Source organism: Gossypium hirsutum, chromosome D08 (assembly GCF_007990345.1).
Source record: "Gossypium hirsutum isolate 1008001.06 chromosome D08, Gossypium_hirsutum_v2.1, whole genome shotgun sequence".
In the NCBI taxonomy this organism is placed as follows: Eukaryota; Viridiplantae; Streptophyta; class Magnoliopsida; order Malvales; family Malvaceae; genus Gossypium; species Gossypium hirsutum.
This window is the reverse complement of record NC_053444.1, coordinates 52436364-52580542: the sequence shown is the minus strand read 5'-3', so window position 1 is coordinate 52580542 and position 144179 is coordinate 52436364. Positions and strand designations below refer to the sequence as shown.

Here is a 144179-nt window from a genome sequence, read left to right as displayed (position 1 = left end):
TAGTTCTAGAAGTATTCAGTTCTTGAAAACTAAATTCTCGATGATTGTCTAATTAGTCCAAGTTTAACTACATCGATCAAATTCCTTATAAGCCATCCTCTTTTCTACCTCTTGTTGGATTTTATTTAAAAATCATATATCTTTCAGAATTTCACCACGAAAACATGAAAGCTTCAATAGGATTCTAATAATAGAAAGTTTGGCAAAAGCAACCTTCAAAAAAATTTTGAAGTAAATTTGATTAAATGTTGGTGATTATTCTAGAACTTGGGCATAATAATCAAGAATTAGCAAAATTGAACTCAAAACATAATCCTAATCTACTTTCTCGTCGTTTTTTTCTTCCTGACTTTTTGTAAAGGGAGCAGGGAAATGAATTAAGCTAAAAGTGAGTGGTAGAAAAAAGAACCTGAATATCAACATCTTTGCAGCTAGGGTTGGGTGAAGCATTGGAAGCATCGTTGCGATCAGGCGTGTGGGTAGGCGAGGAATCGTTTGGCGAAGTTGAAGAATCAGAAACGTCGTCGGAGACTGCTTTAGAAAGAGAACGATCCATAGAAGACCGCGGAAGATCGATCCTCTCGGCGGCAGCAGAGGTCACTGCCATAGCAGGGAGCCGATAGAGATGGCAGAGATCTGAGTTTCCAGTGTTTTTTTTTTTTCTTTTGGGTGGGAGAGTCCAAGGGAAGGAATAGCTAAAAGAAACTACGCCGTTTGACAAACAGGGACTTATTTCTGAAAGTGGAAGCCAACAAGCGGTACGGTTTTGCAGTCTATTTCACTGCCACGCCAAGTCATTGAAGGAGAGGCGTTGACTATTTCGACACGTGGCGTATTATTGAGTGGATAAAAATGACAACCGACCGGTCCTCCGGTGGACTCTACCACGTGACGGAGTCAAAACATTCTGTCAAGTTACTTTTTAGGCTTAAATAAAAAATTGACCCGAATTATAGTTTTTTTCACTTACGTACTTAAATTATTTCTTTTATTAAAAGTGATATTTAAATTTTACTTTCATTACTAATTTTGATCTAAACTGTTAACTCCGTAGAAGTAACTCTCAAAATGACACATGGCATTTTAATTAAATAAAAATTTAAATTTAATAGTAATTAAATTAAATTATTATTTTTTCCTTCTCTCCTATCCCTCGTTTCATTGTCTTTTTTATCCCTCCACCCTCACAGCTGCTCCTCACCAGTGTTCTTACACCAAGTTCCCATGGCCCCATCCCCTCTCCCACTTCAATAAATTCATTTGCTATAAGCCGTAAAAGTGGTAGCTTGGCAATAGATAAAAAATAGCAGGATCCACGAGTTCTGAGTTGCACTGTAATAAACATGAATCGAAGCTCTTTAACTTGACTTTAGCAGGATCTCTGTTTTCCTACATGTTCCACTTCAATGTAGCAAAATCGCATCCAGAAATACAGGCTGATAATTAATGAAGAAAAATATATATTAACATTAGAACTATTGGACAAAACATAACAGTTGAAGAAGAAGAAGAACAACAACAACAACAACCCCATGCATGTTCTCAAGCACATTGAAAATTTTTAAGAAGGGAAAAAGAAATACCCTTAGATATAAATAAATTTCGAACTAAACTTTAAATTCTCATCAAACAAAGGCAGAGGTACCAGGATTAGGTCGAAGAGCATGGCTTGATCGACCTTGACGAAATCAGCGTCCCAACTCCCAAGACTTGAGCTCATCGTTGATGGAGGCAGAACGTACATGAAGCGAGTGACTATACTGGTCTTCCCAACAGACTGATCCTCCAAGAACAGTGAGGTGGATTTAATTAAAAATGCTACATATCACATTTTAATTGGTTTTAGAATTCCTTTTAATTGAAAGAATTAAAGTTTAGATACCATTTTTAATAAATAATAATAATTTAGAGGTCTAGATAGAAAAGTGCTGGGGCTAATTTTTTTTATTTAAGCTTATCTTTAATTAGGAAAAAAATCCAACGTCTATTTTGGGCCGATTTAACCGAGGTTATTGGGCTTTTGACTGCCATTATTTATCTCACGTTTTCATACCGTTAAAATTCTTTTTACTTGAGAGCAGCCAAAAATTACAATTTTTAATGGCATTCACCATAAGTTGAAAGTACTTGGACGCAACTCCATAAATTATTTAATCCAAGTTAAAAGCATAGTTTAGTATTGCTTCTAAAAACCTTTTTGAGATAAAAAGTATTTTTGGAATAAAAATATTTCTAAACAAGCTACTTTTTTATAAAGAAAGTACTTCTCCTAAGCTAAAATTGGCCAAAAATACTTTTTTCAGAACTTGAAAATTTTAACTCAAAAGTTTTTTTTTCTTTCCAAAAATCACTTTTAAGAAGCATTTCTAAACTAGGCCTTAGAGAAGTTTTGTTGAGTTCTTGGACAATTCCATTAGTGAGCTAGCTGTTAAATCTCTTCTCCTTAGCATTGTTACTATCGCTCAAATTGTTGGCTCTTTTCAATATGGATTAATTTCATTAAACTTTCTTAAATTATGTAAAAGGATATTTTGATAAAGTGAGGAAAAGCTACTATCTAACAAAATGAAATGTTGTGGAAAGATGATGGAGAAGAAGATCGGAGTAGACTCTGAAGAACAAGTTCGGTAATAGGTATTGGTGATGGAAGCAATAAGCGACTGAGCAATAAGCGACTGAGAAATATAAGAGTTACGATGATTGTTATGACTGTAAAAAGAAACTTGCAGAGAGAATTTTAAAGTGCCAAGTTTGCCAAAAGATCAAAAAGTTCCAAATGAAACATTCAAAGATTTATTTATAGGCTTCGAAAAAATAAAGTTAAAAGGGAAATGATTATGAAGAGAAAGTGGACATGAATGTGTTAAAATTGTATGATAACGGTTACATGAAAGTTACACCCTCTTAAATTATTTTAGCATTCATCGTTTGTTAATTAAAGAAATAAGAATGAAATACTTGTATTTCAAAGAAAGGTTAAGTAAGCTTCTTACCATTTTTGCATCTGAGTCTCCAAACCATACTCTCTAGGACATCCCAGGAGTGGAACAGTCTAAGAATAGTTACTAAAGGTAGTTCCCCAAAGATAGTTGTTCTCAAAGGTAATTGTTTTTAAAGGTGCTCCTACATAGAACAAAGTCTACCGGAACTACTATTAATAGAATAGTTACTAACCAAAAACAAGCATCTACAAACTATATTTCATATTTTAAATTGATTTAAAACTTTAGGATATTTTAATTGAGTCTTCGAAATATTAGTATAATATAAATCAGATTGTCCCATCAACCTAATTAAGCATTTAATGTTAGCTCGAATTTCACAATAAAGCATACATAAATCAAACTTTTTACATGTGTATATTTGTATAATTTGAATATAACGTGTTAAAAATAATAATGCTGTTAAATTCTATTTTTAACAAGTAAAATTCAAATTGTTTATTTAATATATATAAACGTTTTTAAATTTTAATTTATATGTTAAATATTATTTACATCTTATCGAAACTAACATCTAATGACTAAATTGATAAATTGGCTAATGAAAGTACTTAGTTTGCAATATTGCTATATTAAGAACCCATTAAAACATTTTGAAGTTTAGAAACTCGTTGATAACTTCTTTGGAGGGAATTGGGCTTATAGTTATTTTTTTGGTAGAGCATGGGGGTGAAGGAACCTAGAAGAAAAAAAGGAAAGCTATGAAGGGGTTGAAACTTGTAATAGCCCCACCCAACGCCTGGCCAGATGATCAACCAACGGGGAGGTTACACAAAACTAATTTCTGACTTGAAGCATTAACACGTGCATACAAACAACTTGTAGAATATCATACATTACCTGAAATTCGATAAAGGCTAGCCAAAATAAACTACATATACTAGAGTGAGATACTCTTATAAAAATCCATCTTTTACATAATTTAAGACATTAAAATTAATACATCATTTTCGTAGTTCAAAAACATAACAAGTATGAGCGTAAGAACTCGAGTTTACAGATTCCCCTAGCATGTACATGCTACAAACGAAAACAGGCTCACAAAAAGTTTGAAGATTCTGGCTTAGTCCCTCTCCCACTTCCCGCAAATAGATTTCTTCTTGAAAACAAGAAAAAGGAACGAGGTAATTTCGTGTTGAATTTAGTGAGTCTGGCACTGTAACCTACTCCATTTATGATTATATATTCTTTTCTACTTTTTTTCTCTTTTTAATAACATAATAATCTATCGTAAAAGAACAGGAGATGAACAGCTTGATAGTGAGTATAAACTTAAATCGACCAACATATCTACAACTTTAACTGATTTAATACTTTCCTTTACATTGGCTAACTTGTAGGCTTGTCAGAGATCCCATTTAGACAAAGCTTGCACATTCACATAGCTCACACATCTACACAACTTGCCTTGGAATAGCTCACATATTGGCGCCACACTCACATTGGCACGACAAGTGCTTCTACACATGAAACACCCCTAACTCGTATCCGTCGCCGGGTTAAGGTTACGAGGTATTACCGGACAAAACACAACTCAGAACAGACATTCATTAGAATTCAAGAATTCAAACAATTCACATGCTATTAGTTTAACTCAAAATATACCTGAACTTAACTACTCATTTATTCATATACACATATTCGGTCAGCCATTAAAATTATAATACTTTAAATACTAATCCCAAAAATTTTCATTTTAACATTACTATCTTTACCCGAACGTATAAGTAAATAGTTTATAAATTTCAAATTTACTTTAAATACATAAATATAATATTATTTAAGAGCTTTAAAACATACATTATTATATATTATCAACTAGCACAAATGAATATACTATTATATCTTATCAACTAGCACAAATGAATATACTATTATAGCCATTTTAAAAGAAACATAAGCTGACTATGCAATTTACATGTCAACTATACTCATACTCATAATTAGTTTAATACCAAATTATACATGATTTTCAATTTCATATAATCCAATATACATATGCAAATTACTAATTTATTTCATAACATTTTGTTAATATAAACACCTTTTCATGAACTAAATTTAACAACCATTTCATCTAAAACATGCTAAACCTTTTACCTATATGCCATAACAGAATTCATATAATACCAAATTCAAAACATATTACATGTATATGACATATTTGACTAATACCAACTTATTTATTATAACCCATACACATTCAAACTAAATGTCATTCAACCTCATGTACATTCGGCCAAATAACTAACTCCATAGCCGAATCAACAAATTCAAAAACAAGACATATGCATAACATATATTTATATATCATAAGCTTAAACCAAAATCAAATATGCCAAAGTATAAGCTTGGTTTTAAACCATTTGTACAAAACATATGAATTGAAAACAAACTCAACTGTAAGGAAATAAGCCACATTCGCATGGCTATTAATTATAAATACAAAATTTTAAAATGCGACATTCAAAATATCATCCAACCTATACATGTCATAAGTTGAGTTCAAACATTTAAATACCAAAACAGTAGATAGAGTGATGAACTTTTCTTACGATCCCCGAGCTTGAAGTTTGATTTAAAAGTCTATAAAACAGAGAAACGTAAACACACCAAGTAGGCTTATAAAGCTTAGTAAGTCTTTAGCATAACAAAAATATATAAGAATCATATAATTCCTTAAGTAAATTTATTAAAATCGTAAGTACCTCATATAATTATTATCTAAACATTTATTAACCTTAGAACATTTTCATTACATCTAATAAACATTATATAAACTTTTGAATTTAAACTACTGTAGCATAAGGTCGAATATTTATTTGACAAATACATATATATACCTATCAATATCACTTTTATATACAATCAATCAATATACTTACCCCAAAATCGAATAGGATATATCATAATACATACCTGTTTATTTAAATTTTTTTACAATCCATATGACATTACATTGACAATAAACATAAACTTTCTAAACACATATATTGAACAAATTCACCGGCACGTAGCCTGCTAGGCTTGAAGCCTAATTCAATACACCGGCATTAAACTTGCTAGACGTAAGGTCTGAAATATTTCACCAGCATTAAGTCTGCTAGACGTAAAGTCTGAAAATCTCAGATACAAAGATGATCTTTCGTATAATTCTTTATGATTACATAAGTCTTACTCAATAACTGTATCACCGTAAAAATTTAATTATATTAAATTCTTCATAGCAAACACACATTCGAACATATATGTACAATTCACAACTTTAACTTTAGCTCAAGGAATTTGTAACTAATATTCGAACCATATATGTATATAAAATTCATACATTAAATTCAACTCAAGAACTTGAATATATATTCGAACCACACACACACACATATATATATGAAATTCATAATATTAAGTTCAACTCAATAAACTTGTATCATACATTCGAACTTTAACCATGTAAATTCTACTATTAGTTTCATTTCATTGAGCTTAAAGCATACCATAGCTAATATACATGTAAGTTATACCACTAATTTGAATCTAACTAATTCAATTCATATGTTTGGCTAATACATATGAAAATCACAAAGTTCTATTCGATTTATATACTATTAATTCTAGCTTATTAAATGTATGATAGATATATATTCTGATTTAATAACATTAAATTGCTAATAGACTTACCTCAGCGATGTAAAACGGAACGGAACGGCTAGTCGACGACTTTAGTTTTCCCTCGATCCAAATATGAATTTCTCTTTTCTTGATCTAAACATATTCAAATTAAACTTATTCAACCATATTGTCACTCAATTTAGTTCAAAAACACTTAAATGGGCAAATTACCATTTTGCTTCTAACATTTACACTTTTCACAATTTAGTCCAAATTACACAAAACATTCAAATTTTGACCAGACTATGCTTAGGTCGAATCTTTATTATACTCATACAAGTCCATGCATTTCATTTATTTTGCATTTTAGTCCCCAAAAATTTTATTTTCACAATTTAACCCTAATTACTCAAATTCATCAAAAATCCCAAGATAAAACATGTTAATCTAACACATATATTTCACATTTCATTATCAAACATATAAAATCACAAGCTATTGTCAATGGAAAAACACAAAATCATCATAAATTTCAAAAATTCAAGCATGGGTCTTGTAGTACTCAAAGCAACGATCACAAAAACGTAAAAATCATCAAAAACTGAAACCAAAACATACCTTAATCAAGCTAAGTAAATGTAGAAACCTAAGAAGCCATGGATGGTTTCTTCCTTTTCAACATTCGGCTAATAAAGATGAATGCTTTCATCTTTTTATGACTTATTTTATTATAATGTTATAATTTACCTAATTACTAAATTAACCTTATAATAATATATAACATATACCTTAAGGTTAGTTTTGTCAAATGTCGCCCACTATCCTTATTTTGGTCTTATTGCATCATAAATCCTCCCATTTAAAAAGACAACAACAATTAGGTGCTTTTATATTTAACCCCTAAATTTTTATTTTACGCGATTAAATCCTTTTTATTAAATCGGCACTCAAACAACAAAATTAAAACACGAAAATTTCATGGATATAAATTCACACATAATAAACACACAAAATAATATTAAAATATTTTTTTGACTCAAATTTGTGGTCCTGAAACCACTATGTCCGATTAGGGTCGAAATCGGGTTGTTACAACACATCTTACAAATATAGATTGATTTGCATGATGAACAACTTGCACATGAGCTACAATCGCATAAGAGTGATTAGCATAATATTCAACTCGCACTGAAACAACTCACTGAAGATAGCCTTACGTATAAACATATTTCAAATAGTCTGAGGCAATCTTGCAAATAGACATATAACATAAAGATTTGGTGGATAGTCATGCGGGTTCACTTTTGGTGGATACATACCTGTAAACTCATACTTGGTGGATACATACGAGCGAAAATGGCACCAAAAGAAAGGGTATTGCGATATCCAAACCTTGGAATTGCGATACCTCCAACAGACTCGAAGATTAGAGACCACCCTTCAGTGGTATCGCAATATTCACTTTGGGTATCACGATATCCACCCTCCAAGAATGCCCTCATGTTCAAGTCTATTCGAGGTATCGTGATATCCTCTTCCTTGGTATCGCGATACCGAAATCTTAAGGGGCCAAAATTGGACAAAAAGGGTAGTCTTTGTCCACCCGAAGCACCAATTAGTGAATATCCGTTCAAGGGTATTTTTGGTACACAAAGTGGGTCAGGATAGCTACTATATCAGCAAAAATTTGGTTGAGAGAGAGAAGAGGCCACATTACCTTAGTTTAGGCTTAGTTTTCTCTAGGTTTTCTCTTAACTTTTCTTTTTCTTCTTCTAGGGTTTTTTATTTTCATTTCCTTAGTTGTAGATTTTACATTTACTAGCAACTTTTCTTCTTGTTTTAGTTGTTCTTAGTGTTAGTTAAGTTAGTTATCACTATATCTAGCTTAGGTTTATTTGTAATTTTAGTCCATGTACCTTAGTTGTAAGACATTTTCAGATTTAATTTAATCTATTTCAATTTCTTTTACTTTGTATTTGTTAAATTTTGCTCCTTTTATGTTTATTACTTTAGATTTTCTTGTTAAATGCTTTTCTTTACATGCATTTTAGATTTTTTTGCACAAAAATCTCAACTTTTATATTTTATTAAGCTTTACTTTAATGGCTTCTTTGCTTTTCATTTCCATATTTGTTAATTTTATTTCCAACATGAGTAGTTAAACCTTTAAGGGGTTAGTTGATAGAGATGTGGTGAGCTGATTTTTGGATGAATGGCCAAATCTAATAAATTGGACTAATTTGAATGAGCTTAAAAACTTAGATTTGACGACTCTAAGGGAACATTAAGACAAGTGAGATCGAGAGGAAATCTTTTTGGGCAACAATTCATTAGTCCCTGGTTAACCGGTGAGATCGAGAGATAATCCAGATTAATTTGTCTAACTTGACAAAGTGGAGACCAAGAGGTAAAACAAAGCCATTTTGGAAGTTTAAGCAATTTGGATCCCTAATTCAAGGGTTAGTAAACCACATCAATGTCAACCAATCACCGATTGTTATTTAATAGTTAATTCGTAACTTTGCATGTTTTACAATTTGTCCTTGCTAGCTAAATAGTAAAGTAGATTAATTTCTATTAATTTTATGATTTGTCTTAATATAAAATTTTGAGGTTAGTTGGTTAGACTCTTTGTTTTATACGCACAATATTTAGAAATTAATTCAATCCACGATTCTAATGGTTTCGATCCTTTGAATACTCTAGTGTTTCATTGTAACACTACAAATATTACAACTGACCTGTCACACTTGCAATAAAGCCGTAATTTTTCTATCTTATTTTAAATTCCTGAGTGTTGATTTATCTTTCTCTCGTCGATCAAGAGAGAGGCGATCAAGTTATTGGCATCGTTGTTGGGGAATCAACATTTGATTGAACTATTTTTTATTTTTGTTGTATGACTCAGACCAGTAACGGTGTCTGACCATTTGAGCCGGAATCGAAACATATCATCACACATGCAAGGAGGGCGTAACATTTGAGAGATGCCCAACCTCTACAAAAAGATCAACCCATCGACAATTCGTGAGTAGAGATTCAATAACCACTACACCCATTCGATGATTAATGCTAATAACTTCGTAATCAAACCGACAATGATCCAAATGATACAAGTGAACATTCAATTTTGAGGGTTAATGAATGAGGATCCGAACTAACATATTAAGAGATTTCTAATTATTTGAGATACCTTTAAATATAATGGGGTATCTGATGACGCTATCCATCTTCAGTTATTCCTTTTCTCTCTTAGTAATGATGTGTTTATGTGGTTAGATTCATAGCCGATAGATTCCATCAACTCTTAGGAAAAGCTAGCAAGCAAGTTCTTGGAAAAATATTTTCCCCAAGCAAAACAATGAAAATTTGTATGAATATTACAAATTTTAGGCAATTGGAAGGGGAGTCATTATACAAGGCTTGAGAGCGCTTTAAACTCATGCTACATAAGTGTCCATATCATGGATTGCAAGATTAGATGCAGCTTCAAGTTTTTTATAATGGGCTGGATTGAAATTTGTGCTTAAGTCTTGACGGAATGTCTACAGGAGCGTTCATGTCAAAGACATATGTCAAGGCTCGCCAACTTATCGAAGATATGGCAATGAATTCCTATATGTGGTCCGCTGAGTAGTTCACATACAGAGCTAAACAATCAACCGTAAATGTGGTCGGTAGCAAGGATAAGTATCAACAAGTCCTTGAAAGGCTCAATCAATTAGAGATGAATTCAACCAAGGCATAAGTTCAAAATCAGCCCCTTCTAACCTACTCTAATGCATGACATGATAGTGAAGGCACCTTGTGGGGAAACGCCAATGAAAGCAACCAAATGGAGGCCAACTATGTAGAAAATAGATGATATAATCTATACTTCAACACCAATAACTTGAGGTAGCGTTATAACAGCCCATTTTTAGTAAAATCGGAATAGTGGTTTTGGGACCACAAATCTGAAGTCGGAAGAAAATTTATTTTAAAATTATTTTATGGTCTACAATATGATAGAAATATCGTATGAAAATTTTGTTAAGAAATTTTACCGATTATATGTCTAACATGATAAAAAGGGCTAAATTGCATAAAGTGCAAAAGTTAAATTCTAGTAGCTAAAGGTATCAAATAACTATGGAATTTAAAATTGGAGGTCCTTATATAGAAAATATACCATTTAGAGGAGTTAGTGGATAATAATGATTATTCATCTTTGGAAATTTGATAAATTATTAAGGTTAATTTTGGAAATTAAAGATTTAAAGTAATATTAAATAAAAGAAAAAAAATCTATTTTCATCATCGAGAAAGAGATGGAAACCCTAGCCATGGAAGCTTAGGTTTTAGCAGGCTTATTTTTCTCATTTGGATAAGTATTTTTGTCCTGATTTTAATGATTTTTATGTTTCCGATATCGTAATAGCTTAATCTAGCTATCTCGAGGATTAATTTGCAAAACTGTTAAAGTATTAGGGTTTTCCCATGGATGAGTATAGTTCAATTTTGAAGTTTTATGATAGAAAATGAAAGGTTTTTGTTACATAAACAACTTTTGTAAAGATAATTTTGATAAAATTGTCAATTAGGGACTAAATTGAAAAGATGAAAAATTTATGGAAAAATTTTGAATTTTGTGAAATACATGGGTTGCTATTGATATATATGAAAATTTGGCTAGGTTTGAATAAGGATTAAATTGTATGAATTTTATTTTCCGAGCCTAGGGACTAAATCGTAATTAATTAAAAGTATAGGAGAAAAATAGTAATTTTTCCAAAAAATGTGTATTGGATTGGATTGAATATGAATTGTATTAAATTGAGTTAAATTCATTCATATAGATCTGGATAGACCTAATACTGAGTTAGATCGAGGCAAAGAAAAAGTATCGGATTAGTAGTCTTCGAATCTACGTACACTTGTCAAGGTAAGTTCGTGTAACTAAATTGTACATTTCTATGTTTTAAATTGAATATTATTGTGTGAGATTTGTACATTTCCATGAATAATTATCGATCACATCCAAAAAAATTACCGAGTCCCGTTTGACCCTAAAAAATTCAAAGGATACAAATGACATATTATTAGGGTTCCTGTTTTGGTTGTGGTCCTGCATGTGTTGCGGACAGACCACAGCTCTCATGAGCTTTTTGATATTTGGCTCGTATGAGATTCCTGATTAATAGCTCTCTTGAGCTACCTAATTTACGGCTCTCATAAGCTTCCCGTTATACAGCTCATATGAGTCTCTTGTTATATGGCTTGGAAGAGATTCCCGTTTACATGCTCGTATGAGCACATATGTATATGAATTGACGAATTATAGTTTTGTACACTTCGTATGTACTACCCGTGTATCCAAAGATATTTTAAATGGTTCAACAGGCAATGTTCTGTTATGAGACAACATGAGTTTAATACGAACTATTGTCGGTATATACATGGAAATGTTAATACATGATACATTGAAGCATGAGATGGATGATACATGAATGTGGAACTTGATTAGTGATTATGTTCATCCATGATTATTAAATATTACATGAGTTTCACATGATTAACATGTTGAGGATATGTGTTTAGGCTTTTGGCCAAAATGATTTGGATACATTTTGTATGCTTACCTTAAATGCAATTGAATGGTAAGTTAATTTCCGTGTTATATGAACTCAATAAGCATTAAATGCTTACTCTGTGTCATTTTCCATGTTTTATAGTAATTCAGAAGCTCATCTCGGTTGGAAGCTAGTCGAAGTTGATTTACACTATCCATCGGCCCCTTTTGGAATATTTAATAAATTAATTATGGTTATAATGGCATGCATAGGTTAACTTCGCCATTGATGGCATATAAAAGTTTTGTTGGAACTAGCCATTTGAATGGCTTGTGATGGATATATTTTGGTGTGTATATAACTGGCCTTATCATGTTTGATGTATGTTTAAAATGGTTGAATGATGGTAATCTTATTGGTATATTGATGGTTGGGTTGAACGGGTATATTTGGTAAATTATGCATATATGTAATTGGTCATGTAGGTGAAATTGGTTATTTAGTTGATATGAGTTATGTTGTCATTGGAAGAGCCTAAGGGCATATTGTTTGTATGTGATAGTTTTACATGTTTAAGTATTGATTTTGGCTTGATTTGAATGCCTTGTTATGACTTGTTGTTGTGTAAAAATGTTGAGTTAGGTTGATGACAAGTTGGGAAAGAAATATGGCTAGAAAAATGGTATATTTCGTCCACACGGGCAGAGACACGGGTGTGTGTCTCAGCCGTGTGTGACACACGGCTAGGTGACATGGCCGTGTGTCCCCTGTATTTTTAATTTACACAAAACAGAATGCTCACATGGCCTAGCACACGGGCGTGTAGCTTGGCCGTGTGACTCAAGTCAGAGTGCTCATAAGTTTCGGTACGGGTTGAGACACAGTAGTGTGTCCCTATTTCGAATGCCCACGCGACTTAAGACACGAGCGTGTCTCTTGACTGTATGAGACACACGGCCTGGCCACATGGGCGTGTGTCCCCTACACCTTTGAAAAATTTTAATGTTTTCTAAAAAAAACTTCTTAGAGTGTTCGGTTTAGTCCCAACTTATTTCTAATGTTTATTTTGGGCCCCGAAGGCACACATAAGGGACAATATGATTGATTTTGATTGGTTTCTAATATGAATGCTAGATGATATGAAATATCTATTATTTGATCTTTAAATTCTTGTAATGTTTCGTAACCCTATTCCAATGACTGATAAGGGTTAGGGGTGTTACAGGCGTGACCATCCAAACCTTAAGTAGGGAGGGAACCAAGGAGGTCTCTCCAATCAAAGAGCCCAAAACCTTAATCCTCCTAGACCCAATGCACCTTATCAACCTCCATTACCATTTAAGAAACTCCAAGAGCAAGAAAGAAAATCAGCCTATAATAGCGACCCGCCATTGTTGATTAGGGTAAGTAAGGAAGAGGAAGGTTTGCATGTGGTTTAAGCCGATGTGTGTCAAATTTGTGGTCAACTAGACCATGTTTTGCAATTATTGCAAAACAATTTAACTTCTAGCATGCTTAGTATTACTGAGCTAAGCCCGAAGAGGGAAGGAAAACAACATGCCAAGGCAATTGCCCTTAGGTCCAGGGTTGTGGTTCAGGAACCTATCCGACCAATTAGTGGGGAGAAGGAAGTGAGTGAAAAGGATGAGAGCACTCATACTCCTAGTGTTAGAGATGGGGTGGAAGAGAAGGAAGGACCTGAGAGCGAGCCCACACGAATTGAATTGAAGCATAGAACCATTCCAATACCATAACCAAATCCAACATCTGTACCTTTTTTGAGTAAACTAGAAGAGAAGAAAAAGCGAGACAATAAAAGGTTTCTAAACTTCCTTAAGATGTTTAAGGCTTTGAACGTCAACCTCCCATTGCTTGAGGTCCTAGAAAAAAGTGTTGAAATACTCCAAGTTCCTTAGGGAAGTGATGTCTAGGAGAAGAAGATAGAAAGAGAATAGTGATTCGCTATTAATGCCGAGTTTAGTGTTGTTGTGTCTAGAAGAGTCCTACCAAAACTCAAAGACCCAGGTAGTTTCACCATTCTTGTAACACCATCACCCGTTTCTGTCATCGAAATAAGGTTACAGGATGTTACCAATCAAAATAGGGCAATACATGCTATAACAAATTAAAACGCTCCATACATTTACTAATGATGTTATACATATCTGAAAACATGTTGTACTTATTTTTGTGAAGTTAAAACGAGCTTTAAACCTCTTAAAATTTAGATAGAGTTTGAAAATATGGACTAAATGATAAAACTTTAAAACTTTGGATAAGTATTGATACCAAGAAAATAGGTATTGATATTTTATAATAAGTATTGATACGAAAATATTTATCAATACCATTTTGGCATTCTGCCAATTCAAATTATCGATATTATTTTCAAGGTATCGATGCAAATTATCGAAAATATCGATACTAAACAAAATTGTCGATACCAAATATGTATCCTGTAATTCTTGGAACTGTTCAATTGGTCTGGTACCGATACTTTGGTCCATTTTATAAATACTTATATAAAAATGGTCAAAAAATCACAAGTTGAAAAGTCCATTTCATGCACAAACCTAACTTATTTCATATACACATATAGGTAGCATTTGTTATGTATAAAAAACTAATTCAATTCACTACAATATGCCAAAAACAACACTTAAAATCATTCATCCTAAACGCCTAACCAATATGCCACAATTTGCACTCCAATCAAACATTCACAAGCTATCAAAGAATACTATTTAAGCACCATTAAATATCCATATGCATAAAGAATACAATCAACTAACCTTAACAAGTAAGCTTACACAAGATGAATCATTTCAATCAAAACATAATTCATCATTTCAAAAACTTATACCTAACTTTAAATTCATTTTATCCTATCACTTACTAAAACTAATCTAACGAAATCATGAGCAAAGCCATTCATTCAAGTATATTCATCTTCATATATCAAAAAGTACCCACCACCAAAAGTCACAACCATATTTAAATTGCCAAAACACACAATCACTTGAATATATACATATGAAGTTAAAACATCTGCTACATGCCACTTATAACCAAGACAAAATGATCAAAAGTACTACTAAGTCATTTACTGGATAGTGTGAGCTCCAACTTGACTTCTAACTCACTCAAAACTTCCGATAATCTACAAAGAAACCAAACACAAAAGACATAAGAAAATTATTGCTTCGTAAGCTTGTATTAAACTTAAACTTTAACTTACCATATAGAATATAATTTAAACATTTCATAAATAATTTCATAATCAAGACCATGAGGTCATTTATCCCCTATACACATCACAAATCTCACAAGGTTAGTGAGTTCATATAAGGAACATATAACACTATCATGTTGTAGTATATATATACAAATAAATACATTTGGCATATAATCAACCATCACATACTCTTCTAATTTTATCATTTTCATTTCAATTATATGTTTCAAATATCCATTTCATAAATCCATTTCCATATAATCATCTCGTATAACACATTCATATATCCATTTACACCCGTTGAACCACATCAAAAAATATTGGATACGTGGGAGAATACTCACACAAGCTGTGACGATAAATGCTCACACGAGCTATGAAATGGGTCTGCTCACACAAGCTGTGGGTTAGGATGTTAGGCTACACGATGTTGCTCACACGAGTTGTGAAGAATCTATAACAAATGCAGGATCTTAGCCATCGATAAGACATCCAACACCAACACCCAAAACGGTAATAACCCTAATGACATGTCATTTCTATCTTAAGCATTCACAAGGTTTGCACCGGCCACATTTCATATATATATATCATTTAATCAAATACACATTATTTCATCACAAAAATTTGTCTATGTTGTTTCCTGTTTTCATACATAACTTTTAACTTAATTAACATTCCAATTTAGTCCATTTCATCACTTACCATTTATTAAGCAATTAAACTCAATCACAATATATATAAATAGGTATTAAATCACAAAAACAACAATTAATTAGTTTAAATAACTCATGAACTTTCTTAATAAAAAATGGCTACAAACACGACACCGATGTCTACTCCGCTAATTTTTTTTCCCACAATTACTGTCTGGTTGATTCGTTTCTTAATCTAAATAATAATTTTAATTCAATTAATCATTTTAAACAACCTAAACAATTAAACTTATGCATATAAACCCTTTTATTATCATTATACAAATTTACCCAAAAAGTTCACCTTTTATGCAATTTAGCCTCTATGTCAAAACTTGCAAAATTTTCACAATTAACCCAAAAATATTAGTTCCAAATTCTTTATGGTCCCTCTACAACCCCTAGACAACAGAACATTTGCAATTAAACTATGCAAATTTCGAAATTATAACTATTAAGTCTTTAAGTTCAAAACCAACCAAAGTTACTTAACAAAATTGCCTTATTTAACTGTCAAGCTTATAAATCTATCATTAAACTACAAAAACATAAAAAAAACTATCAATGGCATAAATCAAATCATCTAACAGTTTTACGAATTAGTCATTGAGTTAGCTAAATTAAGCTATAACGATCTCAAAAATATAAAAATTACTAAAAATGAGCTCAAAAATCACTTATAAGCAAAGAAAAATGGTTGCCGAGCCTTTAAGTTAACAAAAATAGAGTTTTCAGTTTTGGAAATGAAATTGAAGAAGATGATGACTGATCTGCCATAATTTGGTATAGGAAATTAAACTAATTTTCGCACTTTAAGAGCTTGAAAACAAGCATTATCATTAGGTTTTAATTATGTTTTAGTAAGTTTAATTAAATTCAATAAGATGTGCAAATTAAGTCTTTTATTGACCTTAGGGGCCGAATGAGGCCTAAGGGTGGGCTAATGAACTTTATGAGTGTGTAGGAGACCATTAGAAAGCGTGCTAAACTAGTACTGGTCATTATGTCTCAACATGGAGGGTTCGATGTCGCAACATAGGGACAGAATGGAGAAATTCTGAGGCTGCCTTCGATGTTGCGACATACCCCTGAAGACATGTTGAAGAGGAGTATACTGACTTCTATGTGTGACATAGGTCCTGATGTGATGCGACATCGGCTTTGGACAAGAACTAGTACGAGCTAAGGGGTATTTTTGTCCGCACAAGAAACCTTAAAGCTCAGGAACGTCAACTAACCTAAGGTTAAGGATGAAGACCACCTAAAATCTATAAATAGGCTCACTTGTCACATGTTATGGACACAAATTACTTAGCTTAGAATTTTTCTTTTAATTTTAGTTTAGTTTTTCTCTTTTCTTAGGTTTTAAATTTATTTTCAATTTATCCTTTGTTTTATCTCGAGAGATCTGATTTGTGGAGATAATCAAACTTTGTGGATTCGTTTTCATTCTTAATACAAATCATGCTTTTTCTTAAACTCTATACTTGCGATTCATTTATCATGTTTACTCTTTATATCGATTCTATTTTTTTATAAAAACCATGAGGAACTAATCCTTTTATGGGGGATTAAAGAGTGGAGGTATGATCTATTAACTATTTTATAGGGTTACACAACGGATCAGTTGTTTGAGAAAGGAAGAACCTTAACCCTAGGCTTGACAACCCTAAGAAGTCATCCATGTAGGAATTAACCCAAAACTGGTATGGCCTATCCGTGAGCACCTTCACCCCAAGTCGGTCTGGACTGTGAGGTCGGTATACTGGTAGGGATGTTGCGACACAGAACCCCTGTTCACAACGTCGCTGCAATTTTCTTCAGGTGACACAACCCGCTAAGTGCAACCCGGTGGCTTTAAAACCCATTTTAACCGATTTTAAACCATCTAACTACATATTTTTAAACTAAAAAATTAATTATTCACCTATTTAAACCTTTTTTACCCTTTTAATCCTCTTAAACATTCCACATATCTTAAAACCCCTTAAACCTTAAAACTTATTTTTAAACTTATTTGTTTAAAAATCAATCTCTCAATCATCCTTGGTGCAACAAAAAATGGGAACACTCAAGGGAACAATAGACGCTGCACGGAACGAGTAATTCAACAACTTCTACGAGGTTAAGGGTTCTTAACTTAGACTTTTACTGTTCCATTGAGATTCTTTGCTTGATATTTTACTTTAGTTCTTAGTTTAACGATAATGCCTCCTAGAAAAGTTAGGCAAACTAACGAACCAGAGCCATCGATAATTCAAAATCTATCTAGCTTTGTGAACCTGAATGTTGAAAATGATTTTAATGAACTTCAAGGGAAAACATTCATTCAAGAGAGGGGATTTGATTCATCGATGATCATTTGTAAGGAGATATGGCCATTAGTTCGGTACCATAGGTGGGAACATTTTTGGACAATCCCAAAAGATTTTACCGTGGTTCTGATAGTTCAATAATTTGATGCATCTTTGCGGGATCACGAATCTAGAAATACTGACAACCATATATGGGATATTGTATCTGTATAGGGGATTGAAGTTAAAGTAACCCCTCGAATTCTTTGTGATTTTTACAATGCTCAATTCTATGACCAAGATTTTATCGATGAAACCGATCTGAAATACTTTAGGGATATTAATATGGACAAAATTATAAATTACTTAACAGAGGGAATAGAAGAATGGAAATATCGCCTAGGTACTAGTATCTCAACCTCCTTCAATCAAGTTATCATGTTCCCAAAGGCTAAAGTGTGGATTCAGTTTATGTGTACACGAATAGTCCCTACCCTAATGTATCTAATGTTAATACCTTTCGAGCAATTTTATTGTATGCTATTTTGCAGAAAAAGTAGGTGTGTATTGGAAAGTGGATCCATTAAAACATGAATAGATGTATTAGTGGCCAGAAAGTGGGAGTATTCTTTCCCCAGTTAGTGACGGCCTTATGCAAAAGAGCAGACATTCCTATGACATCCACCGAGTAGTCACTAAAACCATCTCGAAGTATTATTGGTGTTACTTTGTTCCAGCAGTATGGAGAACTACGAGTTAAAGAAATAAAAGATTGGAACAAACAACAACAAGAAGAGACAACTACACCAACTTCCTCACAAGGGTTGGCATGAGCTCAATAGGAAGTTCGTGAGAGTATCATCCTAAACTGGATTAGATGATATAGTGTATGCAAGAGTCGGGGTCAATATTTCAAGAATTTGCAAGGCAAAACAATATCAGAGTCCTCAATTATACGCCAGAAATGATTGGGGCTATGCCATTCGAAAAAGAAAAAGGAGAGCATGAAAGTGAAGAGGAAGGAGAGAGAGATGGAAGCGATGAGATGAATGATAAGGAGGATGATTAGAACTTAATGTTGTTTTTTATTATATTAAATATTTGGATGATTTTAATTTTTTTTAGGAGTAGGAGTAAAAATAAATTTTTAGATATTCTGTGTTGTAGTTTGGTTTTGGTTTTCTATATAATAACCCCACATGAAGGAAACACAACCATTTGAACTATTAACGAGCAAAAGAGGAAGCACCCACCAATAGTAGCTAGAACGATCACGATCAATCGGGTAACTTCTTTCCTTATATTTTAATGGGCTACACATTGAGGACAGTGTGTTAACTAAAGTGTGGGAGGTAACATAGAAAATTTGTCTAAATTTTTATGTTTTTTTTTCTTTTCAATTGTGTGCTTGAGCTTGTAGAAATACAAGTGATTGGTAATGAGCATGTACATAGGTTGCTTATGTTTATAAATAAATTCGGCATGATGATAAGTGATTTTAAATTTTCTATTATTAGATTGCTGTAAATAGGAATTAAGCAATCAACTATACCAAATGATATAGAAAATACAAGAAAACGAGCATGCTAGTATGAATGATAAATGGTTGAATTTGAGTTTGTTGGATAATTAAATTTATGCAAATTGAGATATTTAAGGGATGACCTAAGGCATTGTTTGGACCACATCCAGAGCAAAAAATTTGACCTATATTTAGTCACCTTTAGTACCATTTTTTGAGCCTGAAAACATTTCTTGATGAACCTCATTACAAAACATGAGCTTGAAACGATAATTTGTATTTACCCCTTTTCTTTGGTCTTGAACTGCACGACTATAGATGTTTGGCCATACATATTGAGGGTTAAGTAGATACATCACAGTGGATTTTGTAAAAATAGAGTGAAATGGGCAAGATTGATGTGATATTGGAATTATAGGTTAGCCTAAAAAGTACAGAACAAAAGAAAAAAATTCAAAAAGAAAATCAATACGAGTAGAAACAGTTCTTGAAAAGAAAAAAGCATTTGTGAGTGAGATGAACTGAAAAAGAAAGTGATAAAGTCACATGAATATGAAAAACTCGTTCAATAATACACAAAAAATCATAAGCTAGCTGTAGTTATTATGTCATGCTATGATTTTCTATGTGGAGAAACAAAGAATGTGAGAGAAGGAGAAATAAGGCAATGAGCGAGTAAGGGTCACTAAAGGGGAGAATAGGGATCAATACAATGTGCCAAATTATTTTCGTGTTTGTAATCCTTTGATGCTTAGTGTTTTTGAAGTCCATACTTGTCTTAAGTCTCATAACCATACAAGTCGAAAAGCCCTATGTGACATAAATAACCTTATGCATAAATGGACATTATATTAAACAATCACATAAGTTGTTATTTGTATCATGCTAGGATAATCAAATTACTTGTATCATTTGTTGATGGATTCCTACATGTGAGGCCCTTAATGCTTGTATACTTTGTAATGCACGGAACTTAGATGTTTGAGGTCAAAAGTGATAAATCAATTATTCATCATGTCAAAATTATTCGTGAATATGAAATGCTTAGTCATGTGCTCCAAAGTCAACACTTGTATTATATTTGCTCAAAGGTCGTCTCTGCTAGTTTTTTTTTGTGTGTTGCTTGAGAACAAGCAATGACTGAAGTGTGGGGGAGTTTGATCTGCCGTAATTCGGTGTAGCAAATTAAACTAAATTTTGTACTTTATGAGCTTGAAAACAAACATTATCATTAGGTTTTAATTATGTTTTAGTAAGTTTAATTAAATTCAATAAAATACGAAAATTGAGTCTTTTATTAACCTTAGGGGCCGAATGAGGCCTAACTGTGAGCTAATGAACTTAGTGTGTAATAACTTGTTTTCAGTGAAATTGGAACAGTGGTTACAGGACCAAAAATCTGAGTCTAAAAAAATTATTTTAATATTATTTCATGGTCTGCATTATGATAGAAATATCGTATGAAAATTTCGTAAAGAAATTTTTTTGATTTCATGTTTAATTTAATGGAAAGGACCAAATTGCACAAAGTGTAAAAGTTGAATCCTAGTAGCTAAAGTGATCAAATAGCTATGGAATTCAAAATTTGAGGTCCTTATATGGCAAATAGACCATTAAGAGGAGTTAGTAGATAAGTACGATGATTCATCAATGGAAAATTTAAATAAAAAAATGACTAAATTGGAAATATGAAATAATAAAAGATGATAAATTAATTAAATAAGAAATATCATCATTTATCATCATCTTTCCCAAATTAAAGACATGGAAACCGTAGCCATGAGAGCTTGAGCTCTAGCAAACTGACTTGGCTCAATTAGGTATGTTTTCTTGCCCCGTTTTTAGTAATTGTTATATTCCCGATATCATAATAACTTAATCTAGCTATCTCGGGGATTAATTTGTAAAGTTATCAAAGTGCTAGGGTTTTGTTATGGATGATTATAGTTGAATTATGAAATTTTATGGTAGAAAATGAAAGGTTGCTAATAGATAAACAACTTTTGTAAAGTGCATTTTAATAAAATTGTGATTTAGGGACTAAATTGAAAATTGTAAAATTCATGGAAAAATTCTAAATTTTATGAAATACATGGGCTGTTATTGTGACATATAAAATTCAACTAGGCTTGGAATAAAGATTAAATTGCATGAATTTCATTTTCCGAGCCTAAGGACGAAATTATAATTAATCAAAAGTATAGGGGTAAAATGGTAATTTTTCTAAGATGTGAATTGGATTGAATTGAATATGAATTGATATTAAATTCATTCGTATAGATCCAGATAGATCAAATACAGAGTTAGATCGTGTAAAAGAGAAAATAGCGAATTAGTAGATTTCACGTGCACGAACACTTGTCGAGGTAAGTTCGTTTAACTAAATTGTATAATTATATGTTTGATTTGAATGTTATGTATGTATGTTGTGTAATTGACATGTATGAAAATCAATAACATATCCGACAACGTCCAACAAAAAAATAAGTCCCGATTGAATAAATGAAATTCGATGGATACAGGGTTCCCGAATTGGTTGTAGTCCTGCATATGTTGCGGACACACCACAGCTTGAAAGAGCATCCCGTTATTAGCTCTCATGAGCATCTTGATATTTGGCTCTCACAAGCTTCCCGTTATATGGTTCTTGTGAACTTCCCGTTAATAGCTCTACGGAGCACCCCGATTGGTTGTGATCCTACATGTGTTATGGATAGACCGTAGCTCTTACGAGCATCCTGATATATGGCTCTTCAGAGCTTCTCGACTAGAGGCTCTTTCATGAGCTTCCAAATTAATGACTCTCTAGAGCTTCCCGACATTGGCTCGCTTGAACTTTCCGTTATACAGCTCGAATGAGCTTCCTGTTACATGGCTCACATGAGCTTCATATTATATGGCTCGAAAGAGAGCTTCCTGTTTATGTGCTCGTATGAGCATTCCCGAATACGAATTTACGAATTATAGTTTCGTACACTTTATGTGTACTATCCGTGTATCCATTAAATAATGAAAGATTCAATGGGCAAAGTTCTGATATGAAGTAACACGACTTATATGGAAATGATATTATTTGATATATATTGAAATAAGATATGTCTAATACAAGTATGTGAAACATGTTAAATGACTAAGTTCACCCATGATTATGATTTATTACATGTAATTACTTGGCTAATGTAATATGGATATGTGTTAGGCTATGGCCAAGTTGGGTTGGGATATATTTGTATGCTTACCTTATGTGTAAAATAATGGTAAGTTAAATCTCATGTTATACGAACTTACTAAGCATTAAATGCTTACTCTATTTTATTTCCTTTGTTCTATAGTAATTCGGAAGCTCGTTGGGTTTGAGGCTTGACGGAGATATCAACACACTATCCATCAGCTCATTTCGATATATATAGTAATTACATTTTGGTTATAATGGCATGTATAGGTTAAATTTAACCAATGTTGACATGTAAATGTTTTAGATGAAACTAGCCATTGGTATGGCTTGTGATTGGTATATTTTGATATGTATATAGGGCCTTATCATGATTGATATGTGTTTTGGTATGTTTGAAAGATGAATAGTTAATAGGCATATTAAGGCATGGTTTGAATTGGTATATTTAATACAAATAAGCTCCTATATATAATTGATCAATTTGGTAAGATTGGATACTTGGACATATGAGGTAATACGTCATATTTAGGACATGAATTTGGCTTGTTTTAGTTGCTTGGTTATGGCTTATGAATGTGCTATTTGATGTGTTTAAGTTGATGACAAGTTTGGGGTGAGAAATGTGGCCTTGGAAATGGCTTATTTTCGTCCACACGGGCAGAGACACTAGCGTCTGTCTCGACCGTGTGTGACACACGGCCTCACGCACAGGCGTTTCTCGACCGTGTGTGACACACGGCCTCACGCACAGGCGTTTGGTTTGGCCATGTGTCCCCTGCATCTAAAAAATTTCAAAATAGAATGCTCAAAATTGATCACACGGCCTGGCACACGGGCGTGTGGCTTGTCTGTGTGACCCTTGCACCTATTTAATGCAAGTTATTATGTTCACACGGGCGTGTGACTTGGCCGTGTGACCTAAGTCAGAGAGTTACACGGGTATGGACACGATCTGGGACACGGTCGTGTGCACTATTTTGAATGCCCACATGGCCTAACCTCACGGGTGTATGTCTTTTGTACCATAGAAAAAATTTGACATTTTGCGAAAAGTTCTCTGAGTACCCGGTTTAGTCTCGACTTGTTTCTAATGCATATTTTGGGCCTCGAGGGTCATTTAAGGGACAATATGATTGAATATGATTCATTTCTAGTATGAATATTAAATGTTATGAAATATCTTTGTTTCATCTATAAATTTCGGTAATGCTCCGTAACCCTATTCTGGCTACAGATACGGGTTAGAGGTGTTACATCGTGAGTGTGTAGGAGACCTTTAGAAGGCATGCTAAACCAATACTAGCCATTATGTCGCAACACAGAGGGTTCGATGTCGCAACATAGGGAGCAGAATGGAGGAATTTCGAGACTACCTTCGACATCGCAACACAACCTAATAGTGTTGTGACATACCCCTAAAAACATCCTGAAGAGGAGCATACTGACTTTTGTGTCGCGACATCAACTCTGGACGAGGATTAATACAAGCCAATGGGCATTTCGGTCCATACATTCAAACTTAAAGCTTAATAACGTCAGCTAACCTAGGGTTAAGGACAACGACCACTTAAAATCTATAAATAGGCTTACTTGTCACATGTTAAGGACACCAATTAGTTTCAATTTTTCCATTGTTTCAATTTAGTTTTTCACTTTTCTTAGGTTTTATATTTACTTTCAATTTGTCCATTGTTTTATCTCGGGAGATTTGATTTGTGAAGATAATCAAACTTTGTGGATTCCCTTTCATTCTTAATACAAATAAAGCTTTTTCTTAAACTCTATACTTTCAATTCATTTATCATGTTTACACTTTATCTCAATTCTATTTTGTTTATGAAAACCATGAGGAGCTAATCCTTTTATGGGGGATTAGCGAATGGAGGTATGATCTATTAATTGTTTTATAGGGTTATTCAACGGGTTAGCTGTTTGGGAAAGGAAGAACCTAAACATTAGGCTTGACAACCTTAGGAAGTCATCAAGGTGGAAATTAACCCAAAACTGTTATGACCTATCCGTGAACATCTTCACCCCAAATCGGTCTGGACTGTGAGGTTGGAAGATAAGTAGTCCTTGCGAACACGTTATTTTAGTAGAAGATCGAAAGATCTTGTTGGGATAGCGACTAGTTGATTGACGAGGAACCTGAAGTGACAGTTGATGAGGATTACCAAAGCGAGCTAATCGCCCATAATTAGATTTGATTAATTATACTTTTCAATCCCTTGTTATTTATTTCTTTATTATTATTTTACTATTATAAAACTCCTAAAAATTCCTTTTATTTATGTTTTCATACTATAACTGATTTAGAGTACTAATTAGGTCTTTCAGTGTTTAGGTTAAAATTGATCTAACACTAGCCTCCCTTGGGTACAATTCTCAGAGTACACCCCTGCTCCGTTTTAACTATATTATAACTGGGCCTGTATACTTGCGGATACTGCCTCCTATCTATATCTTTTATTACAATATTCACATTCTGAACGTTAGTACGCCCGAAGGCGATCAATGGCAAGTCTTTCTTATTTGATTTTTTTAATTTACTTGTTTACCAAATTACCCTTATAATAAACCTTAATAATTAGCTAAACAATGACCTTAATCGTCCTCCATATTTTAAATAGGTATATTTACCAAATAAATCCCTTATTTTATGCTTTTACATGTATTTAATATAAATAAACCTAGAATGATTTACTTTTGCAACTTTTACAATTTATTTCTTTTTACTTAATTAATCAACCACACATCAAAATTTCTAAACCAATCCTTAATATGACACTACAATAGACTCGTAAATATTAAATAAATAATATTTACTAACTCGCTAGTCAGAATTTGGGGTCTCGAAACCATAATTTTTGACACCACTGAAAAACAGGTTGTTACAATTCTCATAAAAATTGGAGGTGTAAATTTTGGTAGGGAATTTTGTGATCTTGGAGCAAGTATAAACTTAATGTCCTTGTTCATCTACCATAGGTTAGGTCTAGGTAACCTTAGGGAAACTTCGGTAGCCCTCCAACTAGCCGATAGGTCCCTAGTTCACCCAAAGGGAGTTTTGGAGGACGTTTTAGTGAGAGTTCGACAATTTATCTTCCAGTTGACTTCATAGTTTGTTAAATTAGCTTTATTTGATGAATTATTTTGATATGAAAAAAAAAATATTTTTGAATAAAGTTGGTTTTTAGAAAAAGAAATTATACAGTTCAAAGCATAAAAATCATTTCAATACTTCCAAACATAGAAAATGTTTTGAAGATTTTTTTTGGAAAAAATTCTAAAATGGTTTAAGCTCTTTTAACTCAATTGAAACATTTTTATATCGATTGATAAACTGTTCCCTACAAAAAGTATCGATACCTATTGTATTTTTTATTGATACCTTCTTTGATATTGATATCATTTTAAGCTTCAAAGTTCAAAAATATTGAGTAAAAATCAAAAGTATCGATACCTAGACTTTTTCTATCTATACCTTAGCTGGTATCAATATAAATTTTTCATTCTAGCTTCGAGATTTTTGAACAATCACAAAAATTATCAATACCTTTTACCAAGTATTGATAAAATGTATTTGGTATCATTGTAAACTAACTTTAACGATCACTGAATCAGACATTAAATGCTAATAGTATCGATACTTGTAGAAAAAATTTAATACCTTTTGTTGCATGTGAATTTAATGATATGGTATTTTTATCCCCAACGGCTCTATTCAATTCCTCAACAGCCACTACGGTTGGAAATCAATTAGAGGGTATAAATACCAGCTTCCAAAGGTCCTACAACAACAAGTGAGATCACAATAGATCAAGTGCTTCAAGATACATAAAAAAATTCATTACCAATCACTTTGTGCTTCAATTCTTTATCTTCTTCTTGTAAACACTTGTGAGCATTCATTGTATTTCTATCAGCTCAAGTGTTTTCCTTGTATGTGTTTAATTAGCACATCCTAATCTTGTGAGGATTATTTCTTTGTTTGCTTATTTGTTACTTTTTTAGAAGGTTTATGTCTTAAGATTTGGGTAGAAATCTTAAGGAAGTTGTAAGGTTAAACCTTGTCCTAAAAGGTTGATCAAATTAGTAAATTTGGAAAAATCCTTAGTTATGAAAGCTAAGGCAATGGAGTAGGCAATTGGGGTCGAACCACTATAAATCATTTTTTTCAATTTTTCTATCCTTTCTTTCAAGTTTCTAAAAAAATTTTAAAAGGCCATTTCACCCATTCTTGCCTATTTTCGGTGATCAATTGAACTAACAATTGGTACTAAAGCTAGTCTCTAAAAACGATTTAACAACCAAAAAAAGATCATTGGAGAAGCTCAAACGATCATCAACACATTCTACAATAATGACGTCCACTTTCGGATCTAATTTCTAGAAGAATCTCAGTCCATCTCAAAGCCTCCATACTTAAATAGAGTAAATTACTCTTATTGGAAGACAAGAATGATGCTCTTCATTCAAGCGAATGATCTTGCGGCTTGGGATATCATCATGGATGGTCCCTCCACTTCTCAAAACCAATGAGAGCAATTAATGTCAATGAGTAAGAGAGAATGGAGTGAAGAAGATAAAAAGAATGTTCAGCTCAATGCTAAGAGAGCAAATTTAATAATCGATTAAACCGAAGCTTCGGTACCACTAAGTATAACACCCCCACCCAACGCCTGACCAGATGACTGACTAATTTCTGAATTGAAGCATTAATACATGTATACAAACAGGTTGTAGAATATCATACATTATACAAAATTCGATAAAGGATAGCCAAAATAAACTACATATACTAGAGTGAGATATGCTCATAAAAATCCATCTTTTACATCATTCAATACATTAAAATTAATACATTGTTTTCGTAGTTCAAAAACATAACAAGTATGAGCATAAGAACTCGAGCTTACAGATTGCCCCAATATATATATGCTACAAGTAAAAGAAAACAAGCTCACAACAGATCTAAAGATTCCGGCTTAGTCCCTTTCCCACTTCCTGCAACTAGATTTCTTCCTAAAAATAAGAAAAATGAACAAGGTAAGTTCGTGTTGAACTTAGTAAGTCTGACATTACAATTTAGCAATTATAATTTTTTATTAAAAAATAAAATGTTGTAATGGCTGATTGAGTTCGGCTAGTTGATTTGGTTGTTCAACATAATGTCTGCTTGATGGGACCAATGCACTATTTTATTTTTAATTGAAATTGGAATATGTTCAAAATTCATTTACTTCAGATCATGTTAAACTCAATTCAAATTTCAAACCGATAATTTATAGAACTCGACTCTAAATAGTAATTCAAGACTCTAATGTGTTTTTATTTTAAAATATTTCTTTTTAAGCATATTGTTTATCAAAACCCTAGTTATGCTTCCAAAAAAAGAATAATTTGTAGGAAGGTGTTGTAACAGCTAGTTTTCAGTTAAATCTGAACAGTAGTTCCGGGACTACAAATCCGAGTAAGGAAGAAAATTTATTTTAATATTATTGCATGGACTACATTATGATAGGAAAAATGTATGAAAATTTCGATAAGAAAATTTTACAAATTTCATGTTTAATTGTTAGAAAGAACCAAATTGCATAAAATGCAAAAGTTGAATTCTAGTAGCTAGAATGATTAAATAGCTATGGAATTTAAAACTTGAGGTCCTTATATTACAATTAGATTATTAAATGTAGTTAGTAGATAAGCATGCTTAGTCATCAATGAAAATTAAATAAAAAAGGATGAAATTGGAAAGAAAAAGATGATAGGATGATAAATAATAAAATAAAAGAAAATATCATTTTATCATCATCTTCCCCAATTTACTTTTATGGAAACCCTAGCTAAGAGAAAGTGAGTTCAAGCAAGTTGTTTTGACTCAATTAGGTATGAATTCTTGTTCCATTTTTAGTAACTTTTATATTTTCGAGATCATATTAACTTAATCTAGTTAATTTGGAGATCAATTTTCAAAGTTATCAAAGTAACAAAATTTTTTCATGGATGAGTATGCTGAAATTTTGAAATTTATGGTAGAAAATGAAAGGTTGTTGATAGATAAACAACTTTTGTAAAGGAAATTTTCATGAAATTGTGATTTAGGGACTAAATTGAAAAGATGTAAAATTTATAGAAAATTTCTAATTTTTATGAAATACATGGATTGTTATTGTTATATGAAAATTTTGGCTAGGCTTGGAATAAGGATTAAATTGCATGAATTTCATTTTCCGAGCCTAGGGATGAAATTGGAATTAATCAAAAGTATAAGGGTAAAATGGTACCTTTGCCTAAGATGTAAATTGGATTGAATTGAATATGAAATGTGTTAAATTGATGTTAAATTCATTTATATAGATCTGGAAAGATCAAATGAGGAGTTAGATCGACGAAAAGAAAAAGTGCCAGATTAGTAGAAAATCATATACGAGCAAGTGACGAGATAAGTTCGTGTAACTAATTTGTGTATATTTATATGTTTGAATTGAATGTTGTGTATATGTGAATTGTATAAATGCTATGAAAATATGAAATTGATCACATGTTCGATAATGCCCGATAAGTAATAAGTCTCGTTTGAATAAATGAAATTCGATGGATACATGATTTCTGTATTGGTTGTGGTCCTGCACATGTTGCGGACACACCATAGCTCGAAAGAGCATCCTATTATAAGCCCTCTCGAGCATCCTGTTACATGGTTCCTATAACACCCCAAACCCATGTCTATCATTAGACTAGGGTTACGAGGTATTACCAAACAAAATACAGTTCAGATCAGAAATTCTTTACAATTCATACGCACAGTAATGTAAAAAAATTGAAGTAAATTAATAAACCAATTTCCTATTTATACAAGTCAAAATCATTTATTTGAATCACATAATCTAATCACACAAATCATGCTTTATTGAACATTCTCTTAAACGAACTATATTTCAATATCTAACCATTTCGATTACATTTGCTAATTCAAAACTTTCAAGCCAAGCCCTCAAATATCAAAACCAACTTGTACATATTTGATAATTACAAAAATTCAAGCCATGTGACCATCATTTCTAGTATATTCGAATACTCAATTTATAATCAATCATATTTTATTTTATGTACCAAGCATATATATATATATCGAGACAACTATTTGATTACATCCATTTCATAGCAAATCAACGATCATACCATTTTATAAAACTGAATACTTTCGCATATTACATCTTTCCAACCTATACCATTAACTAACACGTAATATTTAATAAACATTATACATGCACCTATTAAAATACTTTAGTCATATCTCACAATTCAGTAATCATTTACTCATAAAATGTTAAGTAATTCTATTCATGACCAACTATATTTTAACATCATCAAACCATACAAATAACACCCTAAAACCAAGAACCATTTCTATATTCAATTACTATATCATTTCATTTAAACATTATATCCGTATATACATTTTACCAAATTAAATTTTTAACCATTTTAGAATATAAATGCCAAATCATAAATATCTAATTTGCAAGCTAATTAACATATCTAATATGTTATATTCAACCGCAAACATGATTCCCATATCTAATTCGCATGTGAATTATCATACCTCTAATTCATATATATACAACTAATTAACACTTTCAAATATCAATCATCCAAATTAACTTCCATTTCATTTAGATCATGTATATTCTTTGTTATTCAAAATCGAGCCTAACTAGTCAAATACCCTAGCCGAATACTAGCTAAATATATGCACTACTCATATTTAACTTTTAATCAAAACACACCATTTAAAAATTTAACTCATTGCTAGACACATTATATTTATATGCCAAAACCTAATCAACAAATCATAACCATACACAATCATCAACCAAAAGCATAAATTTCAAGATTTACAAAATGAACAAGCCATTTTCGCATGGCTTATTATATACATGTCCAAAATCAGACCAAAATACATATTAGCCTATACATGCCATAAGTTTGAAATAAAACTTTTAAAAGTACCGAAAGTAGACGACAGTGTGAATGACTTTGGTAACGATCCCCGAGCACGTAATGACCCCCAAAATCTATAAATCAATGACAAATAGAAATACAAAGTAAGCTAACTTAGCTTAGTAAGCATTTAGCAAATATATATAAATCATATAATTTCATAAGCAATTTATCATAGCCGAATATACACATATATAAACATTACTAATACATTCATTAATCTCAAGTCATTTTTGTCATAGCCATTTGTTTATGCACAAGCTCCCAATCATATACCAATAATTAACATAAGGCCGAATATACCTATTATATAAACACATATACTTATAATAGCAATGTGTATCATTTTTGTTATATAACCAACCAAATTACTTACCTAATTATCAAATAGGTAATTAAACTTCACATACTTGATCATTATAACTTATTAACCCCATTCGATACCACATCGGCATAAGGCCTACTAATCACAAATCAAGATATGATACTCCGGCACGAAGCCTGCTAGGCATAAAGCCTGATCTAATACACCAGCATAAAGCCTGCTAGGCATAAAGCCTGATAAAATTCACCGGCATAAAGCCTCCTAGGCACAAAGCCTGGATATCACTGATATAAAGTCGATCTTACACATAATTCATATATAGGAGATCCTACTTATTCTTTAAGATTCTCTAAGCTTTTCAAACATCGTATCTTAGTAAAATCGAACTCGTACCCAAAACTTACAAGCATCCATACATTCGACTATTAGTAGGAAAAATTCATACAATTAAATTCAGCATATAAAATTCATATACATTCTAATTTAACGACATTTATTTGCTAATAGACTTACCTCGGACGATGAAAAATCGGAACACGACGATTAATCGACGACTTTGGTTTTTCCTCGATCCAACTCCGATTTCTTTGGTTCTTGTTCTAAATGTATTCAAAATAAACTAATTTAAATATAATTTCATTCAATTTATTCCAAAAACACATAAATGGGCAAATTATCATCTTACCCCTAATATTTTACACTTTTTGCAATTTAGTCCCTATTATATAAAACAAAAAATACACAAAATCTCACAACAACATAGTTAAGCTGAATCTTCCTTGTATTCATACAAGTCCATGCATTTCATTTATATCGTATTTTAGTCATTCAAAAATTTATTTTCTCAATTTAGCCCTAATTACTCAAATTCACCAAAAATTCAAAGACAAAACATGTTAATCTAACACATATATTTCATATTTCATCAACTAACATCATAAAACTCAAACATTCATAAATGGAAAATTTCAAAATCATCATCAATTCACAAAATTAAGACATGGGTTTTGAAGTATTCGACGCAACGATCTTAAATACATAAAAATTATCAAAACCGAGCTAGAACTCACCTTGAATCAAACTAATCAATGGTCGAATACCTAGCTTTGTTTCTTTGTTTTCTTTAGTTTAGTTTTGGTCAAGAAAGATAGAGAAAAATGGAGTTTAATTTGATTAATATAACATATATTATCATAATTATTAGTTTACTTATTTAAACTTTGTTTCTAAATATTTAATCCTTATAATACAAGGTTATTCTTGACCAATACCATCCACTAACTATATTTTGGCTTTATTGCATCATAAATCCCCTATTTTATAAAGATAGCAATAATTAGGTACTTTTAGATTTAACCCCTAAATTTTCATTTTACGTGATTAAGCCATTTTCTTTAATCGGTCACTCAAACGACAAAAATTAAAACATGAAAATTTCACACAATCAAATTCACACATAATAAACTCACAAAATAATATTAAAATATTTTTTAGACTCGAATTTGTGGTCCCGAAACCACTATTCCAATTAGGGTCAAAATCAGGCTGTTACAGTTCCTGTGAGCATCCCGATCGATATTGATCCTACATGTGTTGTAGACATACCACAGCTCTTTGTGAGCGTCCTGTTATATGATTGGTATTGATCCTGCATATATTGCAGATATACTGCAGCTCTTTATGAGCATCCCGATATAAGGCTCTTAATGAGCTTCCTTATATGACTCGCTTGAACATCCTGATATATGGCTATCCGGAGCTTCCTGATAATAGCTCTTTGGAGTTACCTGTTAAGCTCACATGAGCTTTCTGTTTCAAACTCTTATGAGTTTCCTGTTATAGCCCGAATAAGCTCCCTGTTACATGGCTCACATAAGCATCTTGTTATATGGCTTGAGAGAGTGCTTCCTGATTATATACTCTAATGAGTACCCCTGAATATGAATTGACGGATTACAGTTATGTACACTTCGAGTGTACTACATGTGTATTCATTAGTATTTCAGAAAAATTCAACAGGTAAAGTTATGACATGGTTAAATTGTAATTGAGATGATTTGTCATGGAAATGTATATGTTATGTGGAAATATGACATGGAAAACATATGTATATGAAAGTTATTACATGATGAGCTCATTCATGTTCTTGGTATTTGTGTGAATTACTTAACTAACATGATTAGTGAAATTGTGTTTTAGGCTTTAAGCCAAATTGCTTGGATGCCCATTATATGCTTATTTCAATGAAAATAATGTTGGAACGCCGGCACCCCTATGGCGCAGCGGAAAAATAAAACACCCGGCGATCCTAACCATGGATCCATGTGTGAGGAACGAATCGGGGTGAAAAAGGTTTCAAAATTACCGAATGGTGATTCTGAGTAGACAGCGACGCCTCGGCAATGAGTAATTTGATCTACTATCGAACCAAGCCGCAATCTTTGATGACTCCGACCTCTATGTAATCCACCTAGTTGACTATGAACGGAAAGAATCCCCAAACAGTTTTGGAGAAGACTTTCCTTTGACGGCTGCTAGACTCACTAAGCAAAGAAAAATGGGATTTTATATCTTATTATTTTTTTAGGGTTTCTCAAAATTAAATAAATATATTAATGTTTAAAAAACCAAAAATTATAATTACATTAATTATAATAAAGATTTCAGTAAAGTATATTTATTTATATACAAACCAAAATCATATTCTCATTATGTGTACAACAACCTTGTACATATAATGTGTTCGATATTTGATTACCCAATTAAATTATGCGACAACCAAACACAATACCAATTATGTTTTATTCCGTTCATTTCAACTATAGGGTGTGACCCTGTAGGTTCTTGTAACGTTAGCAGTAATGTTAGAACGATTCCAATGTTACAAACAATGAGTGGCACCTAGCAATGCATCATTGCTACCTAAGTCACAAGAAATCATGATTCGACATAACCTTTTTATGATTAATCTTTTCATGCACTAATCCTTAAATCATTTATCTCTGGATTGAACACAAGTCATGGAATAGTCACACTTGTATAGTCCATTCCATGTTCCTTGATATCTTAAGTAGACTATGATATACAAATAAGTATGACATCTCATATCAGCTTATTTGAGCATGGCCATGCATTTCTAGTCTCACTCAATCAAGTGGCCTAAGATATTACTCCCATTATGTAGGAGGGACTTATCCTATATCGATCAACCATATCCCTCTACATATATTGTGGTATATCCAACATCAGCCTTTATAGAACAACCAGTTACGGTGTACGTTTGACTGTATCAAAATATACAACTCACGATGTTGGGATTATGATGATCTCAAGTCTGAGGATCATATACATATTAATCACTATGAGTAATGTCGTGACAATTACATAATAATCCAAGAAACATCCTCATAACGGGTCAGTCCAATATGTTGTTCTCTAACACACATATTCATGCATCGATTCTGGCACTCCATATCAATGACAACTCTTTATCATCAATCAACTACATGTTAGTCTTAATGCATTATCGTTGTCATATCCAACAATAATACTTGACTAAGGACCTTTTAAGAATAATCATATTATTCTCAGGACATTATTATAAAATAGTTTATTTATACACACAGAAAAGAAACTGAAATAATAATGGTAACACCTTATATTAATAAACATGATAAATCAAGTATGTTATGTCAACCATCTCATGATTGATCTTTGGGCATACTCTAACAAATAAATGGTAAGTTAATTCCAGTTATACGAACTTACTAAGCATTTTATCCTTACTTTGTTTTATTTTTTCTATTTTATAGTACTCAGAAGCTCGTGAAGGTTAGAACTTGGTCGGAGACACATCACACTATCCCTCAGATTTCTTGGTATCTAAAGTAATCTAACTTTTGGTACAATGTCATGTATAAGCTAAGTTAGGCATAATGATGAATTATTTTGGTTGCAATTAGCCATTGGAATGGGTAGTGTAAGGCATATTTTAATGTAATTCTATAGAGCCTTTATCAAGTTTGGTGTGTGATAAAATGGTGATATGATGGGAAATATACAAACCTATTGATGAATGGTTTAGAATTAGCATAATTGATAAAGTACGCTTATAAGTATAAATATGTTTTTGGCCAGTTTAAAACACTTGCATATATGAGATAATATATCATGCATAAAACTTAGTATTGGCATTAATTTAAGGGTTATGAATTGGCTTGTGAATGTGTTTGGATGATGTTGTAGGTGAAAGGCAAATTGGGTGAGAAAAGTGGCCTCAAAATAACCTATTTTTCATCCACACGGGTAGAGACACGGGCATGTGTCTTAGCCGTGTGCGACACACGGCCATGCGCACCGGCGTGTGGTTTGGTCGTGTGTTCCTTGCACCTAACTTTTGAAAATTAAATTGTCCACACGACCTAGCACACGGGCGTGTAGCTAGCCGTGTGACCCAAGTCAGAGAGTGACACGGGTATGAACACGGGTATGGACACAGACTGCGACACAGGTGTGTCACCACACGGCTTGGCCACACGGGAATGTGTCCCCTGCACCTAAGGAAAAATTTTAAAATTTCGTGAAAAATTCTTTGAGTACCTGATCTAGTCCCAACTTGTTTCCAATGCATAATTTGAGTCTCGAGGGCTCATATAAGGGACATTATGATTGATTAGGTCAGATTTCAGATATGAATAGTAAATGATACGATTTGATTATATTTGATGTGTAAACCCTGATAATCCTTCATAACCATGTTCCGGCGACGGATATGAGTTAGGGGTATTATAGGTGTCCTAAGTGTTTTTTTTCCCAATTCATCATTTGATGACTATCAAGACATTGTAAGCCTGTTAGATCCTTAATTAAGTTTGAAATAAAAAAATTACAAAAATTAATAAATTGAAATCTTTAAAATCATAGTTAAGCAGATTGAAAAGCAATGATTTGAACATCACTTGATAATTAATATCTCAAATCAAGAGTTGGATTATATATATAAAAAAAATTGCTTCATCATCATCCACTACCAAAAGTCTCACACCTAATTGTAATTTACTAAAAAGATAAAACTCGTAAACTAGATTACTTCATAACTGATTACGGGTTGGGTCAGGTTGATTGATGTAAAAGATCAAATTCATTTTTAGGCCTAGTTCGAAAATGGATTTAAAATTTTACCTAAACTCGGTTTGGATTAAAAATACTAAATTCTAAGCTCAGTCCAGATTAAAAATGCTAAATTTGAGCCCAATTCAGTCTACCCGCATTACTTTTTTTAGATTATTTTTTATATAAAAATAAATTTAAAAAATATAATACATCAAATATACTAAAAATATTAAAATAAATGTTTCCTAACAAGTTGAAAATACATTAAAAAGTCTTTATACTTAAATAATACTAACATTGTTGCAACTTAGTAAGCAAATACTTCTAAAATAGTAACAAAATTAACAATAAAATAAGAGTTATACAATAACGAAACAACAACAAAATAGCTTATTCGAGCTGGGTCAGGCTAAAAAAATCCTATCCGAGGCTCGGCCCATTTAGAAAACGAACCTTATTTTTTGTCCAAACCCATTCTTCAGGCCTATATTTTTGCACAAATTCTCCCACTTTTTGGACGGGCCTAAGATGGTAAAGAATAGATTACTTTTAAAATTTTATAACTTTTTTATAAAATAAATTTAAAAGGCTTAATTGATTTTTTAAAAATTTATTACTAAGAATTTTTTACCCTTGAGTGTTTCAAAAAAAATAATTTACTTCCAATAAAAGAGTAGGAATCAAATTGAATAAATATGTAAAGAATGAGAGCTAAATTTATTATTAAACCTTATATAAACATTAAATTTTAACAAATAAGTTATTTTACTCTGTCATCTAACAAACAAAGTTTAATTTACTTTTTCTTAATAAAAAGACAAAATGCAATCTAAAATATAACTATGAATCTAAAAAAAGTAATACTACCATGTTCTCCGCTTTTACGACTACAACTTAAGCAAAATAACTTGTACGGTATAATTGTGCATCAATATTTAGGGTCCATTTTTTTGCCAAAAAAATATTTTCTGTAGAATATTTTCATTATTTTACGGTGTTTGTTTGGTGGAAAATGAATTTTCAAAAGAAAACATTCTTCAAACACGAGTAGAAACCAATGCATTCTTAAGGAAAATGTCTTAACAATTTTCATCCCGTAAGACATTCTCCCTTCTCCTCTTCACTCTCATCATTGACTTAAATAATAGTTGTTCTCCATTCCTCGTCATCTTTGTTCGTCGGCCTCCGCATCTCCTCCTCATCTTTGTTCGTTGGTCTCACCTCCTCATCATCTTTGTTAGTCGACATTCACCCTTACCAAGTCTTTCTTTCTTATCTGCATTTCGAAGAAATCCTAAAAAACGAAAAACAATATTTCTAGTCCTATCAAGGTATATCACTGTCTTCTTCTTATCGAGGTTTTGCATTTAACTTATTTTTTCATAGAAACGTAAGTTATTTGCTTCATTCGAAATGGGTTTGTTTAATTTTAGGTGAATTTATTTTTTTTATTATAGTTTTTTTTATACTTTGGGCTAAACTGATATACATAAATCAATTAAAGTAAATTCTTGCCAATATATCTTATACAACTCCCTTCTTTCTATTTTTAGTGCTTTGGGTGGTGTTTGGGTCGGCTTGGTTGCTTCTATTATCTTTGTTCCAAGTCTATCTCTATTGGTGTACTAAAGTTTTGTATATTGAATAAGGTTTGTATTTTATTTTAGAACCTAAAGGGCTTAGGATCAAGTATAAAGAAAAAAGAGGTTAAGCAACTGGTTACTGAGTTGAAAGTACAATTTCTCATTATTCAAGAGTCCAAGATTGAAAATTGTGATGATTGGTTAATTAATTGTTTATGCCCCTTTGATAATTGAGAATTGATTGGTCAATCTTCAAATGAAAATTTTGGAGGTCTTATTGTTATTTGGGATTCTTTTATGTTATGTAAGGATTGGGTTCAATTTAGAAATTGTTTGATAAAATGCTTCATGATAAAAATAAATAGGCCTTCTAAATTATGATGTATCTAATGATTTTTTTTCTCGTGGGGTGTTTTAGGTAGTTTGTTTGAGTTGAAATGGTTTATATTAACAATGGAAAACAAAGATGACAAGGTGAATAATTCTTCGATTTAGTTATTACAAAGATAATAAGGTGATTTATATTAATGTTTGTTGGATACTGATATTGAAATTAACATGTTGGATATTGAAATTATTGACAATGTAAATTATTAATGTAGAATGATATAAATTATTTGATGACGACTTTCTTTGCAGTGTGTTTAATTATCTTGTGGGTTGTGAATCTGATGCCAAAGTTTTATTGGCTAAAAGTATGAAGCATAGAAAAATTTGGCTTAAAAAATATTTCTAAGGTTAAAGATATCAATGTATTAATGTGATATAGTACTAATTATGTATAGTACTAAATATGCATTGGAACAATATTGTAGTCATCATGTAGTGTATTACAAATTATACACCTAGATAATATTATTAATTTGTAGTACTAATTGTAGTTTGGAAGCTAACTTATTATTATTCGATTTTTTTGTTTTTTTATAACACAGTCTAGCCATCTATTCCTTTTAGTTGTTTTCAATTTATAACAGTTAATATTCTAGTTTAATAATTATGTACTGTTATATATTTGTATTTATTTATAAATAAATCTATTGCAATATATATAAAAAGAATATAAAATATAAAATTAATAGATATAAAATAAATTCAATTAAACAATGAAAAGATGGTTAATTCTCAAATGTATGTTTGTTTCATTTTAAAACTGTTTTAATGAAAAAAATTATTAAATCGGCCAAACAATGAAAAATATTTTTTACAAATTCATCCAAACACCAAAAAATATTAACTTTTTCTAAAAAAATAATTCATTTTCCAAAACTCATTTTTCCAAAGTCATTTTACATGTAAACAAATCAACTTAAATGAGATGGTAAAATTGATGTTATCAAAAACGAAAAAGGTAAATAATTTTGAAAAACATTATGTTAAATATTTATATATAAAATAAGATAATTAAAAAATATTAAAAAAAAAATTTATGTCAATAATGGATTACAAAGCACTTGTTTTCTGGAAAATGTGGGCATAAATTTCAAGTAAAATATAGAGGTAATGATTGCAATCACTTTATAAAAAAATGTGACCACTATCTTACTTTTTTTTAATTATTTATTCTTCGAATTATATTTGACTGAATATTTGTCGTCTGTTATAGGATTCGCATCTTACTTTTTCTTCTCGACCGGGTAAGCAAATCAGCTAATTAAACAACTTTTTTATTTTTGTTTTCCTGGAAATCACTGAATCCAAACAGTTGTCTTTTGACTCAAACAGTTCCTTTTTTTATTATTTGTTTGTGTCTAATTGTTTATGAATATGGGAAGTGAAACCTTGTGGGGGGTGGTGGATGGTGTAAGCGAAGGACAATTGGGACAAGTGGACGGGTGAGACTGACCACTCATTCAGGCACTCAGCGGCTTCATCATCTTTGTGCTTTTGCTTGGCTTGGCCCTAATCTTGGCATCCCAGATCCCAATCATCATTAAACGCTTTTGCCTTGGATTATTGACTGTCAAGGAAGAGCTCGACATTGATAGACCATTCATGCGCATGCCTCTTTTGCCTTCTACTTATGAACTGTCCATAATTTGCTACAGAGAATCTTATTCGTTCCTTTCCCATAATTGATGAAACCATTTTTTACGTTTGGGTTTTCTTTTACTACAACAATTCATGAAATTTATCTTTTGGATCCAGTGAAAATAATTAAATAAATGAAGAACTTGGCTTGTGAAATGAAGTTTCAGTTTCACCCCAATTTAATTCTAGATTTGGCATGAGGATGTCAGAGATTTTAAAAAAACAACAGCAATTTTCTTGATAGGAATGGATACACGTTTAAGTTTTAGCCTATTTCTTCTTGGTCAGCAATTTCGTCTAAAGAGGAAAAAGGAATTCATCTCCGCATTTCGATTTGTGACAACAAAATGTAGTTTGATAATGAAACTCTACTGCTGTGTTTGGTACCACCGATACAAAATGCTGGAAAATATTTACTTATTCTTACCAATTTGAAATGGGTAAAAAAAATATTTATATTTTTTGTCAATTCGGTTTTTATTTTTTTTAGTTAAATTTAGTCCTTAATTTTTTAAAAAGAACTAAATTTGACGATTAGCCTTTTGAAAAAAAGAGTCGAAATGATATTTTTAACGAAAATACTAATTAATATGTTAATCTTTTTCAACCTGCAATGCAATTCACATGTATTCCATGCTAATTTTTTTAAATTTCATGAAATTTTTATTTTTTTAAAATTTTAATTTTGATTTTTATATTTTTGAATTATTTGTTAATGTGACATATAAAACAAATGATGTTATATTAGTATGATGTGCATATAAATTGCTTTGCGAGTTGTCACGCTAATGGTATTAAAAATAATATTTCACTTAATATTTTTATTAAAAATATATTTTAAATTTTTTTAAAAAATAATGACCAAATTTAACTTAAAAAATAAAAATCAAATTAATAAAAAAAATGTAAACATTCAAAACTAAACAAATAATAAATTATGCAATAATAAGATCGGATAATGAAGTCCAAAGGTTAGAGGCTTTCGTGACATTGAAAAAAAAATCGTTTTATCATCTATGAATTAAGGGGGTAATCAAGTCAAGTTTAGTTAAAGCTCATATGGTAAGATTCTTGTATTCCGTTTGAATCTTAATTTTAAACTTTGTGTTTGATTATGATAGTTTACAGGATAAGAAATAATCTCAAATATAATCTTAATTAATAAGGATTGGGTGTAGTAATAAGACATATAGTACTTTTTAAAATATAATATAAATTTGAACCTAAAAAACGATATTGTTGGAGGGGACAATCCAAACATGAAATATAAACCTTAGAACAATTAATTCAACTCACAAATTATTTACTTTTCAATTTTCACAACCAATAAGGTGGCTTTCACCCATTGTGGAAAATTCCCTACTCTTGCCTCCCGTAGAAGTCTAGACCATGTCTTAGTCCTAGCGTGGTTGATCATCCTCTTGGACCAGCTACTAATCATCGCATTGGTAAGATATTACCTCATCAACTAGATAATCAGACGCAAACCCCTCATTGAACGAATTCCTCCTTTTGCTCCTCAACTTACAAGGTATTAGCAGTTGTTCTTTCCTAATGGCAAGTTCTTGTCAGCCATTAGAAACACCACTTTCCATTCATCTTCAGCTAGGATCGAACTCTCCATTAGATTCATAGTTGCATTACTTATATAGCTTCCTTACTAAAGAGGATAGTGTTATATTGCCAATCACACTATTGATACAATAATGAATTTATGTGTATTTCAAATTATAAAATAAATATGAAAATAAAAAGAATTCTCTTAATAAATGTATTTCCGTGAAATATAAATTTATATTCACTTATTTACTAAGGGAAAGTGGCTACCACATTAATCAATTGGCGTCTTTGACAATAGTAATTTGTAGCACTACATAAGACCTACGGTGAAAAAATAATTGGAATGTGGGGCCTACCTTTCACAAAATTGTTGTCATTTTGACATCATCATTAGGGTTGAGAAAACAAATATTATTTAATTGTTATTAAATTTGGTTTAAAGTAGTTGATACTAATAAATATATAAATTTAAATTATAAATAGAAAAGGGGAATGACAATCATAGAATTTCAGTCTTGGATTTTGAGATGCCAACATGGGCCTAACTACTACACCTTTATGATGCTGCTAATTAATTAATTTTCACTTTAAAAATAATTCATAAATTTTTATTTCATTTTATTTTTTTATAAGATGGATTGATTTTGTTTTTTGGTGAATTATAATAGGAGAGTAAAGCTTTTAACAACAATGAGCTTAGACTATATTTGGAGTGGTGAACACCCGTACTATCAGGCCAACACACGAGGTTTAAGGATTAATTTTTTAAGAAAAAAATGTATAGAATGCAATTGGAAAAAATTAAAGTCGGTATTAATTGAAGATTAAATACACAATTTTTAAAATGTGTGATTTATTCAAAAATTTCATTTAATTAAAAGAAAAATATTTGATATGCTATTAGTGGAGTTTTTAGACTCCACAAATAGAGTTAAAGAAGGTATAATAAGATATTAAAAAATAAATATTTTTTTAAAAAAAGAGACACAAATTAATTTTTTAAAACTGTTAAATAAAATAAAAAACCGTCAATGTATCAAATTCTAACATTTAATTAAAAGGTCAAAATTTGCTATTGGTTCTTGTATTATATATAAGTTATAGATTTAGTTTTTTACTCTAATTTGATTAATTTTAAGGCATAATGACTTATTTGATCCTCCAACTTTACAAAAATTTCATTTTACCTGTCCATTTAATTTTTTTTGTCTATTTTTCACTCTCAAACTTGCACTGTTTGTCAAATCATTCAAAAATGATTGAAAAAGTTAACGTATGTTAACTTTGTTGACGTGACATACACATGGATTCCACGTTAGCAACTACTTAATTTTTTTAAATAAAAAGATTTGAAAAGTATACAAATTATTTTAAAAAAATAAAAATGTACAATTTTTAAAAAATATTAATTAATTATTAATGTGACATATACGTGGACTTATTTTAAGATGATTTGATAAACAATATAAGTTTAATATTAAAAGAGGTGAGAAATTAAATAGAGGGCTAAAATGGTTTTTTTAATTGGATGGCTAAATAAGTCATTATACCTAATTTAATGATTGTAATTTTCAAAATTTAAAATTTCATTTCAAATCCAAAATTATAATAATTAGATTTGTCAGGTCAAATTTCACCAGTAGTCCCTCACTATGAGTAAATTGTGAATTTAATTCATATTACTTAATTTGATTATTTAAAATCCTTGTACTTTTTTTAATTTTACTCAAATGATTTTCGTTAAAATCATTAACTAATATTTTTCAGTATTATGCGAAAATAATAAAGTTGCATATATTACATTTACTTAATATATTTGTCGCAAAAAATTTGAAAATAACATGACTATTAAAATTCCAAAATTGGAACGCAAAATTTGACATTCTTAAAATTATAATTAACTTAGTTTTTAATGGATAAATTATATAATAATGATGTAAGTGGAGTCGTTGTTATTGGAATCAACTAAACCTTGATTACTGCTCTATCAACCAAACCAAATCGAAACTATAATTAGGAACCATTCACACAGACCATAACCATAATTTGTACATCCAACACTCACATTTAAGTGAAATTTTAAAAGTTAAAATATGTTATAAGTCCCTGTACTTTTTAGAAATTTAAAATTTAATTTCTATATTTTTATTTTTAAGAATTTAGTCCTTTTACTTTTCAGATTTCAAAATTCAGATTCAGTTGTTAACATTATTAATTTTTTGTTAAATTATTGCTATGATATTTTTAAATTAAAAAAAAACTCACTCGATAGCCATATAATAGAAAGAATTGCAATGAACCTAAATGTAACAAAACAATTTTAATAACGGTAGAACCTAAATTTTGAAATCTGAAAAGTAAAAATACTAAATTCTTAAAAATAATGTTAAAATATGCTATAGGTTCTTGTAATCTTCGCAAATTTGAAATTTAGTCCATGTGCTTTTATTTTCAAGAATTTAATCCCCTACTTTTCAGATTTCAGATTTCAAAATTCAAGTTTAATTTTAACACTATTAAATTTTTTTTGCTAAATTTATTGATGTGATATTTTAAAATAAAAAATCCTCACTTGATAACCATGTAGCTAAAACATGATTTGCAATGAACCTAAACTTAACAAAGTAATTTTAACGGTGTTAACAATTAGATCTAAATTTTTGAAATCTAAAAAAAAGACTAAATTCTTAAAAATAAAAGTATATAGACTAAATTACAAATTTATGAGAAAGTATAGGGACTTATGAAATATTTTAACCAATTTTGAACCATCTTTCAGCCTTTGAAAAGCAATGTAGGCTAAAGCAGGAACAGAGATGGGACCAGCTTTAATGCGGACCCCAAACGGGTCCTCCACTCTCTCTCTCTCGCCCTCACTCGCCCGCCTCCCGTCCTTCATAAAGCAAAATAAAAATAAAAAATAAAAAAAATAAAAAACTAAAAACAAAAAGCAAAAGCTAGTCTGCCAATTCTAAACCCACCACAACAGCAAAAGCAAGCTTAGTTGCAGAGCTAAAAGAAAAAACAAACACGGTCTAGAGAGGTTGCTAAAGCACTAACACAAGAAGAAAACCAAAAGGATCGTTGATTGTAGCGTATGTGTTTGGAAATTTTCTTGGCGAGAGAGGAATTAATAGAAGGCTGAGTTTCAGAGCTCTGTTTCCTAATCATTTGATTTTGTTTTAAAAGTCCGTACAGGTTCCTATTCTTCTTAGTTCTTGAATTTTTGTTAATATGATCCTTTAGATCTCTCTCTCTCGCTCTCTCTTTCTCTCTGTATGTTCTGTGAGTTGGAATTAGAAAACATTCTCCACTTTTTTTTTCGTTTTAAATGTTGGAAAGAGGGAGAGGTTGAAAGGTTTTGGGGGTGGCATCGAAGGGTTTACGTGGCGAATGTGCTGAAGTGACAATGGAATAGGAGAGATGTGGCGGAATTTCGCATGTCTACATTTATTATTTGTGATTTTATCCTTTTATTTTAAAAAAAGAAAATTTACTAGGGTTTCTCAAATTTATTTAATACCATTTCCGGCATTTAGTCGATAGCAACTCAAGTTACAGATTTCACGAGCTTATTTGGTTGATCTGGTTAGCTTTTTTATTTTGGATACAAATTACGAGTTAAGCATATCATTTCAAGCGTTGGCTCTGAAATTAGAGGTTTAGTGATAGAACTTTGATTGCTCTGTTCTTGTAAGTTTTATATTCTTTTTATTGTTAAAATGTGTCTTCCTATATTTTCTAAGTTTTATTTTGAAGACTAAATCTGGATAAAATGGTTTGGCAGTGAGTGGTTTTTTCTGTTTGTATACATTTATTAATGCTTTATTTTACTTTGGTGTGCTGATAAAGTGGGCTAGAATCTGAGAATATTATTGTTGATTTATTTACCCGTTTAAGGGAAAAAAAAAATAACGAAGAAAAGCTGATTCTAAGGATATGGTTAGAGAATATTGGAAAAGAAAGAAATGGTTCATTAGATTCCTTTTGAAGTCCAACCAGAAAACTAGAGGAATTAGTGAACTCAATCTCAACCTCATTTTGCAGGGTTGCTTTGCTGCTAAGATTATTCTATGTAAAGATTCAAGATTACCTAGAATGGAAAGGGTCTCAGAATCAAAGTTGCTTCCGAGGAAATTGCCTGCTCTGAGTTCAGTGCCAAATCCGCATATAGTCTTTGAGAGAGAAGCAGGTCTTATGTTGAATTTGCAACCTGTATATGCTAGAGATAAAGCAGGTCGATCTAATGTGGGAAGCTCCCAATTGCGAGAGTCAGCTGAACCCGTAAGGACATGGAAAGGGAAACACTCCTTGCTTGAACAGGTAGAAATCATGCCTGATGTTATTACATTCAAGTGCGGTGGTGATTCATTGGAGGAAGGTGGACCTAGTTCTTTTTCCGGAGCTAGTCACCCTCCGGAACCTGTGGACACGGATCCAATGAGAACTGTGTATGTACCAATCAGTCAGAAGAAGTCCGATCCTGGGTGTTTGATGAAGAGCATGTCAGTGAAGGGACCTTTTCTAGAAGATCTTTCGATTAGGGTTCCTCATAAGAAACCAAGTCCTGCTATTCTTTCACCAGCAGAAAGTTTGGCTGAAGAATCCAATGATTTTGTTGCATTATCTTCACCATTTTCAGGTCCACGTGCATCACAAAATGTAGATAACTCCCTCATTCATCGAGGTTCAGATGACAAAGAATGTGTTTGGGATGTTTCTTTGCCTCCAAGTGGTAATGTAAGTCCACATAGCAGCATTGACAGCACTGGGGTTGTCACTGCCATGAGCATCGTCAATAGCTCTGCAAGTACATGTAGGAGTGATGCAGTTACAAGTGATGGCATGATTAGCATGGAGAGGAATTGTGAGAGTAGAAAAGAAAGTGTCAGGGCAGATTCGCTTGAGAGTGCAAAGACTAGTGTTAGCCAAGCAAGTGATAGCAGTGGCCTTAGTGATGACAGTAACTGGAGCAGTATTACTGGGAGTGCTAATAAGCCTCACAAAGGAAATGATCCTAGGTGGAATGCCATCCTGGCTATCCGGGCTCGAGATGGAATTTTGGGAATGAGTCATTTCAGATTGCTTAAACGGCTTGGTTGTGGTGACATTGGCAGTGTATATCTCTCAGAGCTGAGTGGTACTTCTTGTTATTTTGCTATGAAAGTAATGGACAAGGCATCACTTGCAAGTCGTAAGAAGTTGACTAGGGCTCAGACTGAAAGGGAGATTCTGCAGCTTCTGGACCATCCATTTCTGCCCACTCTTTATACTCATTTTGAGACCGACAGATTCTCATGTCTAGTCATGGAATATTGTCCAGGGGGGGATCTACACACTTTGAGACAACGGCAACCTGGAAAGCATTTCTTAGAGTATGCTGCAAGGTATGGCTTATATACTTGAAAACATCCACCTCGTGTTGAATATTAGCATCCTTAAAGGAAAATAAAATAAATTTCATAAATTTCTGCAGTAAGTTCGTGTTGAATATTAGCATCCTTAAAGGAAAATAAAATAAATTTCATAAATTTCTGCAGTAAGAATTCCTTTTAAAGGAAAATAAAATAAATTTCTGCAGTAAGAATTCCTTTTTTGTCTCACTGTTATTTATCAAGTCTCATATTGTCTTTCATGATATTTTCCTCTGGTTTCTCAGAAGTTTACTTCCATGAGGATTGGTCTATTGATCTGTTTTCTATTCAGTTGTTATTCCTCCTACTTTGTGGTATTGATATTTCTATGTTAGATTTCAGTAGTTATTGGATGGGTAATGCACTTCCACAACTAGCCCTAGTTAACAGAGTTCAGCAGTATGAAGGTGACAATAACTTTCATTAACTAAACATATTGCCCAAGATTGCATAGAGAACTACTATCTTTGGACTCTATGCAATCTTGGGCAATATGTTTAGTTAATGAAAGTTATTGTCACCTTCATACTGCTGAACTCTAGGCAGGGAGATGCTTGCTGTCTTGTAGACCTGCTAGCTTTTATCTCTTTCTATGAGTCTTTTGTGATGTACAACTAATTGGAGTTCATAGAACTATTTTAACTAGGAGGTTGTGTGATACTATTGAGCTGGTCGTGTAAATGGATTGCTTCCCATTTTCCCTTGGTTCCCATAACTTTGTAGGCATCTTTTATGAGTAGGTGTAGGCATCTTTTATGAGTAGGTGCCATGGACTGAAATTGTTATCTGTTTATGTTGAGTTCCAAAATAGTTACCAGTCTATGAAGAAAGGGTTCCATTTCAGTTAGAACAGTTACAAACCCCATCTTTCTTCTAAATGCAGGTTTTACGCCGCAGAGGTTCTATTAGCACTTGAGTATCTCCACATGCTTGGTGTTGTCTATAGGGACTTGAAACCAGAAAATGTTCTAGTTCGTGATGATGGCCATATAATGCTCTCAGACTTTGATCTTTCCTTAAGATGTGCAGTGTTTCCCACACTGATAAAATCCTCAGCATTCGATTCTGATCCTTCAAAACGTGGAGCTGCTGGTGCATTCTGTGTTCAACCTGCCTGCATTGAGCCTACTTCAGTTTGCATTCAACCTGCGTGCTTTATCCCACGGATATTCCCTCAAAAGAACAAGAAGAAAACCCGAAAACCTCGAATAGAATTTGGGGCGCCTTCTCATACCCTCCCAGAGCTTGTTGCAGAGCCTACTGCAGCCCGGTCTATGTCTTTTGTTGGAACCCACGAATACCTAGCCCCTGAAATAATCAAAGGAGAAGGCCATGGAAGTGCTGTTGATTGGTGGACCTTTGGGATTTTCTTGCATGAACTGCTATATGGTAAAACCCCCTTTAAAGGTTCAGGAAACCGCGCTACACTATTCAATGTTGTAGGGCAACAGCTGAAATTTCCGGATTCACCAGCAACCAGTTATGCTAGCCGCGACTTAATCCGTGGGTTGCTGGTAAAAGAGCCACAACACCGATTAGGGGTGAAGAGGGGTGCAACCGAGATCAAGCAACATCCATTCTTTGAAGGTGTGAATTGGGCTCTAATACGATGCAGCACCCCACCTGAGGTGCCAAGACCAATGGAGAGCGAGATGCCTAGGATGCCTGGGAAACTCGGGCCAGTGGAGCCAGTTGGAGTTGGTAGCAACAGTAAAAGGATGGTAGGTCAGGTAGGAACAGACGTGAAATCTGGGGGTAAATATCTGGACTTTGAGTTCTTCTAGTTTTCTTAATTACAGGAAGCCGTGTTGTATTAGTATCCATTTACTCAATCCCCCCGAAAGTTTGTTCACAGTACTTAGTTCTGATGATATACTTAAGCTCACCTTCTGAATTAGCTTTTCTTTGATGATTATGGATGTAAAAACGATGCAATTGCAAGGCCTGAGCCCTAGCAATTTCTATCCAAATTCCAAACCTCAAACAAAGGGTTTTTGCTTGGAAGAAAAATTGAGGCCCACAAAACCAACATTATTGAACACTTTTTCTTTTTGCATTTCAAAAGCCTAAATCTTTGGTCCCTTTGCTGGCTTCTTTATCCACCCTTTCCCGATTCTCAATGGCTTAAATCGAATATGCTTTGTTCTTTTTGACCTTTTTAAAAAAAAAATAATTTTCATCTGCTCCTCACCCAATGTCTTGTCCATCACCAAAACTTTTGGGTTGCGGTTATTTTATCTTCCCTAACATGCATTAGTTAAAGACTAAGAGGGTCTTGTAAATTCCATTGGAGGGCTGTGAATCATTGCCCTATTACCTCTTAATGGAGCAAAGCTAAACAAATTGTCATCAATGATTGTTGCTGATGCTTCTGATGGGGAATCCATCTTCCCGAGCAATGCATCGATGCTTATTTTGCTATCAGATTCCGGTATAACGTGCTGTCGGTGTTGGTGTCGGAGAAGGCAAGAGCTTAGCCTTATAGCTGAGGAGTATTACACTTGCGCCTTGCCTTCGGTGATGATGAGACCCACCCTGGCATATTCATCGGAATTGCATTTTGTTAGCCTAGTAAAAAAGTGTTAAAGTTGGAGAAATCCAAAAAAAAACAAAAACAAAAAAACAGAAGCTGTTAAGTGAAAAGATCACATGTCCTCTTTGGACCGAATTCATAATTTGGTGAAAATCAACAAAATAGAAGTTTGTAATGGCTTCCTTTATGGGACAACAAAGTGGTTTCTAGTTAGATGGGAACAATAAACAGAAGTGATATTTGGATGAAGTAATGAAAGTAGGTACTAAATAAAATAGTATGAGAAATATCAAAGGGTGAAACAAAACCTTGGATTGGAATTAGAAGGCAGATGCTCCAACTTTCTGTAACCTGAACCACATTTGTGCTATTTTTGACCGTTTCTTCCACCATTTGCATGAGACAAATGTTGCACCTAATTCCTTTGCATATCTACTGTTTTTGTCTCTGATAAAAAAGAACTTTCGTTTTCAAAGAGAAAAAAGAGAGTAAAGGTTCACCTGCTAGGCAGACATGGCCAGCATTTACTCTGAGAGATCAATAATGAATTCATTGGTCCCTACAAATACAAAGCTCACCATGTTTATGCTTTATAACCGTCCTTGAGACACCTACCCACCACCACTCCAGTCCTTCCCCTAAGGAGCTAAGAATTGTTGTTAAAATAAATTAAGTAGAATTTAGATGCTTGATTTTTTTTTAATGCTTCTATCGTTAGTAGTTTTGGAAAAAACCATTCTTTGCAGGATCATTTTTTCGGTCCATGCTTAAAAAAGGAAAATTGTGAAAGTAAATTGCGAGAACACTTACCCTTCGAAACAACTACTCTTAAGAATGACGTGCAACTACCCTTGGCCCTGGGAATGACATCATGCTGGGAACAATTACCCTTGGGAATCATCATGTTCTAGTCAATGGCTCACTTTCTGAAAGCTTTACTCCTGTTAGAGGCCAATGTTAAGGTGCTCCCCTTTCACTTTATCTCTTTGTTCTTTGTGTGAATATCCACTCACTTATGCTTCAAAAGTTGAAACGAATAAATCCATCCGGGGAATCAAAGCCTCTAGAAACGCCCCTCCTATTAAACATCTTCTTTTTCCTGATGATTACTACATCTTTTTAATTCGTTTGTTCAGACTTGCAAATCCCTCACAACTCTTCTTAAAAAGTTTTGTTACCAATCGAGGCTCCAAATCAATTTTGATAAGTCTGAACTCTTTCTCACTCTGGGAATGATAGACTAAAAAAATGGTATAGTGGCATTCTTAATGCAAAAGGAATTGACCAGCCGGGGAAATATTTAGGTCTGGAATTGGGGAACCATATAGGGAAAATGAATTTTTCCGAAGCTTAATTTGGATGATAAACTCGCCTGATGGAAGTCAAAAGGTCTATCATCAGGTGGAAGACTCACTCTCATCAAATCTACTTTGATATCACTTTTGCTTTACTCCTTTTTTATCTTGAAGGCCTCAAATTACATATGCAATGAAATTGATAAGATCATCCATGCTTTTTTTTGTGGGGACACAACATTGATGCTAAAAAATTTCATTCCTATCATTGGGATAAAATTTGTGCTCCTAGGAGGAATGGGTATTCAGAATATTAACCTTTTCAATAAAGTCCTTCTCTCAAAAATTGCGTGGCCCATAATGACAAATCAAATCTATCTTCTCACTAGAATCTTAAGAGCCAAGTACTTGTTGAAACATTTTCAAAATATGTAGTGTTCCAATAGTTGCAAATGAAATGTTATAAGTTATCAAAAGTTATGTCACTTAATTAATAATAAAGGGTCATAATTATTCAAGTAGATATCTATTGAATAATTATGTTTATGGTTAAAGATATGACAATTCATTTGGGTAGTTATATCCCTATGAAGAGACACAGGACCACCTATAAATAGGAGTGAAGTTTCATTTGTAGGACACACCAAAAAATACATCAAAGTTTCTTTCTATTTTCCCACCATTATTTTATATTCCTAGATTGTTCTATAAAGAATTATTGCAGAATTTTTTTTATAGAAATTGATATTCTTGTTATGCTCCGCTCAATGCTCAATAGACTGTTTTTGTCAGTGCAAAACGTTAACAACCATTGGACTTCATTGTATCCTTGAGGTTTATTTGCCAGTAACTCTTTTGCACACCATAATATAGGTGGGAGCGAATAGAATCTTAAAGAAAGTGGCATTGATACACGCCTTGAAGCCTTCATTAATTTCTCATAAGTTTATTTTATCCCCACACACCAACAATTTTATGGTTCTAATTTCACAATTTATGAGAAATTAAAGAAGGCTTATCTGTTCACCATGCATTCATATGCCACTACAAGCATGGTACTATGGGGATGGATAGCGGCAAATGCGGTTGCATCAATGCCAGAGATCTTGTCAAATTTTGATTTAAAAGAAATCTTTATCACAAGAAAAGGTATGTCAAATTTATTGTTTTACTCTTATTGCATGATTTAAATTCAATTGTTATGTGTTTATTGAATTAATGTACGGATGGAATGAAAATGCACATTTAAGAAAAAGTCTATTAATGGATCAAAAAGTTACTGCCATTTTGAATGGTGATGACATTGTTAAAAAATTAGTTGAACATACTTCTATTCAACAGAAGCATTATGACCATTTAAGCAAGCCTTCCCAAATCGAAAAGTTGCATCATTAGATTCAACGAATACTTTTAAAAGGTTGGATGAATGGTTTCAACTTAAAAAGTGATACCTTTTTAAAGAATTACTTAGGCACCTATTAATGCTTTATAAATAGAAAATAAGTTAGGAGAATTGAAATATAACTCGTTCCATCTAATTTATGAGTGAAACTCTTATTGTTTCTTCTTCTTGATATATATTTAACTTGATATATGGAATTATTTGTTTATTCAAATCATGATATAGTAACTAGCATTTGGATGATATTGATGAGACTTTATTTTCATTGCTAAAAAATGAAAGTTTGTAGATGATTATATAATATAAATAATTTTGGTTATTGTTTTTGCTAAATAACCATAAGCTAAATGGGTATTATATATGATTGCACATTTTTTTATTTTATGTTATAAAGTTTGGACTAGAAGTGGTTTTGATTAGAAATGAAATAAGTCATATGCATATGCATGGTTAATTTTTCTAGTCAATGTAGAATATTGAAAAGTATTAGCTTATATAATAAGATCACTATTCTGGTATGAAATCTTCTAGTGAGAATATATAATGTGATAATCATATATTTGAAATCGAGATCATACTGTGCATATTTACGATTATACATGTGGTTTTTACATATCGATTGGATATGATCTATAACCTCGTGGTTCTATAAAATTTTGAGATGTAAAATTTGAAATTTACTATGGAAGCCATGAATAAAAGATCACCATGAATATTATTAATTATTTTCTGACTATGATCAAAATAAAAATATGAATGCTATTTGACCCATTTAGATGACAAACATGATTTTGATCATAGTCAGAAAATAATTAATAATATTCATGGTGAATGGTGAATAAATGTTTGATTTTATAGTCACTCGATTGGACAATTGATGATCCTCTAATGACTATATATGTTACACCCTTGTGTCACAGACTTAGAGTGTCATTGATTGATTCTTCTTTTATTGATTTATTGATTTAGATTTTCTTAATTCTTTATTCAATTCAAAATTAGGACATAAATGAAATGTGAAATTCTTGAGTAGTCTACTTCCCCTCGAATGCTGAATCCTCTTAAATTAAAATTAAAGAAGTGTCATAAGGGATTTACTTGTCTATGTACCCTTCCATTCGATCTCTTAGGTCCTGCGGTACCTCGACGATTATACCACGATGCCCTTAGAGTTTTTCCACCCGATCCGTGCGGCCTTAGGCAGTTTCCTTGCTTAAAAATGCTTAAGTCATCCTAACTTGCAATGATAAAGGATTCAACAGTAAAAACACCTAAGTCAGCCTAATCTCGCAACGATAAAGGGTTCAACAGAATTCCCTCAAGGCACCCACGAAGAACAGCAGAAGAACGAAATAAGAAATAACTTTGAAAGATGAACAAAAGCCACAGAAAAGAAAGAACACTTGAGAGAAAAGTTTGAGTGAATACTCTCAAAATTCTTATTTACAACTGAATGAATTACAATGAGCAGAGAGGTCTCTATTTATAGTTGAGCCTCCCTAAAATCAACGGTGTAAATCAAAGTACATCAATGGCTACAATTAAAAGCTGTATACAATTAGAACTCTAAGATTGCATAATCATATCTTGTTGGATCACTTTCCATATTTACCATGCTCTTGAGATGGACTTTTAATCTCTCCAGGCAACGGGCCAGTTTGGTTGGGCCAAATGACCTCCGTCAAATACGTTGGATCGCACAAGTTTGTCATGGTTGCGTGCTCCCATGCGCAACCCATCACATTCTCCCCCAATTGTTCTAGCGACGCCCTCGTCGCATCTTCCTTATGGAACTGGTCAATCTTCCCTTGGAACTACCACAATGCCTCGGCAGGTTCCCAACTTGCTTCGTTATCAGGAAGTCCCTTCCATCGAACTAAGTACTCATGCCGTGGTCGGTGGTACTTTTGTCTAATTACCTGATCTGCCTCAATGTTTTCGACTTCACGATCATACGACACCTTTACCCCCATCGGTGCTCGTTCGGACTTGCCTCGATTCGGATCCTCTTGATCCCCATGAAATGGCTTAAGCACGCTTACATGGAAGACCGGGTGGACTTTAAGTTTTGCTGGCCTAGTTCCCTTGAACTCCTTGGGCTTAGGAACATTAATATTGGGCTTGGGTGCAATAGCAACTAACCCACCATTGCCCAAAACAGCCTTGTAGATTGTGAGTTTACCCTTGAGCTCCGCAATCTCCCCTTTCAAGGCCGCCACCATAGTCTCAATGGCATCATCTCTACCCATCAACTGTTCCACATTGTCCAACACATACACTTTGAGATGCTCCTGTATGGATTGCAATTCATCATGGAGCCTATCATCGACATCATCAATCATCTCCTTGATATCCCTCACGGAATTCTTGAGAGTGACGACACGATCCTCTAAAGCTAACAATATGTCCCTCGAACGGCTAGCGTTCCTAGCCCTCCCACGAGTCTCATTCCCTCAACTTCTTTCGACATCTTTCAACGGTGGTTTCGAACCTGGCTCTGATACCAACTGTCACGGACTTAGAGTTTTTTCACGCGATCCGTTCGGCATCTTTCAACGGTGGTTTCGAACCTGGCTCTGATACCAACTGTCACGGACTTAGAGTTTTTTCATGCGATCCGTGCGGCCTTAGGCAGTTTCCTTGCTTAAAAACGTCTAAGTCAGCCTAACTCGCAATGATAAAGGATTCAACAGTAAAAACACCTAAGTCAGCCTAATCTCGCAACGATAAAGGATTCAACAGAATTCCCTCAAGGCACCCATAAAGAACAGTAGAAGAACGAACTTTGAAAGATGAACAAAAGCCACAAAAAGGAAAGAACACTTGAGAGAAAAGTTTGAGTGAGTACTCTCAAAATTCTTATTTACAACTGAATGAATTACAATGAGCAGAGAGGTCTTTATTTATGGTTGAGCCTCCCAAAAATCAACGGTGTAAATCAAAGTACATCAATGGCTACAATTAAAAGTTGTATACAATTAGAACTCTAAGATTACATAATCATATCTTCTTAGATCACTTTCCATATTTACCAGGCTCTTGAGATGGGCTTTTAATCTCTCCAGGCAATGGGCCAGTTTGGTTGGGCCAAATGACCTCCCTCAAATACGATGGATCGCACAAGTTTGTCATGGTTGCGTGCTCCCATGCGCAACCCATGACACTTGTATATACATGATGTGTTAAAAACCTTTTTGCATTTATAGTAAAATAGCAATATTTTTCTTAACACATCATGTATTAACTTTGAAAAGAAACTATGACAAATAGCAACTATATTGTCAAGTTTCACCAAGGGACTCGAGGTCTCTTTACAACAACTTACTTGGTGAAAAAGACATGATTTATAGTTTCATATATTTGGTGATTGTAAAATTAATTTATTGGATATTAAAAAATAAATAAAGTAGTTAAATATGAAATCGTCATGATAAGAAAAGATAAAGTGATCACTGTAATTTGACAATAGTAAAAAGTATATTCTTGATAGCATTTTTTTGCGAAAGAATTGGTAATTGAACATGGTAGGGATGTTGATCTTGTGAATTTTCAAGACACAAATAAATATAAAGTTTCACCATGTGGTATGGATAATTAACACAACCAGTTGAAATTTTGGAAATTGAGGGATGAGGTACAAGCCTATAATATTTGAGTCGTCCATTATGAAAAGTCAACTCAATGCTTGGTATAACATTAAATCTTGAGTTCAACGAGACAAAGTACATCATCAGTATGTGACTGCTAGCACTAAAAAAAATATAATATCATTCCAAGGGAAAAAGTGTTAGGTATCTGTAATGATACGGGAAAGGATGAGTATTATACTCTTAATAGACCCATAGCATAAATATGTTACGGTGTTATAATTATGGGAACACTCTTAATGAGATCTATTAATGTGAGTCGAAGTGTGGCCACTTCTAAGAGCTTAGGGGTTTGGCACTAACAACACTCATAAAAAGAGGTTACAGATACATGACCATAATAATGTCCTTGGATACTATGCATTGACTGGTGTTGCAATCAGTGTGTGAGTTGTGTTCGGTTAATCAAATGGAATAGTTGGTTGAAAGCATAGTCTACCATGCAATTTCAATTAACTGTAACATGTTTTCACTAAGTGAATATTCAATCGTAAAACACCTTTATTTATACATTTGATTTCCAAAATCATCAAAATCTAGAATATTTTGAAAATAGGGAGAGATTGTTGGAACATTTTCAAAGTTCTAAGTTACCAAAAGTTATGTCACTTAATTAATAATAAAGGGTCATAATTATTCAATAGATTGTTCAAGTAGATATCTATTGAATAATTATATTTATGGCTAAAGATATGACTATCCATTTGAGTAGCTATATCCTTATGAAGAGACATAAAACCTCCTATAAATAGGAGTGAAATTTCATTTGCAGGACACATCAGAAAACACATCAAAAGTTTCTTTCTATTATTCCACCGTCTTTTATATTTCTAGATTGTTCTATAAAGAATTACTTCAGAAATTTTTTATAGAAATTAATATTTTTGTTATGCTTCGCTCAATGCTCAGTGGACTGTTTCTGTTGGTGCAAAACGTCAACAACCACCTTTCAAAAGATGAGTTCCTTCCTTGATTTCCAAATAAACCAGAGAGTATAAGTCGTAATAGTGTAAAATCTCTTTGATCATGAGAGTTGGTGTCGTTTGAAGCTAATGAATAAACCAGTTTGATAAGGAAGAAACACAGAGGGAATCAAAATGGAGAGTGAGAGAAGAGCTAAACCAAACAAAAATGATAGAGATTATCATCAAGGGAAAGACATCTCAAGAGAAGTTCCTTGGTTGAAAGGCAATTATTGCAAATTTTCCAAAGAAAAATGATAATTTTGTACGGAAGATTGGAATTTATGCATAAGTGATCCAGGAGAGTGTAAGCATTCTTCACAGAGAAACGATCATCGAAATCTAATTTTCAAACAATTTTGTCTTCACCGCCTTCAATCGAAAGGGTCCTACTAAAAAGATCAGAGGCTCAACCATGGTCGAGTATATTTAAAGATTTCTTTCGATCTTAATTATTGATGTGCGGGAGAAGGTGTGATTGAACTTCAATGGCAAAGGTAGGTGGCTTAATAGTGTCTATAAAAAGGAAATTCATGCTACACTTATTCAACAGTTTTTACCTTCCCAAATTGAACATCATTTCCTTATATACAAATATTTTTACCTCTATGGATGTCTTTCCAAGCCCAAGAGTTGGTTTAGATTTGGCAGATTCAAAAGGATGGTGATTGTCGTACTATTGGTGTGTAGGGATAAAATAAATTTATGAGAAATTAATGATAGCGTTAAGGCACTTTCTTTAAGGTTCTATTCGTTTCCATCTATATTATAGTGTGTAAAAAAGTTGCAAATAAAACTCAAGGATACAATGAAACCTTTCTTATCAACAAGAGCAATTAGAAGGATCCATAATCTACACCAATTTGTCCTGAGCGCTTACCTTCTTGACATTTTACAAACTCATTAGCCAAGAATTCAAGCACTTGTGATTGTTCGAGGACTACTCTCCCACTGGACTCTTTTACTCTGCATTGGCGGAGTTGCAATTGCTTAGGACACTAAAGGCTTTCAATTTTTGTCCATTTGAAGCAAATTCATTCTCACTAACACCTTTTAGTTTCTAAAGTGTAGAAATAGAGGTTTTCTTGTATACACTTCCTCTTGCGGCAACTTTCTTACTACTATCTCTACAACCATCACAACTTCCATTGTCCTTGAACGTTTATTGTTTCTATCACCACCACCTACCATCGCAATTATTTTTTACTGTCTGCTCTGATCTTCTCCACTATCTCTTTATGACATTTCATTTTGTAAGATTGTACTATCTCCTTACCTTAATAAAAAAGAACTCAACGAACATATACGAAGAATATGCAAAAATTTGGACGAAAGAAAGTCGGAATTTGTGTATTTATTCATCTGCTGAAATTGCAAACTTTTTTTTTCATACAATAATCTGAGCAATTTCCTGTACACATGATATGATAAAACTACAAATACTTGCCTTGTATTTACGAAAAATAACAATAATAAGACTGCACAGCCAGAAAAAAAAAACCCGTTCTAATAAATTTCAACCAAGTCAAGTGGGTAAAAGAAATGTATACATCTATTAGATATGATAGGAACGAGAGCAAACTGAGTCGAGGGCCTCGGTAAATAACGCAGAAAAGCTGGTCAATGCTAGAAAAACACCTGGTAAGCCTGTTTGAAGATTGTTCAGAGTCATTGCTCTTGTAACCTCTACTGCTTTGGCATGTCTCAGCATTTGATCTTCCACCCGCCTTTGGCAGGTTGCGAGCTCGGATTTTTTATCGGCAAGGGGATCCTGAGCATCCAAAACCTGCCCGTGATCAGGCCCAGTATCAGGAAGTCCGACACCGACCATAGAGTACGAGTGGTAGAACTTCCTTTCTATGTTGCGGAGAGATGATGCCTTTTCTCGAGCTCCTTTGATGCAGTTTTGGTTTGCTTCTTAACCTTAAGCTCTTCAGATTGTTTAACAGATATGACGTGGACAACATTGATAAAACTTTTGATAGCTTCGGAAGCTACTGTGTCAGGGAGTCGTTCAAGAGCAAGCTTCCACTCGTCACAAAATGCATATACATTGGATGGCTCTGTATTGCCATTGAAATTGTTGTTGCTGACGGGAAGAAGGGTGAGCTTCAACCAACCATGGAGGGAGCAGATAAAACTGCGTTGAAATTTTATCAAACGGCAGAAACTAGAGTGCCAGGCAGATACAGCTGACTCAAGATCGCGTGTTGCCTGGCAGTGCAGTTCAGAAGTTGAATCACCTTTCCCTGATCTGTTTATGAGGCCACGGACTTGCTGCACAATATTGTTCTGAACTTCATGGTATTGATGCATTGACGCCCACATAGACCTGAAGCTGCATATGTTCAAATTTACAGTATTTTAGCATCAAAATTGTTCAACTATGATGAATTTCATTTTCGACCTGAGAAAACAAATTAAGGTGCACCCAACCCCTACTTGTTTTATGGCCTAAAAGGACTATAGATCAGAGAAACACTGTCAAGTAGAATGGGGTCACCGTCTGAGTCTAAAAGATTAAAAAAAGTAAAAAGTCAATACAAAGCAAAGGTGCTAAGGGGATGATCAAGTGGCATAGCAGGGCTATGAATCATAATGGTTCACCTACTCTGCAGCATGCCGAAATCGTTACTATAATGTTTAACATGAGATAAAATAATCCAAGATTCAATTCCCTTCCTGAATAGCTCAAGCCACCAGGGAACAAGTTCTCTTCGTAAAAATCTATAAATAGCAAAAGAGTTGAAATTATGAAACTTTTCTTGTTTAATACAGCACAAGGATTGGAACTTTAACAATAATTTATTGGAATGCTTACATTGGTACTTGGATCAGATTTCATGATCTAGCATTTGGCCTATTGGCCAAGAGTGTTCACCACAGCCCACGTTGTGGGTTCAAGTAGCAGGGATTGCTTACTTGTGTGTGCGTGGCAGTGATCTACTATTATTAAGGGTGTGTGAGTTGTACCAATATATATATATAATTTCAAAGTGTGTACTTAATGGGGTCTATGGATACACAGTCACATTGAAGGATAAACACCTCAAAAGAATGTCTAATCTATTTCGAGAAACAAAAGGAGAAAAAAGAGTACTTACGCACGACAAATTTGAACAAGCTGAGGAACAAGATCACTGTCTCTAAGCCCCACAATGGCAGTAGAGGTGGTAGTGACAGCCTGAGATGTGACGATAATTAGCGACTGCAACCTTGTTATCGATGCTTTCGTCTTGTCTATCTTGGTTTCATCCTCTCCCTTGTACTCTTGACTTTGCAATGCCGATAACTTTTCTCATGCTCAATCTTTACTCCTTCTCTGGCCTGAAATTAATTTAAAATTATTGCCTATATTAGGCTGAACACCAACACAACAAAGCTCCAACGTACATAACTACAATGCCGTAAGTAAATTCATGGGAGGAACCCAACAATTAGGTAAATTATCTTTGCACCACATGTTTATTTTTCTTATCCAAGAGATGATATGACATCAGAATTCTAATGTCCAACCAATTCAATCATTCAAGAAATTTGAAAAAGTCTCAATGAGACGACACCACAGTGTAACCTCATAAAGTCACCTATCCACTTTTTCCCTTAGCATTCAATGAAAAAGAGGAAAAAAACAAAGGGGAAAAACTCAGCAGCAAATGTCCCAACGAAAGCAACTTCATTCTAACCCTGAAAATAAATGATCAAATTTATTCATAGTAAAATAATGTCAAGATTTAAGACGACGAAAGCACAAGTCAGACCCATTCCGCCAAGTTGATTTCGGTTAACTCTGCTTTCTCTGTTAAATCAATTTCAGTCTTAGGATAAATTATTGGTTTATTAAAACTTATAATCATGTATTATTTTTTAAAATTATTTTAAATATATTTATAATATATATATAGTATATAATTAAAATAGGCATTAAAAATAAGTAGAAATCCTTATTACAACCATGGATTTAGAATATAGATGTGTGTTTAAAAATAGCATCCCGTAAATAGTGAAACATATGGTTTGAAATTAATTAATCATACTAACAAACACTAAATACATCGGATTAACAATACTAAATGCATTACAATGGTTTATCATTGTAAATTAGGGTCGAGTTGCTTTGCAACACTAATTCAATTAATAACATTACTAATAATATGCACAAGATAATAAATTATATTATTAAAATAAAAATAAAAAAAAAAACAAAAAATTACAGTTTCAAAAGGGGCGTTATTGTCCAAATATGAAAAGAGTCAAAAACTGCGGTGGAGTTACGCAACAGGGCATCTTTATTTGTGGACATCCTAGTCACGCCCTTTTGTCTAAGATACGAAATTAGTAAAAAGCTTTTTATTTTTAAAAGAAGAAAGAAAATTTACCTTAACTTCCTCGTACAACTTCTTCTCCCAAGCCAGGAGCCGGTCCAAAGTAGAACAAAGGCTCTTTGAACGGCCTTCTTCATTGAGCGCTGCCGAGTCGAGCCGGTATTTCACCGCCAATGGAGGCTTTGAAGTCCAGCTCGAGCTCAAGTTACTCAGCATACTACTCGAATGATACACCGTCTCTGTAAATGTTAAAAAACCAGATATTTTAATTTAATAAAATATCAAACTAATTAACATTAATAAACTTGAACTATTCAAATTATATTAAAATTTCTCCATGTTTGAAGCTTACTCTTCAACTGCCGGAAACTTTTATCCAGCTGAGCTCTACCGATCTCTAGCATCTCCGAAACTTCGTCTCCGGCGGCGGCGGCTTTATCGAAATTCTCTTTGATCGCATCGACGATCTCTTTCAAATCCCTATGCCTCACCACCATCTTCGTATCCATCATAGCACCCGTCCAATAACTGCCGGCAGACGATCCCGCATCCTCCGACTTACTATCCATTTTATTCCCCGCGGTGGCCCCATACTTCTGCTGCTGTGGCTGGGCCGGCTTAGGAGTCTGATTATGGAGATGACTCAACTTCTCCGACTCCCCTCTCGTCGAGGACCCGAAATTGGAGCGGGTCCCTATCTCGGATCTAGATGCCAAGTAATCGTCATCCGCTTCCTCTCCATCCGATGAACTTGTTGTAGTGTAACGGTCGTGGTCGTGATCTCCCCACTCACTGCATTGCACTTCTTCTCTTTCGGTTTCCTCGTCGAAATTACTCTTGGCGTTATGGGAATTGGTATCGTAACGATGATTCAGTTTCTGTGGACGGAAGAAATCGTATTCTGATTTTCCGTTTCAGTATCTTCATGGTCGTTGTCATCTGAATGACGATGATGGCGTCGCGGCAATTGTTGCTTTCTTTGTTGTAGCTTTTGGTCGAAGAATTCGGAGTCCGGAGGGGAGGGAGGGTAAAATTTTCCCAGTTCCAAACCGAAGAAGCTTGAGAAGGAGTCGTTGAGTAAGTGGAATTAGCTTGATAAGCCGTGGGGAAAAAGTTGTTTGAAAAACCGGATTTCGAGCTTCGAGGGGAAGAAGAAGGACTCGATTCGGACAAAATGTGAGGGAGTTTGGGCGGTAACTTACGTGGACGGCGACGATTGGGTGCCGGCGATGAGATGCTGGGAGCGGAGAGTATGTGAGGGAGTTTCGAGCTAGCAACTGTCGGAGAAGGGGAAGGCGAAGGAGAGAAAGGAGCAGGAGCAGGAGCAGGAGCAGGAGATGGAGGGATTGGATTGGAGGGTGGCGTAGAAGGTTTAACAGGGTGGATAACGACAGCAGGGGTTTCGTCGGAGACGGAAAGGCGTTCACCAGCAGCGAAGGAGGAGAGAGCAGAGCCGGTGACACGGAGAGAGCGGCAGTAATCTGCGTGAGCAGCGGCTAGGTGGTGTCGAGCGTTAACGGCTTCCTTCATAAAGCGGCGCCTGTCTTTGCACCGCCTTACAGTGTCTTCGTTGTCTAGCTTTGATGCCGAACAACCCATTTTTAAGCACTATTCAGTCAAACAAATAAGCAAAAAAGTGTAAATAAATCTATGCCGAGCAACCAAAAAAAGGGAAGAAGGGATAGAAAAACAAATGAAGCTTTAGGCAGTTGCGCGTACTTTAATGGTGGGGCTCGCCTGATTTAAGCTTAGTAATTTGCAAAAAGATGACAACCGTATCGAGATATAGCCAATTGAAATTTACATGAAAAAACGATTTTGAATTTTTGTTCTTTTTTATATCCTATTACTTGTGAAAGTAGATTTATAGATGCTGAAGAAAAAAAGATGATTGCTTTAAGTATTCATTTCCTCTTTGTGCTAGCAGAAAGGAGGACAATATTGAGTGGAAGCTAAAAGCATTTGAGAGTCACTGTTTGTAAAATCCAGATTTGAATCAATATTCATCTTCATCAACCAAGTTCCAATTCAAAGATCTATCTTAATGCTTCGGCAAAAATTGACCTGATTAGTAGCATGCACAAAAGCAGTGCAACTAAAATGCATAGAAAGCCAGAGTACCATGAGTGGATCCTTTTTAAGAAAAGCAACGTTCATTAAAAACAAAAATAAAACAAGTGGGAGGGGAAAGGGAGGTTTACTTTTCCCTCATCCTTTTCTATTTTATTTCCATATTCTAACTGGACCCAACCCAACCTCTCTTGTCTTTTCTTTTCTTCTTATTATTGGTGTTAATTTTTCTTTTACCTTTTGATTCTACACTTTTGCCTTGCCCATGTAACCATTAACAACGAAGCCTTCAACGGTGTGAAAGATCCTTTCTTGCTTAAGCCATTCTAATCCCCCACCTCACTAGCTAAGCCACACACATGCAGCAAACATCTGTTTCTACTTGCAGTTAAATAACAAACGTAAAAGTACCTTTAAAAGATTTTCCAGAATTTCGAAACAGTTGTTTTTTAAGTACAACAGAGCCAAATCTTCTTGCTCTCCGAGTGTAAACTAAAAGCTGCACACAGATGTACATATATCATATAGTATAGAAATATTATATTGCTCCTGCTTTGGGTTTTGTAATGCAAGCGTCCAAGAACGAGAATCCAAGCAGGTTCTTAAAAGTCGAAAGAAAAAGATAGAACTTGTTATCTTCCCAAAAGGAATACGTTTTTCTAGATTTGATTATCTTAATGCTTTTCTAGTATATCGTTTTAGTGGACATGCCCGGATTAGATTAACATAATTTTGGACCCACATTGTTTCTAAGAGTAGACCCAAATGAGTCATTTTAGCTTCATAATACGTGATGCTCTCATCAGACAAAACAGCTAATAGAAACGCGATTAATTGGTAAATTTTGACAATTTGGTCTTATAGTTTTCTAGAACACAAATCATTCACTACTACAACTGAAGGCAGCCACTGCATCAATCTGGATTCAGCATATCAAACAAATAGAAACAGTTCAATTGTTTCAATACCCTCAAGTCAAAACGAGGCCTGAAATTAAACAGCTCCTACATAGAAAAAGGTAAACAAACAAACAAACAAAGTCCCCTCAAATTCTTTAATCACAGTAATTTCAGACACTCACCGTACATTCCAACTCATACTAGCCCCCCCCCAGGTCTCCGAATCCCCTAACCCTGTCCTCACGTAACCATCTTGACACAAAGCTTTCTTTTCTTAGAACAGTACTGAAATAATAGATGCTTGCTTTGTTTTACTTTCAAAATCCAACATCCAAAAATGGAGTTTTGGTCATGCTCATTGCAGAAAACAGGAAATAGAAAGGAAAAAGGACAAATAGGAATTGTGGTTTACAATATAAGTATAAAAATATCAAAGAGAAGGGAGATATATTAAGATAAACAAATTGTGAAGCAAAAGCAACCAACCATTCATTCTGAGTTGACCCCACAGACCGTGGGGGTATTTATGTGCTATGTATGAGACATTTTTGGTGCTGTTTAGGTCCCACCACGTTTTCTTTGGCAAACAGCTAGCATAGCAGAAGAAAAGAAAGAAAGAAAGGATCTATTTTCTCAAATCAAACAAAACAAATTCACATAAAGAGGCACCCAAACAGCCACCTCAGGTCATAAGAACCTTTTCAAGACATTTTAGAGCTAAAGGCTTACTAGTTGGAATGGATTGGAGAGGTCCTTTTTTACCTGACAGGAACCCCTGCCTAGCTCAACAGGCACAGGGTATGTCATACGTGTGTCTCTGCTACTAAATCGTTTATCCAAAGTCAGCAAAGCTATGATGAAGAAGAAGAGCAGCTCAGCTTCATTTTCTCATGGTGATGCATCGCCTAAAGAGGTGTCGGACACATGTTGCTGGTCATCAGGAAACCCAAATTTTGCATACAACCCCTGAACCATGAAAAAATATATTATCTATTACCAATTCGATCAGTATATGTGTAGTTATCATCAAAGAATGATAGATTGAATAAAATTATGCAGTTCAATCACTGCAGTAATTTGATCTTAAACCAACTCTTTGATGATTGCATTGGCAAAAGTCATGCCAGGGACTAAGAGGTTTCTTTTAGTGGCTAAAATAGTTAACTTCAGTGAATGCAATGACAGAATTAATACTTATTTATGCTGTATCATGTTCCACTGATCTAGGGACACTAATAAGGACCATTCCAGGTCTGCTACTACCACACAAGGAAAATAACCCCACCGTCGAAATCATTTTTTTTGAAAAACAAAAAAAGTTTGTCGTCGACTTAAAAATGAAAATTGGGAGTTGCCACCGATCCTTTATTAAGGTGTGATCGGCTCACCTTGAAAATAATTTTGATCTGCAAAGCTTGAGATAATAGGTTCGAGAGTCGATTACGCACGAGTAAGAGTTAGCACCCTCATAACGCCCAAAATTGGTACCGAATTGATTGTTTAATGTCTTAATGTCGAGAATTTGAAAAGATTTTAAAATACGATCCTTCCCTTTTTATTAATGTTAATTTTATAAAAGATGCTTGTATAAATCGAGGCGAATACTAAAGACCTTCTTGTCTCGGAGTAATAAAATGTCGCACCCAATACGTTAGGACACAACATTTTTGTCCTCGAGAATAAGATTGTCTTTTGACTTTCAAAACTCGTGCGGTGAATGTAGAGCCCAATTTTTACCCGGGCCCAGGCAAATAGAAACTAACCCAATACCCAATTTAAACCCAATAAACCAAATGAAAAACCAAAAAAATAAATAATAATACAGTCCAAAATCAACCCAATACAGTGGCCCAAGCGCTTAAATGCTAACCCACTAAGGCCCATTAAAATTTAAACACAATTACAATATGGCCCAAATTACCAGCCCGATAGCCCAAAACAAAAAAATCAGCAGCAAGGAACCCTAGAGGATCAGAGCGCCGCAGCCAAGCTCCACGCACATAGCAGCACTCACGCGCGCCTCCACGCGTTGCACCGCGCCACGTCTTCGTACGACACCTGCAATAACTCACAACAAACACCTGCAAAGCAACAAAGGACAAAGGAACGAGCAACAAAGCAGAGAATAACAGCAAAAAGGACAAAAATATTAAGAAAATGTAGATTTTTGTTTTATTTTCTTCTTTCATTTTCGGCTATAAAGGCCGATTTAAGAAATTGTGAACGGGACGGTATCAAAAAACAATTGAAAAGAAAAGCAATAGAGAACAGTTTTCTTAAAGGTGATTAGAGTTTTTTTTTCTTTTCCGTTGCTTTATGTTTGATTGTTTTTATTTCCGATCGATTGATAGTAAATAAAGAGAGGGAAAAGAGAGGGTTACCTGGTTGCGCCTTCGGATCCGCGCGAGAAGGAGCTAAAACGCCCCTAGGGTGCAACTCTGATCACCGTTGTCGGTGTAATCGCGGCGAGAGCGACGTAACCCTCGAGCGGTGCAGAGGGTTGAGGGCTTGGTGTCTGTGTGTCAACAGACTGGTTTTAGGGTTAGGAGGGGTCTTTTATAGTGCGAAAAATGGCATCGTTTAGGGCCTATTTCAGCGGCCCTAAAACGGCGTCGTATCGTTCGTTTCACCCCACCTACCCGCGTGTTGACCCGACCCGCAACCCAGGGTCCGCGTGTTTTCGTACCGGTGGGTTATTTGCAGTCCAGGTCTTTCCGCATTTTCAGTTTATTTCGATTTGGTCTTGTTGCTTATTTTTAACCTTTTTGAAATTTACCCACAGAATTTTGCTTAGACTTCGATCAGATCCCTGATCCATCAGCGCACTGAAAGCGGACACGTGTTTGAATTTTTGCATTTTTCCCATTCGGTCCTCCCTTTTTATTTCACTTTCTATTTTGCCCCGAATATTTGTCTTAAAATTCAAATCAGTCTTTTTCCTGTTATTTTGCTATTTTATAAATTAACTTAGTTTATTTGTTTATTTATTCACTATTATATTATGCCATGATTTTTTACATTGTTATTATTACCATATTTCTATTTTATTTGTTTAGCTAAATGTAAATATCTTTCAATATCTTTATTATTATTATTTTTTACCCACTTATACTGTTTTTAGACTTCATTTTATATATATACATACTAGCATATATATATACCTTTTAATATTTCACATATGTACGTACTTATATTTTTTGTATACTTTATAATTTATCTACTAATATACATACGTAGATATTTTATCTCTTATTATTGGTACTGCTATTGTCGTTCTATTCGATATTTATTCATTTATTTATTCATATGTTCGTTATTATTTTTAGGAGATGCTTTAGTTTTTTTATTTATTATCTCATATACTTGACTCTTTTATTTTATGTATTTTATTTCTTGTGATCATTGCGTATATTATTTGTGCTTGTATTATCATCATCATTTTGTTATACAAGTTAATATTATGTTTATTCCTACCATTTTATGTTAAGTTAGTTTTATTTAATATGGTTTTAAAATAAATAAAATTTCATATTTTGAAACTCGAAAAGATTCCTAACTTACTGGATTCCAATCTTTCTCGGGATCTAAGAAACCGAGCATCCTTTTTAATTAAAACACAAATAAAAAGCTCATTCTCGGGAATTCAATATGTTGTGTCCTAACGTATTGGATATGACATGTTATTTTCTCGAGACGAGAGTTCTTCTAAATAAAAAAGGCAATATTCGACATTTAGGAATTTTGTGAAATTGAACCCTAACTTACTGGGTTTTGATTTTTCATTTGACCCAAATAATCAGATATCCTTCTCAAAATGCATAGGTTTTAAAGTCAAGAGATAAACTTAATTTTGAAGATTAAAAATGTTGTGCCCTAACTCACTGGGTGTAACATTTTATTTCTTTGAAATAAGAGTGTTTTATTATTCAATTTGTTCAAGTTAAAAGTATCGTATTTTAAAATCTTTTCAAAATCTAGACATTAAGACATTAAAGAATCAATTCGGTACCAATTTTGGGCGTCACGAGGGTGCTAACCCTTCCTCGTGTGTAACCGAATCCCGAACCTGTTTTCTCAAAATTCGTAGACGTAAAATTATTTTCAAGGTAATCTGATCACACCTCAATACAAGATCGGTGGTGACTCTCATTTTCATTTTTAATAGTCGATCCCCATTTTTCAAATTATAATAAAAAGTGGTTTCAACAGCTTGGCGACTCTACTGGGGACGATAGAGAGTCAGGCCGTAAAATTGATTGCTTTCTGTCTTATTGTCGAAAGTTGAATATTTGACTTGAAAAATTACGCTTCTCCTTTTTTATTTGTTTGTATGATTACTGTAAATTAAGCTCTATATTTTGGCATCATATTGCATAAGACTGTTTAGTCTTGTCCTTTTAAGTGGGAGTGACAAGCTACTCTTTCGTGAGGTTTTCACCTCCGTGCAGGGTAGTGGATCACTTTTGGGATACATCCGTACGTATGTCTTCGTGAGATCTTCATCTTCGTGCAGCCATAGAGAAATGTATTCCCCTGAATCGAACTCGGTTTGTATGAGCCTATAATGGGTGAGGATCGAGGAATCTGCTGGTTTGGGTACCTTGACTTTAGAGCCAAACCGCATGTAGAAGACCTTAGGAACCCATCCTAGGTAGAGCCCCTCCAAACCCCTAGTGGTCACCTGATTAGGTACTTTTGTTTTCCTTGTTTACTTATATTTTGTACTTACACCTCTTGTTATGTTTTGATTATGATTGCATTGCATTTGCATCTTAGGAAAGAGAAATTTATTCAATTTCAATTACTAAATTAGAAAGCTTGTCATGGAATACAAATTCCTTGATAAAGTGGAAAACAATACGACTGTTTGGATATATTCTGAGAAACACAAGGAGGGCGATGGAAGAGTTCATGACCTTGCTTCATGGCACGAGAATTCAAGCTGATATCCGAGAGCCTTCGACATTCCAAATTCTTTGAAGAAGCCGATAAGCAGCACAAGGATGGGTAGACGATGGATCTCAACCAGGATCAAGCAAAAAGGAGATAGATGAGTCATCCATTTCTAAGTAAAGCTTATCTTAACATCCAGATCAAGGAAAGATTAACTTTGTTTCTTGGAGTATGAGGGCGAGGCCGTACATGCATCCATTTTATGTAAAGAAATTTTTCTTCTAGTAAAGTTTTCTAAATGTAATTGAATCAGATTCAATGTCTCTTTAGGCATTCATTTCATGCATCTGCATTACATGACATCACATGCATAAATCTATTGAAAGAGTCTGATTGAGTAAATTTATTTCAGCTAATCAACCTAACACCCTTACGGTATCCAAGCAAAGACTAGAGAAATGGAACAAAGGTTGGAAAAATTAGAGCGAATACAGATACAGATGCAGGAGTAATTGACAGAATTTCAACAGGAAATGAGAGATCAGATACTAGAATTGCAGAGAACTATGATGAGCCAGTTCAACCGATTGCTAGCTGGAGAGTTAGAAGAAGTGAAAGACCCAGTGGTCCACTTTGGGGTTAATACTGATGATCTTTCCTATTCACTAGATTGTACTCTGATAAGTGCACAGATCTATCTAGATGGGCGTTCACACGGGGCACTCTATATTATCAAATCCCAATATTATCAGATTGGTACATCGACACCAGTGAATTATTTGACAGGCCTAAGATCCAATTTGAGGAACAATTTTCCTGTTGCTCTTGATAACCCAGCTGAAACAAAGCAGGCGAGGGTGAAGTACCTAGATACTACGAAGGCCTCAAGGAATAAGGGAAATAAATGGGATAATGCAGGCAGGTATAACAAGGGCAACTCAAAGCCAATAACTGTGGGTAGGCCAAAGACAGAAACCACCGGACATCAGAGTCCTTTAAGGAAGACAAATACAGAAAGGCTTCAGTTTACACCAATTCCGATGTCATATAAAGAGCTATATCAAAGCCTATTTAATACATATGTGGTGGCCCCCTTCTACTTAAAACCTGTGCAGCCCCCGTACCCCAAATGGTATGACGTGAATGCACAATGCGACTACCATGCGGAAATTACGGGGCATTCAATAGAGAATTGCATTGCCTTCAAGAAATTGGTTGAAAAACTCATTAACATGGGTGTTGTCAAATTTGATGACTCGTCTAGTGCAGAAAATCCACTACCCGATCATGATGATAATAGAGTAGAAGTGAGAGCCGAAAGGGGATTAGTTATTTCTGATTCAGGAAGAAACCATGGAAAGACAAGGAACCATTGTAAGTTCCATCACGAGAAGGGGTACGAGACCCAGGAGAGCGTGAAATTCAAGACCTTGGGCATGATGGACGATAAGGAGATGAAGCTTTATGAGGAAATTAAAGAGGAAGAAAACATACGCACAGAGTTGGGATGTGTTCACATCAATGACATATTTGAAGACGCAAATGAAAATGGACCTTGTTAGATATCCGCCCTTATAACTCTGAGAGTGTTCTAAGCAATTAAACTGCGGAAGAAATCCCTGTAGTTTTAGAGCTTATTTAGAGTAATGTTCAGAACATTTTATTGTTTTTAGCCTAAAAATGATAGAAATTCCTTTGTGAAATAGGCTCATGTCTGAACGTTATTATTTTAATGAAATACATCTTTACGATTATTTTTGAGCCAATATTTTCATTCTTTACGAATAATTCTATATTCTTTCATTCTTTTGGATTTTCTTCCAAACCATCATTCTTTCATTCATAATTATATTGTACAAATAATTATTCATAAATTTATACATTCTTTTGTATATTCTTTGGTACTTATTATGGGTCCTCAGATATCAATGACATGAGTGACACTGCTGCAGACTTAGAATCTCCTTTTGAGTGAGATGTGTTCTTAGAGGGATCACATGACTTTGAAAATGACATGGATTGTAGCCTATCTCCGGACTTGTTGAGGATGGTAGCACAAGAGGATAGACAGATCCTACCTCATAAGGAATTGTGGGCTTGGTGAAGATTAAAATTGACCTGACCACAAAGACGAAGCAACACCTTGTTGAGTGATCTCTAGAGTTCAAATATGGTCATACCAGGATTTGCCCGGGTTAATCGCTGATAATGAAACCTACACAACAGCACGATGACAGAAATTTGTAGTAGGAACAATGCAATTCTTTGCCGGAGCAATGCCTTTCTCGTTGAGTCAGCATAGCTTTGCCTATTTGAAGTCAAGTTTCTATCTCTTCAAGTTAATGTTGGGTCTATCCTGATTAAAGAGGAAGATCCAAAGTTTTTTGTCGTAGTTGTACCCCAAAAGGCTCAGATCAAATCAAAAATAAAAAGGGAAGAAAAAAGAAAAAAAATCAAAATCAAAGTGAAAAAATCAAAATCAAAGTCACAAATAAGAAAAAGAAAAATCAAAGTCAAAGTCAAAATAAAAATAAAAAAATAGAGAGAAGAAAAAAAAGGGAAAAGAAAAGGAGAGACTAAGGCGAAAACCCGCAAAGGGCGCTTTGTGACCAAAGTTGGTTTTGAGTTGAAAACCCAAAAAGGGCAACTCAAATTTTGAGCAAAATGGGGCATGGACATCACCATTATCGAAGACTTCTAATGGGCATTACTTCACTATTGAGATAATTAATTACTTCATCAAATGGACAGAGGCTACTTCATACGCCAATGTCATCATATGCTTATTCCAGGGAAGATGGTATTGGAAAATGCATTGGAATGGAACAATAGCACGATAGCTGAGGTCTGAAATCAATTCAGAAGCAGACACCATGATTCGTCACCAAGTCGTCTAGAGATGAACATCAAGAAAATTGAAGAAAAAATGATTGAGACTTGGAAGGACTGGCATGAGAAATTACCATTTGCCCTCATTGCTTGTCGAACATTTGTATTAGGGCAACACCTCTCTCTTTGGTTTACAGGATTGAGGTAATTTTACCTATTGAAGTTCCATCTCTTCGGGTATTAGAGTCGAAAGGATCCAATCGTGATGTGATCAGACCTAAGAAAAGGTATAAAGGCTATTCTTCAGGGTCGAATGTACCAGAAACAAATGATACGAGCCCATAATAAACAGTGTCATCTCAGAGAATTTCACGTGAGGACTGGATGTCGAAAAAGATCATTCCTCTACAAAAGGATTCTAGAGGGAAATGAATGCCAAATTGGGAATATCCCTATGTTGTAAAGAAGACTTTTTTAGAAATGCACTGGTCCTGAATGAGATAGCTAATCCTATAAACTCGGATCCAGTTAAGAAATACTTCGTTCAAAGAAGAAAGAAGGACCAAGGTGAAAACCCGTAAAGGGCACTCTGAGTCAGAAAATATGAAAAATGAAAAAATGAAAATGAAAAATGGAGAGGCTAAGGGGAAAACCCGCAAAGGGCACCTTAGGCCAAAGAGAAATTGAGTTGAAAACCTGAAAAGGGTGGCTCAAATATTGATTAAAATGAGGCATGAGGCGATTATAGCAACTCGAATTTTGATCATATTGGGGCATGTGGTGATCTTGCTATGCCTGAATCAACAAGAAAGGATAGGCGACATCTTGGGGCATCGACAAAGTAATGTAGATCTCCTAAACACATGTCAAACTCAGAATGGTCTTCAGAAAGTTTGTACAGAGAAGTTCAAGCTGCGATATCTGGGGCACCCAATTCTCATATTATTGAATTTTTTGTTCTTGAAATACTTTTTTATTTTCCAAGATATACATTCCCAATTAATTTCTTTGTCATCTTTCTTTTCTATTTTCGATAATTTGTTCTTTCGAGCTATGCTCAGAACCAACTTTATTTTTATCCATTGTTATGACCTTTTTGCAAACATGTTGCATTGGAATAATGATTAATGGACTAAGAAAACTTTCACAAAGGAAGTTTTGCATATTACTTTGAAAAGTTTCTAAATAATATAGGAGCCTGAAACAGGACTATTATTTAGAATGCACCAGGTAAAGGTTGGAAATTTGAGAAGGAAGAGTCTAAATTTGGACTTTCTCTTTGGATTTCGTTGTCAAATGCATTGATTGAACAAAATGATAAGATGACAGGTTAATGACAAAGCTTAAATGAACAAGCAATCAATGATCATCAGGTAATAGGAAGAGGTTACCTCGAAGAAGAGAGCCTTCATCTGTGCATAAGTCTTTGGTACGACACCTTGGGAATGGTGTGAGGGACTAGAATGATTTAGATCATGTATCCTTAAATTGTGATAGGAAATGACTGAGGAAAATCCACATATTTCTACCCTTGGGTTGCAGTGGGAGAAAAATGGTACAAGTGTTGCATCCCAGGAGATTGAACTTTGAATTTTACAGTGGGGGCAATCGGACTAAGTGATTCTTTGAAGAAGCCGGTCAAGCGAGAAGACGTTGTAACACGTCAGTGTTAAAGGCCTAATAAACTTCGAGTAATGACAACCTAAGCAGGATCATTCTCGAAAAAATAAAATTCTGCATTCATGCAAACACCATTCACACATGTTTAGTTAGGAGCATTCGATTCATTTTGATCATGCCATCCTAATCATTAGGCATAATTAGGTTCATTATACAAGTCGTGTCCCCAAAGAACAGATCAATGAAGATTACGGATCGTATCTTCCCCAAGAGTAGGGAAACAGATCAAAGACGACAAATCTTATCTTTCCAAGATAGTGGGAAGCAGATTTAGGCCACTGAGCCTGTGTCCCTGACCAGCAGTGGAATAGGTTAGAAATTACAGATCTTGTCTCCCTAAGCAGTAGCGGAGCAGATCGAAGACGGCGAATCTTATCTTCAAGTGTAAGGAAGCAGATTTAAGCCACAAGTCCTATGTCCCTGACCAGCAGTGGAATAGGTTGGAAATTGCAGATCTTGTCTCCCTAAGAAGTAGCGGAGCAGATCGAAGACGGCGAATCTTATCTTTAAGTGTAAGGAAGCAGATTTAAGCCACAAGTCCTATGTCCCTGACCAGCAGTGGAATAGGTTGGAAATTGTAGATCTTGTCTCCTTAAACAGTAGCGGAGCAGATCGAAGACGGCGAATCTTATCTTCAAGTGTAAGGAAGAAGATTTAAGCCACAAGTCCTATGTCCCTGACCAGCAGTGGAATAGGTTAGAAATTACAGATCTTGTCTCCCTAAGCAGTAGCGGGGCAGATCGAAGACGACAAATCTTATTTCCCTAAAGTTACAGTAGAGAAGATTGAAGTCGATAATCCTGTATCCCTGAAGTTGTAGTGGAGCGGATTAAAGTAATAGTTCTTATCTCTCTGAAGTTGCAGTAGAGTGGATCGCAGCAGATCTTGTCTCCCTAAGCAGTAGCGGAGCATATCGAAGACGGCAAATCCTATCTTCAAGTGTAAGGAAGCAGATTGAAGCTGATAATCCTATTTCCTTGAAGTTGTAGTAGAGCGGATTAAAGTAATAGATCTTATCTCTCTGAAGTTGCAGTAGAGTGGATCGCATCAGGTCTTATCTCCTTGAGGTTGCAGCGGAGCAGACTGAGTAAGCAGGTCTTATCCCTTTGAAGTTGCAGTGGGACAGATCGAAAATGGCAAATCTTATCTCCCTGAGGTTGTAGTGGAGCAGATTGAAGCCGATAATCCTATCTCCCTGAAGTTGTAGTGGAGCGGATTAAAGTAATATATCTTATCTCTCCGAAGTTTCAGTAGAGTGGATCGCATTGAATCTTATTCCCCTAAAGTCATAGTGGGTCAGGCTAAGTAAGCAGGTCTTATCCTCCTGAAGTCACAGTGGGGCAGATCGAAGAAGCAAATCTTATCTCCCTAAGGTTGCAGTAGAGCAGATTGAAGTCGATAATCCTATCTCCCTGAGGTTGTAGTGAAGCAGATTAAAGTAATAGATTTTATCTCTCTAAAATTGCAGTAGAGCAGATCGCATCAAGTCTTGCCGACTAGAGAGAGCAAATTTTGTTCTTTTAGAAGCTACAAGCTACGAATCCTATCTCCCCGACATTGCGGTGGAATGGATCAAGACACCAATTCCTATACCTCTGAAGATGCAGTAGGATGGAATGAGGATACCCGAAGAAGAAGAGCACCAAGGTCTAGCACGACCGGGTAAAATTGACCCTTTTTAGTCTTTACTTCTTTCCCGTTACCCGACAATGAGCAAAGAGGGGTAGCTGTAGAGCCCAATTTTTGCCCGGGCCCAGGCAAATAGAAACTAACCCAATACCCAATTTAAACCCAATACACCAAATGAAAAACCAAAAAAAAATACCGTCCAAAATTAACCCAATACAGTGGCCCAAGCGCTTAAATGCTAACCCACTAAGGCCCATTAAAATTTAAACCCAATTACAATATGGCCCAAATTACCAGCCCGATAGCCCAAAACAAAAAAATCAGCAGCAAGGAACCCTAGAAGATCCGAGCACCGTAGACAAGCTCCACGCACATAGCAGCACTCACGTGCGCCTCCACGCGCTGCGCCACGTCTTCGTACGACACCTGCAATAACTCGCAACAAACACCTGCAAAGCAACAAAGGGCAAAGGAATGAGCAACAAAGCAGAGAATAACAGCAAAAAGGAAAAAAATATTAAGAAAATACAGATTTTTGTTTTATTTTCTTCTTTCATTTTCGGCTATAAAGGTCGATTTAAGAAATTGTAAACGGGACGGTATCAAAAAATAATTGAAAAGAAAAGCAATAGAGAACAGTTTTCTTAAAGGTGATTAGAGTCTTTTTTTTAATTTTTCGTTGCTTTTTGTTTGATTGTTTTTATTTCTGATCGATTGATAGTAAATAAAGAGGGGGAAAGGAGAGGGTTACCTGGTTGCGCCTTCGGATTCGCGCGAGGAGCTAAAAAGCCCCTAGGGGTGCAGCTCTGATCACCATTGTCGGTGTAATCGCGGCGAGAGTGATGTAACCCTCGAGCGGTGCAGAGGGTTGAGGGCTTGGTGTCTGTGTGTCAACAGACTGGTTTTAGGGTTAGGAGGGGTCTTTTTTAGTGCGGAAAACGACACCGTTTAGGGCCTGTTTTAGTGGCCCTAAAACGGCAACGTATCGGTCGTTTTATCCCCACCTACCCGCGTGTTGACCCGACCCGTAACCCAGGGTCCGCGTGTTTTCGTGCGGGTGGGTTATTTGCGGTCCAGGTCCTTCCATATTTTCAGTTTATTTCGATTTGGTCTTGTTGCTTATTTTTAACCTTTTTGAAATTTACCCACAGAATTTTGCTTAGACTTAGATCAGATCCCTGATCCATCAGCGCACTAAAAGCGGACACGTGTTCGAATTTGGGCATTTTTCCCATTCGGTCCTCCCTTTTTATTTCACTTTCGATTTTGCCCCGAATATTTGTCTTAAAATTCAAATCAGTCTTTTTCCTGTTATTTTGCTATTTTATAAATTAACTTAGTTTATTTATTTATTTATTTGTTTCTCACTATTATATTATGCCATGATTTTTTACATTGTTATTATTACCATATTTCTATTTTATTTGTTTAGCTAAATGTAAATATCTTTCAATATCTTTATTATTATTATTTTTTACCCACTTATATTGTTTTTAGTCTTCATTTTATATATATATACATACTAGCATATATATACCTTTTAATATTTCACATATGTACGTACTTATATTTTTTGTATACTTTATAATTTATCTACTAATATACATACGTAGATATTTTATCTCTTATTATTGGTATTGCTATTGTCGTTCTATTCAATATTTATTCATTTATTTATTCATATGTTCGTTATTATTTTTAGGAGATGCTTTAGTTTTTTTATTTATTATCTCATATACTTGACTCTTTTATTTTATGTATTTTATTTCTTGTGATCATTGCGTATATTATTTGTGCTTGTATTATCATCATCATTTTGTTATACAAGTTAATATTATGTTTATTCCTACCATTTTATGTTAAGTTAGTTTTATTTAATATGGTTTTAAAATAAATAAAATTTCATATTTTGAAACTCGAAAAGATTCCTAACTTACTGGATCCAATCTTCCTCGGGATCTAAGAAACCGAGCACCCTTTTTAATTAAAACACAAATAAAAAGCTCATTCTCGGGAATTCGATATGTTGTGTCCTAGCGTATTGGATATGACATGTTATTTTCTCGAGACGAGGGTTCTTCTAAATAAAAAAGGCAATATTCGATATTTAGAAATTTTGTGAAATTGAACCCTAACTTACTGGGTTTTGATTTTTCATTTGACCCAAATAATCAGATATCCTTCTCAAAATGCATAGGTTTTAAAGTCAAGAGATAAACTTAATTTTGAAGATTAAAAATGTTGCGCCCTAACTCACTGGGTGTGACATTTTATTTCTTTGAAATAAGAGTGTTTCATTATTCAATTTGTTCAAGTTAAAAGTATCGTATTTTAAAATCTTTTCAAAATCTAGACATTAAGACATTAAACAATCAATTCGGTACCAATTTTGGGCGTCACGAGGGTGCTAACCCTTCCTCGTGCGTAACCGACTCTCGAACCTATTTTCTCAAAATTTGCAGACCTAAAATTATTTTCAAGGTGATGCAATCACACCTCAATACAAGATCGGTGGCGACTCCCATTTTCATTTTTAATAGTCGATCCCCATTTTTCAAATTATAATAAAAAGTGGTTTCGACAGTGAAGTTTAAAAAGGATATCCAATAGCTTTAAGTCAGATGAAAAGTCGAAACCCAATACGTTAGGGCACAATTTCTCAAAATTCCTAGCATTAGATATAGCCTTATTATTTTTCTAAAATCTTTATTTCGAGAAAACGACATGTCACATCCAATACGTTAGGACACAACGTATCGAGTTCCCGAGAATGAGTTTTTATCTATGTGTTTTGATTAAAGACAATTTTCAATTATTTAGATTCAACGAGGAAAATGGGAACCCAATACGTTAGGGCTCAATTCTTTCGAGGATTCCAAATTTTGAGTATTGCGTTATTTTATGGATAAATTGATTCGAATGCTTAGAATAGAATATAGTCATTTTAATAAAACGCAATAAGATGACAAAATGTATCACGAAAGAAAAATTCGTAAGCTAAGTGTAAGCTAATGAACAACAAAGAATCAATAGAATACATATAAGCAATACTACATACATAAGAGCAACCATCTTATATCACATATTATATTAACATTCAAAGGCTAATGAATATAAAATCAATCAAAGCACCAAACAAATTAACACACATGAAATTGTACAAGTTTTTAAAATAACTTAAGAAATATGAAAGGAGGGAAATTACATATTAAAATAAGTTTAAAATAAGTAATATACATGAAAGTTTGAAATAAATAAAAATACAATTAAACACAAATACTTCATAAAATAATCGTATCCCAATAAATTTAAAGATAAATGTTATATCAAAATACATAAAGTTATATACATATATTAATTTAAATAAGTAATACATGAGAGAAAAGAAAATAATAATAATAATAAAGATGATGATATATACGTAATAATACATATAAAGAATTTGAAATCAACGAAATATATAAAATAGGGTTTTTAAAAGTATATTACAAAATAAAAGTTATTAAAAATATATTATATTAGATTTAAGGAAAATAATTCATCATAAAGTTAGAAAAATAATGAATGATACTAATAAAACAAAAAACTTAAAATAATAGTGCATAATAAAGTAACGTATATATATGTAAAAAAGGGGTAACCGAATATGTAACCAAATATAATAATAATGTCAATAAAAATAACAAATAATAATAATAATAAATTAATATTAAACTAATTAATAAAACAATGGGCTAATTTGGAATTAAAACAGAAATTTAGGGGTAAATCTGAAATAAACAAGAAGGCAAGGACCAAATTACAAAGCGCAAATAAAATGGGGGACTAAAAGGGGAATATTCCCCACCCTCCAAAACACAGTGTTTCATGCGGACTCAATTAAAACAAAATAATAAAATGCGGGGCAAAATTTAAAGGAAAAAAATCTATTTAAACACGCTATAATAATCGAGGGACCACTTGCCCAAAAAGACCAACGAACAAAAGTGTGCGGATCTTGCCCCCTGGTCAGGTCACCGCGCGGGTCGCAAGCCTCTAAACGGCACCGTTTTAAGTATCATATAAATACTATCTAAAACCCTAAAAAAATTAAATCTTTTCCACTCCCCATTAAACCATCAAAAAACACAACCTAAATCCTCTCACCCTCCTCTGTCGCTTCCAAATCCGAGACCTCATCAGACTCTGATTTGGACGGAGTAAATGAGGCTTCGATGGCGCTTGCACGAAGGTAAGTTCTAATCTCCCCTTTTTTCTTCTTTATTCTATATATATACTTATATATATGATTAATAACAAAACAGAAAAAAGAAAAGTAATCGGAAACAGAATGAAAAAAAAGAAACCTTTTTTTGTATTGATTTCATTTTTTTTGATACCGTCGAATGGGGAATCCGTTTACAGTGCTTGTATTTGCTTTTTATAGCCAAGATTACAAAAATAAATAAAATAACAATCCTCCAAAAAATCTGATTTGTTACTTCTTTTATTATTGCATTTTCGTGCTTTTTTCGTTGCTGTCGGTTTCTGCTTTTCTTTTTGTTTGTTTGTCCTCTGTTGTTTGTTTGTGACGCGGCAGGTACATGGGGCTGATGTGGCGGCGTGCGTGGCGGATACGGAGAGTACGGAGGAGTGTGGCGTGGAGGCGCGCGTGTGGGAGGCTACTGTTGGCTGCGGCGCTGGAGGCTAAATGTTGCTAGGGTTTGCTGCAGTGTATTCTGGTGTTGGGCCCTTTGGGCTGAGTTGGTTTGCTAGGCTTAGAATCGGGTTTAGGTTTGGGCCGTGTTGATTTGGTCTGTATGACTTTGGGCTTGTAACTATGGACATTATCTGGACATTTTATTTTTATTTTAATTTAGTTTTAATAAGCCCAGGTAAAATTGGTTATTACACCTACAAATATAGTTCTCAGTACAAATAAACCTACAAATGTGTTACTGACCTTCCATGCGGCAATCAAGGAATACGAGGCCAAAACAAAGAAAAATAGACAGACATACCATGACAACATTGATTGCATAAGCGACACAAGTGCTCCTGAAGATTTGAAACAAAACCAATGACAACTATAATGAACTCCATACAATTTTTTAATCAGCAGGAGCGAAGCATAGATTATGCAACTGCCACTTAGCCATTTGAGCTGCCAGCCAGGTTGCAAGAACCAAGGACTTTACATGTTACTTGTCAGGTCAGCATTGACAGGAAGCTCATCTTATTTTCCCAAAAATTCTAGGGTGAGAACTTTCTGTTTCAGGGAAAGATTTCGTTACCTGCAGCATATGCCATTCCTCAAATTCATCAAACAATTCCCGCGGCTCAATTCTGATCACCAGATAAGTCACATTTAAGAGCCCCCTTAAAGAATATATCAAAAACGCAGAAATGACCAGCTTCCCAGCGAAAAGTAGAACGGAGCTAAAGCTGTGAATTACCAAGAATTGCAATGAATCTCCTTTTATATCTTCCCAAAAACCTTAAAGGAAAGGCTGCTTAAAAAGGAAGCAAAAATTCTTCTTTTCAGTAAGCAGGCATTTGCAGAGCAACAAAGGCACACACATAAAGATATTATCCAACTCAAATTTGAACTTTCTAATTCTAAAAGTAGTTCTAATCTGTCAAACAGAACATCTTTTGAAAGAAACTTTGGAGCTACAGTTGGTAGCTGTTTTCATTTTAATCATCAATTTCATGGCCTATGGTCACTACTTGCACAGTTCCTAAGCCAATTAACCGGGCCATGACCTTGGCAACTAGATGTTTGTTGAACAATTGTGACAAAGTCATAGTGGTTACGCACAACAAACAGATAATAACATTAAGTAATCAAATAACCTTACATCATGATCTAATTCTTTTTCAAGTTCTCGGTACTTGATTTCAAAGTTAGCTCAGGCAAGTTTAAAATAAGAAATGAGCAATTCCATCAAGCTCAGGGTGCTGGCAAATTGTTTGTCTGATTGGAAAAAGCTTTTACGAAATAAGCAAAGCATATACGTGCTTCTTTCGTGGGCATCTACAAATTTATTATAAATTCTCATGTCCCAGGCAACAGCTTTCTGAAATCTCAACAGAAATTACACAAAAGGTTGTAAATGAAACAATATATATGCATATATAAAAGCATGCCCTAGAAAGAATCTCACTCAGGACACAAGGAAAGACAGGAGGGCAATTATATTATATGATGCCTCATTTCTACAATTGAAAGTTGATTCTAGAAGTTATGAGGAAGACAGGGGGAAAGGATATGGACTAACAGTTGCTAAATTATTAGCTCGGTCTAGCCTGAACCTGGCCTGGACTTTATATCGTTCATTACTATGTTCTTTTGGGCCAGAGACATTACCATGCTTACCATCAAAGACATGGCACTCTAAAGGCACCAAGAAAATGTGTTCCATAAAATAAATAAATCAACAGATATATTCATAGCCTAACTCCCATATCATTGGCATTATTTCCAGTTAAAGTTACGGAAATTAAAAATAAAAAATAAGATATGATGTCAAGCAAAAATTAAAAGATAATATATAGTTGTATACATGCCATCCTTGAGCAAGAAATAGTTTTTCCTTTGCAAGCAAAGTTGGCGTAGCATAAATACCATAAAGTGCATAGCCTCAACTCTGAAAAGAAAATTTTCAACAAAGAGTTACTGATTTTCAACTAATAACTAGTGTATGTTTGTATAAACCAACATCAATTCATCCAAGCTCCCCATTTTCGCCTTTTTACTTCCATGACTGCAAATAAATAAAAGGTATTGACTGCAATATGTCTTAATCTCTAAGTTCAAAATTTATTGCATTTCAACCAAAGAGAAAAAGGGATGCTCTGTAAAAAAAATTCAGCCAAAGATAGAGAGAGGAGAAAAAGGGATGTTCTGACCTAGCTAAACATCTTTTAAGTTTTAATCTAGCATCAAAAGAATGTAAAACAGTACGAAATGTCTATAGGTTAAAAAATGTGCGCAAACAGCTTACTGGGAAATAACTAGTTCACTCACAGAATTAAGCCAACTTATAATAGATGAAAATAAGAAAGTAGGACGGTTTCACCTCTAAATTCTTATCATTTGCTGCCCAAACACATCATCCGGATGAATCTGTTGACAAAGACCATAAATTGTAAATTCAATTTTCTCTTCAACCTTGATAGGCACAGAAGGGAAGGCATTCAAGAAAGGAACACTAGCAGGAAACCGCAACCAATAAAAAAGAGGTAAAGATGTTGGGTTTTCAGAAAAGTACAAAACCTGCTCATACAAGAAAAATATCGCTGTTGAAAAAGTTCTAGATGCCCGACCAACGATAGAACAGCTTGACTCTGGATCCAGGTATATTAAGACACATTTTGCAATTATAAATATTGGCAGACTGATACCAATATCAGATGACCCATAATGTCATTAAAAAGATTCCACTCAAGAAAGTCAACAAAGAAAGAAATTTCATGGGGAAAAGAATAAAGCTAAAATAAAATGCAAATTGAACGCACAAACAAGGAAAACAACACAAAATTCAGGAAATAACTACAACAATGAAAGGTGAGAAATGAAATGGAAAAAAAGAATAAGAGTAAAATGATAACAAATGCCAAAGAATAAGAATCGATTCATAACCCAGGATCCATTTTTGCCAAGGTTATGATATCATCCAATTTTTGTATGTCAAACAAATCAACTGGAAGTAGCTTGTAGTTGTCACCATGCACTTCTCCATTCTCTGCAAATGAATTGACTCCCTATCATTCCACCAAAAAAGCCAGATTTCATTCAATCAAAAGTGTGTTGACAGATGATGGCTCATAATAAACAAAAATCTATCCCCAAAGCCTCAAAACTTCTAATAAATTACTAGATATATGATTCTTAAACAAAAAAGTTATAGACATACTTGACAAACGAAAACCAATTCACACCAAATAAGAGTTATTCCCAGAACAGTTGAAAGTGACAGTTTTCTGCATCATGTTTTGCATGGCATCTTGAATTCTTTAAAGTTTATAGGCCTATCTATCCATATACACCAGAAAGAGAAACGGCATTTTGAGAAATAAAAACAAAAGAAAACCGTCATGAAACTGATATCATGATGATATTATGTATCAATAACCTGGGAACCTACCTTGTGAGATTGATACTGCTGCACCCATTTTGTCCCTCAACTACCTGTGGGGTTCAATAAGAATAGCCTTTTTACTAGTTACCTGAAAAAAGAAATCACCACTTAAAGCAGAGCGTAGTACAAATCAATTGCATTCATATATTCAAAATTGAACCTCTTTAAAATCTAGTTCCACGTATAGATATGGTGCTTTGCCCTCATCCTGCTGCCCATAGAAAATCAAACAGAAAGCCAATTAAACTTGTAAATATTCAGGCGTCAATAAACCAAAGTTTCCACAAACTACAGAAAATCTGCAGTAAAAGTACAGGTAGGGAACATTTGAACAAATAACAAATACCAGCAAAATGCAACAACGGAACAACTTAGGATTAAAATTCTTTTCACAAATGAAATAATATAGATAAACTTCAAAGTTTGTCATTGTAACTTGTTCATTTTGCATATTTTTCATGCTTAACTCCACTTGTTCTTAAATTAGTTTCGGACAAGCAAAGAAATTTTGATTTTGTAAAAGCTAAAAATTAGAAAAGAAATCTGATATTAATTTATGTAGTTAGTGATAGGTGGAACAAGCCTAAAATTAGTATATAGTTTATGTATAAATAGGTGGTGTGGTACATTGATTTTGTCTGCAATTGAATAGAAATCAATTTATTTTCTTTCGTATTTTATGTGAAAAAATGTAGGCATTCTGTCAACTTTTGTTTCCATTTCAATTTTTGACTTAATTGTTTTCCAAGCCCTTCCCCTTTCATCTTTCACCATTTCCATTCAAATCCACTTCCATAACCAACCAAATCATGATTAAATTCATACTTCACTAAATTCAAATTAGCTTTAGGTCGGTATTCTTTCCAGTCAGGAATCGTGAGAAACTTATCCGCACTAAAAACCCTTCAAATCAGTATTCACCATCTCTCCGGAATATCGGGATTGACAAATTTATCCCTTAAAGTTAACTCGATTTCAATTCAAAAGGCGCATTGGGTTGGAGTTATTTTGGCATACAGTTGGAAAGACGAGTCGACTGTGTTGTATTTCGGATTTCCACGAACAAGTTAAGAGAGACGTGATCGGATTTAAATGTCCCATGCAGTTGAGGTCGTTAATCGGAGTTGAAATTAATTAGATTAAGGGACTTATTAAATAAATAGACCAATATTTATATGGGTTTTGATAATGGATGATTATGAGGTTATTATATATATTATATGTATGTTAATTATATTGAAATAATTAAGTTAGTAAATTATAATAAAAAGAAAATGATAATAAAATAAAAGAAACAAATAGCTTAGTGGGGAAGAGAAAAACAAATTTAAACTTCATTATTTCTTGCATGCCAAACTTGGGAGGGGGAAGAAGCATTTTCGGCCTTAATCTTTTAACTCTTGGAACTCAAATTGGTGAGTAAACTTTGGTCCTTTTTGCATAAATTTTATGTTTTCGGAACCTTGAGGTCATAAGTTAGATTGCCTGGAATTTTTAGAATTGTTAATGTTGTGGAAAATGTTATCTTTGAGGGATTTAAGTTTTCGAAGTTGTTTTGATAGATTTTGGGTTGGAAGTTAAGTGAGACTACCTTGTAGAGTGAATTTAGGAAATTTTGCATTAAGGACTAATTTATATAAAAATTTACTAATTGAGGGACTAAATGGATAACTTATGGTAAATATAGGGACTGTTTTGAGACTATGTATTTTGCTGGAAATTGTTGGTTGAGGTATTAAATTGCATGATATGAGAAATTATTACTTTAAGTAGTGATTTAGTTAGTATTAGCTTTAAAGGAGTTAAGTGTTATAAATTAAAATGTCATGGTGTTAAATTATAAATTTCAAGAATTTAGGAACTGATAGTGAATTATATGTATATTCGATTAGCTATGGAAATTAAATGAGGATGAGATGAAGTTAATTTTTATGTTAAGGACTGAGTTGTGTAGTGACCAATTATTAAGGGTTAAATGTTGAAATATGATTTTATAATTGATTGTTAAATTAAACTATTGAAGTTTTGAGTTAGTTAATTGAATTAGATTATTGTATTTAGATCAAGAAACGAGTAAAGTGGTTGTTAATCGAGGGAAGGAGAAAGTTGTCGCTCGATCACTGAAAACTATAATAAATTCGGTAAGTTCGTAGTGTTTGGACTCGAACTCTATTTATTTAATTTAAATAATTGATTATTACTTTGATATCTTAATTATATTTATATATATGCAAATGATTAAATTATGAAATGAGAAATTGTGAATTATATATATGAAATGTGGCATTATGAAATGAATCAATAAATGATTAGAATTTAAATTGCTTGAATGAAATATTATAGAATTATATTGAATGTTTTGAAATTCGATCATGGGATATAGCATAATTGATTAATGCGAAAGATTGATTATGAATTGATGGAATGTGGAATTATGCAATCGAAATTGTCGGTTTATCTGACTAGCGTTGGGCGCAACTCATCATTGGCACATCCAACTAGTGCAGGGCACAACTATTGTCGGTTATTCGACTAGCGTTGGGCACAATCTTTGTTGATTTATTCGACTAGTCGGTTTATCCGGCTAGCGCTGGGCACAACCTTTTCCAGTTTATCTTACTAGTGCTGGGCACACCATTATATTTGTCGGTTTACCCGACTAGCGTTGGGCGCAACTTTCGTCGATTCGTTCAACTAGTGCTAGGCCCATCTATCGTCAGTTATCCGACTAGTGCTGGGCACAAATCTCTATTACGATTTATATCCATTAGGCACTGGGTGCCATCCATTAAATGACTCGTACAAATTAGGTATAATAAAAACATTGAAGAAGATTGGTAAACGAGAATTATTAAGAAAGATATATATAATTATGTATACTTGGGTTGAATTCAATGATAACCAAATTGGATTAAGCTTTATATGAATTAATTTATGAAATAATGGTTATTAAATGAAATTGTAGCTCTTGAGTCAAGTAAAGTATTCGTTAATTGATTGTTATCTTATGTGCAGGTTAGGTACCTACTTTTGATTGACATTTCGGCATCCAACATTAATCCCAAAATCAAGTTGGTGATATATTTCTTTTGTGTCTTGGCATGTACCTAGGTTGTCAATATTGAAACAATGATATTTTGATTATGGTTAATTCTAGTGAAGGTTACTTGTATTGAATGTAGTTTTTAAGTTGTGAATGATGTGTTACTTTAAAACATAGTTATATATAGAGGTTTGGAGTTATTTATGTAAATGCTTTCACATGGTGGTTATTCTAGTGAATTGGTCACTTTGGTATTATGATATTGATGTGCTTGAATTAGTATTAGAAGAAAGTCTATATATATGTACTCATGTTTATATATATATATTTGGTCATTTGGTTGATGTTAGAATGTGAGAGCTTGGTTTGAGTTATGCGTCTATTTATCTTGCTTTATTGAATGTTAAATTCTTGTTGAGGTGCCTTTGAATGGCACATGAATTGTAGGATTATGATATGTATGTTTTTTTTTTACTTGTTTGAGTACAATTTTGGTCATGGTTTTAATGTGGTTTTAGGTTTGGCTTGGGAACCAAGATAGATGGAAAAAATGCCTTGTTTTAGAAGTAAAATTTGGTGCACATAGCCTAGGACACGGGTTACCATACGGCCATGTGTCTCACATGGTTTATCCACACGGCTGTGTGTCGTAATGATTTAGGTGCAGATTTCACACAGCCTGGCACATGACCTGCGACACGACCGTGTGTCTTAAAATAGTTAGTTACACGGTTTGAGGCACGGCTTGTGACATGGCCGTGTGACCCAACATTAAATGCACACACGGGCTGGGACACGGCTTGCGACAAGACCGTGTGTCTTAAAATGATTAGTTACACGGTCTAAAACATGACCTACGACACGGTCGTGTGACCCAACATTGAATGCACACACGGGCTGGGACACGACTTTGTGTCTAGATTTCGAATGTCTACACGATCTGGGTTGTGACACACGGCCATGTGTCCCCTATTTTCAAAATTTTCAACTTTTTCCTAACTTTTCCATTTTGTTTCGAATCGACCCTAGAATGTTTCCAAACTATTTTTAGGGTCCCGTAAACTCAATTCAAGGCCTGTAAGTGTATGGTTGTTATAATTGCAATGTGATTAATTGTTTATATTCATGGTTGGATATTTATGACTAAGTAATGATAAAGGTTTAAATTGAGGTTGTAATATTCCGTGACCCTACTTCGGCGACGAAGACGGGTTAGGGGTGTTACAAAACTAGCCACTATCATAGTTGGCTATGGGACAATCAATACAACAGGCAACAAATTGAAATCGATAAAATCAAAGAAAATCATGGAAGTGTGTCGATGACTCATAATTATAGAAATTGATTGCATGATGGTAGTGTATATGATTAAGGAATTCTTGCTTGACGACTCTTGTCAAGAAAATCAAGGAAGTGTGTCAACAGTTTTTGACAGTCAAGTTCCAATTTGTGAGTAGGGAAGGAAATATGATCGCTGATTGGCTAGCCCGATCATGTCTTTCTAATGATGTTAATTTAGTTACTATTAATGTTCTTATGCTTCATGTTAGGAGACTACTTTTAGAGGATAAAATAGGTGATCCCCATGTAAGAATAATTTGATTTAAGGCAATGCGGTATATTCTCTTATTTATCAAAATATATATATATATAAAAAAAAGAGAGAAGGAAGTTAGAACCTTCATGAGATGACATACACCCGCTACTACAGCATTCGACGTGGACATCATTTGATAGAACACTTTATTTGGGGAGGAACGACACAAACATCAACAATTGGGTTTGATATTCATTAACACTAATATTTGTTTATAATCGTTTTGTCCTTGTACCAAAAAATTAACATTATAAATATTTAAATAAAAGAAATAGAATTTAGTTAGCAAATTTTAACTTGGGAACAAAAAAACCACTAGTTAGAATGGGTTTCCTAACTTCTCAATTTTTTTCTCAAACCCTACAATTAAGATGAAATTAGACAAGTAATCAGATGATTTAAACCAAAGCCAAATTGTTTATTAGAATAAATCAATCGAACAACCACCTTAAATCTTACAAAATGTTTTATCACTCCTCAATTTTTCACTTCCCGAAGAAACGAAGTAAAATTGGGAAAAAAAAAAGAAAAAGAAAAACAGATGCAATTAAGAGGCTTTAACACCGATCCAGATTCAAATGACCAGTTTTGATCACAAAAAAAAAACTTGTTTTTTTGGTGCTAATCTTCCTCAATTAATCTTATTTTTTGAAAATAAAATTGGTTGGTTGGACTCTTTTTAAATAACTAGAAAATCCAAAACTGGCCTCCAGGTTTTCAAGAACTCATCTGAATCACCTCCGTAGGCGCCGTGGAGTTAGTTACAGCAGCCGTACTCTTCCTTCTCTTTGGCGACGTTGTGGAAGCTGAAGGAGGTTCCAGTGAGCGACGCCTTGAGCCGACTCTAATTGGCTCACAATAACTAGAGCCAATCAAGTGAGGGAAATTCAGTTTAGCCTTAGCCCCACGCATTTTGAAAGCGGCTTTATCGTAAGCCAATGCAGCATCCTCAGGTGTCTCGTAAGTCCCCAGCCAAATCCTGGCACCGTTCCTCTTAGGATCCCTGATCTCCGCCGCGTACTTCCCCCACGGCCTTCTTCTCACCCCTTTTAAATTCGTCCCCCTCCTCGACGACGGCGGCAGCAGCACGTTGGGTTCACGCTCCACCACCTCCTTCAACTTTTCTTTCCCTTCACTACATGCCTCGGAGGACACTGTTGTTGAATCAGCCTCGTTCGAAGGACTCCACCCAGAGTTTGCCGCATCACGCAACGTACTGTAAACCAGCATATCCTCGGAATCATCAATCTTTAAAGGCAAATCCCCCCAATTTTCATTCAAAAAAACACCACTAAAACTTAAACACCGGTTATAGGAAGGTTGAAGAACAAAATTATCGCAGGTGGGAGTTGTTGTCGGCGGTGGCGGTGGAGATTCGTCAAAGCCATCAAAGAAACGTTGAAAAGATTCAAGGATGTTGAAATCTGATTCAGACAAGATCTCCACATTCATTTTGGGTTAAAAAAGAATGGATGAGCGATGAGTGTGACTAAGGATGTGAGAGTGAAGACGTGATTGTGATTTATATAGGAAGGAAGAAACAATCTGAGATTAATTTCTGTGCATCTTCCTGCGGCGTGCGGCATTATTGATTAATTAACTAAGCACATGCTGTATTTCTTTCACTAAATGCTCCAATGTTATTATTATTCCAGGTTTGTTTCTTTTATTAAAAAAACCAATATTCTTCCGGTTTATTTTATTTGTCCAAATATTCGTGAGTGATGGTCAGGTGATTGGGGGATTATACACATCACGTATATTCTTTTAACTCGGATTTAAAATTCAAAAGAAGTGGGAACGGGGAAGGAGGAAGGAAGGTTGGTCACCACGGATTCCGCCAAGATTTTAGGGTTTGGTGTTTACTAGGGTTGTTAGCACAGGTTTTTTACATGGAAAATATCTTTCATAATAAACTTAGGGGTTAGGTCAACCTTGTACTTTTTTTTATTGAAAATAGGTTTGTTTTAGTTTTTAATTTTGAAAAACTATAAAAATTTAATCACGTGGACTTAATAAGTTTTTCATCTTTTACATTTCATCAGGAATTCAAAGCTAAAAATTAAATTGCATTAACCCTAATTTTGAATGATGTGCATCAAAAATATTTTAATTTCTACAATTAAAATTATGATTTGAAAAATCATAAAAAAAAAGATCTTTGGACTTCTAGAAGTGGAGCTTTTAAATGACATAATTTTATTATTTTCATAAACTTAAATTGGGAGCTATTATTATTATTTTAATTTTTTTAACATTTTAATGTTTTTCACGACTTAATTGATTGAATTTTGAGATTTTATATTTAAATTTTAAATTTATTTCGACGAGTTAATATATTGAATTAATTATTTAATTCAACATTTTCAACTATCACTTTTAATTATAATTAGGGTAAACAACATCTATGATAAATTTTATTTTGGTTACTCTAATTTTTTTAATCAACCACTTTAAAAAAATAATTGTATAAATTAATCATTGGCGTGAAAATTTTTATTTTCTTTCAACAGATTATTGACTTGGCACGAAATGATTGATACGTAACGTAGTTTTTTTTTTTACTCTGAACTAAAGTTTAGAAACCGCTCCGGTAACTTTAAGGACTCAACAGGTTTATCATTTTTAATAAAAGTTGATTTCTAATTTATCATACATTTATTTATTTGATAAGCAATGGAAAAGCACAGGATGACGTCCTTGAATAAAGTGTTAATAGAAATAAAAGATAAAAGTTGAATGGTACACATCAGAACCATGTATTGGACAAAAGATTTTCCTTTCCAATGAAATAACAAGTGGAAGCTATGTTTTATATGTTAACAAATTTCTCCATAATAAGCACGTGTTTCAGTAAACTATATGTTATACTGTACAAGAGAAGACTGAAACTTCGATGAAAGTGGCAGAGAGCAACTCTTTTTGGACCAAATATAAACTTTAGGTTTTAGGTTATCTTCCAACAAGAGAGCGCTCTGTTCTTCATCACTTTCTTAAACAAATTACTAGCTTGCTTGGTTCATTCCCTAGGTTACTTACGGTTGAATACAAAACATGTTGACCGATCAGTCTGAGAGTAATTCAGTAATATCTGAGGATCTTGCCTTCTTGGACTCCTTTAGCCAGCATATTCTGGCTGATGATTCTGAGGCTTCTTTCACTTTGTTAGAAGACGTCGTCTCCTTCGACCGGCAGCCCTTATATGGCGGGGCTACTTCCAGCCTTCTCCGAAATCCATTGAACGTTGGCCCTCCTCAGCCTGTGGAAGTGAAGGCAAGTCAATTAGAAGAGGAAGCGGCGGTGGGTAGTGGGAAAAGGGTGAATTACAGGGGAGTGAGAAGGAGACCGTGGGGAAAGTATGCGGCGGAGATAAGGGATCCTAAGAAGAATGGGTTGAGGAATTGGCTAGGGACTTACCAAACGCCCGAAGATGCTGCTTTGGCTTATGATAAAGCCGCTTTCAAGATTCGTGGCTCAAAAGCTAAGCTCAATTTCCCTCACTTGATAGGCTCAAGTAACGTAGAACCCGTTAGAGTGGGTCCAAGGCGTCGCTCACCCCCTCTTAAATCGTCTTCTTCGTCTTTTTCCATAGTGGATAGCAGCAGCTCCACTATGCCGAAGCCATAATAAATGGAAAGTCAACTAGTTAATGGTTTGGTGCCTGCCGCTACTCATTTCATTTGATCTCTATTAATGGCGGGTTGGATCTGATTAATTAGCTTTCACTTTTCAACGCTTGAAATCTGATTAAGGCGATCCATCGAGTTTTAAGTCGAAGAAAGAAATTCTAAAATAAGGAATAATAGCACAAGTGGCCTTTGTATTTTAGATTTAGTACTAATATGGTACCTATACTGTCAAATGTGAACATTCGTTCCGTTTATTAATGTGATAAGGGTTCAAATTTGGAAGCTGATGTTCAGATTGGTTAAAGTGCAAGAACTGGGGATCGGGAATTGGAGTTGAAGCTACTGGGTTTTGAGGGAAGCAAGCACCTGTAATAATTTGTTCCTGTCCTCCATGGGTCTGCCATGGATTCTCGTTTTATGTCAGAGAAAATGTTGTCAGCTCTACTTAGAACTTAACCCTTTTTTAGGAAAAAATCTAGGGTGGTGCTGATATTGATATATATATATGTAAGTTCAGGGTTTCTGTTGTCATCTCCTTCGTGCTGAATGTATGAATATATCAGTTGATAAAGTAAAATAATTATAAATATGTATATTGGCAAATAAAAAAGTAAATTAAATTAATAATATACCATTAACACATGTAAGTGGATGGAGTCGTTATAATTTTCAATAATCATAAAAAATTAAGAAATAAGGGTGTATTTAATAAAGAAAAAAAACATGTATAAGTAAATAAACTCGTTACAATTTATGATATTCATACGTGCATAGAGGTTGGCATATAAAAAAAATTAATTTAATAATATCAGAAAACATGTACTATTTGATGAAATTTATTACAAATTATGATACATGAAGATTCATAAATAAAATAAATTACATATTAATTCAGTCGAATTCACCCACATATAAATTAAAACTCATTATAACAACGATTGATATATACATAATATAATGAAACATTTACGAGTAGATAAACTCGTCACAACTTATGATACTTGTAATGACTCAATTTCGCCCGGGACCAATTCACAAATAAATAAAAAATAAATTACAAATTAAAATAAAAATATTACAACCTCAAATAAAAAAAGAGAAAACACTTAAACATTTAAACATTTTCAGTAAAACAAAAGAAACCTATCCTCCTTGGCGTCGCTCCTCATGCCACGTCAGCATGCTCGTCCCGAGGTTTGCCCTTGCCGCCGTTTCACCAAAATGGCAAAGGTGCACGTCATTGCCCTCCGTTAACTTCGCCACCTGCAAGAAAAGAGCAAAAAAAAAGGACAGAGACAACGTGCAAGAACAGACGCAAAACAGTAGCAAAACATAAATAAACAGTGTAATATTCGCTATAAAGGCCATGATAATAGATTGTAATTTTTACACGGAGAGCAATCAAAAAAACAATACAAAAAGATTCAAAAGGTATCCGTTTTATTCGTTGTTTATTTTCAAAAAAATATAAAAAAAAATACAACAAAAACAAAAAAAAAAAAACCTTACCACTCTTGTTGCGTCGTCGCTGTGGGTGGGCAGATTCGTCGCCCTCGAGGAGAAATGACCCATCTCTGACGTGGAGGAGCCCTTGATTCTCTTGGGATTCGCTGGGGCTCTGTCGGAGGAAAGGGCGTGAGAGGGACGCTCAGGGGGCTGAAACTCCCTTTTCCTTTTTCTTTTGTTTTTTTTAAAAAATACAGAGGGAATCACCCTCTGATCTAGTCTTCCCTTTTTTAAAAAAAAACAAAAAAAATATAGACTTTTTAAATTCCGGCCATCGGAGATGACAGTCACTGTCGCCGATGATCGGTGCCCACGGCGAAGGACCACTGTCCCTGTGGCAGGACAAAGGAGAGACAAGAGAAAAAAAGAGAGAGAAAACTATTTTTATTTTAAAAAACCATTTGAAATGAATTTTTTTTTATTTTTTTAACTTATATAGACTAAACAAAACAACGCCATTTTGAAGTGGCTCCAAACGCCCCAAAACAAAGTCGTTTCGAAGTGGGGCCCAACGACTTGACCTGGATAGTAATAGGATCCATGCGTTTTCTTAAGAAAGGGTCTATTTATGCTTTCGGTCCTTTCGCTTTTTAATGGCATTTCAATCTAGTCCTATTTCTTTTTTCTCTTTTTAATTTGTACCACGTAATTTTGGTTTTGTTTCATTTTGGTCCTTCTGAGAAACGGTGCGCATAAGGACAGGGGATATTTTCCTATTCAATCCCTATCCTTTTTAATGCGTTACATTTTAATCCTTATTAGTCTATTTTTCTATTATTTACAATTTATACCCTCTAATTTAATTTAAATTTCAATTAAATCCTCTGTTTATTTAATTTCTACCTTTTTACAAATTGTTTTTATTTATTTATCTATTTTTCTTTCTTTTTTACACTTAAAAGTTAGATTGTTTATAGTCTTTTATTTGTGTATTTTTTTTATTATTGTCATTATCATTTTATTTTATTTCTTTTCTCGTTATTTTATTATTTCTTTTATTATTTTTCGACATTTTCATGTCATCATGTTTATTTATCCTTTTTAATTATGCATTTTCTATTTTTATTTTTATTTTAATTTACCTTATTTATTTTATTATTATGATCAGATTATTATCATGTCCGAATAAGTTAAATGCATGTCGTTTGAAGTGTTACGTTTGTTTCTTCGCACGATGCATAAAAAAGAAGATTTTTAAACCGAGGAAAATGTTCATTATTTTTGGAATTAGAAGAGTCGTGTTCCTAACTTACGAAATATAACTTCTTTCTAAAACCGAAATAGTCGAATATCCATTTCAAAAATATAAAAACGAGATTTAAATAACGATTAATACGGTGATTATTATGGCTTTCGAAAATTAAAGGCGTCATGTCCTAACTCACGGGGCATGATCCTTCTTCTCGATTAATTTGGAATAAAGTCTTTTCTATTAAAATATCTTAATACAAAGGGATCACATTTTAAATTCTCTTCAAATTTTCAATTTTCGACATTAAGACATCAAGTAATCAATTAGAAACCAATTTTGGGAGTAACGAGGGTGCTAATCCTTCTTCGTGCGTAATTGGCTTCCGAACCCATTTTTTGGATTTTTGTAGACCGAAAAAAATTGTTTTAGTAAATCAAGCTTATTATTAAAATGATCAAATTACGAGGTGATTCGATCACACATCATAAAAAAATTGATAACGACTCCCATTTTTCATTTTAAAATAAAAAGTTGATTTCAACAAAAAAAAAAGTTTCGACAATACTCAAGAGCCTTTCTAAATCTGTTGATGAACTTAAGATCCTTTCAGCATGACTACACTCTTCGGATGCTTGAGGTAGTTTGCTAGAGTTCTATTCTCTTATATTTGGGAATTCAATTTCAAGAATTTCAATCTTGCTAGTGATTCTATAGATTTTGAGTGAACAAAGAAAAAGTAATTGATTCCGGGGAGTTTGCAAAGAGGCTTTGGAAATCTTGAATTATGTTTCACCATGCTTATGAGTTTGAGTTCATGTCCACGATTTTGACTAAAACTCCATTGCATTTTCATGCATCAATTCCTTCATTTTCCACCTCAAACACGCATTCAAGTTTTTTAGCTGCAAGGCAGTTTAGAGAAATTTGCACGATCGTGTTTTTGGATTAAATCATCAAGGGAGGTCGAATTATCTGCTCTGTTTTATGAAGCTTAAGGAGTCGAAGCTTTTCGAATGGCTGTGCAACCAGGGGAACCGAATGCTGCCTAGGGAATATATCAAGCTATAGGATGAGAATTTGTATTTATAATTTTTTTATTATTTTTTCATAGTTTATGAGATTATAGTATTTCCATTCAACAAAAAGAAAAAAAATGTAAAAGATTTATGACTTGATTGAAAATCTTATCATTTTTAACTGCGGTCTCTAGAGATTCGAAGCTTCGTTTAATGATATAGGATGACATAGGATCCATTACATAATCAGATAATGGCAGAGTAATGTTTAGGTGTTTTCCTCGGTGTTGTAGAATAATGTAATGCATCATGTTTTTAAAGACATTGTTCAAGATTTGGACATGCCATACGACCACAAATGGGATTGGTCAAAGACAGGTGGCCATCTTTACCAGAGGCCGATGAACCCGAAACTCTTCGATACTTCTTGGCTTTTAATTGTTTCTTCTAGAAAATTCAATTATAAAGAAATAACCATGTATTCTTCACTTGCCAATTTTCTTTTGAAAACTTTATCTTAATTCAACACGTTTAATTAGTGGATAAATGAGGTGCTTCATTGCCTTTCAAAGTTCAAACTTTTTATATACGATTCTTAGTACACATATTTGATGAATAGCGTATTCATATTTTAACCCCTTCTCACCTATCATTCTTAACATTTTTATAAATTATACATGTTTAAAGTAGGTCCGACCCGTGTGGATAAAGTTTTCTTAAATTTGGGATAATTATGATCACTAAAATTTAAGAAAACAATATTTTTTTATATAATTTGGGATAATCTTAATCACCGAAATTTGTATTAGATATTATTTTTTACTTACTATTATACTTAGATATTGCGATTACTAAACTTTATTTTACCAAATTAATATTTAGAATACTACATTGTCTTAGTTTATCAAATTAAACTAAAAATATTATTAAATTTATCATTAAAAATCATAAATCTTATAAAAGATATCAAATTTTAAAAAACTTTGAGGGGTGAAACACAAATTTGTTTTTTTCTAAACACTAATTATAATATTAAATTAAAAATTTTCAAAACTCAAAAAACTTGAAAAGAAATTTTACAAAATTTAGTGGGATCGTGGGCTGCGAGCCCCCCATTTAACATGAGGACCAAATTATATTTTATTAAGCATGTAATTCTTTTATAATTTATTTATTTTGATAAGGAGAAAGGATAAGAGTTTTTTTTTACAATACCTAGAGTTATTTATAATTTCACATCAACCTTTAAATATGAGGATAAAACGCGCTTAAGCACGTTCGGATCTGCGTTCTCCTGCATGGATAACAATACTGATGCTAACCAACTTATAACTTAATCATTAAAAATAAAAATAAAAGTTGTCTTGATTAAATACAAGAGACTTGTGGTTAAAACTAAAGATTTGATATTCAATTTTTTATAAACTAAATATTTGATATTCAATTTTTTGCCACTCCAACTTTTGGATAAGAATTTAATTAAATAAAATAAAATAATACAAGCTTTATTTTGAAAACGAATAATATGTCTTGATCTGAATGGAGTTGTGGTAAAACTTTTATCAAACACCTGCTTAGTACAAATTCAAACTATGTTACCCCATTCCCTATGCCTATTATTGTACACAAAAAAATAATAATATAATTTTTTGTCCCTAAACTTGGCAACTAATTCCTTTAGTACTTGTACTTTTTTTTGTCACTTTGCTACTTCAACTTGATAACTAGGTCAATTTTGGTCCTTGAACAAGAAAAACATAAAAGTTTGACGATTTGACACTCTAAAATTATATTGCGTCATCACTTGGAAATTTAAAAATGTATATAAATTTTAATGTGATGATGTGATACAAACTCAGAGTGTCACATCCGAACTGATGGTTGAACCAATCAAGGCTATGATTTCTAATTCAATCAGTTTGATAACTAGACCAACAATAATGAATGAATTAATTAAAATTTCATAAAAATCTAAAAAATTAAAAAAATTATTAAACTCATTCAACATGTTCAATTGTCAATTCTTGTTTCAGTTTTCAAATTTTACCAACTTCAAGTAGTTTCTGACTCAATTGGTTCAACCCCTTTGTTCAAATTGTTATACCGACGACTTTCGGTCCAATCAGTCTGATCGACTAATTAGATTTTATTCCTGTAACATTGGTCACATCATCAAATCTTAATAGAATCCAAGTTCAAGGGTCAAAATAAATTTAATTACTAAATTTAGGTACCAAAATGAACTTAAGTACCCAGTTTAAGATCGAATGTTATATTATCCCTTTTTAAAAATTTTAAAATTACCCGACTTCATTTTTTAGTATCTTAGCTTATTAATTAATGACTAAGCATTTGATAAAAGCTCTAAATATAGTAAATACATTAATAAATGAATGTTCATACAACTTCCATAACCTATCAATAATTTATTTTTTGTAACATTTAAAGAATTTATAGGTACTTTAATTCTTTTATTTATATTTTTGTAACATATAGTAATTGCGACTTTATAAATAAAAATCTTATATAACCACGGGAGTTAGGTGAGATGGTAATAATCTCTCCTATATTAACCAGTGGTCGAGGGTTCGATCCTCGCCTTGGATATTGGAGTAGCTTTAAAACTCGTGGCCAGCATCTATCTTCTTAATGTTCCTACAAAATGCGGAAGATTAATTACTGGGCTCACTCCGGTAGATATTGAGAAATAAAAAAAAAATCATATACCTCATCCTCTTTACTATTCGACAAAATACAAATTCTAAATTGAAAATTAAGAGTGTATTTATTTTACTGAAAATCATTCATAGAATTTTTTTATATTTTATTTATATTTGCTTTATGGAAGATAATTTGATAAACGAAAAATGATTTACAAGTTAATAAAAAATAAGTTTAATTTACCCTTTTAGATATGATAATAAATTTTTGAGTTCATAAGATTATATAATGACACGTAATTATAAGTTAATTAGCATATATATATTTATATGGTCCAAGTGAGAGATTGTTCGATAATATGGGCATCACATATATAATAAGAATAATTATATGTTATTATTTACTACCATGAAAGATTAGCTCAAATTAAAAATAATCTAATTTGGTTAATACTTATTACTTTAGTTATTAAATAAAGTATAGGTGAAACATATATAGATATTCTAGAAAATAATTTTTTTATTAATGATGAGTTGATTAAAAATTAATATTAATGTGCAAAAATTATAAAATAGGGTTATGATCACCTAACCTTTTTGACATCCATCATAGAAAAGAGAAATACATATTCTTTAAAATACTTATGTGTTAATGGTTATGTAGAGATAACGATCAGCTAAGCAAAGTGTGTCTGAGCAAAATTGAGGTTATTGAATAAGCTTTGCAAGAACAAGGGAAGGATATAAATATCCCCAAATCTTATGGTGATGGTTCTGACCCTTGAGGAAATACAGAAAAGGTCAAAAAGACTAATCTCTTACCCATGACAATGATAGAGAGAACCAAATACAAGATCCTGGCAAGATTTGTAACATATTTCTGTAAACCTCAAGCCAGCGAATTGGTCTGCACAGCCCAAGGAGTTCGGTTGAAGATTGGATTTGACACAGATATTTGCTTCCTTTGGATCATGGTGATGTGATTCAAATTAATGGTAAAAATAATAATTTGGATTAAAACATAATTATAATGATATGGTGAGAATAGAAATGATCAGTAACATTTAACGACTTTAGAATCAATTGAATATATATATACAATAATTTTTTTTCTTGACCATTAAAGCTTTTGTAGGACATTCATTTGATATGAGATCAAATCCTATGATTTCCTTCTCATCTTAAATTTAATTTAAATTAAATAATAAAATGTAAATTAAAATTATATGGGTCTTTAAAGTATAATTAAAATTTATTAATATTATATTAATATTAAAATTTAGGGTTAAATCTCAAAACTACACATGAAATTTGATCTAATGTGCAATTTGGTATATGAACTTTAAGTTGATGCAATTATACATATGAAACCTTGATTATGGTTCAAATGTATACACGAAACTTTAATTTTGATTCAACTGTACACATTTAAAGAAATAAATACATCAATTTATTTATATATTAAATAAATATAATAATTTGTGTATGCAATATGTAAACATAAAATGATTTTATAAAGAGAATTGTGTAAGTGATTTTGTGAAAATTGAGTCAAATGAAAATCTTATGTATAAAAATGCACAAAAGCATGGTTCGTGTATTGTTTCTCGAAATGAGAATTTTCTTTCAAAATGAGAGTTGTTCTTCTCTTACTGAGTGAGTTGATTGAGTCTAATCTCAGATAGGTTTTATTGTTTTGAGTCTTCATTTTGCATCTTTAGGTATTCTTGATTTGGGTATTTTATTTTCCTTTAGGTCTTTTGTTTATTAAGTCTTGAATTTTGTGAGTCTGCTTTTGTTACCTAAGTTTTTATTCATATTTTCTTGATTGATTTCCATTTATTTGCAAAAGGAAAGAAATTCCTTATTCGATATTAACTTTCAATTTCTATTAAGGCAAATCTTATTTTTCTGGGGGTTGTTCTAGTATAGATGATTTAAAGATTTGTTTAAAGGAAAGTGACGATCAGAGTCTTACTTTGACAAGATTCATGGTGGTGGGGAAAATTAAGTTTGATAGGGTGCTCAACCGTAAGGCGATTTTGAGTATTCTTCAAGGGATTTGGCAAGGTGATGAGGTGTTGAGTGTCAGGGAGATTGGTATCAACATATTTATTGTTACTTTTGCCACAGAGTTAGGGACGAATCAAACTATGATGGATAGTTCATGGTCAGTGATCTGTCGCAATCCGTTGTAGTATATTAAACTACTTTCTATATTTAATGAGCTCGTAGGAAAGTAATTTAGTTATGTTTTTTTTAAGTTTTTAGTTTTAATATGGAGGTAATAAAAATAGAAATTTGAGTGATTTATATGACCTTGGGGGCCAAAGTAGGACTAAAGGTAAACTAATATGTTCGATAAGTGTGCAGGACAACATTTGGAAGCACAAAGACAGTGGATTGCTCCCGATGTTGCAACACAGAGCTTGGATGTCGCAACACAACAAACAGGGTACCAAAATGAGCAATCTGCCTTTGGTGTTGTGACACAACCTTGAAGATATGCCCTAACTAGTAAACTGTCTTCAGTGTCGCGACATAGGCTAGAAGGTGTCGCGACACTGACGTGACGAGATCACTTAATGAGCCAAGAGTATTTCCATCCGTACAATGAACTTTAACACAAAATAGTTAGCCAAATTAGGTCAAGGATTAGCGACCAACCCTAGGCCTATAAATAGAATTGTTCTAAACACTTTATGGATAACTTTTTACTTACTTTGATTTTCACTTTCAATTGTAACTTAGATTTCTTTTCAGTTGTAGTTTTTATTTTAGTTTTCTAGTTCGTTCTTCGCGAGGATCGAATTGTAGATCAGTCAACTCTTCGATAGATTACCGTTCGTGCATTTATAAATATATCGAGATTTTCATTATCTATGTTCTTGGTTTATTCGTAATTTTTATCTTTTTAATCAATTACATTGTATGTGTTAAATCCACGAGGAACTAATCCGAGAAGGGAGATTAACGAGTGGATGTGAGATTAATCAACATCTGTGTAGGGTTTCTTAGCGGATCAGCTGGTTAGGATAGGAAGAACTTTAAATCCTAGGCTTGACGACCTTAGGAAGTCATATACGTGGGAATGAACCCGAAATTGGTATTGCCTATCCATGAAAACCTTACTCCAATCCAGCCTGGACTGTGACATTGAGAGATAAGTAGTTCTTGCCGACTTATTAGGCTAGTGAAAGGCCGAAAGGCCCAACTAGGTTAATGACTAGTTGATTGGATAGAATCCAAAATAGGAGTTAATTATGAACATAGAAAGGATTTAGTCTTCTATAATTCCATATGATAAAATCTACAATTTGTCTTCACTATTGTTTTTATTATTTTTATAAGATAACTTTTTCTCATCACATTAGGATCAATCGTAATATAATTTAATTAGAGTACTAACTAGAACCGTTAGCGTAGAAGTTAATCTTAGTTTAGTCTCGCCTTCCTTAGGTACGATCCTCAGAGTACTGTAATACTTCGTTATAAAAACTATATTACAACCTAACCGGTATACTTGCGAACACAGCCTTAATTCATATAATTAGTTCCAGTATTCTTACTTCCGACTTTGGTACATCGGGACACAGTCAAGTTGTTGGCGTCGTTGTGAAGAGGCAACACCATTGAGTTAATTTTAAATTTTGTACTCAATAGGATAGTTAGGAAAATTTTAAATTATAGATACGATTTGTATTTTCTTTTTATTTTTATTAAGTTAATTTGCGAATCTTTTCTTTTCGTTGTGGATTTCAGTGTATGACTCAGAGTAGGAGCACAGTTATAGAGCCAACCACTAATCCAAAAAGACACATTCGCAGAAATTGTTGACGTTAACAACAACAGTAGATGCAAAAAAACCCGCCTACTGCGGTTGATCCTCCACGAGATAATCTATTTTTGACGATCCGTTTTTACTAGACTTAACACCACCACAACCACCACCACAATTGCCAATAGAGCCACCAATGGCTCGAGAAGAATACACTTTGAGAGACTATGTGCTACCGAATCTGAATGCGGTACAAGGCAATATTACGAGGCTAGCAATTACATCGAACAATTTTGAGATAAAGTCAACAATAATCCATATGATTCAGAACAATCTGCAATTCAGAGAAATTATGGCGGAGGACCCAAATAGGCACTTAAAATAGTTTCTCCAACTTTGTGATACTTTTAAATTTATTGGGGTTACTGACGACACTATTTATCTTCGGTTGTTCCCATTCTCCTTAATATATAGCGCTTTCTCTTGGTTAGACTCACATGCACCAGAATCCATCATGACATGGAATGAACTTGCAAAAATTTTTTGTACAAGTTCTTTCCTACCAGTAAGAGGGTCCAACTGAAAAGAGAGATCATAAATTTCAAGCAGATGAAAGGGGAGAGTTTTCATGAAGCTTGGGAGCGATTGAATTTGCTGATAAGATGCCCTCACCATGGTCTACTTGAATGGCTACGGTTACAAATGTTCTACAACGGCATGGAAGCACACTCGAGATCAAAACTCAATGGAGCTGTAGGAGGATCCTTGATGAATCGTACATACGAAGACGTCTATCAATTGATAAAGAACATGGCTATAAATTCTTGCTAGTGATCGAACGAGCGGTTCACTTACAGTTCGAGACCATCTACGACCAAAGCTGTCTATGAAGAGGATAAGTATCAACAGATTTTGGACAAGCTCAACTAATTAAAATCTACATCCAATAGGCCTATGATGCACGAAGTAGTTAGAACAATCGACCAGTACCCTAAGAACCAAGCCAAAGATGTGAACTACATCGGGAATAGGGACATAAATCTCTATTCGGACACTTATAATCACGGTTGGAGAGACCACCAAAACCTAAAATGGAGCAACAATCAAGAAGGAGGTAATAGATCCAACCAAAAATAGACAAAATATTACTTACCAACCTCATTATTTGCGGAAAACTTAGGAAATGGCCAACACCAACGACCATACTGTTTATGGTCAAAGGTTGGATAAATCGAGAGAGAGATGCAATCAATGTGGACTGAGGTGAGACAAGTACAGTCTGAATATACCCAAATGAGAACCACATTGGCTAAACTTGAAGATCAGATGAGTCAATTGAATAGCATGATGGGAGACATCAAAAGGTAAATTAGTATAGACATCCCGAGCAATATTAAAAACAATCATCGGAGAAACGGGAAGGAGCAAGTGAAAGCCATAGCGTTTTGTTCTAGTAAAGTACTAAGTAGCCCTAATAACCCTACTCTGGAGGATGATGATGAAGATGTTGGTGATCCTCAAGAAGAAACCCCTCAAGGAGATGATGTCGAAGTAGAACCAAAAATGGTAGTCGAGCTGGTAGCTAAGCCGGAAGGTGAGCAGAATATAGAACTTGTCTTCACAAAGATACCATTCCCCTCACAGTCAAAGGAAAAGTGAAAAAGGGATGAAGTGGAATTTGCAAGTTTTCTAAACTTATTTAAATCGCTTAATGTTAATTTGCCTTTCATCGAATTAATAGAGAAAATTCCAAAATACGCAAAGTACCTAAAAATAATAATGGCTAGGTGTAGGAAACTTAAAAATGGGGACCAAATTAATATATAAATGCATCATGTAGTGCGATAATAACCAAGTAGATACCCCCAAAATTAAAAGACCCGAAGAGTTTCACAATTCTGATAGAGATAGGGGACATACACTTTAGTAAGGCCTTATGTGACTTAGGAACTAGTATTAATTTAATGTCATTATCAATATATAAGAACTCGAGTTAAGGGAGCTAAAAAATACACATATCACACTATAGCTAGCTGACAGGTCATCGGTACAACCGAATGTGGTGCTTGAAGATGTGTTGGTAAAACTGCGAAATTTTATCATCCCTATTAATTTTGTGATTTTAGACTTAGAGGAAGACTGTGAGATCTCCATTCTGTTAGTGAGACTTTTTCTAGTCACATCTAGGTCCACCATTGATTTAGAAACTAATCATGAAAATTAAAGGTGAGGTTGAAGTATTCAAATGTGGTTACCTACAAAATGAAAGATGTAAGGAAAATTTAGGGAATGCATGTTATGAAATATATGTAAATTTCCCTAACGACCTTGAACAGGGAAAGGTGTATTTTTTTTATTAATGCAGGTCGAAAAAATAATTCAGAGAGCGAGATAAACAAAGCATGGTGGAGTGGCATGATGGACGTTGGACCAATTCAGACAAATAGCTGAGAGATAGAACATCCACGTACAAGCTTACGGAGCTGACGGATGAATCCGTCAGCCACACATGACAAATCAATAAACAATATTCTAATTGTGTTGTAATTTATTGTAAATTTAATCTTTGATCAACTTAAATATTAGTAATTAAAAAATAATAGGTAGCCTAAGGCTTAATTTTATTGAAATTATTCAGAAATAGCGTAAGGATGTACCCAACACCTTGAAAATCAAGAAATCAGTCTGAAAACAAAGCTGGTGTCGCAACACCGACCACAAACTCGAGAAACTGATAAATCCATATTTTAAACGAGCTTAAGTTTTTTCTCAAACCCATTTTTCAGACCTAATATTTTTTCCCAATCTTTCTCAAATTTCAGGTGAGCTTTGGAGTTTAAACGAGTACCTGACTCATGAAATAGGTGCAATGTTACATTTAGAGGCTCGTACATATATACCTCACATGTTGCTTATTAGCACTGCTTATATGTTTTTGAAACATCGGTTACTTATCAATTTTGGCAAGTTATATATATATTTATATATTGGTTGGCAATAATTAATATTTCCCCAATTGCACTAATAGTCCCTAGCCCACTATTAATGTGAGCATTAAGGTTATCGAAATTTATTTTACTATTCTCTCCAATTTGTCTTATAAGGCACGGATAGCCACAATTCACATGCCTCGTAAGTACTTACTTAAGCTTTTCCGGGCATCAAGTCACCCAACTCTTAATCTTTTCAAGTCATGTAATTTTCTACATATTTATCCTTTTTGAAGCATGAAGCTAGGGATCTCTTTATATTTTCAGGTCTTCACCTTCTTAAGTTGCGCACCTTTTTTAGTCACTTTTATTTCAAGATTTTAACATTCTTACATATTGTAATAACAGATTTTGCCCGGGTTTTAAAGGGCCCAATTTACAATTGACCTATGTGGCCCAATTAAAAACAAACTAAGGCCCAAACCGAATAGTGGCCCAAAACTGATCCAGGAAACCCTAGGGTTTCCAAGAAGCAACAGCGCCGCAACCGAGCCAAGGCCGAATCTCCCCGATCTTCACCTGCGCATCAAGAAAGAAACGAAAATGGAAAGTGAATCAAAAATCAAATCAAGAACAGATTTCTTTCTCTTTTTAGATTTATTTTATATGGCTATAAAAAGCCATTGAACACATTGTAACGGGATCCCGGATTTTTTAGAAATCAATAAAAAGGCCCTATCTTTTACATCACAAACAGAGGCATAAGCGAATAAAGGTTGATATTTACGTTTCTATTTTATTTTATTTTTTTCGATTATATCTATTTATTTTATTATTTATATAAATAATATAAATATAAAAGGAAGGAAAAAACCTGTTTTTGAGCCCCTAACCGCCGTGGATGGCCGAGGAAGTCGTCACTGAGGATTGACGACCGGAAGCCGAAAGGTTTCTTTGCTTCTAGTGGCCCATTCGTCAATATTTCGCGAGATTTGAGCCCGGATCTAGGCTCAAGAGGTTAAGAAGGTTAAAAGGGGAATTTTCCCTTTTCCGGCCACCGTGGACGGTGGTACCGGCGCCGGAGATAGGCGGCCAGTACGGTGGCCGGCGAGGGTCCGATGACCGACCGATGGTCGGAGGGCTGAAGGGTTGAGAGGTTTTTTTTAAAGGGATTTGTTTTTTTAAAGAAGGTTTTGAAATAAAATTTGGGGCTTTAATTTTGGCTTAAATGGCCAATTGAAAACGGTGCCGTTTTGGGGGGAGGATCCGCGCGTCGACCCGACCCGGACCCAGGATCCGCGTGTTTTTGCGCAGAGGGGAAAATTGCACCTTTAGCCCCTCCGCCTTTAAATGTCTTTATAATTAGGTTTTTTTATTTTTTTAAATTCGCCCTGTAATTTATTTTAATTTCAATTTAACCCTTCTTGAACGACACCGTTTTAAAGGAGAAGGGAAAATTGCCCTTCCAGCCCCTCTATGTAATTCGCGCGTTCAATTTGGTCCTCCAGACTTTATTTATTTGCGGATTCACCCCTGTTTTTTTTATTTCCGACCCAATTTAGTCCTTTCTCATAGTTTTCTTAAAATCATTATTTCTAATATTTTTTTATGAAATTATTGTTATTATTATATGTATATATATAAATATGTTTCTTTTGCATATATTTACATCTTAGAAAACTAATATTTTTCGTATATTTTAGACACATGTTTTATTAATTTTGATATTATCTTAATTATTTTAAACTTGTATATTTTCATGGATGTATGTATATTTTTATTTATTTCAGTTATTTGTCTATTAATTTATGTTTACATATTTTTTATTATCTTGTCCATTTATTTGATATATTGCAGGCCATTATTTTATTTATTTGTTCATATATTTGCATTATTTCTATGCTATCGTAGTATTTATTATTGCACTATATATTTAGTGTAGCATAACATTACATTTTTTACTCGATTTTTTTTAAAAAAAATCAAGCTCTTTCAAAATGGATATTCTTTAAATCAAAATAAACTCATTATTGGGAATTCAACACGTTGTGTCCTAACGTATTGGATGTGACGTATTGATTTCTTGAAATGAATTTTTTTTTAAAATCATGAAGGAAATATTCCGAGTTTGAGATTCTAAAGGAATTGTGCCCTAACGTATTGGGTGTGATTTCTTAAATCTTGGATAAATGGATGTTCTTTTAAAGTAAAGGAAATATTCCGAGTTTGGGATTCTAAAGGGATCGTGCCCTAACGTATTGGGTGTGATTTCTTAAATCTTGGATGAGTGGATGTTCTTTTAAAGTTTTATTGCATAAGTATTCTGACCTAATTCATTTTGGAGGAAATTAGAATGTTGTGCCCTAACGTATTGGGTGTGGCATTTTTGCTTCTCTGAATTGAAAAGGGTTTTAATATGCAACGTTTTAAGTTTTTTAAAGATTATATTTTTAAAATTTTCGACCTTAAGACCTTAATTAATTAACTAGGTACCAATTTTTGGGCGTAATGAGGATGCTAATCCTTCCTCATACGTAATCGACTCCCGGACCCGTTTTTCTAAAATTCGTAGACCAAAGCCGTTTTTTTAGGTGATCCAATCACACCTCAACAAAAGATTGGTGGCGACTCCCAATTTTTCATTTTTTTAGAGTCGACAACCTAAATTTTTTATTTTTCAAAAAGATGGTTTCGACACATATAATTTCACATTTCACCTTTTCAGCCCTTAAAAAAATTTAGTACCAGTTTTTGCATTCATACTTTATCTTCAAAGTTACGCGCTGTGTGTTCATACTTTACTCTCAAGGTCTCACAAGTTCAATACAACATGCCTTCATTCACAAACAGTGTATTAAGAATAATATCAACTTTATTTTCGCAAGTGATCTTTGTGATATAGTTTACCTTTTCAACTTTTATAAAAAGAAATGTGTAATTTTTTTTTCTAACCAAAAGACCTCGCCTACAACACAACGGCTATGCCTATACCTTTTTAATTATATATATTTATATATTGGTTGACAATGCCCCAATTTATATATATTATATATGTGCTAGCAATAGCTAATATTTCCCCAATTGCACTAGTAGTCCTTGACCCACTATTGATGCAATCATTAAGGTTATCAAAACTTATTTTACTATTTTCTCCCATTTGTCTTATTGGGCATATATAGCCACAATTCACATCACTCGTCAACACTTACTTAAGCTTTTCTAAGCATCAAGCCACCCAACTCTTGATCTTTTCAGGTCATGTAATTTTCTACATATTTATCCTTTTTGAAGCATGGATCCAAGGATCTCTTTATGTTTTCAGGTCTTCACCTTCTTCAGTTGTGCACCTTTTTTAGTCACTTTGATTTCAAGATTTTAACCTCCTTACATATAATTTCACTTTTCACCTTTTCGACCCTTTCAACAAAACTTTAGTACCACATTTTACATTCACACTTTATCTTCAAAGTTACGCGTTCTGTATTCACACTTTACTTTCAAGGTCTCACAAGTTCAATACAACATGCCTTCATTCACAAATGGTGTATTAGGAATAATATCAACTTTACTTTTGCAAGTTATCTTTGTGATACAGTTTACCTTTTCAGTTTTTACAAAAAGAAATGTGTACTTTTTTTTCTAACCAAAAGACCTCGCGTACAACACAACGGCTATGCCTATACTTTTTGTCTTTGGCAATGAAACTTTATAACCTTCCATTCGATAAGGTAATTTTAATATATAAATATCTATCCCTATCATATTGACCTTTCCCTATAGCCACATTGACTTTTAAGAGATAAGGATGAAAGACTCTCTCTCATTTTTCTCATCTTATTGCTCTTAGAAAACCCCCATCTTTTGATTCACATTATTGGTCCACTACGTATCTATATAGTTTATGTTGATAGGAAACACAACTAAATATGTATTCATTTGAATTGCCTCTATATTTGTTATTTCTTTAACTTCTTGAATTAATCATATTTGCTTTAGGAGTATTCAAGTTAGCTAAACATCAATCTTAGGTTCAAGGGTCATTTGTTGCATGTTTTGTGTATTTGCTTGAGGATAAGCAAATACTTAAGTGTGGAGGATTTTGATCTGTCATAATTTGATATGTCAAATTAGGCTCTCCATGATATTTTAAAGAGCTTATTCTCGAGTAATTTAGGTATGCTTTGTCAATTTTTAGTTTTATCGTCAATAAATTGTTCTTATTATTTTTATGTTGTTTTTAAAACCCAAATTAGTCAAACGTGCCATACGGAGCTAATGAGATGATTGAGTGGTGTAAAAATTTGAGGATAGCCTGAAATTGAAGAAATCACCTCTAGAAAAACGGTATCGCTATACCGAGCCATGGAGGTTGTGATACCCAAGACAGTGCTAAAGTGAAGAGAAGTGTGGCCAACTTAAGTGATATCGTGATGCCAAGGATAGGTATCGCGATATTGAAATCCCCCAAGACTCTCAAGCACAAGACTTCTTGAGATATCGCGATACCAAAGCCTTGGGTATCATGATACTAATGTCGAGATGAGATAAAAAATGACTGCAGGGGTAGCTATTGTCCAACACCAGCCCCAATCAAAATTAGACGTTTAAGGGCATTTTGGTCTAATTTTTTGGGTTGTATTTAGCTGTTAGCTGAAAACTTTAAAAGAACCCCCTTTAAAAAGTCATAAAGACTTTTGATTATAATCTTTTTAGCTTAAGTTTTTTTGTTTTCATCTTTTTAGGGTTTTTATTTTTATTACTTTTCTGATTTTTAGTCAGGTTGTTAGTTAGCTAGTTGAGTTTATTGTACATTGGTCTTATTTACTATTTAGTGCTTAAAACTTTATTGTATTTTCATTTTCATCCCAAGCTCTTAATATTTCAACTTCATTTTCTTTCTAGCATAAAAATTTGATCTTTTGTGTTATTTGTCATCACCATTATTGCCATATTTATTTTCTTCAAAAAATTTCTAAGAAAACTCTAAGCTTTCTTAAACCCCTTATTGTGCCCATTTTGATGAATGCCTTGCTTGTCTGTTGGATTGTTGTTTGTCTTAGAATGAGGATGAGTAACTAAATCCATGATGGTTGGTTGATGGAAATATTGCTTAGTTAGTCTTTGGGCATGAGGACTAAATTGTAAAAATTAAACTAAATTGAATGAACTTTAAAACTTACAATTGACGCCCTTAAGGGAACACATAGATAGGTGAGACCGAGAGGAGATCCTATTGAGTATTAATTCATTTATCCCAAATTAGTTTGGTGAGGTCGAGAGATAACCCGAACTAAATCGTCTAATTTGGAAAAATAGTGACTGAGAGGTAAAATTGAGCCAATTAAAAGTTTAAGCCTTTAGATCCCTAATCCAAGGACTAACCAGCAACACGGAAGTTAATCAACCACTTATTTTTCTTGAATTGTTAATTGCATGATTTTACTTGTTTTACAATTTGGTCCTTATTAGTGTTAATTAGTTACTTAGTGTAATTTCCCTTATTAATGAATTTTCGTAATATGGTGCTTAGTAAGTATTTAGCTAGACTTCTTGTTTGTATGCTTATTGTTTAGAAATCATAGCATACCATATTATTATTGATTATTTTAGTGTTGATTTTCAGCCTTAGTGCACGCATACCGAGGCATAGTCAGTAGCATTCTTGAAGGGAAAGAATTTTTAAAGGAGACGTTGATTTAGAAGGTGCTAAATGGATAAAGCATCAACATTTGGAAACATAAATATCTGTTGAGAGTTAAAGATGGGAACCTAAAGCATCTTGGAAATATTGAAGGATCCTTACCAATAAGAGTTGCTAAGATCATTATTTACAAGAACTGAAATTGTAACACCCCACACCTGACTTGCCACCGAATTTGGGTGTGGAACATCACGAATGGACCTATACTTAAATTTTGCTAACTTAACTGCTATAAAGTAAACTAATAATAAAACCAATCTAATAATAAAATTTAAAATAACAATTATAACAACTAAGGCCTTATGCCACCAAATATTTAATCTTTCCAATTTCTATCTCTAATCAAACTATTTATTTACAATGTAACCTTGAAATCTTAGCTAAGGACTATTTGTCATAAAATCTAGATTCTGGGCATACTCTCTAGTTTCATGGATATTGATCCTGAGGCGAAGCCTCCCATAGTACCTCATTCTATGTGTATGACTGGAACTACCTGTGAACCCTGATCTCACTATTCCATCTGGCTTGGTCCCTCTTCTACATACCATGGTCCCAAAAGACTTGTTGACATTTCCTTACCATACAGACCTTCAACATGACTCACCATTCTGGCGAACCCGTTCTCGTTCCATCCTACTGATAATAGTGGCAGGATTACTTCCAATAATCTACCTTATGCACAAGACTAACCTGGGACCTCTCATGTCCCATATGATGAATAGTTGACTTATCGTCCTGACAGGCCATTGCTCATCAGCCTATACTAATCTGCTTCACTTCTTATGTAAGTTCTCCTCGAAGTTAGCTTCATGGCTCGTTTTCATAAAGGACTATCCTCAAGATAGAATAGTCTTGACAGACATTCTATCCCTATGTCAGAGTACTTATCCTGGAAGTGAAACTTCCATCCCATTCATGAGATTGCCTCTCACATACTACTTCTTTGAGCAACCTTTGGTGGCTTTTCATGATGGATCCTTGCTTGTGATCCACGAATACTTTTCCATAGTTAGGTCAGTTCTCACAAGGTCTATCTTTTTCAAATTCTTGTTGGGCACATGCCAATGCCTTGTTCCTTATTATTTCCATCATTTTGGTAGATTCCTCCAGATCTGCTTACCACTACTTGCACTTTCTTTTAACTTTTCTTCCACCACCATAATTTATCGTACTTGGTGTACTAGTCGTATACTCCTCACTTGATTTTCTAGCGTATTTTTCACATCTGTTCCATGACAGACATTATGGTTTGTCGTAGTCGGGCTATACTCTTATACCCTTGTCCCATCAGACTTACCCTGTGTTACAGTCCCGATGGGCTTAACTCATGTTTACTATCCCGGTAGACTTTCTCTATTCTGTGTTTACTGTCCCGACAAGCTTCATCTTTGTGGACTCTATGGAGTCTTTCATCCATTATCTTACACCTGTCCGTCATCCTAGCGTACTATCTTATGATGCCATGGAGTCTTTCATCTGTGGTTGTACTCATCATAACTGGCTGTCATAATATCTTTCATCTATGGTCTTACACTGCATACCTTATACCTTGTACCATGCAATCATGACATTTTTCATCCATGGCCTTACGCTACGTATTTCATACCAGACTTCCATAACCTCTTTCATCTATAGTTTTATGTCATTTACCTTAAACTAGACTATCATAGCCTCTTTCATCTATGGTCTTACATTATATATCGTCGTCAAGGTGTCACCTCGAAGGACCAGTCAATACCGCCATCGCGGTAAATACCATTCCATAATTTCTTTTCCCGAGTCCTTTTCCCATTACCTCCTTAACACTACCTAACCTTAATGCCCAAACACCGTAGTGTTTCCTCCGCAAGGTCTGAAGTTTCGCTCGAGGCGGTAACTAATGGGTTCTCTCCTTATTTCCCTTCTTAATTTCATCTAACCCCTTGAGGTTTATCCACAATCATGCAATGCATGCTCATATTATTATGCTTCATGCTTCTGCAACCATGGCATACTTAAACAGTGTCAACCACAACAATGGGTTTGGAGTCTGGAACTCACCTAAATCCTTATCGTTCCCCTAGCTTATTCCTGCTCTCGAACACTGGAGCTTCTATTCTCCAGACAGTAGCTTGCAACCAAAAACTCATTAGTTAAACTTACGCTACATTTTAAAAGCTTAAATTTTTATGACATACAGAAACCCTTAAAACAATTTTGAATTTCAATAACTTCATCCTACATACACAAGGTTAAGAACCTTACTCGTTTGTTGTTTCCCCTACTTTTTCAGCTCTATCCTCATGAAGTCTGCTTCATACAGAGCCTTCCATAACTATTCCTTCGAGCTATCGAAGAAGATGAAGAATAGGAGAAATTGGACAAGGTCGAAAAGAAATCAACCCTGGAAAGCCATTTGCCAGCTATTTATAACCCTTCTCGCGCCACTTCCAACCTTATGAGAACTGTGCATCACTAATTATTATTTCTCCTACTAAGGAACCGGCTAGTTCTATCCTAACCGAACCATAATTTGATCTCAGCCATGTCTAATTCAATTTTTACCTTTCTCGTTTCTTCTAATATAGGCCGTTAGCTTGCGATCTCTTTCAATATAATCTCGTATTCATTCTAAATTTTGGGATTATGGGAAATTGGGTGCTACATAAATGAAACTTATCTAGCATCTCGATATGGTGAGAAAATACTAGAATTATAAAAATTTTGAAAGTTCTCATTCATGAAACAGATAAACAAGATAGGTTGTTGTGGTCATTTATAGCTATTGGTAAATATTTAGTGAAGTCAGGGTATAATGAGTTGAGAAAGCACTCTAGAAATGAGTATTCTTTTATAAGCTACCAGCTCTCACTTAGATAATGGGAGCATTTGGAAAGTTATTTGGAGCTTACAAGTACCAAACAAAATTAAAATTTTCTTGTGAAAATTATGTCATAATGCTATTCCATCTCATTTTAATCTGTTGAAAAGAAAGTTTGTTTCGAACCTAATTTGTTGTTTATGTGGTATTGAAGATGAGATTGTTGAACATATTATTCTTAGTTTTAATTGGGATAGGATTTTTTTTTAACCTAATTTGTTGTTTATGTGGTATTGAAGATGAGATTGTTGAACATATTATTTTTAGTTTGATTGGGATAGGATTTTTTCGAACCTAATTTGTTGTTTATGTGGTATTGAGGATGAGATTGTTGAACATATTATTCTTAGCTTTGATTGGGTTAGGATAATATGGTATGAGGCTTGTTTTGGTCTTCAAATGCTAAAGTATTGGATTCAATCATTTCACAGATGGTTCTCAAAGTTGTTACAAATGCCTTGTCTGAGGGAAAATGTCAAAGTTAGAATTGTTTTCACTTGCTGGCACATTTAGAAAGTTAGGTGTGAGGTCACAATTGGAGGTGAGAAAATTGACTTAGAGAGAATTATCCAAAGGATTAATTGCTCAATGAATGGATTTTTATATGCTTAAGGGATCCTATGTTAAAAGAATAACTCCGATCGAACTGGAAAGTCGACTGTTGATGTTTGGCAAAAATCACCAAAAGGTCGAGTTAAAGTTAATTGTGATGGGGAATTTGACACCTCAATAGCTTGTGTTAGTATTGGAATAATAGGCAAAAATTCAAGTAGAAAGATATTGGATGGGATTGGTAAAAGGATTATATTGGATTGATTCATCTAAGATTGTCGAGGCTAAAGCTATGGTTAGAGGGATTGAATTAGTTGTGAAGAACAAATGGACCAATGTGGCAATCAAGACTAACTCTCAGACTATTGCTTCAGATATTAAGAAGAATAGTTAAGATCGAAGATAGAGATTAAAGCCAATCCTTCAAGTTTTTAATAAGCTAGTCATGCAACTTTCTTTTGTGAAAGTCAATATTATTAGACGAGAAACCAGTAGGGCAATGGATCGATTTTCTAACTTTACTGTAAGAAGATATGCATTTTTGGTTGTTCAAATCAACTACTATCTTCATTAGTCTTTATTGTAACAACCCATTTTTAGTGGTGTCAGAAACAGTGATTTCGGGATCACAAATCTGATGAGTGAATCTAAAAATATTATTATTTAATATTTACGATTCAAATATAGTATTATATTGAATTTTGATCTAATAATTTTTACTAACTGAACAAATAGTTAAGTACAAGTGGTTTGTCCCTAAATTTAAGTGGTTTTGGAAAATGAGGTATCAAGACCTCGTTTCTGTAAACTACTATATAGGTGTATCGAAGTTTGGTCTGGAAATTTTAGTGGTTTGATGGTTAATTAAGGAAAAAAGAGTAAATCGTAAAAACTGCAAAAGTTAATCACTATTAGTTTACTTGGGCCAAATGGACGGGAAAACATTATTTCATGGATTTAAATGACAATTTAGCCATTATTGTAGTTAGTGGCTAGTTTTAGACTTGATTAATTAAGTTTTATGATTAAAATTTTATATTAAACTAATGTTAAAAGTTTATTAATAAGAAAACAAAAAGGGAAAAAGCATTCATCTTCTTCTTTATTTTATTTTGCAAATTGAAATGCTATTTTTAAAGCTTGGGATCTTCGACCTTGTATTGGTTTATGCATGTAAGTTCATTTTTCACTCGTTTTTCATGAATTTTATGTTCTTGAGATCGTTGTAGCTTAATCTATCTAGCCTAGGGACTAATTTGTAATTCTATCAAATTTTTGAAAAATTTCCATTTTTAGTTGTTAATGACTTAGTTTGAAGCTTGATGATGAGTTTGGACTAATTTGTAAAGTGATTTTGTATAGTTTTTAACTTTAAGGATTAAATTAAAAGTATGTTAAATTTGTCAAGGTTTTCTTGTAAAATTTTAGAATTATAGGGCTGATTTGGGATGGAAATGAATTCGGCACAATGGGTATAGGGATTATTTGTGAAAATAAGCTTGTTTCGATTTTAGGGACTAAATTGAATAAAATGTAAATGTTTAGGGAAATTTTAAAAAATGTCAATAAAGTAGTCATTTATGTAAAATGGATTGTTGTAAAGTATTTGGGACTAATAATTGAATTAAACCATTGTATAGTCAAGAACCGGTAGAAAATTGTGGAAAATAGAAAGTTACTGACTAGTCCCTGATATTACTATCTCTACAATGTAGTCCTATTAAGTTCACACGATTTAATTTAGTATAGTCTATAATACTATATCGACTTATGATTTATGATTTATGATTTGTTGAATATGTGTATATATAATTAAATTGTCTCAAATTGATTCAAAGTGAGAAATGTAATTGAATTGTAAAGTATTACATGATTTTCTGTATCGAGCCTAGATGAACATAGGATAGGATACAATTGGCATGCCAATAGATTATTTTGCATGTTGTACGTGATTGACTTGATATTATACACTGAATATACCGAAGTCTAACATTTGTTGCGGATTCTTAAGTTATATTTACAATGATTCTTGTGTGTTTCTAGGGGCAGATGTAAAGCTTACGAGCTTGGCAATTGGTGCCTAGGCGTGTTCTTGGTTGGATTGGCTCTATTGAGCATTTTGGAGTGTCTTGGGTGGATAACCACGTATATATCGTTCATTAGGTAGATTTTCAATGCTTAAATGACATGGTGATGGTATGTAATTGATTTTTGGTTATGATGCCTTGTTGATGACTTGTATACATTTTCATGATTTTCGATATTATATCGTGACTTGATAAATAAACCTCACCTGTTGAAAGCTTGTGGTTGACAAAGTTAATATTAGTTAAAGAGTCTGTTAATTATTAAACTATGTTTTCAAGGTAAGTTATATCGTTTCAACCCGAGAACTTACTAAGCTCTTTGAAGCTTACTCATATTGTTTTTCATGTTTTCTTGTAGATATCGTTTTGTGGAACCTGGCAATCAGATCAAGTTGTTTATCACACTATCTAGCTATCTTTTGGTAGACTTTGAAAATGTTTATTTTGAGATATGTGGCATGTAACAGGAGTGAAGTTATGTACATAAATGTTTGATGTATTTAAAGTATGTTTGAGATTTCCTAGCCATGTGAATTTGTTAATATAATGATATGGTTGACTATGATTAATGTGGTATGTGATGATAAAATAGTTGAAATGGTTTTGAAAGTTTAATTACATGGTTGATGGAATATTGAATGCCATATATGCATAGTTAGTCTTTGGTTTCTTGTTTAATGGTTAATAGATATGACATTATACTTTGATTGTTGATTTGGGATGTTTTAGTTGATTAAGTGAATTGGTATAGTTGTTGAATACATGCCTATGTAAATACTTTGATATAAGGTTTGTTGGATGTTAAAGAATTGGTAACATTTGACATTTTGTATACATTGTTAGGCAAGCTTGAATTGGTTAGAAAATGACATTGGATGTCAGTTTGGATTATTGTTTGTGATGGTGCCCTATGGCATATTGGTTAGAATTAGGCAAAGGGCATGTTTTGGTATGTTTTTGTATGATTTGAACAAGTTGAAAGATTTGAAAATGGTACACTTGCACCTTAAGTAAGCATGAAATGTTTGACTTGTTATTGAAGGTAAATTTCAGGTCACACGGTCATGTGCCATACACGGGTTCTTGGCACGGCCATGTGGTCTATATAATTTAGTTTTCAATTTGCACCCACGACCACAATTAGTTGCACGGTCGGAAGACACGACCGTGTGTCTCCTTCCACATTATTTTAGTTCTCACACACGGTTGAACAACACAACCACGTCCCATAACACACAGCTTAAACTTGTCACACGGCCGTGTGACCCATGTTTTCTGCTTGTCTTATTTTTCTATTTTATTTCGAATTAGTCCCTGCTTGTTTCTAAATTGATTTTAGAGTTATAGAACCTCAATTTAAGCCCCATTTTTGTATGAATAGCATGATTATTGACTGATTATATATTGATGAATGTTTAAAGATAAATTTTGAATTGAAATAGCATGTGGTTATCCTGTTAATTGTTATAGCATCCCATAACCCTAATTCAATGACAGGGATGGGCGACGGGTGTTACATTTTTTCTTGATAAGGATGGTTTATCTGCACCTCTATCTTTATTCTTCCTTTTTCTCTTATGGCTGGTTGGAGAAGATGAATTATCATCTCTCTTTCCACTAAGTTCCCTTTTATATGAGTAATTAAGCTTTACTTAATCTAATTTAACTTTAATTAATCATTGCTTATTATTTTAACTAAAATTAATTAGTTTAATCACCAATTATCAATATTGTCCACTAACATATGTTTATAATGGTTTATTAACCATTTTGGCCCTTTGGATAATTATAATTTAAGTCCCCAAGCCATTTCCTAATTAAAAATCTATAGCATTTGGATTTTACAATTTAGTATTTGGGCCATGATTAATCACAATTTTGGCTAAATTACTCATCCAAATTTCAATTGATCTATATGCTAATTCCGTAAATATCCCTATTTAAGATTTACGGACTTGATTTACGAAAATAAGGTTCCAAAACTGCATTTTTCGCTACCACCAGAAACCAGGTCATTACATAATACATATGATTTGGTTTTTTATTTATAATTTATTTATGTTTTCTATATTTTTAAATCATGTTTATAATTTTTATCCAAAAAATGATTTTAAAAAAATATTTTTCTTTTTTTTTAAATTTTAGAATTAGAATTAAATTGACAAATTTTGTAAATGTTGAGGGCTAAATTTATTGAATTTTAAGAATTAGAACTAAAATGACAAATTTTGTAAACATTGAGGGCTAACTTTGTTGAATTTTTAGATTTAGGATCAAATTGATAGAATGTGTAATTATTGGAGAGCTAAATTTGTTATTAGGCCAATAAAAAAAGGCACACATAAACTTTTTTCACTCATCTAGCAACAACTAACGAGAGAGTGACTAAAACGTTTTATTTCAAAAATTGATTGATTAAATCGAAAATATTAACAGTTGGTGACCAAAATGAACTAAAAGTATAGTTGGGTGACTATTTTTATAATTTACCTTTTTTTATGAAAAGTAGGTATCTAATTATACAAAATAAATATATAATTTTAAGTTATATAATAATTTAATAAATATATAAATTTGGTTATTATAAAACTTTATATGGATTAACTATAAATAAGTACATATATGAATAATAAAAAATAAATACAAATATAACTAATCAATTTAATTATTATATATTTAATTTATCAAAAAGTGAATAATTATATAAATTTTTTAATAATCTTAATTGTTATTTAATATATATATTTTTAATTATTTATTATATTATCAATACATTCTAAACTATGTTATTAATGGTCATTTTATTCTTTCATCTTATTGCCAGTATTGCGATTGAATCTAAACACATATTTTAGCATTGATTTTAATCTTACTATTAAAACAATCAATCTTACTTTTACAATAACTAATCTCACCGCTATAATTATTTTTAATCTCATAAAAATAAGCACATCGACTTTAAAAAGTATAATTATTTGGGATACCAATAATGAAAAATTATGAAAATTTTAGACTCCAAAAGCAAAGTCAGGGGTTACAAGTACCCTATTAATGTATAATAAATATTTAAAAAATACAATATTAAATTACTAAACACTCACCCTAAAAAATTTATCCTATGAAAACCCCCACAATAAATTAAAGGTGTTCATTTGGTTAACCGACCCGAAATAACATTAACCGAATTAACCAACCTTTCAAAATTTTTAACCGTAAACCGAACCGAAATTTTTTCGGTTAATTCGGTCGGTTAACCGAATTAACCGAAAATTATATGTTTTTTATTTTTGGTTAAAAATTAACCGAATTAATCGAATTACCCGAATTAACCGAATTAACAGAATTACCCGAATTACCCGAATTAAATCACTACATAATTAAATTATTTTTAGACTTTTAGACTTTAGTTTTAGTTTTAGTTTTAGAATTTTATTTTTACTTATTAAATTATTTGTAATTTTTATGATTGGATTGGGTTGGGTAATTGAGTTGGGTCTGAATTGGGTTTAGGTGAATAGTGGGTCTATTTATATATTATAATTTTATTTACTAATTTTTTCGGTTAAACCAAAAAAATTCGGTTAACTGACCAGTTTCGAACCGAATTAACCGTTAACCAAAAAATTAAAAAATAATTAATCGATCCCCGACCGAAAAAATTCGATTAACCAACCAATTAACCAAATTTAATCAGTTAACCGAACTTTTTCGGTTTTACCCGAATTTTACACAACCCTACCATAAATGGCCCTTAGCAGCGTATCTTTTATGGTGTCTTGTATTAAGATAGGACCGGTAGTTGGCACATGTGTGTGGTCTGTCAAACTGGTAAAGTCTAAAACTCTAATGAATTCTCGTCATTTCTTCCAGTGTTCAGAATTCGCAGTTCCTAACAACTCCCTGTTGGATGCTTGGTGAAATCGTATAAAACTCTGATAAAGGGAGCAACTTTATTTCATTTATGTTTACCACCAATGGCATCTCCTTCGCAGTCAACTAACTTCCCCACCATCATCTTCATCTTGTTTTCATTCGTTCTCATCCCATCCATAAATGCCGTTCCTTTCATCGTGTTGCACGGTAATGCTTTCATTCACAGCACGCTCTGTGTGACCCATTAAGTTTGCACTTTTTCCTGTAGGATCATTGACTTGCTTACTCTATCTGTGAGGAGTAACTTATAAGTTAATACTAGTTTTGGGTAATTATAGCACAACCAATTTCTAAATTTGAATAATTTTATTGTTTCTTTTCACTCTACTTCTATTGGATGGATGCCTTTAGGCGTTAGCCTCTTAGTTTCATATACTAAAACTACAAGAGTGGTAAGAAGGGTCAGTTCTGTTGGTCTCTATGAAACTGGTAACTGAATTTACTTTGGAACATTATGTAATCATAACGGCAGTTTAATGCCATCGGTGTATGGAGTGGAAAACAAATTCGAATCTGTCAGCTTTACTGGAGAGCTTGAATTTATTATAAAAAATATATATGCATATAAACATTGGATAAACTACTCTCTAGGTTTTGCTATATGATAACTGCTATAATACCGTAGCAGAGCAGGCCGGTTTCAGTTTTTCCGCTATCTTTAAAGTAGAATAAGGGACTTAGTATATTTATCCTACATAATTCTTTATCTTCTTAATAGCAGGATGGGTTGATAAACCTATGTGATTCACTACTGGCATGTTTTGTGGCAGGCATTAGTGATAAATGTAGTGGCCATGGAGTCACTCGATTTACTAAGCTTCTAAGCAGCTGGACTAATTCTCAAGGATACTGCGTGTACGATCTTCTTTCATGTTTCTTTTACGTGTCTCTTTTCATTTTTAGTTCTCAGTGACTGCAAATGTAAAAAAATTATTTGGTTATATTCTCAAATCAGAAGTTTGACTTATTTGTCTACAGAATTTTATGCTGACTCTGGCATTCTTTATAAGTTAACAAGAAGGCCTCAAGAAGTGAAATTTGTTTTAGCTTATTGTCACACTCTGCTCACCATTTTATCTTATTTTAGAAAAATCGTATAGCTATTCTAGGTATACATGCATATGTTTTGCAGTATGTTCATGACATTCTTCTGCATGTGTGTGTATGCATGAGTCTGCACATGTCTGTTTTCATGTGTAGATTTGTTCTTTTGGCCATGCTATTCCCTGGATCAAAATTTTGTATGAATTCTTGTACCTAATAATCTGACATTTTCGTGACTGTAGGGAAATTGGAGATGGTTCATGGGATTCATGGACTATGCCTCTTTTGGAACAGGTAAAACTTTGAACTGAGATTTCTCACCATCTGTAGTCCTTGTAATAAAAATCTTATTAATATAATCTATCCTACTTTTTTCTTGCAGACATCAATTGCTTGTGAAAAGGTCTTAAAACCGTTTGGTACATTTATCACTTTGATGTTTTATAGCTGAAGTTCCAACTTCTGAATCAGTCTTCATTCCACAGGTGAAAAACATGACTGAACTTAGCCAAGGTTACAACATGGTTGGACTCTCTCAGGTAATTAATATAAGTTGAAATTTGCTTATTTCTATAATTTATACTTGTTCTACTACTTGTCTAGGTGCCCAGAAATGTTCGTTCACAAACTCACGATCACATATTTCTTTACATCATGCATTAAGATTTCATATGATCCTTTTCTTTTACACAGGGTAGCCTGATTGGTCGAGGCATTATTGAATTTTGTGATGGAGGACCTCCTGTAAGAGCTTCTTTATTTGGATCTCTTTAGTTACTTCTCTGTTTACCGAAATGTAGCACTCTAGTTGTCCCCCAAGGCGAATAGGCCATTGGAAAGTGAACTTCACTGATTCAGCTGGCCATAGGATGCCCCTTCTCTAGCATACGTGCTAACAAAGGCTCTTCATCTTCTGAACTTCTCCTATATTACTGTATTTTCTTCTGTTTCATCTTTTTTTGCATGCTTTTACGCATCCCTTTCTTTTCTCTCTCTCTCTCTCTCTCTTGCACTATTGCTGGTTACTTTTGTCTTTGTAACTGAAATCTAACATTGCGTTTTATTTGTATGCTTTTTGTGAGTCAGGTCAAGAATTTCATATCGTTGGCAGGGCCCCATGCTGGTATTGCTTCAATTCCATTTTGTGAAGTGAGTGCTGTTACACCCAATTTTCGTTTTCTTTTGTCGGTCAAGATGCATGATTTCCTTATGGTCTGTGTCTTATCATTTAACTCTCAAACATTGAGAATGAGAGTGATATAGAGCATGCCTAGGGGTACCTGATCAAATGCGCTTTAAGCAAAAGGGTCTAAAGCGCTTTTGTTTTCTGGCACTAAGGCAAAACACATTAACAAATAACAACACAGATTATTTCAGACTATTATTTCACTCTGTTCTGATGTGCCCTTTATTTGGCAGTCTACCGTGATATGCATATTTCTCGATAGCTTAATCAAGTCGGAAGTTTATAGCAACTTCGCACAGGTATAAGATTCTTTTCGAACTACTTTCCAGTCTTTCACATCTCAAACATCCTCTACTGTAGCATATTCTTATCTTGTTTATATATCTAAATAGGAGTTCAATACAATCTTGAATGCATGCCATTGATATTTGCAGGAACACTTGGCACCCAGTGGTTATCTTAAAATTCCAACAGTGAGTATTATTCACAGCTTTGGCTTTATATGGTTCTTGCCAATTATCATGTTGTTTCGTTAATAGTCTGCAATCAAATATTGACATGGAACTCTGTCAAATCGATTATGTTCTCATCCTTCACCTTTGAAGGTAGAAGACATGTAGATTTACGCTTGTATAACTAACTTTCCGACGTTAATGGCTACTCCATTTTTTCTTCCATTTCACCAGGACATAACTGACTACCTCAAAGGATGTAGATTCCTCCCAAAACTAAACAATGAAATCAAGGGCGCGAGAAATTCTACTTACAAGGAACGGTTTGCCAGTTTACAAAATCTGGTGCTTATAATGGTAGTTGAAGTGTCCTCTCAGCCAACTTTTGAAGGAGAAATCCATAAAGTTTTTCATGCCATTTGCTGCTAACCTTTTCTTTGCATGTTTTGGATCAGTTTGAGGATGATACAGTATTAGTACCCAAAGAAACATCCTGGTTTGGTTATTATCCTGACGGGGCCTTTGATCCTATATTGCCTGCGCAAGAGGTAATGTATCTTTTGAAAGTATTTAATGATCTATCAATACATTTTCAAAAGCACAAAACCTGCAGAACATGTTTAAGATTGAACTGACAGCTACAAGTGTTTATATCTCCGCAGACCGAGCTTTACAAGGAAGATTGGATCGGTCTGAAAACCTTAGATGAAGCTGGAAAAGTTAAGTTCGTAAATGTTTCGGGGTCGCATCTGAAAATCTCGGAAAGCGACATGAAGAAGTACATTGTGCCATACTTGGGGGACCAACCATCTACAGAATCTTCATCTTATGAATGGCTTTGGAGACTCTGGTACTTAACTAAAGATGTAATTGGCCTGAAAGAAGATCAACCTTTGATGCACAGCACGTATTAAACCAAGTGCCTGTTGTATATTTTGTCTTTTGTACCATCAAAATAATACTAATTAAGGCATTTAATGCAGGAAACATACTAAATGATTTAAAAGTCTAAAAATTGAAGTAAACTGGCACGGAGAATTACTTTAGTGTAATGTTGGGTATGATACACTATTTTCAGTTAATTTCATCCTTGGTTGAAGAATATAGGACTACTTATAAAAGCATATTTTACTAAATTCTCGTAGTTCTTTTGTTAAACAAAATTAGTTTTAATTTCCTAAATTATGTTAATTGTTGTTTTTATTATATTTTATATATTAATTAGTTTTCTTTCGGGCGGATTTAATTATGTATATTTCAATTAAAAATATTTAATTGTTTCTCAATTTATTTTTAAAAATGAAAATGATAGTCAAAACTTGGTAGTCAGAGCTTCAGCTACAAATAGATAATTGCAGTAGGCACTTGAGTTGATATAAGTTGGGGAGCAATTAAAAAACTATTAAACCCTAAACATAAAATCAGAATAAAGCTATTAATTCTTTTGATTGCATTTTTAACTTGAAAATAACAGTATTATTTTGAAAAGTAAGATGCAAAGTGAAAGAACAATGATTTCAAAGGAGAAAAACTATTATTTTAAAATACTGATTAAATATTTTTTTAATAAAAAGCAAGGGTTAGAGAATAAAAGCATTAAAATGTGGATGGTGGACAGCAGCTGGTTCACATCTATCTCAGGATATTAAAGAATTTATTAAACTTCTATCATTTTCTATTTAAATATTGTTTTTTTATTTAATTACATTTCAATTTAATAGTGTAGTTAAAAACTGTATTCTAATAAATTTATAAATCTTTTAATTTAAGAATATATATATTATAAATAGTACTGTTTGAATTTTTATTTCAAAAATTAATTTATGTTGTAATTTTTAATTTTAAAAATACTTGTAATTTAATCTAAATGAAATTTCTTAAACTGTTTCCAAAATGCAATATTGAAAATTTTAATTTAAGAAGTACTTGTAATTGTTATTTATTTAAAAAAACAACATACCTAAATATAAATTTAGAAAGTCTCGGGAGTTGTTGGTAAGAAAGATGGCTCAAAAAATGCATAGTTGGGCATCTAAGAGTTTATCATTTGATGGGAGGCTACAACTTCTTCCATCAATCATTTTTAGCCTTCAAAATGTTTGGTGTACTATCTTTATTCTTCCATCCAAAGTTATTAAAAAGTGCTCTTTTATGAAAAGCTAAGGAATGAGATGCAAAAGTTGGAAACTGATTTGTCACCCTAAAGCTGAAGGAGGACTTGGGATAAAGGACCTTGCAATATGGAATAAAGCTTGTACAGTAAGATGTCCACGGTTGATGGTTGTGAAAGCTGGGTTTATGGGTTTCTTGGGTTGATAACTATAGGTGAATTACACCTTTAGTTAATAAACTATCGATAAGTTTTCGTTTTGATCATTTAACTAAAAAAAATTATAATTTAGTCATTAAATTATTCAGAAGTTTTTATTTAAGTCACTGAACTATTAAAATTAACACTATATGGCTTTTTCTGTTCGCACTATCTGTACCAATCAAAAGCTCTCTTTCTCCTTCTCTTTTATAGTTCAATTTATTTTTCATGAAACAGCTTTGGACATGACAAATCTGCGAACTAAAATTTCAAACAACCTTTTTCTTCAATCTCCAACATAGACCATCAGATCAAATTAGATCTAAGGTATGTTTTTCTACTTGTCGATGGGTACTCATCCACTGTACAAATCGTAGAATCATCGCTTGGAGCGCGTTGGCAGAACTTTTAAAAAAACTTAGCACCCCAATGATTTAAATAAAAAAATTTGAATAGTTTAATGACTTAAATGAAAACTTTCAAATAATTCAATGATCAAATTATAACTTTTTTTAATTAAATGATCAAAACGAAAACTTACTCATAGTTTAATAACTAATAATGTTGTTTACTCATAAGTAAATTCGAAGGGAGCTAACATTTGACAAGTTCAAGCTATAGAATAGTTGGGCTTAAAAGAAATTACTAAAGATTAGAGATATGATCTTGCAAGCTAAAAGGATAGGAATTTTGTAAAGTAAGGAGACTATGGAAGAATATAATGCATAAGCTAGAAAAAGTGCTTTGGCATAAGGTTCTTTGGGGAGGTATGACAATCCCTAGATATTTCTTTATCACTTGGCTTGCAATGTCGATTACCTACAACAAACAAAATGATTTCTTGAAGATGCAACATTAACCCCTCTTGATGTTTGAGTGGCAGGGGAAGAGTCAAGGGAGTGTCTTGTTAGTAAAAATTTTCGGTGAAAAAAATTTTGAACACACGAACAGAACTCGAATAGAAAATGAAAAAATAGGATAAGGCTCCAAGGCGTGTATCAAGCCACTATCTTTAAGGTTATATTCACCCCTACCTATATACGGTGTGCAAAAGAGTTTCAAGCAAATTAATCTCGATGATACAATGAAGCCAATGACTATTTACATTTTGCACTAACGAGAATAGTCCACTAAGTACTAAGCAATGTATACCAAGAAACTCAATTTCTACAAAGAATTTCTGCAATAACTCTTTATAGAACAAATTAATAATATTAGAAAATGAGGAAGGATGGAAAGAATTTTTAGAACTTGGTGTGATTTGGTGTGATTTCCAAATAAAATCTCATTCTTATTTATATGAATTTTCATGTCTCTTCACAAAGACATATTTTTTCTGAATAATAGCATCTTTAAAAAGACATACAATTATTCATCTAATATTATAACTATTCAAGTAATATTGTTTGAATAGTTATAATTCTTTTTAAAAAATCAAGTGATATAACACTTGACCAATAACCAACAGATTTTTCTTTTGATTAATTACATCTATTTATTTATAGTTATTAGAACACTATAAATATTTAAAAATGTTCCAACATATATGTTGATTTTCAAAGTTATTATGAGATAAAATTCTGTGGATTGCGGATTGTGCATAATTCATGGCAAGAGATCGACCAACTGGATTTTCAAGCATGGCAAAAGGAAATCTATTCTCCCCACTATCATTAGATTGATATAAATTTACATTGTGAGGCAAGAAAGGAATAGAACATCAAGGGTTGTCCAGATTTTGTTCAACCAGATTAAGAGTACCATAAGGGATAAACTGATGAGTAGCAGGGTAATGAGTTCAGCTGATCAGTTGGCGAGAAGCTAGGGACTTGGAATTTTGCCTATTAAACTATTTTCATAGTTTTAACTGCTCATAATTCTTTTTATTACTAAAATGATAGTTAGAGAAAAAATATAAATTCCATTCAAGTTCTTAACATATGTAAAACAATATTATATACTGATTATAATATGCATTAATTATGAAATGTGGATTCCCTATTTGTACAAATTTAAATTTTAACATCCAAAATTATTACTTTAAAGTATGTTGGGAAAATAAAATGATGCATCATATAATATATATATATATATAATTACTCAAAAATATTTAGAATAATTTTTAAATTTATTGAATGCAGATTGCTTTAAAATTTTTAATATTTTCATATGTAAATTATTGAAATAAGATTATGAATCTTTTGGAATTACTTAAATCAAATTTTAAAGATTTTATAAAATGTAATTAATCTCCAACCATTTTTATAAATATAATATGTTGTTTGATTCCATAAGTGTGATACTTAAATGCATATATGAACATTAGCAATTTGTAACTTTTATGCTCTTTTCTTTTAGTTATATACTCATTGGGTTGCAACATATAGATGTTTTCTTCAAGATAGTCATTCAAAAGCAATATCTTGATATCTATTTACTAGATCTTGTAATTGAGAGCCACCACAATAGATAATAAAATATGGATTGATTTGAGCATCGCTATTGGAGAGAAGGTTTCCTCGTAATACATATTTTTTTTTGTATGTAATTACTTGCTACAAATTTGGCCTTATAGGTCTCGGCCTTTCCTTTCGTATTTCTCTTCACCTTGTAGATCCACTTACATCTTATGGGTTCTATCTCATCCAATAAGTCTCTAAGTTCCCACTTTGAATTAAATCTCATAAAATTCATTTCAGCATTCATAACTACTTCCTAGAGCTTGGAATCAACACTTTGTATTGCTTCGCCATATGCAAGTGGTTCATCATTTTCTTGTTTGACAAACTCTATGTTAAGAACACTACTGTCAAACATGAAAAAATTAGGTTCTTAACATGAACAAGTATAAATGACATTCTTTTTAAAACTATATGGCACGCTTTATCATATATGCATGGATATACTTCTTGATTTATTATTATTCAATTATAACATTCAAAATATCATAATCATAATAAAAAATAAATTAATACTGACCGACCAAAATTTTGCATCACTCCATCCTAGGAAAAATAGTAACAAAATTACAATAATTTTTCACAAAACATTTGTTGGATCTTCTGGGTAAAAGTCAAATATTTCGAGTTCTACCTAAAAAGAACATATTCGCTAAGAACTGAACCGGCGGATCAAAAACAAAAAAACACCACCTCCAACATCCCTGGGAAAACCATGTACGACGACACTACCATCGCATGATCTCGACTTCCATTATTGTGCCTCTTGCTCGCGTCGAAGCACAGGTAACTGGCATTGCTCAGTCATCCCTTAGCTTGTGTGTGCTGCTCACGCGGGCTACTGCCTTGCAACTTCGCATGTTGGGTGTGATGCCCAGACTCTTGCGACTCTTGCCATGTAGCAGTCTCATGGTTGGGGTGTGATGCTTCGAACCCTATTAGCTTGATGCGCGAATAGTTGGGCGTGATGCCAGCTGTCACCCTTGCACGCTTGCCCTGGGCGCAATACCTCGACATGTTTTTGGGAAAATTCGTTTAGAAAATAGTGACAGATGCACAGCAGAAGTTTAAACTTTTTTTTTCTTAAAACTGAGTTTTGTAATATTTATATTAATAAATCCTAAACTAAATAAATACTTATGCTTTAAGCGAGGTGGCCTAGGTCATTTTTTGGCTTCTACCAAACGATATTTTCTGTTATCCTCGTATCTTCAGTTTACTTAAAGTGTGGACTTTAACTTCACGAACCGATGGCACAGAATGAAAATTTTAAGTAATTTTCAGTGAGGAAATTAATTTCTCTCTATGGGAAACCAAAAACTTGAACTTTTAAGAAAATATAATTTATTCTCTAGTTCCTAATTATAAGAAAAATATTCTACTTGAAAATGGATAACTAAATAATAATATTTTAATAGAAATAGATAATATTCCCTTATAGGGAATAGTAAGGGGCAACACACCCTAATAGTGACTAAAGTTTGTCACCCTTCATAAAATAAGATGAGCTCTTTGGTCTATCGCTTGTATTGGGTACAATTATATATGTTATTTAAAATTTTAACAAACTCAATTAATTTAGTGAACCCAATAATCACTTTCCTATTTCCCAAAATGTTAATTAATTGATCTAATTAAATCATTTTTTCAACCCAATTATAATTTCGTTAAAGTTATGACAACTTTATTATAATAGAATATATGAGGAAATATTTTAATTACCTCGTTCAATAAAACAATGATGATTAATTAATTAACTTTCACTTCAAATTTTAATTATTTAATTTCAATAAATTACATAATAATTTGAAGAAATTAATTTAATCTTTAAGTATTTAGCAAGAAAATGAATTCATTGTGGATAGTGATGCATGCAATATATTTCTTTTAATCGTCGTTTTAATTCATTCTAAAGTATTGGCTCTACATGTGATTCATTTTAAATTATATCGAACTAGGGAATGAGCTAATTGGACATATACAATTAGGACTCAATAATTTGTAATTAAATTTTGACTCTTCATTTATTAATTACAAGATTATTTAATCATGAAGTCATTCCATTAAAGTATCATGATTGAACTCTCTCTTATTATACACCATTATGAAAGTAATTTTATGGATGCTTATCCAATGAACTTGCCATATATGTGTTGCCCTTATAGGATATCCTTTATCTCTTTAGGTTAAATCCATTCACTCAATATGGTTCTATTTTATCTCATGATAATCATTACATCTTCCTTCATAAAAAAGTTAATTACTAACAAATAGTAATTAAATCATTTGTCCTGAACAAATGGACCATGTCCACATTACTTTTCCACTATTGCAAATGAATCTATGTCATGCAGAAGTCGTATACCCAACATACTAGCTTTCAGTTCTTTAGTTATTTAAACTCATGCTTTAAATATATTAAAGTATATGAGTCGCACACACATAAGCAATCAGTTACTTAGGATTGATGTAAGTCATATTATGAATTCCACAAGTGAATTAATCCATAAACGGATCTAGGAATAAGTTAAATTGAGTCTTGTCCGATATATTATCAATCCAAATAATCACATCTATGTATCTATCTTCCGCGATCAACCACTCTGATACATAAGACAATATATCTCCTTAATTGGACTTGATAGACGACATAATATCCATTTAACCAACTTGCTTAGTTTCGATTCATCAAACTATGGGCTTTTTAGATAACCTACTAATATAATTTGTATTCTTGCATTATGATTGATTGCATAATGAAACTTAGTATTAGTAAAACATTAGGTAATCAATGAGCTAATATTTACTTATATTTTGTTTTGCGTGCAAAAATCATTGAGGACAAATAAAAATAATATCAATGTGAATAGTGTAATTTTATGAAACCAATCTATTTGAAAAATTACAAGTATAAATGAAGAACAAAAAAAACTACATTTAAGGCACTATATCCTAATAGTGCTACCACGTGTTGGTTGCACGTGATATGGTGCGATGCCCCAAAAGCCACCGTGTAGCTTTAGTCGCCGCTGATGGCGCCGATTCTCTATCGTTCATCTGATCATTTGATCTCCGTTTGATTTGAGCAATGAGTCTACCACGCTTTTTTGGGTTTCACCAAAACATGTAGGGTTACAAAAAAAATCCTAGTATGTTTTCGGCTCACATGATTTTCTAATTTTACAAAATAAAATTAAAAACCTGCGTGGAAATGATAGTCCACGATCTAATTACAAAACTCAAAAAATTTAAAAACCTAAATAGAACTGATCTAAATTCTAAGAACCACAATTTTTGACAAAATTACTCTATAACAAATATAAAATAATAGTCAAACATGCATTCACTTATATAATATCAAAAACATACATACAACTCAAGAATGTCACTTATCATTATTTAATCAATCAAAAGAGAAATAAATTCGGTAATCTGGTTTATACTATAAACATACCACAACCCGACTCTAATACCAAATATTGGAAAATTTTGATTTAGAAAATAAATTTGTAGCACAGTGAAAAATTAAATATTTCTTTCTAAAACTGAGTCTTTGTGTTATTTATAGCAATAAACTTTACAAAATTAGTATATGTGTTTTAGGCTAAGCAGTCTAGTCATTCCTTAACTTTACAAAATTAGTATATGTGTTTGTAGCACAGTGAAAAATTAAATATTTCTTTCTATGGGCTAGAAACCTAACTTAAGCTCTCACGAAAAATAGAATTTATTTATAAAATAAATCTCATTATAATTCGACAGAGTAACAATTCTCAATGTATTATCTTTTGCTTTAGCCCAAAGTCTATATTTATAGAGAAAAGTCGCAAGAGATCTACTTGAACAAGAGAAGACATAATAATATTTTAATAGAAAAACTAAGTCCTATTAGGACTATATATGGTGGGTGGCACACCCCTTCTAGAAACACCGGGGTTGCAGCCCATCACTTGTTAAGTGGGCTTACTGGGCCTTACCTGTATTTGGTATAATTATATGTGTTATCTAGCTTTTAAACCAACTCATAAAATTTATCCAACCCAATAACTATTTTTATTCTAAAAATTATTTATTTAATGAATTAAAATAAATTTAATTAATTCACTCAATAAAATTATTTTTTCAACTAAATTCTAATTTCGTTAAAATCATCACTGACTTTACCATAATCGAATTTATAAGTAAATAAATTTAATTGTCTTGTTCAATAAAACTGCGATAACTAATTAATTTAATTTTCACTTTGAATTTTAATTATTTAACTTATAATCAATTAAATAATAATTTGAAAAAAATAATTTAATCTCTAAGTCATCTTTTGTTCTTGGTGAGAAAACGCATTCACTACGGATAGTGATACATGCGATATATTTCTTTGTTCATCGTTTTCATTCATTCACTATATCAATTCATATATAATTCGTAAAGGATTGTTTAAGCTAGTAGGGGGATCAGTTGGACATATATAATTAGAGCTCAAATAATTTGTAATTAAGTTTTGACTCTTAGTCTATTAATTACAACATTATTTAGTTATGGAGTCAATCCACCAAAAGTACCATGATTGAACTCTCTCATTATATACCATTACAAAAGTAACTTATTTTATGTTGGTCCAATGACCTTGTCATATGTGTGTTACCTTCATAGGATATCTTTTATCTTTTTAGGTTAAATCTGTTCATCAAATATAATCCTATTTTATCTCATGATAACCATTAGATCTTCCTTTATGAAAAAGTAAATTACTAATATATAGTAATTAAAACATTCGTCCTCGATGAATAACCCTTTCCGAACAATTTATTCCTTGTTTAGATTTGTTGGGGAGAAACTCGTGCAAGCAACGAACAAGAAAAATAAAGGGTTAAATATAAATTTAGTACCTGAACTTGTCCACTTCTCCTAGATTGGTACTTAAGGTTTTTTTGTCCTAGATTGGTACCTAAACTTTTTTTTGTCAACTAGTTTGGTACTTTTTTTAACACGTAAGTCTAGAATAGGTGGCAGTACCAGACAACGATACGTATTATTAGTGACATCATGATGATGTCATCATCTAAAAATTAAATTAAAAATTATTAATAAATTTAAAAATATATACAAAAAATATATTTCATGTTTCATTTCTTTCCCAGATTTCTTTCCTTCCTTTTCCACCATTTCTCTTTTATCTTCTTCTTTTTTCTTTCTTCCTCTCTCAACCCTAATCAGCACTAGCCTACGCCACCATGATTGGCTATTTTTCTGGCCTGAAAGTGGCACCTAATTTTTGTTTTCCATTCCCTCTTTTGAATACTCTGATTAGATTTCTTGGAAAATTTCCCAAAAGCCACAAAAATGCCTTCAACTTTTGAACTTCTCTATCGCCGATCTAAAGATCTGACTGTTGAACTATCTTGAAACTTCGACCACAGCTTCTCCTTGGTATGATTGTAACGCCCCAAAAATTTAATATGGAATTTGTTAAATTATGTCATAATTAGGTATCTGCTTTAGTGGTTAAGTGTTTTGAGTTTGTGTTTGAGGTTATGGGTTCAGATCTCACTCTTTAAAAATTTTGATATTTTTGTCCCTATTTCTAACTCTAGTCTTTGGATTTAAATTTTATTTTCGGTCATCTTATGTCATAATAAGCTTGTTGGTTTGATGGTAAGGTGTTTGTTAGCTTACCATTTGGTCTTTTGATTGAATCTTTGTGCAAACAAAGGGGCAATTTTTTTGCTAATTCCTGTCACTACATCAAAACAGGCTTTTAGCGGCATCTTTTGTGGCGTTTGATAAACAAACACCGCTAAAAATCGAGCATTAGCGGCGCTAATCCTAAAACGCCGCAAAAACCCAAACATCTAGTGGCGTTTTTTAAAAAACACCGTAAAAGAACATCATTAGTGGCGTTTATTTGTAAGCGCCGCAAAATACCTTAAACAAAACGCAGCGTTTGGTTTTGAGGCATCTTAGAATTAGTGGCGTTTACGAGAAAACGCCGCTAAAGAACAGTATTAGCGGCGTATTACAAAAAGCGCCGCAAAGATCTTAACCAAAACGCTCCGTTTGGTCTTGAGGTAGATTAGAGTTAGTGGCGCTTATTAAAAAACGCCGCAAATTATTTGGATATAGCGACGTTTTGAGAGAAACGCCGGTAGAGGTAAGTAATCTGAGGAAAAAATTTCAGCAAAACTGTACCATTTTATTTTTTCCTATTATTGCTTTAGTGGCGCTCAGTAAAAAACGCCACAAAAGATACGGATTTTGCGGCTGTTGTTAACAAATTCCGCTATAAGTAACTAATTGCGGCGTTTCCTTTATAAACGCTGGAACAAAAATAAGCAAAACGGCTTTGTTTTGTTTCATTATATTGCTTTAGTAGCGCTTGGAAGTAAACGCCGCAAATATTTCGGCAAGATGCTTTTCTTGTTTGGTGGAATGTTCGTTAAAACGACGCCACTTTTGATTTTCTGTATTGGTATTAGTGGCATTTCTGGCAAAAACGCCGCAAAAATAGCCAATTAAAATTTTAGGTTTTACGGTTTAATATTTAAGTTTTATCGTATACGGTTTAGCGTTAATGATTTAAGGGTTACGATGCAAAGTTTTAGCATTTCGGGTTTATGGTTTATACGAGTTTAATATATATATGCGCTATCACTACTATTCTCCTATTTGATCATAGTTTAAAAGAAGCAGGCGCATGAAATTCAATTTCACTAAATTTCAGCTGCAGGAGACAATATTTCAGCATTAAAATTAATAATTAAGGTGATTGTTGCTAAAATCAATGGATACAATGTCGTTTATCATTCTTTCCGTCGAAACACCCTTTCAAACCTAAGTAAAATGCAATTTGCCTTTTTCTTCGACTATAAAGTTATAATTTATATTTTTGAGTTTTAAAATTTGGTTTAATATTCGAAAAAATTTCGGGATCGATTGGATATTGAATTCGGATTTATAATATTCAAAGTAAAAACAACGCATAATTAGTAATGTATTGATTTCCAGACATCTCTAGGGTACTAAAATTTTTCTATATGTATAACTGAGAGCATAAAATTAAAATTGTAAGACATTATTGGAATAGTGTCAATAATTTATAAATTGGAATGGCGATAGTAGTTAAATAATACATATATACTTACATATATAAAATGGATTTTTTTTAAGATTTGTACAAAAAAAATGTTAGATCTGTGTCATAATTTTAAACTATTTTAATTGAAATGAAATTAATAATTTCATATTAATGCATCAATTTAAAATAATGTCATAACATTTATCCAATTTGAAAATCCACTAAAAAAAGAAATAGTTATAAATATAGACATATAAAATATTATTAAAATTGAATAACTAGTGGCATTTTAACTCAAAACGCCGCAAATAAATTTGCAAAACGGCTTCGTTCTGCTTTCACTATATTCCTTTACTGGCGTTTTCTGATAAAATGCCGCAAATATGTCTGCAATACGACGATAAAATGACGCCGCTTTTGATTGGATCTAGTGTTATTAGTGGCGTTTTTTGAAAAAGCACCGCAAAAAAGAAATAATATATTGCGATTTCCGGATTAATATTTATTAATAATTGTATGTGGTTTGGGGTTTTAGGGTTCGTTACACAATGTTTATTATTTTAGGATTACAGTTTTGACGATATGGGTTTAGAGTTTAGGTTTACAGCTCGGGGATTTGTGTTCAAGGTTTAGAGTTTACATTTCAGTGTTAATATCAGGTTAGTCAATTTACGGCTTATAAGATAAAGAAATTTAATGTTTTAGGGCTTCATGTTTATGGTTTATGATTTAGCGTTAATTATTTATGGGTTATGATGTTGATTCTTGCGTTTCAAATTTAGGGTTTGTACGATTTACAGTTTAGGGTTTGATGTTGTGGCGTTTTTAGGGTTTTTTACTATTTTGATACAAAAGTAAAAAAATTCGAATACCATGTTTTTTTACTTCTTATTATGTCATTATTAGGTTTAGAACCGACAGGGTTTAGGGAAATATATATATATGCATGGCACGATGCATGTATGATGAAACAGTTTAATATTGTGTACGAGGTAGCGTACGTTATCAAGATTTGCATAACTTGGAGCATAAAATTAAAATTGTAAGACATTATTGGAATGGTGTCAATAATTTATAAATTGGAATGTTGATAGTATTTAAATCATACATATATACTTACATATATAAAATGGAATTTTTTTAAAAAAAATTTGTACAAAAAAAAAGAATATGTTAAATCTGAGTCATAATTTTAAAATATTTTAATTGAAATGAAATTAATAATTTCATATTAATGCATCAATTTAAAAAAAATGTCATAACATTCAATTTTAAAATCCATTAAAAAAAGAAATAGTTATAAATATAGACATATAAAATATTATTAAAATTGAATAATTAGTGGCGTTTTCACTCAAAACGCCGCAATAGGTATGGTCGGATTATTACTGAAGACATTGATAACCGGATTATTACTGAAGTTTTGGGTCCTGAAAGGTATGGTTGGGTTCGATTGCAAGGATCTTTTATCAGCCCAACCCAATATTTTGGATCCAGCTCGCACCAATACATGGCTTCGGGGAGTCAATCTCAAGCTGAAGTTCAGAGGTTAAAAGACCAGATGGCTCAGATGCAAGCGACCACATTTGAGGTTCAAAGGAAATATGAAGAACTTCAGCAACAACTTAAAGCAGAGGTGGCAGCGAGGGAAGCAGAGGCTGCAGCGAGAGAAGCAGAGGCCGCAGCGAGAGAAGCAGCGAGAGAAGCAGAGGTTCAAAAGAAATATGAAGAACTACAGCTACGACTTCAAGCAGATGCGGCATCGAGAGAAGCAGAGCAGAGTAAAAGTACGACGAACTTCAACAGGAGCTTCAGATTATGATGAAGATGTTTCAACAGTCGCAACTTCCGCCGTCATAGTGTATATTGCATAAATATTTTTATCATTTTAACTTTTAACGTTTTTGTAAAGAAAAGTATGAATTCACTTTTATTTATTAATATTAATATTATTTTAGTCATTTAATTTGAAATATTATATAAATTTATTGTTTTTTGTTAGTTTAGATCTGGTTGCTTTTGATTTGTTGTTGCAGAAGGGCTGAAAAAACAGAAAATTTTATTTTAAAAAAATCCCAAAATTAGTGGCGTTTTTTAAAAAAGCGCTGCTAAAAGTCATATCATATAGTGGCGTTTGTGAAATAAGTGCCGCTAAAGAACATTACTTTTAGCGGCGTTTTCTTCCTAAGCGTCGCTAAAGAACATGATCTTTAGCGGCGTTTTTTCCCAAGTGCCGCTAAAGAACATGATCTTTAGCGGCGTTTTTTTCGGTAGCGCCACTAAAGAACATGAGCTTTAGCAGCGTTTTCCCTGTAAGCACCGCAAAAGTTAGCGACGTTGTCGTTAGCGGTATTTTTTGTGGCGCTTTCTCAAGCGCCGCAAATGCCTTTAGTGGCGTTAAAAAGCGCCGCTAAATGCCTAAAAAACGCCGGTAAAAACCTGTTTTGGTGTAGTGTGTTGAGTCGACCAAGCAGTAGTTGTGGTCTAATCGAATTCTGTATATGGGAAAAATCTGATAAGTTATAAGATTGTTGAGTTGATTAGGATTGGAATCTTTTAAATATATATATTATCAGTCTTGTTATTATCTTTTCTTATTTTTAGTTAAATTTAATTTGTATTTTCATTTCATTTCATTTCATTTTTATTTATTTCTTTCTTTCTTTTTGGCCAAAATTTGCCCTATTCCCCACGTTTTCCCACTTTCTCTTTGCCCATTCATTTGTTTTATTTTTCTGCTAGTAAAACAAAGTCAAATGGGTTTCTTGTAGACCTATCCATGGACCGGGCCGGGCTGGGTTCGGGCCAGGCCCGGAAAAAATTTTTGGCCCGCCTCTTAGGCCCATGCCCGGCCCAGCCCGAAATATGGGCCTAAAATTTTGCCCAGGCCCGGCCTGGGAAAAAAATAATAAGCCCGAGCCCGGCCTGGCCCGGCCCGATTTTTAATAAACACAAAAAATATTTTAAAAATAAAAAAATAAAAAAATATTTTTAAAGTATTTTAAAATTAAAAAATAAAAATAAAAAATATATATTTATTATATTCGGGCTGGGCCGGGCCGGGCTCGGGCCAAAAAAGTTGAGCCCGAGCCCGGCCCATTTTTTAAACGGGCCTCATTTTTTTGCCCAAGCCCATATTTCGGGCCTATATTTTTACCCGAACCCTCCCATATTTCGGGCGGACCGTCGGGCTGGGCCGGGCCGCCACCGGCCCATGGACAGGTCTAGTTTCTTGTTTTTCTTCCTTTCTTTAATATTTGTTTATTATTCGTTCGGCCTTTTGGATTTTGGTTCCTTTAATTCTATTATCTTCTTGCGGTGATGGTGTTTGAATTTCTGTTCTCTTGCGAATTTAAGTATTGGGTAATTGAAAGTAAGTGGTTCTGTCGAATTTTTTTTTTGTTAAGTTTGTGATGTTAGATTCCTATCTTCTTAAAAGCGAGGCTTAATCTTGTTAGAAATTTGTGGTTAGGTGACAATCAAGAAACTCGAGATTGCCCTCCTACAACTTAGTTGTGATGTTGGGTAAGTATTTGAACATTGATGAGTTCAATTTCAGTGTTGGAATTGTTTATTTTTGCGTTGTAGTCTTGTGAGTTATTTGGTAAAATTAGGGGAAATGTGATTGATTTTGGGTGATTAATTTTCGATTTTAGGTACTTGCTATCTCGTGGTTGCATTCACTTCAAAATCGAACCAGGTGTATAACGGAAAACACAAAAAACAGTGACCAACAAAAGCTGAAAAACTGCACTATCAACGCCATATGATTGTGTGGTCGACTGTGTGATAGGTTGTGTGCTGGACCGTATGTCACACGATCTGGGCTATTTAGGCCGTGTGGGCCCAAAATTTTGAATTTTTCCCTAAGGTTGTAAACGTAGTTTGGATTGAACGTAGACCTTCCGTAGGGTCAGTATGTTATGAATTAAGTTATAAAGCATGAATTTTGATCATCTGTTATCGTGAAAAGTATGCATGTTTGAAATAATATTAGGTAAGTAAAATCTGTAATACGCTAAGTATAAACTAAAAATTATTATGCACGTTCTGTATCTGCCACGATAAGCATGTAATTCGTAAACATAACTTATATCTGTTAGTTTTGCATATGCATCTGGGTTGGGAATTATTATATAGATGAAGTGTGGACAGTTTAATAACTTGTTGTATTTGGTGGCTTAGCCACATATGTATACACTTTTGTGAACGGCAATAAATTGCCTAATAAACTGGCAGCTCAATTGCAAATTTTTTGAAAAGTATCATACTGACACTATATGGTGTGTAGGGTTGGATGGGTATTATATTACCCTAGATGGTGTGTTGGGATGGTCGGAGATGGTGTGTAGCGGATGGGGGTAGGATTGTTGTTTGCATCTATTATGTTCTGTTTATATATATATGTGTGTCTGATTAATTGTTGTTAATGATTTGATATGTTACACACTGAGTTTTAAAAACTCACCATCTGTTTGTCTATCACTTTCAGATAATTCTCAGACTTAGGTGGGTCGGTGCGACGAGAGCTCGGTTATAATAATATTTTCGTAAATTTAATTTATTTAAATTTGGGTTGGAGAGTTTTTGGAGAGTTTTATAAATTTTGGACTGTTTGGACTGTTTTGGTTTTGGACTTTATTTCCGTTTTTTGCATGATGTTATTTAAATATTTTATCGACAATGTTCATTTTTCTGTAAAACAATGGATTTCAAAACAACAAACTGTGTTTTCCAAAATTCAACTTTCTAAAAATTTTCACAGCAAAGTTATACGTTTTTGGGAAAATATAAACAAAAAATGTTTTCAATAAAACAGCTAAAAGAATATGCCTTCAAATAAACTAGATTTTTGTGTAATGGAGTTTACGATGTTTTTCAAAACGTACAAATTTTGGATTTTCAATCGATTTATGGTAACATCTCCAGATCTAGCCATAACGTCTAGGTCGAGTTTGGGGTGTTACAATGATGAACTTCTACACCACTCAGATCTCTCAAATGGGTTTCACTACTTAGATCTCTCAAATAGGTTGGTTGTGACAATCATGGTGGTTGGTATTTGACCTTTTGCAGAATCATTTTCTTCAACCATGGAGTTTGAGGGTCTTGATATTATGAAGGATTGAAGGGTTGGTTGATGGGGGTTAGGAGCTAATGGTATTATGCAATTCGATGCTTCCTATGCCGAAGGTCAACCAGTCGTCTCTCAAAGCCCCTTTTCAAGTCACTCTTTCTTAGTCCCTTTACCTTCTCCTTTTCGATGCCATCTATTATTTCCCCTTAGATGTCACTTCCTTTATCAAAGCAAAGAGAAACTATTAACCATTAGGAAAGATAGTAAACCAAGGAAAGGAAGAATGCAAAAAAAACTGTTGCAGATTTGGGGGTTTTTTTCACAATTTTAAATTTGAGGTTTTTTTTTGTTTCTTAATATATTAATTGGTTTTGTTGAATATTCATTCCAAGTATTCATTTAATTATTTTATTTGTTTGCATGTCTGTCTATTATCTTGATTCAAGGGTTACTGGGTTATTGATGAATGTTTTTAATTTTATTCAAATTTATTTGCAAAATCTCATAAATTTTGATAACACGCTCTCCTCTAAAATGAAAAGGAAACCCTTGGTGGAAACAAAATCGATAAAAACCTAAGTTGAACATCAAACTCAAATAGAAACCAATTAATAAAAGCTCTAAGAAAGATTTTTTTTTTGTTAGAAAATCTGAGATTTAGAAATAGGCAAAGAAATAAAACAAGAGATGACAGTGCAAACAAAGGGAAATTGAACAAATTTATGGAGATATTCAGAAAATCTAAGAAAGAATTTTTTTAAATTTATCATTTTTATATTTTTTTAGATTTTTATTTTAAAAAATAAATTATTGTATTTAAATATTTATTTATTTTTAATATATATTTAAATTATGACATCATCATGATGTCACTAATAACACGTGCCGCTGTTTGGTATTGCCACCTATTCCAGCCTTAATGGTGTTAAAAAAAGTATCAAACTAATTGACAGAAATAAAGTTTAGGTACCAATTTGGGACAAAAAAAACCTTAAGTACCAATCTAGGAGAAGTGGACAAATTCAAGTACTAAATTTATATTTAACCCTAAAATAAATAAAGAAATTGAAAAGATCAAACACAAAAATTTGTGGAAAACCCCTCTAAAGAAGATAAAAAAATCACAAGCAAAGATAATATTACGTGGAGATAAAAACTAAACCCCGAAACTCGAAAACAAGAACCCTCAAAACTTAAGTACAAAATTCCCTGAAAGCTTACAAAAGCTAATGTTTAAATGTGTTATGGGTTAATCTTTATAGGGTAGAAAATGGCCTATTTATAGGCTAAATTCGTAAGTCAAATAATCTTAAAATAATCTGCACTAATCAGAGTTCGATTGGGACAAATAATCAAAATTTGACAAGAAGAACAAAATCGAGAAAATTGCATGACATGTCACGATGTCGTTTTTGTTTCTCCCTTGTTTCGTCGTTGCGTCGTCGTGATGTCGCATGGCTCCTCGTTGCAATGTAGCTCTCTGTTTGTATCTTAATTTGACTAAAATACAAGGCATACTCTAGAAATTTTCACCTTGACTCATATTTTCACAATGCCTTCTTTGTAGAGCTCATCATGTGCCTATCTTAAACTTTTCAAGAAATTAACTGAGCTTGACCTTTGAAACCATAACACATCTAGTCTTCGATTTGTGCATTGTCAAATCAAAACTGACTCGAGTCTGCTTTCCACGAATACAGTTCTCTGTCTTTCCAAATCTTACACCCAAAAAAGAATTTATCTTATTCAAAACGGTTATACCTTTTTCCCTCCTATGATCAAATTACCTATGCTTCAAACAAGTCGACTCCAACTTCTTAACAAACGAGAGACTTGTTGTTTTACCAGTCACCGTTGGACCTTGCAGAACATAAAGATTGTTAGTCTTTCGACCTTTCATCAGAACGAGAACTCCACGAAACACTTTAATGTCGCTTGAATGAATGTTAATTTACAACACTTTGAGTCTAACATACTCAAGGAGATAATATTCTTCCTTAAATTAGGTACATGCCTGACATCTGACAGTGTCCTGATTATCCCGTCATACATCTTGATTTGATCGGAACCTATACTGATTGTCTTACTAGATGAAGTATTCTCCATACGCACAATTCCATCTTCAATTAAACTGTATGCGAATAATCAGTCCCTATTGAGAAATATATGGAAAAAACACAACGAATCTAGGATCCATTCGGGCATAAACTTAGACCTTTCGGTCGTAAACACCAACAACCAATCATCACCTTTGTCGTCGGCCAAATTAGCATAATCTAATTCTTTCTCGCTCTCAACAACCCTCTTATTTCATAGTTTGTAATAATCTACCTTAATGTGACCTAACTTCTTGCAATAGCGACATCTCTTGTCTCAATTCCTTGATACTACCAAAAACTGAGGTTTGCCTATCTGACTTGCTATTCGAACCAAACTCATTGTCAAGATTGTCTTTGCTCAATAAGTGACCCTTCACATCCTCGAACAAGAGTTTATCTCTATAATAAATCAGGGTCTCCTTAAAATACTTATATGAAGGGGGTAAAGAGCACAATAATAGCATAACCTGATCTTCATCATCAATCTGAATCTCAACGTTCTTTAAATAATTCAAAAGAGTAATAAATTGACTTATGTGACCTCTAAGGTACTCACATTCGTCAATAAAAAATGTGTATAGTTTTTGTTTCAACACCAATCGATTAGCCAGAGACTTTGTCGCGTAAAGGATTGCTAACCTTTTCCACGAGGATGTCATTTTCTCTATCAACATTTCCTGCAATACAAGATTCGTGAGGCACAACTGAATTGCAAATAGGGTCTTCTCATCTATCTCTTCCCATTATGACTGATCTTTATTATCGGATTTATTTCTGGTAATGACCTTTTTTAGATCGTTCTAAACTAGAATTGTTGTCATTCAAACTTGCCACAGATTGAAATTTGTGATGCCATCAAACTTCTCAATATCGAACCTTATTGCTACCATCTCTGAATAGGTTAAATGCGGAAATCAAACCAAACTCTGATACTAGTTTGTTGGGGATAAACCCGTGTAAGCAACAAACAAGTAAAATAAATGAAAAAATTGAAAAGATCAAACATACAAATTTCATATGAAAAAATCCCTCCGAAGATGATAAAAAACCAGGGTAAAGATAATTTCACTAAATCGGCAAAAAACAAAAAGTACAAAAATGAAAATGAAAACTAAACTTCAAAACCTAAAAATAAGAACATTCAAAACTTAAACACAAAATTCCCTGAAAGCTTGTAAAAGTTAATACTTAAAATGCGATATGAGTTAATCTTTCTAGGGTAGAAAAGGGTCTATTTATAGGCTAAATTCGTAGGTTAAATAATTTTAAAATAATCTATACTAATCAGAGTTTGGCTGGGATAAATAATCAGAATTTGATTGGAAGAACAAAACTGAAAAAATTGCATGACACTGTTGGATCGCCGGCACCCCTATGGCGCAGCGAAAAAAATAAAATCCGGCGATCCTAACCAAGGATCCATGTGTGAGGAACGAATCGGGGTGATAAAGGTTACAAAATTACCGAATGTTTATTCTGAGTAGATAGCAACGTCTCAACAACGTGTAGTCAGATCTACAGTTGAACCAAGCCGCAATCTATCGAGACCCCGACCTCTACGTAATCCACCCAGTTGACTACGAACGGAAGAAATCAGAAATCCCCAAAACAGTTTTGAGAGTGATTTTTCTTTGACGGCTGCTAGACCCAAAACAAAAAAAATAGGATTCTTATATATCTTTTTATTTTAGGGTTTTTAGGAATTAAATAAATATAATAATATTTTAAACCGAAAATTATAATTACATTAATTATAATATAATTTCGGTAAACCATATATTTATTTGAATTCATATGCTAACCAAATTCATGTCCTCATTATGCGTACAACAACCTTGTACATAATGTGTTGGAAATTTGATTACCGAATTAATTTAATTTAATTCAAGCGACCCCCAAAAACAATACCAACTATGGTTTATTCCGTTCATTTCAACTATAGGGTGTGACCCTGTAGGTTCCTGTAACGTTAGCAGTAATACTAGAACGATTCCAATGTTACAAACAATGAGTGGCATCTAGCAATGCATCATTGCTACCTAAGTCACAAGAGATCATGATTCGACATAACCTTTTTATGATTAACCTTTTATGCAATAATCTTTAAGTCCTTTATCTCTAGATTGGACACAAGTCATGGAATAGTCACAGTTGCATAGTCCATTCAATGTTCCTTGATATCTTAAGCAGACTACGATATACAAATAAGTATGACATCTCATATCAACTTATTTGAGCATGACCATGCATTTCTAGTCTCACTTAATCAAGTGGCCTAAGATATTACTCCCATTATGTAGGAGGGACTTATTCTATATCGACCAACCATATCCCTTTACATCGATTGTGGTATATCCAACATCAGCCTTTATAGAATAATCAATTACGGTGTACGTTTGACTGTATCAAAATATACTACTCACGATGTTGGGATTATGATGATCTCAAGTCTGAGGATCCTATACATATTAATCACTATGAGTAATGTCGTGACAATTACAAAATAATCCAAAAAACATACTCATAATGGGTCAGTCCAATATGTTGGTCTCTAACACACATATTCATGCATCGATTCTGACATTCCATATC

The 144179-nt window shown here is 33.3% G+C and overlaps 5 protein-coding genes, 1 long non-coding RNA gene, 3 other non-coding genes and 1 pseudogene across 16 annotated transcripts in view; 3 read left to right on the top strand and 7 right to left on the bottom strand.

Annotated features, from left to right (window-relative positions):
* Positions 1 to 775, bottom strand: part of LOC107900809 (protein VASCULAR ASSOCIATED DEATH 1, chloroplastic) — a 7734-nt gene extending 6959 nt beyond the window's left edge. The window contains exon 1 of one of the 5 annotated variants that reach the window (XM_041098355.1): positions 410 to 775. In XM_041098355.1, the coding sequence (XP_040954289.1) occupies positions 410 to 607 (198 nt within the window). In that variant the 5' untranslated portion in view covers positions 608 to 775. The remainder of the gene's footprint in view (positions 1 to 409) is intronic. The other 4 variants (XM_016826523.2, XM_041098354.1, XM_016826521.2 and 1 more) reach the window with 4 other exon arrangements.
* A 35568-nt stretch (positions 776 to 36343) lies between these two features.
* Positions 36344 to 36442, bottom strand: LOC121220670 (small nucleolar RNA snoR31). Its single transcript, XR_005917889.1, has one exon. It is a non-coding gene; the product is annotated as a small nucleolar RNA snoR31 (small nucleolar RNA).
* Positions 36443 to 44552: 8110 nt separating this feature from the next.
* Positions 44553 to 49010, top strand: LOC107900810 (serine/threonine-protein kinase D6PK). 4 transcript variants are annotated; one of them, XM_016826525.2, is made up of 3 exons: positions 44553 to 44897; positions 45747 to 47086; positions 47997 to 49010. In XM_016826525.2, exons 2-3 carry the CDS (start codon positions 45798 to 45800, stop codon positions 48895 to 48897), a joined length of 2190 nt encoding a protein of 729 aa, XP_016682014.2. In that variant the 5' UTR covers positions 44553 to 44897; positions 45747 to 45797; the 3' UTR covers positions 48898 to 49010. The 4 variants fall into 4 exon arrangements, with proteins under 4 accessions (XP_016682014.2, XP_016682015.2, XP_016682013.2 ...); XM_016826526.2 differs by having other exon boundaries at positions 44553 to 45392; XM_016826524.2 differs by having other exon boundaries at positions 44554 to 44887.
* A 271-nt stretch (positions 49011 to 49281) lies between these two features.
* LOC107900811 (uncharacterized) lies at positions 49282 to 50167 on the bottom strand. Its single transcript, XR_001685049.1, has 2 exons — positions 49955 to 50167; positions 49282 to 49648 (listed from the first exon to the last, which is right to left on the bottom strand). It is a non-coding gene; the product is annotated as an uncharacterized lncRNA (long non-coding RNA).
* Positions 50168 to 58288: 8121 nt separating this feature from the next.
* LOC107900812 (nitrate regulatory gene2 protein) lies at positions 58289 to 63520 on the bottom strand. The gene is made up of 4 exons (XR_005916820.1): positions 61630 to 63520; positions 61332 to 61516; positions 60057 to 60279; positions 58289 to 59290 (listed from the first exon to the last, which is right to left on the bottom strand). It is a non-coding gene; the product is annotated as a nitrate regulatory gene2 protein (transcript).
* Positions 63521 to 79631: 16111 nt separating this feature from the next.
* LOC107899895 (leucine carboxyl methyltransferase 1 homolog) lies at positions 79632 to 83830 on the bottom strand (annotated as a pseudogene).
* Positions 83831 to 88437: 4607 nt separating this feature from the next.
* On the bottom strand, positions 88438 to 89658 carry LOC107900244 (ethylene-responsive transcription factor 13). The gene has a single exon (XM_016825926.2). It carries the CDS (start codon positions 89490 to 89492, stop codon positions 88758 to 88760), a length of 735 nt encoding a protein of 244 aa, XP_016681415.2. The 5' UTR covers positions 89493 to 89658; the 3' UTR covers positions 88438 to 88757.
* A 1248-nt stretch (positions 89659 to 90906) lies between these two features.
* On the top strand, positions 90907 to 92273 carry LOC107900245 (ethylene-responsive transcription factor 13). The gene has a single exon (XM_016825928.2). The coding sequence runs from the start codon at positions 91095 to 91097 to the stop codon at positions 91665 to 91667; it is 573 nt and encodes a 190-aa protein (XP_016681417.1). The 5' UTR covers positions 90907 to 91094; the 3' UTR covers positions 91668 to 92273.
* A 10124-nt stretch (positions 92274 to 102397) lies between these two features.
* On the bottom strand, positions 102398 to 102501 carry LOC121220442 (small nucleolar RNA R71). Its single transcript, XR_005917644.1, has one exon. It is a non-coding gene; the product is annotated as a small nucleolar RNA R71 (small nucleolar RNA).
* Positions 102502 to 119724: 17223 nt separating this feature from the next.
* On the top strand, positions 119725 to 123671 carry LOC107899896 (palmitoyl-protein thioesterase 1). The gene is made up of 12 exons (XM_041098352.1): positions 119725 to 120034; positions 120658 to 120742; positions 121174 to 121225; positions 121314 to 121334; positions 121417 to 121470; positions 121625 to 121675; positions 122018 to 122080; positions 122351 to 122416; positions 122552 to 122590; positions 122804 to 122926; positions 123025 to 123117; positions 123232 to 123671. The coding sequence occupies exons 1-12, from the start codon at positions 119929 to 119931 to the stop codon at positions 123481 to 123483; spliced, it is 1005 nt and encodes a 334-aa protein (XP_040954286.1). The 5' UTR covers positions 119725 to 119928; the 3' UTR covers positions 123484 to 123671.
* Positions 123672 to 144179: the final 20508 nt, after the last annotated feature.

What these genes read in the sequence shown, in the direction of transcription:
- LOC107900810 (XM_016826525.2), top strand. Translation starts at nt 45,798, where the DNA reads ATGGAAAGGGTCTCAGAATCAAAGTTGCTTCCGAGGAAATTGCCTGCT. An exon ending in TTCTTAGAGTATGCTGCAAG is followed by an intron (nt 47,087 to 47,996) that starts GTATGGCTTATA and finishes TTCTAAATGCAG; the next exon opens with GTTTTACGCCGCAGAGGTTC.
- LOC107900244 (XM_016825926.2), bottom strand. Translation starts at nt 89,492, where the DNA reads ATGAATGTGGAGATCTTGTCTGAATCAGATTTCAACATCCTTGAATCT.
- LOC107899896 (XM_041098352.1), top strand. Translation starts at nt 119,929, where the DNA reads ATGGCATCTCCTTCGCAGTCAACTAACTTCCCCACCATCATCTTCATC. An exon ending in AATTCTCAAGGATACTGCGT is followed by an intron (nt 120,743 to 121,173) that starts GTACGATCTTCT and finishes TCGTGACTGTAG; the next exon opens with GGAAATTGGAGATGGTTCAT. An exon ending in GTTATCTTAAAATTCCAACA is followed by an intron (nt 122,591 to 122,803) that starts GTGAGTATTATT and finishes CCATTTCACCAG; the next exon opens with GACATAACTGACTACCTCAA.
- LOC107900245 (XM_016825928.2), top strand. Translation starts at nt 91,095, where the DNA reads ATGTTGACCGATCAGTCTGAGAGTAATTCAGTAATATCTGAGGATCTT.